At 38.0% G+C, this 131,126-nt stretch overlaps 2 protein-coding genes across 3 annotated transcripts; one reads left to right on the top strand and one right to left on the bottom strand.

The window, feature by feature from the left end:
* Positions 1-24,346: 24,346 nt before the first annotated feature.
* SFXN2 (sideroflexin 2) lies at positions 24,347-62,126 on the bottom strand. The gene is made up of 13 exons (XM_087725761.1): positions 61,995-62,126; positions 56,455-56,549; positions 50,665-50,828; positions 49,294-49,464; positions 43,588-43,686; positions 42,666-42,741; positions 41,883-41,968; positions 38,167-38,227; positions 33,173-33,239; positions 31,990-32,039; positions 30,484-30,533; positions 29,961-30,008; positions 24,347-28,964 (listed from the first exon to the last, which is right to left on the bottom strand). The coding sequence occupies exons 3-13, from the start codon at positions 50,820-50,822 to the stop codon at positions 28,865-28,867; spliced, it is 966 nt and encodes a 321-aa protein (XP_087581887.1). The 5' UTR covers positions 50,823-50,828; positions 56,455-56,549; positions 61,995-62,126; the 3' UTR covers positions 24,347-28,864.
* Positions 62,127-62,265: 139 nt separating this feature from the next.
* On the top strand, positions 62,266-93,742 carry ARL3 (ARF like GTPase 3). Of its 2 annotated transcripts, none has more exons than XM_014075677.2 (6): positions 62,266-62,372; positions 70,801-70,944; positions 73,709-73,825; positions 82,869-82,919; positions 84,086-84,271; positions 90,928-93,742. In XM_014075677.2, the coding sequence occupies exons 1-6, from the start codon at positions 62,370-62,372 to the stop codon at positions 90,973-90,975; spliced, it is 549 nt and encodes a 182-aa protein (XP_013931152.1). In that variant the 5' UTR covers positions 62,266-62,369; the 3' UTR covers positions 90,976-93,742. The 2 variants fall into 2 exon arrangements, with proteins under 2 accessions (XP_013931152.1, XP_013931146.1); XM_014075671.2 differs by lacking the exon at positions 62,266-62,372 and adding an exon at positions 62,380-62,508.
* The last annotated feature ends 37,384 nt before the right edge of the window (positions 93,743-131,126 follow it).

Here is a 131,126-nt window from a genome sequence, read left to right as displayed (position 1 = left end):
CACACAGCTGTTAAACATATTGGGTTTCCCTGTTGACTTTGCTTGTCAGAAATCAGCTGGGGAGGTTACCAAGGGGACACTGCAACTATCATAATACATCCCCATGTGCCCAAATTTTGATCACATGACTGTGGGGTAGTAAATTTGAGGAATGTTGTAAATCACTTTTTTCAATGCCACTGTAACTTTGAGCGGTCATTAAACAAAGAGTTGTAAGTCGAGGATCACCTGTACATTGTGCTACCCAGCGCAAGAGAGGTTGAACCAAAACAGGTAGCTGCTTGAGCTCTGCTTCTAAGCAATATTTGGGGCATATCCAAGCTTCTGCCACACTATCACCATAGTTGTTCTCAAGGCAGCACAAATTGTGCACATAGCAAGGCTTATGGTAGGACAAGATGCTGGATCAAATAAATACAAAATTAGACAGCCTCACTCATGATCTGAGAATGAGATTGATATGAGACCACATGTCTTTTTAAAACGGTAAACAGTAACAGAGTTGGAAGGGACCTTGGAAGTCATCTAGTCCAACCCCCTGCTCACACAGGAGACCTGTACTAGGGATTCAAACTGCCGACATTTCTGACCGACAAGCTCAGTGTCTTAGCCACTGAGCCACCTAGTCAGGCTTTAGTAAAAAAGTTGTTGTAAGTCTAAACCTTCTTCTTTCTATCTCTTAAATCTGAATAGGTTTGTATAACTGCCTTTGAGTCAGTCTTGACTCTGGAGTCAAGCCTCTGCAGTTTTCTTGGCAAGTTCTTACATTGCCTGCTTCCTAGGGTTGAAACAGAATGACTGACCCACAGTCACCAGTGGGCTTTGTACCTAATGGGACAAAAACCCATGCTCTTCTAATTTCTAACCTGGTACCTTTATTAACAAAAGTTAATAAATTTACAGTACTGTTCAACAAATGAAATGGTGGCAGGAGAACATCCTAATATATGAACAAAATTGGGTTTGGTGAGCTAAACCATATCTGTTGGGACCGAGGGACAGAAATTAGCAATAAACATGGTTAATATAACTCTTCCAGTTTTCCTTCTGATTTTCATTTTATTTTTCAATTGGATGTAGACTGTAATGATATTGTCAGCCTCTGTTTTGCTGCTTGCTTTTTGGCGGCTATTGAAACGGGGAGGGAGGGCATGGTACTTGGGTGGGAGAAATAATCTGTACAGGAGGACTGTTAATCAGGAGTTGTTCTCACCATTCGTTTGCGCATGTGGAAGGAGGGGAGTTTCCCGCCAAGGCCAACTGTCCAGCATTCCAACCTGATGATGATGTTTGAAGATGTTTCCCACCTGACAGTTGTGGTGATATATGATTGGACTGTGGATTGGGATACCAAGGGGAGGGGAATGAATCATGTATTGATATCTATTGCTTTCGCGCTCTTTTGCTCAGATCCAGCTTTGCTTCGCTTCTCATCGTTTATAATCAGTAAAAGTACACTTAATTCTGAAACATGGAGTTGAGTGGTTTCTTTCTTGGTTATTAAGTGAAGGAGCCGTGACAGATATACCAACAGAACTGAGAAACTGTTATGATAGTTGGACTTACATTTTAAAAAAATCTATAAATCTGTTTCAATTTACTAAATAAAATTTCAATTTAAAATTTTCTCATGAATCTCTTCACTATAGTCTTGAAAACGTAAGCCATTCGCATTGTTTTTCAGTGAGCTGAGGACTGCATAAAGTCCTGGTGCAGCCACAATTTTATCTAAAAACCTCTTGCTGCTCTTATTAAGGAGAGACTGAAATGAAACCACTACCAGTATGGGTAAAATACAGCTGGTGAATCTGGCACAGTTATTATGCAGTTGATAATAGTTATACTGCACTTTCAAAATAGTAGTGGACATCTGAGTAACAGGACATACTTGCCAGAAAGCTGTCATTAGCTTTGCTGGGCTCAACATTCTAATTAAATATTTGCCATTTATAATAGTTTAGGGGAGGCAAAATGCAAACACTGAATAATCTGAAGTAATCAATCCTAGATATGTTCAAAACTGATTTTCCCCTTCTTTATTTTTTTGGTCAAATGATGAACTAGTAAAAGGCTGGAGTTTTATTTTTTTTTTATATATATATATATATATATATATATATATATATATATATATATATATATATATATATATATATATATATATATATATATATATATATATATATATATATATATATATATATATATATATATATATATATATATATATATATTGTTCACAGGTTCAGGGAGTGAAGCAATGAAAGGGGTGACTTTTCTTCTTATTTCCCCCAGGGGAATTTGACAAGAGTTCTGCATGTTTCTCCTTTTAGCCTAAATTACAGGAAGAGCCTTGAAACTCTCTGCCTTTTTTCACCACTCCTTGAAAGATTTGTTCATAGAAAGGAAGGGAACTGATGTTTCCTTTCCTGACATCTGTGGGAAGGATAAAATATTAAGGGGAAACCACTGATTGAAGGCCATGATCTTTGCTGTTTAGATATTACACTGAGCTATTATGATTTAAAGTATAAAAGGGTGAAATCCAGAATCCAGTTTATTAAGCCACATAAAGCCCCAGAAGAGCCCTTGGTCTCTTGTTCATGTGAAGAAGCCATTTTGTTGAAGCATGTCTGTCTGACCTTGGCATATGGTTGATGGGAGATTGCTTCAGAATCCCATTTACATTGACTTGAGTTCCAGATGGATTAGAATTGTATGAAGTTTAAAATAGCTTGATGAAAATTGCAGATTTCTAGCCGTACTTTGTGTTGATCTAGCTAAAACTTTATTTGAATCCTTACATCTTTTCCAGATTCATGTATCTACTTTTCAGTGAGATCATCACAGTACCGGCCATTTACAGATTAGTAAAATAATAATAAGGGTTAATATGCTGCATTAAACCAGCAGTCCCCAACCTTTCTGGCTCTGTGGACCAGTTGTGGTGGTGGGTGGTAGTGGGGTAGTGGTGGTGGATTCGCACATGTGCCCGCAGCTTGTACAAACGGAGCTTCGTGTGGTTGCCCAACATTTACATGACCCAGTTCCCAGCAGACTGCAGACTGGTACAAATCCGTAAACCAGGGTTTAGGACCCCTGCACTAAATTAGATTTATTGAAGAATTCACGATTATCTAGGTCCATACAACATGTAATAAATTATGGTTTATAATCACAATGGCTGGATTTATATCACAAGTAAATTAAAAAAAAACCACATTGTAGATAATGCATAGTCAGTATTATAATATCTGGTTTTGTTGAGTAATAATAATAAGAAAAGTATGTTGCCTCATAGCGATTCCTCTGCCTTGAAGAGGTGATTGCATTGCTGATTATTTAACTGACAAATGTTTTTATCCCCTGTTCCAACAAAAAGTATTTAGCAACTCTGGTTCTCTTAACAGTCCAGATATTTCTTTTCATTGCTTCAGTCAGAGACCGTAAATAGCTTGTATGTATTCTTGTTTTCCCTCTAGCTCTTGAAATGTAATGAGTCAGACATAAAAATGTATTTCCCAGCCAGATTTTGTTTGAAAACAGGGGCTCAACTGCAGCAATAATAAGGGTGATATTTTTTTTACTTTAAAAAGGCAGGAAGATAACTCTTCAAAGGCTCTGGCCGGCTATGTTTCTTGGAAGAGGCTATGATGGGAAAGGAGAATTAAATACAAATACGGGAAATAGAAACCCAGCCCTTGAAATCTGAGACACTGAATCTGGCCAAACATGCAACACATTTATAAGTAATTCAAAACGTCTTTAATACTGAATTCAGATATGAGAGTAAACACTATTGAAACAAATAAAATTGAATTGTAATGTAACTTCTTCATTATTACACAGGAAGTAAGCTTAGTAGTTTTGTTCTTTTAGTGAAAGAGAAATCTTCCTCCTTCGCTGGATGTAATGCTTTTAATAAAGTATATTTGTTTGGAGAAAGGCATCTCTCATTAATATGATGTAATGTGAATACTATTGCACCACTGAGTTAAACATAAAAGATTCTTGTAAAGCAACTGTGATAACTACTATGTAAGGAACTAGAGCAGGAGAAGGGGAAATATCAGTGTCAACAAATACATAAGTTTGTTGCGTAAGAAGGCGAAGCTGCTGTTGGTTCTATATGGAAAACATCTCTGTTAGGTACCTCCCTTCATCAGCTACAGGAGAAGGAGAAAAGGAAAACAGGGACACTCCCTCTGCAAAGCTCAGAAACAACTAGCGCTGGGCTCTTCTGGCTCCCAATACCATTAGGACTGGTATCAAGCATTCAGCAGAATGAGCAAGAGACTTTCAAATTCATCAGCACCTGTTTGCAACTTTTTGAGATGAAGTACTATCTAAAGAGCATCATTTCCTACTTAGTTACATTCAGGTTTAAATAATGGCATCATTGCTTTAGACTGTATTCATTTTAGATGGCCGTTATAAAAACTTTGTTGTTAAGGAAGTTCTGCTTCCTTCTCTTTTATGTTATTTTTATATTATATCTTTTGGGTTAGATAAACCTAAGGCAGAGGTCAGATCTGTTTGTTTTTATTGATCTCTTGGAGGTAGTTTTATGTTCAGATAAAATTCATTCCCATTTATTTGAAGATAAAACATGGTTTATCCACTCAGCCTGAAGGCAGTAAAAGATGCTTTAGCTCAGGCCTATCAAACCGGCAGCACAGGGGCTGGATGCATCACACACAGGCCACGCCCACCCGGCTCCGCAAAGGCAAAAAACATCACGATACATCACAGTACGTCACATGACGCCGATTGAGTTTTGACATCTGTAGCCTTAGCTCTAGATGCTGAAATCTGCAATCGAGCAATTGGCATTTTCCCTGTGAAAGAACAACAGTGAAGTAAACATCTATTACAGGTAGTCCTCAACTTACAACCACACTTGAGCCCAAAATTTCTGTTCCTAAGCAAGACAATTGTTAAGTGAGTTTTGACCTTTTCTTGCCACAGTTGTTATCACTGCAGATGTTAAGTTTATAACACGTTTGTTGACTTCGTTTGGCAGGTTGCAAAAGGTGATCAAATAACACCAGGACACTGCAGCCATCATAAAATTGAGCCAGTTGCCAAGGATCTGAATTTGGCAAATCTAGCAGCACTCTTGTCTTTGGACTACTAAGAGGAAACTGCAAAACATTCAGTTTGGTGTGTCTCAATGATACCCAAATTTAAAGACCTGAGAGGAAGACAAGATTTGTTGGGAGTTTTCTGAGCTTGGTAGTTTTACTGCAGATGTTTCATTACCAGGCTAGGTAGCATCAAGGCATGAGAGAGTAAAGCTTACTTTCTTATCTGGGTGTTGGCTGCTAGGGAAGATGTGGGCTGGACTGTTTGTTTTCCTCCTTGACCTTTGATTATAATATATATTCTCAACCAGTGGGGAGATAGAGAAAGGTGTCTTCCAACATGGAAATGAAGCCAGAGAAATACCAAACAAACAAACCTAGTGTAAGCGTTCCAAATACCATGTAAAATTAAATCAGAGTCAAAGCCAAAACTATGCTTAAAGTTCCAATTTAATAAAGCAGGCATGTTGGCATAGTGCTATGGGATTCCGACTCTGGAAGTTACATCAGAATCCCACCCAGTTAAAAGTTCATGATCTTGCCCCCACACCCACAGTCCATCACATGGTCCAATCTTCTTCCACGCTGGCGTCTACGCCTAACTGCTTCCGTCCAGGTGTAAAGGTTTGGGAGACAAAAGATGACCTTGAGCTTATAGGAAGGAATTTCTTATTTTGAAAACAACACATTCTACCCTTTGCCAAATCCCCCCCTTAATAAGAGTGTGGCAGGCCAAAGATTCTTAAAGGAACCGCTGCAGGCCTGACACCTAGCTTCAGACCAGTTCTTGCTATATACCATGGTTAAACCATAAATAAATTGCTTCAGCTTTCAGCCTGGCAAAGAATCTTCTTCTGAAAATGCCCTTCTCTATAAAGATAAGTTTCCACAAGTACTTCCAAAAATATCTAGTATTTTTTGCTGTCTAATTGTATTATTTCTTCTTAGTGCCACATGAATTCTTTTCAACTTAAGTTCTGCATTAAAAGCCCTCATCTGGATTTCCCAGTTCAGTAAGATTAGACAAGTGGGGAGCTACAGCTAATAAAATGATGCAAATCTCAACCTTCTTACTCCTTGTCTCTCCTCGGCATCATCAGCTGAATCGTGGGAGAGGCAGGGAGGGAGAAGGAGTAGCAGTGAGGCTTTCTTTTCCTGTGGGTAAACTCTGACATTTTTCTATTGTGATTGTCAGTGGGAAACTAGTGACGTGGTCTCTGTTTAATCAAATAATCAGCTGATTGGTGTAGAGTTATTTGCTTAGCTTCCTGCCATTAATAGCAGTGGGAAATCAGCCATCTTTTCCTAATTTGCTGGCCAATAAGAAAAATAGATAGGGCTGCTTGTTGCTTCATTTTGCATTTGGTAGGTCTATGATGTAGATCAGGGGTGTCAAACTCGCGGCCCGTAGGCTGTGTGTATCATGCACTGGCCAAGCCCACTCCTGCTGAGACCGCCTGCTGCCAATTACCTCCCACAGACCCATTAGATCTCACAGGGTTGGCCTCCTCCGGGTGCCATCTACCAGCCAATGCCACCTGGCTATTACCCGGGGGAGGGCCTTCTCTGTGGCAGCTCTGGCCCTCTGGAATGAACTCCCCACAGGGATTCGGACCCTCACCTCTCTCCAGGCCTTCCGAAAAGCCGTCAAAACCTGGCTTTGCCGACAGGCCTGGGGGTGATGAGTTCCTTCCCCTCTCAAAATGTATGGTTGTGCGACTGTTGTTTACTTTTATTTGTATTTTGTTTTTTATGTTCCCCTTTTTTCCCCCTTGAATTGTTCGCTGCCCTGAGTCCTCCCGGAGAAGGGCGGCATACAAATAATAAAATTCTATTCTATTCCCCATTTAGTGAAGGGGGGATAGTAACAATATGTCATGCGACAACAATGTGACATCACGGGCTTGATACTCATGATGTATGGTAGATGATTAAACTGTAAACTATTTCATATTCTGTTTCAATGTCTGAGAATACAGAAAATAACTAAAGATAAGTCCCTGCAAAAGTATGCATTGTCACAAGGCTGAACTGCACAACCAGACTGATCCTCCAGGATAGGACATTAACTATTTCTTAAGGGCAGGATTTACCGCATTTGTCTTTTGCTTAGTCCCAGAACAGGAAAGCAAGCCCCGCCTGTCCTTTCCTGCTATACATCTGGAGAAGTTTTGCCAGCCTTTCTAGGTAGACCAGACTAGGAAACAAAGTCATGTAGGCTAATACTACTTTTATTGTAAAATTTCAATTTGCCACAGCCAACTCATCATGGCCAACTTGCTGTGGGACAACTCGCTGTGGAACGAGTTACACTAATATCAAGAAATAGATTCATTGTAGAAAGGATGCAAAAGGAGGGATAGAGTGAAATGTGAATGACAACAATTAAAATAATTTGTTATTTATTTTAAATAATTAAATTGAATTATTAAATTGTTCCATGGTGACTTGTCCCACAGAGAGTTGGCTGTGGTGACTTGTCCCGTTCCAATTCTCCAGTGTCTCTCCATGGGAAGAATAATAATTGGTGCTTACTTTCTCATCGTGTACAGGAGGAGTAAAGAAGCAGAAGAATCCATCAGTTTGGGACTTTGATAAGTATGATCAAGACAGGCTAATAATGTGACCAAAACAGAGCAAGGGGTGGAAATCTGAAAAGGAGTTTTTTAAACCAGATTAATTCCCACAATGGGAGGGCAGCAGCCAGAAAATCCCACTGTTGCTGTTCCAGGCTTATGCTGAGGTTTGGAGCAAGCAATACCTTAAATCAAAGAGACTATGGTATCTCTTTTCTGAAGTTGAGAATTCAACATATAGACATTCTGCAACAGTTCTGCAGAGATCTCTTGGTAAACAAATAAATGTAGAGCAATTGTTTAAGAAAGTTTGGAGCCAAGTTAGCTTTGCTCACTACTTTGCTCACTACCAGCTATGTTTGTGATGAAATTATCAAGGTCTGAATGTTGCTGTTCAAACATACAGATGAGGAACAGAACAGAACTCAGTGCTCCTCAGGAAGAATTGGCACAAATTCAAATATAATTTTGTATCCAGTATGTATTGGAGAATCTTGTTCCTATGGTAAATGAGAAAAGATCATTTGGTATAAAAATCTGTAACATTTGTTTATGGGTGTAGGATAGTGACCAGATTTTAAAATTGGTAAAGCGGGACACCATTGACCGGGGGGGGGGAATCGAAGGGGTGCCCAACATGTAGCCCAGCGTGCCCAGGTCCTTCTTCTCGCGTGGCCTCATCTTCACCCTCTGGCTGCCCGAAGCCTTCCAGCCCGAGCACTAGCAGGAGTTGCGGGGCAGGCTGGCCGAGTGGCCTCGCGCATGCAGCTCGCCTCGCCACCCGATGGAGGCTGTCCTGCTGCTGGCGCTGCTGCGCCTCTGCTCCACTATTGTGATGCTTCAGTGCGATGCCACTGCCACCCCCTCGCTGGCTCTTCCCGCCCGGACGTCTGCCGCCCAGGAGCCGCCCGAAGCCTTCCAGCCCGCCTGGGGTGAGTCGGTCATAGTGCAGCCGCTGGTGGGCAGGAAGGCTTCGGGCGGCTCCTGGGCGGTGGGCGTCCGGGTGGGAACAGCCGGCGAGGAAGTGGCAGTGGCATCTTTGGCGCGATGAGCAGAGGCGCAGCAGCACCAGCAGCAGGGCAGCCTCCATTGGGCAGTGAGGCGAGCTGCGTGGGCGAGGCTGCTCGGCCAGCCCGCCCCACGACTCCTGTTAGTGCTCAGCAGCGCGCAGCCACCACGCAGCCTCCAGCCCCGCAGGCCGCCCTCCCGGCGCACAGCCACTATAGTCATCCTGCAATTCCTTGGTGGTGTCGGCGGCTGCAAGACTTCCTCCTCCTCAGCCACTGCCATTTTGGCTCCCCCTCCCTCTGAGCCCCCTCCCTCCGGCTTCCCTCAGGCCCCGCCCTGCTCTTCCCTTGCCCTCGCATAGCAGGTCCTGGCAGCACCACTGATGCCCTTTTGTCCACTCACCCATGGCAAGCGCTTAGAATTTCTCCCATCCACCCATCCAGGAGGCTCTCGCCCTTTGTTAACTCTCTGACGAGGGAACGGTGAGAATGAATTCCATTTGGAAGCATGGGAACCCGATTCGACGTAGGAGAATTCACCACACCCCTTCTTCCAGGACTGTACAGCAGCAATTAACTGAACGGTGGGGATGCTTTGTGGGGGCGGGGGTGGGTGGGAAAAGAGCCGGAGTGGCCTGCCAGCCAATAGGGATGCAAAAAGGGAGGGGCATGGCCCCAAGCAACCAGCCAATGGGAGGGAGCCGCTCAGGCGGCCTCTAATGGAAACTCTCAGCTAGCATAGTGAGAAGTCACTGGTGGATTTCTCAAAATCTTTGGAGTGAAACTGAGATACTAACTTGTGGTGCATTCTTTAAAAAAATCGGGACTTTTTTAAAACGCCTCGGGACGCGGGGCAAATTGTGAAAAATCATGACTGTCCCACCAAAAGCGGGACGTCTGGTCACCTTTGTGTAGGACAACCTTCCCCAACTTGTCTTGCTGATAGAAACCTCCATTAGCCTAAGGCCTAAGCAAGCCTCTATGCACATTGGTAATAATGAAAACAGTTGAGGAAAATTTAGACTGGAAAATTACCAAGTGGCAAAATATTTCAATTCTCTTCTGAATGCTGTTGCGTTATGAATGAAAGACTCTCCCTTTTCCTTGTGACTGATAAGCCATCATGGATCGCTTGCATTTTACTTGATTTTTCTAAAATTTTCACATTTCACAAGTTGTATAGTACAATTACTTATTGCTCACTGTCCACAATGAAGTATAATCAGAAGTATGTTATCCCATAATTCAAATGAATATAGAGTTGAAGTAAAACTAAGCTGTTTTTTCAAACTTAGCTGCTGATATATGTAGATTATATATTCAGCACAGAGAATTGAGACTTAAAAAAAACAAATGCCTTAATCTTGCATTTCTGGAGCTCAAAAAAATCCTTCAGTATATTTTAAGCATTCTGAAGCTTATATGGATGCACTATATTTCTACGTATTATTTGGGCAAAAGTGCATATTTAGGATACCTTCATTGAGATAAGTTATGGTGTAACTGTTAAATGGCCTTGACCTGAGCTTTGAAAAGATGCTTGTTTTTACCTTTAAATTACATTGGCAGGACTTCGCAGTATCTGAAGTCGGAAAAGCCATGCAGAACTGATCATCCTATTTCTGGTCTAAAATAAGTTTTTAGAATGTGGCTGGATGTCAGCTGAATCTGAATTTGCGTAGGAACCGGTCCTCAAACCCCCCGCCCAAGAAGGGAGGACAGGGGAGGTTTTGCAGGCAAAGCCAGGCCTTTCGCTTGTTTCCGCTGTGGAAAGGAGGGGCATCGTGCTATGAATTGTCGCGTCAAACTGACCCAACCTGCTGCACCCCCCCCCCCGGAGGAAACCTGAGAAGGCTCCAAGCAAGAGGAGGGAGGCCTCCTTCACTGCTGACAATGTTTCTCGACGCTTCGAGCCACAGGAGGAGGGAGGCGGAAGCCCCAGCTCTTCTGACGAATCTGATGATGAGGATTCTCATCGCTGGGTAAGTTCCCGCTCCGGCCCTATGCTTATCCCAATTGAGCTTAGAGTGCCCTCTTCTGGCACAACAGAAAAACTTCTGGCTCTATTAGATTGTGGGTGTTCCCGTTGCATGATAAGCCCTGAAATGATTGAGAAGCTGGGCTTGAAACTAAAGACTTTAAAAATCCCTATTGCTTTTTGCCAAATAGATGGCTCTATTGCGGGGGGCAGTCCTGCTCATTTTTCCACTGAACCCATCAAGATGTGGATGGGTACCCACCAAGAATTAATCACTTTTATTGTTGCGCCTGGCATGGACCCACCCCTTATTTTGGGACTCCCCTGTCTCCGTAGATGGAACCCACACATAAACTGGAGGGAGGGGTGGTTGCAGATTCGAACATCCACACCCCCAGAGGGAAAACAGGAAGCTCCAGCCTCTGATACTACTACTCCCTCGCTGGCAGCCAGGGGGCAGGAAAAGATTGAGGGGGAGGAACGAATACCAAGGGAATATTGGGACCTCAAGGATGTTTTTAGTGAAAAATCTTCTGATAAATTGCCCCCTCACAGACCCACTGATTACACCATTGATATTTTACCTGGAGTAAAGTTTCCAAAGCCCCAAAGATATTCAATGACCCCTAGAGAGATGGAGGAAACTGGGAAATTCATTGATAAAAACTTGGAACAGGGCTTCATTGAGCCAGCGAGGCCCAAGGTAGCACTCCAGTATTGTTCAGGGAAAAGAAAGATGGCTTCTTCAGATTATGTGTGAACTTCAAAAACTTAAAACTGCATCTCAGCTCAGAACTTGTACCCCTTACCACTGATGAAGGACATGCTGGCCCAACTGGGGAAGGGCCGGATTTTCACTAAATTGGGCCTAAGGGAAGCGTACTATAGAGTCAGAATTAAAGAGGGGGACGAATGGAAAACTGCTTTCAACTGCCCCCTTGGTTGTTTCCAATTTCGGGTAATGCCATTTGGCCTCCAGGGGGCGCCAGCGGTCTTCATGCAATTAATTAATGAGGTTTTACATGATCACCTTTACAAAGGCATAATGGTCTATTTAGACGATATCCTTATTTACACAGAAACACGTGAAGAACACATGAAGCTTTTTCGCACAGTTCTGAAAAAACTCCTGGCGGCGGAACTCTACGCCAAGTTGTCCAAGTGCGAATTTCATCAGGAGAAAGTTGATTACCTAGGCTATCGCATATCCCACAAGGGAATTGAAATGGACCCCGCTAAGGTCAGAGCGGTCACCGAGTGGGAGGCCCCACGTACACGTAAGCAATTGCAGAAATTCTTAGGTTTTGCTAACTTCTATCGTCAATTTATTCCCTCCTTTGCTAAGATAGCTCTCTCTATAACTAACCTCCTGAAGTCGAAAGGAGGGGCCAAGCCTAAACCTAGCAAACCGCTGGATTGGACTATGGACTGTCAAGCTACTTTCGAGAAGTTGAAACGCATCTTTGCGAAGGAACCGGTCCTCAAACACCCAGACATGGATGCCCCTTTTGTGGTCCAAGCTGACGCCAGTGATGTGGCAGTGGGAGCTGTACTACTTCAAGCTAATAGCCAAGGTAAATTACAACCCTGCGCTTACACCTCTCGCAAACTGACCGACACGGAGAGACGTTGGGCCATTTGGGAGAAAGAGGCTTTTGCTGTTTGCTGGGCTTTATCCACGTGGCGCCATTTTCTGGAGGGCGCCAAGCACCCTTTCGAGGTGTGGACTGACCATAAAAACTTGGAAGCATTGAGAACCCCCAGAAAACTTTCTCCTAAGCAAATGCGCTGGGCTCAGCACTTCAATAGGTTCAATTTTACCTTGAAATACATTCCAGGAGGGAAAAACTTTATGGCTGATGCTTTGTCCCGGCTCCCTCAGTACAACTGTTCAAAGCTCAGTGTTGTCTAGCCTGTCATTCCCACAAAGAGCCTCGCTGCTCCTGTTGTTACTAGAAGTCAAGCAACTTCTAAGGTGGAAGTCACTGAGGACTTTCTTTCTAACCTCAAAAAAGCCCTTACTGAGGATGAGTGGTTCCAGCAAGACATGAATGAATGCACTATGAAGGATGGATTGCCTTGGATTGGAGCAAAGTTATACATTCCTGTGTCCATTAGAGCCATTGTTCTTCAACGGGCTCATGACTCCCGGATGGCTGGACACTTTGGATTCGTCAAGACTCTATACCTCGTCAAGAGGCAATTTTGGTGGCCCTCATTGAAAAAGGACATTGAGGCTTATGTTGCTAGTTGTCCCATTTGTGCCGCTGCTAAACGCCCTCCGGGTAAGCCCCAGGGGTTACTCCAGGCGGTGGCTCGCCCAGTGGCCCCGTGGAAGGAGATCTTCATGAATTTCATTGTTGAACTTCTAGAGAGACAAGGACACACAGTCATATGGGTTGTTACAGACTTATTCTCCAAGCAAGTCCATTTCATCCCTTGCTCCAAGATCCCTTCAGCTAAATCTCTTGCTAAGATGTTCATCTCTCACATATATTGCTTACATGGGGTGCCCAACCGCATCATTTCGGACAGGGGTGTTCAGTTCACCTCCTTATTCTGGAAAGAGTTTCTGAAATGGATTGGCTCCGCCCAGGGGTTAAGCTCCTCCCACCACCCTCAGACTAATGGGGCTTGCGAGAGGACTAATTCTGTACTGGAACAATATTTACGTTGTTTCATCAACTACCAGCAAGATGATTGGGTGGAATTGTTGCCTCACGCTGAGGTGGCTTACAACAATTCCGTGCACAGCAGTACTGGCTTTACCCCTTTTCGTGTTGTGTACAGCCAAGATTTTGTACCCATTCCTGAAATTCCTTGCGAGCAACCGCAGGTGTCTTCACTGTCCGAGTGGAGTGATCGCCTTCAGGATGTTTGGCCTTTGGCTCTCCAGACTCTAGATGCTGCGCACTGCGCTAATAAGAAACAGGCTGATAAGAAACAGACTAAGCACTATGAGTACAAAGTTGGTGATCAAGTTTATTTATCCACTAGATTTCTTCAAATGCCCCAGAAGTCGAAGAAATTGGGCCCCAAATATGTTGGCCCATTTCCCATTGTCAAGATCATCAACGCTGTTTCCGTCCGGCTCCAATTGCCTAAGCATCTCAACCGGGTTTACCCTGTTTTTCATGTTAATCTCCTGAAGCCTCTCCTCACTTCTTCTTTGAGAACACCTCTCCCTCCTCCGCCTGCACCACTTTTGATAGAGGGAGAGCAACATTTCGAGATCCATGGGGCAGCCCTTGAAGAGCATTTGGAGACTTCAGCTTGTCCAGAATGCAGCCACGCGAGCGATTGTGGGTGCACCTCGGTTCACCCACGTTACACCTATCCTCCGCGAGCTGCACTGGCTGCCTATTGGTCTTCGGATACGCTTCAAGGCGCTAGTCGTCACTTATAAAGCCCTTCATGGTATTGGACCTGGGTACTTGAGAGACCGCCTGCTGCCGATCACCTCCAATAGACCGATTAGATCCCACAGATTAGGCCTCCTCCGTATTCCATCCGCTGGCCAATGCCGTCTGGCAACCACCCGGAGGAGGGCCTTCTCTGTGGCTGCTCCGGCCCTTTGGAACGAGCTCCCCGTGGAGATTCGAACCCTCACCACCCTCCAGGCCTTCCGCAAAGCCCTTAAAACCTGGCTATTCCGACAGGCCTGGGGCTAATGAGTCTTGTCCCCCCCTCAAATGGTATGGTTGTTGTGTGCTTTTAAACTATGGTATTGTTTTGTCTGTCTTTTTATTCCTTATTTGTACTCTTCCCCCTTGACTTGGGTTGTGAGCCGCCCTGAGTCCCCTTCGGGGAAAAGGGCGGCATAGAAATATAATAAATTCAATTCAATTCAATCCATGAGATTCTGGACTCTCGTAGGCGGCGGAACCGTGTTCAGTACCTGGTGGCTTGGAAGCATTTCCCCCCGTCTCACACTGAATGGGTTGACGGATCCCATGTTCGAGCGCCTCGTCTGCTCCACAAGTTCTACTCTGCCTATCCTGACAAGCCCTGATAGTTGGACAATCTCCTAATTTTCCTTTTTTTTGTTTTTCTCCCTTACCCTTTCTCTCTTCCATGTGGTGCTGTCTGTCGGTTTGTTTGTGTTCTTTTCGTTTCTGCAGGTCTGACCGCCCTTTTCTGGAGGAGGGCCGGATGTCAGCCTCTGTTTTGCTGCTGCTTCGGCTGCCTTTGAAACGGGGAGGGGGGGCATGGTATTTGGGAGGGAAATCATTATGTGCTGGAGGAAGATTCTAGACACTGCCTGACCATCTTACTGCGCATGTGGAGGAAGGGAGTTTCCCGCCAAAGTTAACTGTCCAGCATTCCACCCTGGTGATGTGTTTTGAAGATATCTCCTACCTGACAGTTGGGTGAATTATCATTGGACTATGGACTGGGGTGCCAAGGGGAGGGGATTGAATTATACATGATATTCTTTGCTTTCGCGTCTAATTAACCAGATTCAGCTTAGCTTCGCTACTGTTCGTTTCTAATTAGTAAAAGTACACTTAATTTTAAACAAATGGAGTTGAGTGGTTTCTTTCCTGATTATTAAACGAAGTCGCACTTGACACTGGAACTGTGAGGATTGCAAAGGATGGATTTGCTTTCTCCTCATGACTTAATAGGCCCAGATGTCTACCCATGATTTATTTCTAACTGAAATTGTTCAGTTTTCAGGACCTGATGAAATGTTCCAGACATTTACAATTACCAACAATCAAACTAGTAATTGCCTGGTTTCTGTAAACAAGCTAGTTGATTGGCATCTCATGGCCCAGGGATTGGCACACTAGATTGAAATATTGTTGGCACATACCGTATGTTCAAGTACTATCTTGTTAATGGTGGCCCATGTAGCACTTTTGGATAGGAGTACATATCCAGCGTGTATGTACAACTTCAGGCTTGGCTTGCCTTGGGTGTTTTTCCTATAGGAATCAATGCCATTAATACAACAAGAACTTATTTTTGTTTATTTGTTTGCAGAAAGGTAGAAAAACAAAGTATGGGTTTTGCTTATTATTTTTTCCAGCTTTAAGCATGGAATGATACCAGTCGGATTAGTAAGAACAGTGACTGGATCATACTTTATGCTAAATAGTGTTATAATTTGTTTGGTTTGGGTATAAGTTGTTTAGTGAACTCAGACAATGGTAGGCTATTAAACAATACAAAGTTCTTTCTTACCTCATATTCATACGCTGCCAATATAATTGCTTTTTGTCATACCATGTAAGATTTCATTTGTGAATTCAAATAAATATGTGGTATAACTATGCTGAAATTTTTTTTTTTTTTTAACAGAACTTTTTTATTTTTCTTTAAAAAAAAACCACAAATATGTCATCATTTGTCAATCATTAAAACATTGAAGTACAATTTTTTTTGTGTGTACCCCTCCCTCCCTCCACCCCCCCACCCCCCCTCCTCCTTCCCCCCCCCCCGACTTCCCAGAACCCGTACACGGTATAGAATTTTAACTAACACAGTCTAAAATCTATTGAGAAAAAAGAAATAAAGAAATTAATGACATTCTAGATTGACCTTAGCTTCTTCTTACTGAACTAACTTTAAACAATTTAAATCATTTCTGATCTTAAGCATAGGCTAACTGGAATTTCTTAGTCCCGTATTTATTTTGTATATAGTCAATCCATTTTTTCCAGTCTCGTTTATATCTCTCATTTGAATGATCTTTGAGATATGCCGATATTTTAGCCATTTCAGCTAAGTTTGTTACTTTCAATGTCCATTCTTGAATTGTAGGCAAGTCTTCCTTCTTCCAATATTGCGCCACCAACAGTCTTGCTGCAGTTATCAGGTGCAGAGTCAAATTGGTCTCTACCACTGTAAAGTCAGTACATATACCTAGTAAAAATAACTGAGGACTAAACTTTATCCTTCTTTTAAAAACATTTTGCATGACCCACCATATTTTTATCCAAAATGCTTTAACCTTTTGGCAGGTCCACCATATATGATAATATGTAGCATCGAGAGAACCACATCTCCAACATTTAGGCTGTACATTCGGATACATAGAAGCCAACTTTTTAGGATCTAAATGCCATCTATAGAACATCTTGTAAAAATTTTCTCTCAGATTTTGAGCTTGTGTAAATTTCACATTTCTTACCCAGATTCTTTCCCATGTATCCAACATTATTGGTTCCTCAATATTTTGAGCCTATTTTATCATACAATCTTTAACTAATTCTGTTTCCGAATCCATCTGTATTAATACATTATATATCCTCTTTATATGCATTAAGCTTTGATCTCTTATTTGTTTAAACAAATTATCCTCAACTTGAATAAAACCAATTTTTTGATCTATTTTCCACCTAGCCTGTAATTGCCCATACTGGAACCATGTTTGAACTACCTTCTCCTCTTTTAATACCTCTAAAGATTTTAATTGTAATACCCCCCTTTCCGAGGTAAGAAGCTGTCTGTAGGTAATTCTGTCCTGTTTTTGTGCTGTATTCATATTTTCAATTGCGTGTCTAGGAATTGCCCACATGGGTATCTTGTCATTTAATTTATATTGATATTTCTTCCAGACCCGCAATAAAGCATTTCTTAAAATATGACTTTTAAAGTTCTTATCCAATTTTTTGTTGAATAACAGGTAAGCATGCCAACCAAATACCAGATCGTGTCCCTCAATGTTCAATATTCTATCATTGGTTAAGTGAATCCAGTCACTAATTGCAGATAATACCACTGCATCATAATATATTTTTAAATTAGGTAGTTTCAATCCTCCTCTCTCACGTACATCTTGCATTATTTTCATCTTTACCCTCGGCTTCTTTCCTGCCCACACAAATTTGTTGATACCCTTCTGCCATTCTAAAAGGTTCGCATCTTTTTTAAGTATAGGTAACATTTGGAAGAGAAATAAAAATTTTGGTAAAATGTTCATTTTCACTGCCGCTATCCTACCCAGCAAAGATAAGTGCAATTTCTCCCATTTTTTCATCTGTGTCTGTATGCTATGCCAAAGTGGTTCATAATTATGCTTATATAATTTCCCATTTGAAGTTAAAATGTTAACTCCAAGATATTTAACTTTTTTAACTACCTCACATCCTAGCATCACTCCTAATTCTTCCTTTTGTTTAATATTCATATTTATAGCTAATATTTTGGTTTTTCCTAAGTTTATTTTAAAGCCCGACACTTGACCATATTGATTAATCATATTCATTAAAACCATACTAGATTCCTGCGGTTGTTCCAATATTATGACCAAATCATCCGCAAAAGCGCGGACTCTATATTCTTGCTGCCTAATCTTGATCCCTTTTAAACCATCCAAGCCCCGTATTTTATTCAACAATACTTCCAAAGTTATAATAAACAATAATGGGGACAAAGGACAGCCCTGTCTTGTACCTTTTCCAATTTGAAAAGAGTCTGTTAGACTTCCATTGACTATAATTTGTGCTGTTTGCTGTTGGTATATTGCTTTAATTGACTGTAGAAAATTATCTCCTATCTGCATTTTTTGCAGTATCTTCAACAGAAATTGCCAGTTAACTCGATCAAAGGCCTTCTCAGCATCCAAAAATATAAACGCAGCAGGGATCTGGTTGTTCTTTCCCAAATATTCTAATGCATTAATAATTAATCTAACATTACTTTTCATCTGTCTCCCTTGTATAAAACCTGTTTGGTCCGTATGTATCAATTGTTGAATGACCAACATTAACCTATTTGCTAATATTTTAGTAAAAATTTTATAATCTACATTCAGTAATGAAATAGGTCTATAATTTTTGGGTTGAGTATTATCTTGTTCTTCTTTGGGTATCAAAGATATAAACGCTGTCTTCCAAGATGGAGGGACTTTACCTTCCGTTTGAATCATATTAAATAATTCTCTAAGAGGTTCTACCATTTCTAACTGTAAGTTTTTATAGTAAACCGCTGTCAAGCCATCTGTACCTGGTGCTTTCCCTAACTTTAATTGCTTAATTACCTGCAGGATTTCCCCCGAGGTTATTGGTTGATTCAATTTTTGCCTGTGTTCTTCTCTAACTGAAGGTATTCTCTCTTTGTCTAAATATTTGTCTATGTCTAAACCATTAATTTTATCCCCTTTATACAGTTCTGTAAAAAATTCCCAGAAAGCCTTTTGAATCTCTTCCTGTTGAAACACCTCCTTCCCTCTGTAAAACAGTTTAGATATATTTCGAGTTTTCCTTTTTTCCCTAATCTGATAAGCTAACCATCTGCCAGGTTTGTTTGCATTACAAAAAGTATTGTGTTTTGCATATAATAGATTAGTAGCCACCTGGTCAGAGATCAACATGTCAAATTGAGATTTTAATATGTTAATAGCTTCCTTAACCTTTGTATCGTCTGGGTTCATTGTTAACTCCAGCTCTTTTCTCTTAATTTCCTCTTCCAGTTCTGTTCGTTTTAACCCTTGCTTATTTCTATGTGTTTTATTTATATTCATCAAAACTCCTCTCATGTACGCTTTGCTTGCGTCCCATACAAATTCCATAGATGTACCCTTATTCATATTCAAAACAAAATATTCAGATAGTAATTTTTTACAATCATTAATGTACTTTTCATATCTAAATAAGTTTTCATTCAATCTCCAAGACCTTCTTGCCTGCACTACCCTTCCCAACTCCATCCAAACTGGATTATGGTCAGAAAGGACCCTAACTGCAATCTTTGTTTTCTTGACCCTAGAAAGCAAATCGTTAGTGGTTAGGATAAAATTAATCCTTGAAAGGGATTGATGCCTGTCCGAGAAGAAAGTGAAGTCATATTCCTCTGCATTTCTTTCTCGCCAAATATCTCTCAATTCAAAATCATCCATAATGTCAAAGAAAGATTTGGGTAACTTTGCTCGCATCTTGGTATTTAGGCGGGAAATCTTCTTATCTCTCTTAGTGTCTATCACTCCATTCCAGTCACCCAATAGTATACAGGAACTATAGTCCCACTGTACTAATTTAGCATGAAGATTTCTATAGAATCTATCTTGCTGTTGATTGGGAGCATAAATTCCCAAAAGTAATGTCTTTTTCCCTTCTAAGATTAAGTCTAAAGCAATATATCTTCCGAAGGGATCTGCTTCTATTAATTCAGCTTTCATATCTTTTCTTAAGTATACAACTATACCATTCTTCTTTTCCATAGCAGAAGCTGCAAAATGTTGACCAAGTTTTGAGTTGATCAAATATTTTTGATCAGTTGACTTGATATGAGTTTCTTGCAAACAAATTACATCGTTCTTAAACTGTTTGAGATAATGAAATATTTTCTTCCTCTTCTGTGGAGAGTTCAGTCCATTGACATTCCATGTTAAAATCTTAGTTGTCATTTTTGGTTGGTTGAAGCATTTTTAGAGCTTCCTGCACGGCCTGTTTAACCTTAGGTCTAGCTCCTCCCATTGCTTCCAGATTTGTTGTTGTAGATCCTTGATCGATGGCCGATGATTGTTGATGCTGTTGCTTTTTAGCTTGTTTCTCCATACGTCTAGTAGTCATGCGGCTAGGTCTTGGTTCCATAGCACCTTGCACTTCTAGAGAAGAAAGATGCTCCATCTTGTCTGATGGTTGTGTAGTTTGCTGTCTATCCTGTCTTTCTTGTGGTCTTTCTCTGGGTCCAGATGGTGCAGGGTGTCCGGCCTTCAATATATTATAATAAAAATCTCGGGCTTTCCATACAGAGTTGAGGCGGTACCTTTGCTTATCAAATGTAAATATGATGCCAAATGGTGCATCCCATCTATACTGTATCTGACGATTTCTGAGTTCTTCGACCAAAAAAGCGTAGTCTCTCCTGGCTCTTAACATTGGAGGTGGTATCTCTTTCAAAACAACCAGGTCTTGACCGCCAATTTGAAGCTTACTGTTATAAGATGCTTGCAGTACCATATTTCTAAACTCTCTTGTAGTAAAATATATAACGATGTCTCGAGGAAGCTGCTTCTGCTTTGCCAGCCAGGAGTTGACGCGGTAAGCTTTGTCAATTTGCCAGCCTTGATTGGTCCCTGGTCTTCCCATCAGGCGGTCAAAAGCTTCCGATAGGATCTGTTTCAGGTTCTCCTGTTTCTCCTCACGCAGCCCCCTTACTCTTAATGCGAACTCCATTTGTCGGTACTGTATCATAATAATTTCTTTTTCAGCATTTTCCACTTTTTGTTCCACCACCTCTGTTTTCAATGTCAAGTTAGCATTGGCATCATTAAGAACCTCTAAAGTATCTTCCACTCCAGAAATATGTTCTGTTAATACAGTTACAAGACTCAGCATGTCGTCTCTAATTTTATCAACCTTAGCCTCAAATTTCTCATACAACTCCTGTTTAAGTCCTTTTATTTCACTTTTAATTTCACTTTTAATTTCTTCTTTCATTTCTTTTATTTCCTCTTTTCTCTCCTCTCTATTATCTCTAAATTTATCTTCCATTTTAATTGTCTGTGCATTAAGAGCCTCGCTTAGATTACTCAGAAAAAATGCTGAAATTTTGACTTATCAATTTATTAATCATACTGTATAAGTATACTACCAAATCTCAGGGACTCCTGGCAGTTTATAATAATCCAAAAGAACTGTACAGCCAAGGTAATATATAAGATTTTTGTTTATGTTGTGGCACTAAAATGCAATTATTTTTATTATTGGCATGCCTGGAAAAAAAGCCAAAATAATTGAAAGGCTGTGACTAACTGAAACAAATTCAAAACAATGGATATCTCAATACACGTTCTGCTTTTATTTTCAAAGACAACTTGCTCCAAATTCTGGAATTGCTATCTTCAAAATTATATACAATCTGAAATTCTACTCTAGTAAAGATTGACTTCTGTAATCCAAAACTTCTGAAGAGGCCAAGCTACACTGATACCACAGTACTGAATTATATTGTGCTGGGATACATAATCCTAACTAAAATGGAACTAAAATGATGGAAGAAGGAAGAAAATAGATAAGACACTTAATTATGCCTTTAATATTCTATTATTTTACTCTTCTCAGTAGTTTCAGAATCAGATAACTGATCTGATCAAAGAACTGAAATGGTGGGGAGAACAGAGACTGCCATAGAATAAGTGTTTGTTGGACTGGTGACATTTACATAGCTAAAAGAGAAGGAAAAACCTGGGGGGAAAATAACAGGCTGCTTAATATAAAGTAATCAAAAGCAGAAAAGTTGTGGAAAATTTGGTGCACCCACATTCCTTGGGAAAGGGAAAGTGTAGGCTGAATTTCCAATTGCCATAAAGGGATTAACTCTGGTTTACAAAGTGTAGTAGTTTGATTTACAGACTATACGAAGCCAAAATGAGGAAGACTTAATGATTTAATATGATGTATGAACTTAGTCCTGAGTTCAATGGTAGTCTTAGGAAATGAACAATAGGGTTGCAATCTAATTTATTTCAGGGATTCAATTTAAGAAATGTTTATTCATAATCAATTATTGGTCTATAAGAATATAAGAAGGTACATAATTTCCAATTTTAAATTCAAATTCTCCATTTCAAGATCAACTGAATTAATATTATACAAAAACCCAGGTCTTGCTTTTCTGAAAGACCCTGAAGATGTGGTTTTGTCAGTGGACCTTGGGACCACAAATGGAGATAAAGCCAATCAAGTGATTGATTTATGTTGCTGCTCCCATACAGGGGAAGGAATATGAGTTCTTCTGTTGTGGAGTTTTAATGTTGTAAGCTGCCTAGATTCATCTGTGAGTTAGGCACCTGTCTAATAAATACATTTATACAGTCTTGGTCTGTTCAACACACTGTCCTGCTTGGTAAAGAATATTCTGCTTACCTCCCCAAGATGTCAAGCTTTATCTAGGGCATTGTCAAATTCAAGAATTAAAAGGCAGAAATTCAACACATGGCTGTTTGATAAGCTAGCTTTATTAGGGATACCTAAGTTCTAGAAAATGCTGCATTATAATAACAATAATATCCATGTTCAAATCTACCATCTTCTTTTCCTGCCTGTGTGTCCTAACAGGCTGATAGCTGGTTGTTGTTCAGAGTGTTGCTTGACACCTATTCATTGTTACTGTAAGGAACCTCTGTTTCTTGGACCATTTAGCCTTTACAAAATACTGTGTTTGAGACAGCATGAGAGTAATAGAATAGGCAGAGGCAAAATATTATTGTCCTTTCATACAATTTGAGAGGCGATAGTACTAGCCATTTTGGAAGAATTGTTAAAAGTTTGTCTTGTTATATTTATATTGAGAAAGAAAGGATACTGGCCAGACACATATCAGTAGGATTATGTGATCTGTGATCAGTAGGATTATGAACTGAAATGAAAGCATGAATGAACTAGCTGTCTCACTCCAAAATAGAGACAGAGAGTTATAAAAGAGAGATAAACAATTCAGCCAACTAATGTAATTCTCTACCTCAAAGAGAGGTGGATTCTTAACAGAGACTGGAATCTCATCCCTTTTAACATGTAGCTTCAGGAACAACAATCAAACAAGATAAGTATTAGGATTTCAATCATAGCTTTGGTTTCTGAAATGTTGCTGCTGCTGCATTACTTTTTTTTGCAGCTAACACAGGAATATATCAACATACCACAAATTATTATGAGTATTATATTATGATAGTTATATCTGTTGTTAAGCTATAGCTATGGAATTCAATTTATTGGCGATTGTAGTTACCATTGATAATTCATTGGATGAGATAAATGGGTAGTGCTAAATACATGAAGATGGATTAATCTTTACTTGATGAAAAATCAAATCACATGATCTTGGAACTTAGAATTTGCACCCTAGAGGACAGGAAGTTGGCAGAGTCACTGGACTATCAGCCAGGCCTTCCTCAACCAAAAACATAGACAGCTAGCATCCAACAGTTAAAAACGAAAAGGACTGGAGCAAGAGTTGGTTCATAAAACATAATCTTGCTAAGCATATTATAGCTTAATGGAATGCAGCTGAAAGAGTCTGTCTAGAATGTTCGAAGAGCGTTGATATTAATCAACCTATCACCAAATCATGGATTTGCATGTGCAGACCATGTGATACACATAAGTGAATTAACCTTTTCAAAGTTAAGCCCATACATTATATGATTGACTTACCTTTGCTGTCCTCTTGTTATTCATCATCTTTATTGGATTAATCTATATTGCCATAACATTGAGATGTGATGTCCCTATGGGCTGTAAGAGTATTTTATTGTGATACACAAGAATATTTGTGTAGAACATTATTTTTGCTAACCTGCAAACAATGTTTAAAATAGACCATTACTCTGTATTTGTTGGTTAGATGCCGTCAAGTTACACTCAAGCCCTGTTAATTGTAAAGACCACTGTATGCCATTTCAGTTTATCCCTGGTGATAATCCACAGCTCATCCAAGGACATTCCAGTGATCTTTCTGATCCTGTCTAACATTTACTGTTTTAATACTTTAATAAATAAATTTCCACTGATAGCTGGTATTTAACTGCATATGTTTTATTTAGGATGATCTATATTGCCCAATGAGCAAATCTTATCTGTATTGTCTTAGAGACAGGAAGTACCATTTTTTCATCTTTATGGAAGTGCAAAGTCTATCTGAAGTTGTATCTGCAGCCCTGCATAGATCAGCCACATATCTTCTATAAAATAGAAGCTCTGTTCAAGCTAACAGATGGCTCCAAGATTTATAAAAGAGAAGTCAGACAACTTTTAAAATCACAGTGTTTTATTTCATTTTGAATGGTCAAGAGCTAAAACAAAATCACCAAAATCTTTCAATATTTGCTGTCTAATATATCAAATTTTGGCTAGCACCAGCATAAACAACAATAGTCATATTCTGTCATTTACTTCAAAAATTATTTGCAAAATGATGTTTGCATTCAATCACAACACATTTAATGTAAGGTAAATCACAGACTTAAAATAATGCTAGCATTTAATTATCAGCAAGGGACAGATGAACCAGTCGCCAGACCAAGGGTATCAAATGAACAACTCTTCAATGAGAGATGTGGATAGACACTGGATTAATAATGCCAGGTGCAGCATTTCACCTGCTCTGGTAATATTCTGAATCTAAAATAGATTGCATAAGAATAAGCGTTTTTAAAGCATAGTCTTCCCCAATATGATGCATTCCGCTGTGTTGAAATTCCGTATTTGGATGGTGCCAAATTGGGGGAGAGAGAGATGACACAAAGTATTCAAAAATCATAAAAGAAAACCTATTTCACGTGCTCAACAGATTTTGCACATACTATTTGTATGTGATACAATATTATTAAAATTGTAACAACCGTCTCTGGAAGGTAAACCTGCATTGTCCATGGTGCAGATGTTGGGATAAGGGTAACAATAGAGTCTTTGTCTATCCATGAAGCTCAAAACAGCAAAGAATTTACGATGTTGTTTCTTGCATCCATTCATAAACCTTACAAATTGTGCCTACACATTCTATGCAAATGTAATATGTGCTTACCCCCCCCCCCCCAAAAAAAAAGCTAAGAAAACAAGATCCTGAGTTGGGCAATTGCTAAATCGTCTGAAAAGAAATCTCTCTTTAAAACAAATGAACAAATCAACACAATTAGCAGGCTCCAAATTTGATTTCCTAGCATTTACTAAAGATTGATACTCTATACTTTTTGGCAAAAAAGTATAAAAGTGTTTGGTAGAGATAGCTCCAGAAAGGCAAACACAGCACCATGTTGCTTATTATTAACAAATAACCCAAAGGAAGTTCCTGTAAATTCCTGGTATACATGGTGCACCACACTTGTAATACAGCATAAACATTGGAGTTACCTTATCTCAAAAAGGTTAGGGTAGTCCTTGATTTACAACCATTTATTTAGTGACATTTTAAAGTTACTATGGCACTGAAAAGTGTTTTATAGCTTTATGACTGCTGCATCCCCATGGTCATGTGATCAAAATTCAGACGCTTGGCAACTGGTTCATATTTATGATGGTTGCATTATTCCAAAATCACATGATTATCTTTTGCAAGCTTCTGCCAAGCAAAGTCAATGGGGAAGTCAAATTCAATTAACATCTATGACAAGGTTGTAAAACAGGGCAAATTCACTTAACTGACTCGCTTAGCAACAGAACTTTTGGGCTCCACTGTGGTCATAAGTCAAGGATTACCTGTCCCGTAGAACTAAAAATAATTTCAAAAAGACCTGAACCATCTTTCTTATGAGAGAAGGCTCCAAAATATGATTTAAAAAATAACAACAAACAACAAGTGAAAAATAAAACACTGCATAGTGAAAATGTAAAGAGAAGGGACATTTTCTCATTGGCAACAACTTACATTTGGATTTATTCAATCAAAATAGGAAATTCACAACAGAGGGAGGGGAATTTTAATAGTACTAATGTACAGGTTTTCCTGTAAAAAGACATGGTGAATGCCACTGCGTATAAAATGGCTTTTTAAAAAGAACCAGTTAAGCTTGTAGAGAATAAGTTAATCAATATTTATGAACCATTTGTCTGCTTCTGATTCAGAACACTTTTGATATCAGCTGCCTCCTGTGATAAAACCAATATTTTCCCCATCTCTTCAGTATCTTCCTGACTAGGAAGTAGGTCCAAATATTTATAGGTACACAAGTCAAGCCTGGATTGACCATTAAGCAAAATAAGCATGTGCGTGAGGCACCAAGGGAAGGGGAACACCACTTTTCCCCCTAGTTACAGATAGTCCTCGACTTAACAACAGTTCATTTTACTGATGGTTGAAAGTTACAACGGCCCTGAAAAAAGTTACTTACGACCATTTTTCACACTGACGACCATTGCAGCTTCATGGTCACATGAACAAAATTTGAATGCTTGGCAAATGGTTCATATTTTTGACGGTTACAGTATCCTAGGACGATGTGATCACTTTTTGTAATCTTCTAACAAGCAAAGTCAATGGGAAAGTCAGATTCACTTAACAACCATGTTACTAACTTAACAATTGCAGTGATTTACTTAACAATTGTGGCAAGAAAGGTCATAGAACAGGGCAAAATTCACTTAATAAATGTCTCACTTAGCAACAGAATTTTTAGGCTTAATTATGGTTGTAAGTTGAGGACTACCTGTAATATGCCCTTAAGTTTTTCACTGCCATGCACAAAATAACTTTACAGAGCTTATTGAGTCTTAATATTTTGTCAGTTGAGCAATTGGAGGGATGAGAACCACCATTGTTGGGCCATGCTTAGAGCATCAGTTGGCCTTAATCTAGCCCTGTAAAAGGCATGTACAGTAATCATTGGAATAATTCACTATTAGATCACTTAAGGTAAGTTGTCCTTCAGACTAATCCCTCAGGTTATAAAAGCATCTTTTCCCTTTTTAATGATTGCAAAATCTCAAGACTAAACCGCACTAAGGAGCTCCAGGTATCCCTTGCCCTAATCTTCCATGCTACTTTGGTGAATTACTTACAAAATTTAGGTTGTCAATAGCAACTGTAGCTAAAAGTTCTTTCTTTTTATTTAAAAACACATACATTTCTGTCTAATTCAATCAACCCCCATGTGTCACAAAAGGTAGCCTATCATGATTTTAAGGAAAATAAAAATAGTTCTCATGCTAATTAAGCAGATGCAGGAAAGCTTTTGAAGCATGCAATAAAGAATATCCTGTTAAGGGAAGACTCATATTTGTACACTTTCATGTCCAATTTAAGGGGACATGGATACCCAGGGGGGTATCTTCCAGTGCACTGTGGGAAAAGGATGCTAGATTGTTCTAGCTAGATTTCCTAAAACAGCATATAAATTAAGGAAAATTACTGACAAGTTCAGGAAAAAAAAATCAAGCAGACCAGCTGTTTTCAGAAATACTGCTCATTTGTACATGATTGAAGATGAAGTTGCCAAACTGAACTAATACATAATTTAAAGGATATTACATCTATTGTAAGACTGCATAATTATGCTTTCTAGCAAGGTTCCTATTTAACATTTGTTAGCAATTAATGTTAACAAAGCATCAGCAGCTAGATGAGAATATACCTACAAAATGAACAAATTTCTAATTTGTCATCTTAAACATGATAATATAATCTTAAATGCCTTGATTAATAATGCACTTTAATTATATGGTTTGGTTCAATTAAAAAGCAGTATTTATGATGGGTGAAGTAGGATGAACTGATGTTAAAAATTAATTTCTAAATCAAAATGCAGCGCTATGGGATTTTTCCCCCCCAAAAGTGGCTCTCCTGAGTTACGAAGAACTTGTTCCTAAGTATCTGTGTATGGAGCTGCAGGTTCCTTTTTGGATTTGAGACACTTAGTTATGGTCTTCAAAACACAAAGGAATATGTTTGAGGAAATATTTTGTGCCCCCAAAGGATCAAGGCGGATTTAAGGCTTGGAATAACAGCTTCCAAGTACCGTATTTTGCGGACTATAAGGCGCACCTTTTTCCCCTCAAAAAAGAGGCCCAAAATCTGGGTGCGTCTTATACACTGGATGCAGCATTTTTTGCCTCTGAAACCCCGCCCACTTCACCAAAATGGCTCTGCAGAGCCTGTAGAAGGCTTTCAGAGAGCTCCTGGGGGTTGGGGAAGGCAGAAATGAGTGAAAAACGGGCCATTTGTTCGCTCAATTTTGCCCTCCCAGCCCCCAGGAATACTCTATAAGCCTCCTAAAGGCTATGCATGCAATTTTTTTTGACAAAATATGGGCCTGTTTTTGCAAAAAAATGGGGTTTTTGCTCATTTTGGGGGAAGGCCACCCCCCTGGAGCACTCTGCAAGCCCCCTAAAGGCTATTCATGCCTTTTTTGGGAAAAACAATGGGCCCATTTTCGTGAAAAACGGGCCATTTTGGGGAGGTTTGCAGAGTGCAAAAAAATATTTTTTTTAATTTGCCTCTTCAAAACCTTGGTGCATCTTATACTCTGAAAAATACGGTAATTCCATTGCTGACTAATTGGCTACAAGTAATGCATTCTCATCATTGCCATAAAGCAGAAAATGACATATTCCAAAACCCATACTTTTGTCACCATGAAGATGTAACAGAAAGAAAGGCTCAGATTTGCCCAGATAGTTCTCTCTATACCCAGACACACAAACACACACAAAGAAAAAAAGAAAGGAGATGGAGTGCTGCTCTTCCTGGAATATTCTGAGCTCTGTTCCTGATAACACCCTTTAAAGGTTTTTGTCCAGGAGAAGTCCATAGGCACCAAGTCCAGGCAGTTCTCACTCATAAACCCTTATTAAAATAGGCAAAAGTCACTTTGTCCCCATGTTCAGCTACAATTCGTTCTCTGAGTTCAGGCTCCAGGTGTGAAAGTGCAATTGAACTAAAAAGAGGGGGGAAAAAGAAAACACATTGTTCCCCTAAGTACTAAAGGCTGCTTGATACTGGCCCAAAGTGTGTTATTGGTGTGACGTAATATTGGCAGAGGAGACAAAAATCGATTATGAGCTCTGTCACAGATAATTGTGGTGTAAGACAGAGCTGATAATTTTACTTGCAAAATAAGGGCTTCCCTCATTGTTTCCACAACGAAATGAGTGAGTGCCGCTGCAATAATCAAGCAAGGTTGAATTGAAATGACAAGACTTGGGAAGTGGGTGCCAATCACTTCTCTTCTTCATGCAGTGAGCTGTCTTAGGCCAGCCCTGACCATGAAAGGCACTTGGAAACCACAGAATGCTCTAAATCAAGCTTCCATGCTGCAAGGCCTCTTTTTACAATTGACCTAGGAATTCAAACACAACGAGTCACAGTCACAGCTTCTTGTGGTTGGATTTGGGAAGCAATAATATACTGCATGTTTTCAAAGTTTATCTTTAAATGAGAATGTACATGAGTGGGCAGAACTATTCTATACAAAAGAATGGCTCCCAATATGTAGGTGAAACCTCCTGTCACGGGTCAGCATAAATAATTACTCTCTAGATAAGAAGGAATAATTCCCACATTAGCTTTTTCAACTTGATGTAGTCCAGAAGCATTGGAATGGCCCTCATCATCCAGAGCCAGTGTAGCCATTGTTGAGGATGATGGGACTTATATCCAAACTAATAACTGCATAGCTTTTTGCAGTTAGCCACAATAACAGCAATATGATGAAAAGTGTGTTGTGACATTCACATACAAATAAGTAAGGGGTAGATTTTGCATCATAAGACAGTTTGCTCACTCAATTCCAAGGATCCCTAGGGCTAACTTTATGGAGTGCTGGTCCTGCAGCGCCTCCCCCCCCACCAATCCCATGCCTTTCTAGTTCAGATTATATACAAATTGTATAGGGCAGTCAGGAGGGACAAAAGGACAGAAAAGAGATTGGTACCTTCTCTGTGGGAAAAGTGCGCAGGCAACTGGGACCATGAACACAAGGCTGCAAGGCAAAGGCAGATTATTAAAAAGAAAGGCCAACATTTTTTTTCTCCATAGGGAATCCAGATCTGCGTTCTCAGGTTCAAAACAGCTAAGCAGAAGTTATATATTTGGCAGGATTCTTTACAACAAGATGCACTGAATTTTAAAGCAGTTTGATGCCCATTCCCATATTCAATGCAAACATATATCTTTTCTTTTCCACATATAAATACAGATGAAATTTGCATTTAACCATGGTTGCTTGACCAAGCATTAAGCCATTGCTTGTTAAATATCCCACACATATCCTAAGCCACAAACTTACTTTTCAATCCACAGTTCTTGAGTTCATATTATATTTTAATGCTATGATGCAAAAAAAATCTTCTGGTACCCCCCTCCCCCAAATTCCTTATAAAATGGGTGGCTTTTCATAAATCACCGGGAATTACAGCACTGGCTTCTGAAAGTAATGCATGATACAGAATACTTACAATCCTCCAACAAGAACTGTTTGCAAGGGAGCATGGAGAACCTGGATTTTCTGCCAAGAAAACAATATGCGTGAGATGATTCCAAGAAAGTAAGAATTCAAACTTTCAGTTTCTAGAATTAGGGCTGAGATAATAAAGAGAACTAACAATACAAATCTCTTTTTGGGAACCAAGAGCACAAAAAGTTGATTAGATACAACAAGCCCGTCAGTTTAGGGTTCAGTATCAGCAATATGCTGATATGCTTAAATAATATGCTTAGCCAGTATGGAGACACTATTAATCTCTTGATCTGTTATCTAGAAGCTTTTTAAGAACTGAAGGGGACTAAAAGGCTGAATTCATAACGTATCACAATGTTTTTTGCTTTTGCAAAGTCGGGGTGGGTATAGCCTGCGCGTGAAGCATCCAGCCCATGGGACACCAGATTGACACCCTTGGAGTAGAGTCTTATAGGTGCTGCTTTTTAGTAGCAACCCTTATATTACAGAATACTGTCTCATTAGAAAGTAAGTTGGCTCCAGTTTTGACATACCAGAAAGCTTTGAAAACTGAGCTATTCTGAGCCACGTTGGCACAGTAGTTAAAGTGCAGTACTGCAGGCTACTTCTGCTGACTGACTGCTGACTGACTGCAATTTTGCAGTTCAAATCTCACTAGGCTCAAGGTTGACTCAGCCTTCCATGCTTCTGAGGTGGATAAAATGAGGACCCAAATTGTTGGAGGCAATATGCGGACTCTGTAAAACCGCTTAGCGAGGGCTGTAAAGCACTATAAAGCAGCGGTATCAAAGTCTATTGCTATTGCTATTCTGGAAATTTTATGGTGAATAATAAGATGCCTAAACTTGTCTGCTTTTATTGTATTTTTAGTTACTGTGGCTAGAACTTGGCTTGTTTTCATTTTTATTATGGATGTTTTAATTTATTGAATAAATGATCATTAGATGAATTCTGATAGCATGCTTAACTTAACCCAACAAGCCACGATAAGCCTTATTGTGGTATGCAAGTATAACAAACAAGCTTTTTCTGGTATTCTATATAATTTTGAACAGTAGCAACTGGATGCTTTTTAGGGCTGTCTATAATGACTTTTTTTTAAAAGTCACAATAACAATTAATAATTTGTGTGATTTATTTATATAATAAACATATAAACTACCTATTTCATATACATGACCCCACAGAACTAACAATTAAAACTGAGCTTAAAAACAATAAAACCAACCAAAAAGTATAAATAATTTGTTACAATTGCTTAATTTTCTATTGGAGGCTTGCCTTGTTTTTCTTGTTTCTGTTGGTAGCAGTAGATTTGCTACTGAGTTATGTGCAGATGATCTATTTCAAATCTTTAACAAATGTATTATATTGCCAAAGTGAGGAATACGTAGAACTTCTGCTAGCTATTTGGTTATCTGCATAACTATCTAAAATCTCTGACCTCTTATTATTTCAGCAAGAACAAACTACTGTAATTCATTCCATTTCCCAAGTACCTTACCTTCATGAATGGATATTTCTCTAATGCCTCCATGATAATAGGCAATAAAACTAAAAAGAAAACAAATGATTTTATTTTCCTTGGATCAACTCTGTCCAACATCTCAGTGATATAATAGATAAGGTGCACTGGACTGCCCCACTACTAATAATTCTGTGAGTTATGAACACTTTCTTCCCATATTCTGGGATAATTCTTAATAATCCTAATGTATCCTTATTTAGGGGGGAAATGCAACATGTGGACATGTTACAGAAAATCTGGTAGCTTATTTCCCAAGAAAGTAGAACATAATATTGTTCAGTAACAGCTTTGATCACACCTGTGAATGTTTGTACCATGGCTCATAATAGCATTTTAAAAGGTTCATAATCTTTTAAATCATAGAAGATTAATGGTTAAATGCTTACCACACTTGAAGCTAGGTGTTTTTAACAAACTTCCTTTCATTTTTTCATGAATTCTGTTGGTATCCTACAGGACTTAGCCATGCACATACTTACCCATACACAGAGTTAAAATATTGTAAATGGATTTTGCTTTAAATTTTTAGATCTGAATCTTAACAACCTAAATAAATTAATTCCACAGTTTAGAAATTCCTCTATCTGGCATCTTTCAATGGGTAGATTAAAGCCCCAATCATTCTCAGTTGGCTGAAAGTAATAGAATGTTAGCCATCAGCTTGAAGAGTACCATTGGGGAACCTAATTATGATTTTAATGTGGAGCAGGATCTGACTAATGAGCACTTACTAGCTTGTAAACATCATAACGAATGAGAGCCAATCCTAAATATAGTTTCAAGAGCCCTTTAGCACAATCCACCAGAGTAGCCTTCACTAATGGAGAGTCCCCTATGTCAATTCCCAGGATTCCCAACCAACATAGCAGCAATCAACTTGGCTCGGAGTCCTTGTGGAGGTCACCAAGCTGTTGCACTAGAGGACAATGCAAGGAGGGTGAATGATGAAATGTACATCATGATATCAACCTCATGACTATATCTTTGCATCCAATGTCATGGTAAAATAATGAAATGTTGAAGTTAATGTTCTGATACTGTGATGCTCATTTAATCGCTTTCTATTAAGAGTTTGTACTGGATATTTACTTTTTGATGGCTGCCTCTAAATTAACATGCCAAATTACAGTCCAACAAAAGAGAAATATTTAGCACTTACTCATGCCAGGAGCAGCCATAACAATGCGGGAAACCACCACCTGAGTTATCCCCTTGATTGCAGCTCTCTAAAATGAACAAACAAGCAAACAGCAATGACACAGTATTCATTGCAGAATATCTAGCCTCAGAAGCAGGGCAATGTTGGTGGGACAATCCTAAATGGCAAGTTCCCCAAACTTTATCTCAACACTGGACAAAATGCTTACTAGGAATCTTTATTAAAGCCAGTGATATCTCCTGTTTGCTAGGAGTAGCTCAGAAGTATTCAACTGCATTTAAAATTATAACCTATTAAACCCCCACATATTTTTGTAGCTAGAATATTTTGAGCTACATCATAGCTACATGTAAAAAAGGGCAGGAAGGAATTTTTTGGGTTAATTTTTTATTTTGTATTTATTTTTATTTTTTTCCTTCATTTTTATTGGGTTGATTTTTTAATTAACAATGCAATCACATAATCCAAACATAATAGAGCAATATGGGATCAGTCCTTTAAATGCAAATACGCCTGTTAACCGCAACAATATCCACATTTTTCCAAGAAGATATTAAATGTTTAAATATGTATTTTATTTATGGTCAAAGATTGGTTAGTTACATATTATTAGGAAGGCAATCAAAAGACAGTAAAAGAAAATTCTCAAACAGTTAAACTATTTTTAATATATTTATTCATTCACTGTGGGATGCCACCTGAGTCCATCCATTTTCAAACAACTTGCAGAAAAGGAAGAATTGAAGCCTAAAACAATAAGCCCCAGACAGCAACATTTGGCAATTCTATTTGGTCTCCACTCTTCCTTAAAGACAAACCTGCTATTGAAGAGAATCTTTTCTTCATCTGGCTACTAAAGCAATTATATAAAAGGAACATTATAATAGCTATGCTCCAACCTATACAATATAGGGGATGCAGCAATACATACCTAATCATCTCTATTTCTCCCACCAAGCAAGGCAGGGATACTCTTGAATAGACATATTTAAAAAACTTTATTGACCACATGGAAATTAGAGCATTAAACTGGTCCAAAGGAAAAGCTCTTGCGTGTGGCAAAAACAAGATATTAAAAAAAAATATTGTTGAATCAAAGGTCCTCCAGATGGAGGTCACTATAACAGGTGGGTGTCATATTCAGATACAAGTATCCTCAACTTACAGCAGTTCATTTAGTGACTGTTCAAATTATAATGGCACTGAAAAAAAGGACTTACAACTATTTTTCACACTTAAAACCGTTGCACCATCCCCATAGTCACGTGATCAAAATTCATACGCTTGGCAACTGACTCATATTTATGGTGGTTGCAGTGTACTAGGTTCATGCAATCACCTTCTGCAACTTTCTGACAAGCGATGTCAATGGGGAAGCCTGATTCACTTAACAACCATGTTACTAATTTAACAACAGCAGTGATTAACTGAACAACTGTGGCAAGAAATGGGGCAAAACTCACGTAACAAATGTCTCACTTAGCGACAGAAATGGGCCCAATTGTGGCCATAAGTTCGAGGCCTACCTGTATTCCTAATTATCAGCACTGAATACACTTTGCATCAGTTCAGATTTAGTTCTTTCAATAAGGTCAAGTAAGATCAAATATGGGGCTTACAGTTTACAATATGTAAGGTCCACTTCAAGGACAACAGAAAGCTATCCAAAAGGACTAAAGAGGCAAGGGAGCCATAAGTAAAAAATAAACTTTAGCCAGAATTTTCAACATTGGAGCTGCATGCGAGTTTGTAGAGAACCTAGCCTAAATTCCAGATTCAATAAAGCGTTAGAGTCACTCAGAGGAACTCTTAGAAATTTAGAATATGCTGTTTCCGGAAGCTTGGAATTTTATAATTACAAACCTTCAAGCCAAATGGAAGCCTATACTAAAAATATTTATAGTGAGACAAATATAGTTACCATCTCTTTTCCCAGCGAAATGTGGATTCTAAACTTCGTTCAAAGATTTCATTATCTGTCCAATAATATCCACATCTTGCAAACCTCTCTGGAAAGACCACTCACTACCTTGGCACATAGGAGGATGGGTCTTTACAATATGAGTCAAGAGTTAAAAGGAAGGGCTTTAAACCTACTTGTGACTGAGACAGGCCAGATGCATCATCAGCAGTTATGACTGAAATAGATTTATTTGCAGCTTGGAAGATGGAATTTTAATTTGTCAAAGGTGTGAACTAGAGAATAGATATAAATGTTGACAAATAGGGAAACTAGGATACAATTTACTTAAACCTTTTGAACTGAAATCTAAAAAAAACATATTTAATCTGCACTAAGTTATTTTCATGGGTCTTAAAATTAATAATTGTTGACTCTTTATCTACTCTATTGAAGAGACTATCAGAGATTATCCAGAGCTTTGTATATAGGGATTAAATCAAATGCTATATTTAAATAAATAAAAACTGCATAAAGATGCTTCATGGAGAGTTGATTATTAACTAACTAGTACAAAATAATACAACAATCAAGATTTAATTACCCCATCATAAACCAAGAAACAGCTCAGGTTTCATCAAAAACCTCATAATGACTATTATGACAATTGAAACCAATGTAACCATCTCAGAAGGGTGATTTTAATTTTGTGTTTTATTTCTATCTGTGGTCATTATGTGATGCATACTAAGTAAAATCAGTATTCTCCTAATTAGTAAACATCAGTATGGTGATGCTTGAAAGGTAGTGTATAGATTTTTTTAAAAAATCTTAAGTTTGCACAAAACAGTGTAAGCATACTTGAAGTTTTAACTGGATTTGGTTGCAACTGTGGCATCTGGGCCAAGTATACCAAAACTAGATTATTATCATGTCCTTAAGAGCTGTGGTGACACATTGATTAGAATGCAGTACTGAAGGCTGCTGATTGCCAACTGTCAGCAGTTCGGCTGTTTGATTCTCACTGGCTTAAGGTTGACTTAGCCTTCCATCCTTCCAAGGTCAGTAAAACGAGGAGTAAGATTGTTGAGGGCCAATATGCTGACTGTAAACCACTTAGAGGGGGTTGTAAAGCACTGTGAAATGGTATATAAGTCTAAGTGCCATTGTTATTATTGCTGCAGGGAAGATTCATGTGGTATAGGCTGGTAACCTAATCTACAACTTGTATATTTTACTAAAAACATTATGTGAAAATGTCAGTTGACCCAGAGGCTTGCTGAGTGGCTGAAGGGGCCCTCTGATAACTGTTGCCTGGAATGCAAGAGGAGTAAATAGCAGGGTGTTTTAAAATAAAAGAAAAAATGTGTGTCTGTAAAAGCAAGAAAAGAAGGAATATTGTAACAGTCTGTTACTCCTCTATTGGTTTAAAGCACTGTGACTATCTTAATTTTCTACTCTAAAATCGAGAAGCATCTCTACCTTTAAATGTCACTAATTCGATCCATCATCCTAAATTGTCTGACAGCTGATTGCTCCCCACAAGAATGCTGCCTTTTCTCCCTATACTATGTGCATGGAAGTAACCATGGCACATTCTTTAATTTTTAATTAAAATGTGTAAAACCAGTATTTGATTATAAAGCAATATTACAAAATAAAATATAGAACACCAAAACAGCCAGAATGCATTTTAGAAAAAGGGGGAAAAGCAAGGATCTGATAGTCCTATGCTGCTTTTATATCAGTTGCTGTGACCATCAATTCTATTTTTTGAATAATGCTTTTAATTATGTATTAAATAATACATTTTATGATAATATTTTATCTGTTACCAACTTTTATTTTACCGTAAATTTAATCTAAGCGTAGTTTTTCTTTCCTGGACAGAAGAATGGCAGGAAGTATAACAACAACGAAACAGACTGCTTTATAACATCATTAACAATTTTGGTCTTTCTAAGAGTTCTAGTTCCAATAACTAAAATGATATAAATAAGCTAACAATTTTGCATTATGAATCACACATCTTACCCTGTTTTATCCCTGCCTCCACTTTCTCTGTTATCTCCCTTGTGTCAAACTTTATACTTTAAATTCCTGTGAGCAGGGACCTGTCATCTGGTTATCGGTAAGATGCCATGAAAACTGATGCCACTGTATAAATAAACAATAAATAATAATACTAGATATAACTTCTCTAAAATAGCTTGTACAGGAGGTTATGTACTAAAAGTTAAGAACTCCCAATATATAAAGAGATGTGTTACTTGGAATACTGGTAACAAAGTAGGAACATTAAAGCATCTCAAAGAACATTAAAGAATCTACAGAGCATATGAAATTTGCTTTTTCGAGTGAAAGCGGTGGTAATAATTTTCTTGTCAAAGGGATATAATGAAGAGCTCTAAAAATTTTGTTTGAGGGTATATCACAAGCTAATGGTAGATATTCACCACAGGTAGTCAAGATACTTCAGGAATGCCAAAAGTTCCATTATTATCCTTTTCACTTCATTATATCTTGATGAAGTAAGTTGCTGCCTTAAACCTTCAATGGCTTTGAACCAGTATTTCCCTACCTAAGAAATGTCCAGATGTCTGGACTTCCAGAAAGTCCTAGCCAGAATACCGATTCTGAAAATTCTGGGAATTTAAAAAGACATATCTGTACGCTGCTAAGATTGGGAACACAACTCTTCTGTAATCTCACATTCCTTAATCACAATTCTTAGCATTCCCACTAACTGGGAATTCTGGGAGTTATTAACCCAATAAATCTGGAAGGGCATTAGGCTGCAGAAGTCTGTATTGGACAGTTCAACAACTCCAAGCTGCTCTCTCTTTAAGAAATATTAATCTTGCCATCTACTTTTTCATCTGAAATAATCATCATGGGAGTTTGTGGGAGAACAAAAAAACCCCAATTCAACAGATAACACTTGCTGTAACCTGATGTATCAGCATACAAGGCTCTTCTTAGGCAGTCAGGCATATACTGTAGAAAAGATAACTCTAAATGTTCTTGTTTATAAAAATAATAATAATAATAAACCAATTCCAGGATCTCAAAGTCCCAAGATAATGGTACTTACCCTGGACTTTCCCAGAGTATTGTCATTTTCATCTGTCACTGTGATCCCATTAATGAGTTCCCTAATGCAGACACAAAGACATGACCTTAGACATTAAGATCAACCAGCTAGATGTCGTGGGTTTTTTTTTTTTTTTGTACTACTCAAGGAAGCATACTAAATGCAACCATTCCTTTTCTCTCCACCACAACTAATCTGTGAGATGAAGAGAGCTGGGAAAGAGTGGCTTGTCCTAAGTTACTCAGCTGCCTTGTCATTTTTAAAAATGCTGCAGGAATACGGTTATATTCAGTTTAAATCAAGAGACTCAGTAAAAAAAAAATTTGCAGGAATGTAAAGCTCCATCAGCCTAAGAACAATTACATTGCAAAGAAAGTCCACACACTTGAGTTACTGAGTATCTGACACCATTGATGGTGCACTGCTGCCTCCTAGAGAATCCTATTCCTAATTATCACCAAACATTCTGAGGCTTTAGATACTCAGCAACTCCAAATAGTAATTTGAATGTCAAAATAAAATCTGGGTAAAATGAAGGTGGTGACAAATTGTTTTTTTTAAGTATCCATCAATATAAATCCATCAGGGGATTTTTCAATTGAGACATAAACTGTTTAAGAATGAATAATCTTAAACCAGAGCAAGCTGATAAAAATGTGCTGTTTTATATAATTTTTCCATTTTCCAAATGTTCTGAAATCCCACCCTGTACGGTCCATGGTTGTCCCACTGATGGCTGTTGTTAACACTTGTTATAGCTGGCCCAAACCTTCAGCTAGCTAATTAGCGGAGTGCCAAAATTGCACTCCTATAGCACTCAAATCCACTTGTTTCATTAGGCCTGTTCTGCATTAGCGCCATGATTAAAGTCATGGTTTCTGGCTGATTAGTCATTCTAAAGCCCAATATGGGACACACTACATGGCATGGCATTTTTAATAAATGTGCTAATATAGTTTGTCAGTTATGGGGAAGAAGCATCAAGATTTGGTAGGACTTCCTGCCAGTCAAAAACAGGCCAAGCTATAACCTCAGGAATAACAGAATCTCCCAATTTGGGAAAGACAAGTTTTACAATGTGAATTTTTGGCTAGCTGAGATGGAAGAGAAGCTGCTGAGTAAGGACATGGGAGCCTTACCTAAACCCATTAGGGAAGTGCTCTGAGAAATATGCTTCAATATTGATCAATTACACCAACCTCACAACTACTTAATATATAAATAGTCTACATCTGATCCAACAACTGTAATTTTAAACAGAAGATTTAGAAAGTATCATGTTGCTTTCATAATATCAAAACACAATTATTGTGATGTTTTATATGGGACTTTGTGCTTCCTTCATTAACTTTTTTCTAGACAGGGTAATAGTAACATCTTTATGCTATGTTTTATTATGTTTAATTAAAAAAATAAGATTTCTTTCTGAATAGCGGGTGCCAAAATATATTCTTATGACAGACTAATATTTAATTATTTTCTCTCTTATTAACTTTTCCTGGTTGTACACAAAATGAAAATGCAGTTATGGAGAAAAGCATCATTTAATTAACATTTTTATATAAAGTTTTATGACACTAAAGTTTTGTGACACTATATATATATATATATATATATATATATATATATATATATATATATATATATATATATATATATATATATATATATATATATATATATATATATATATATATATATATATATATATATAAAAAGATTGGTGACAATTAATTCTAGAATAGATTTTTCCATTTGTCCCCAAATCACTCATGCCCCAATTATCTAAGTGACCCAGTCTTTATCTTATCTTACTGATTACACAAGAGGCAAAAACTGGGCTAGAGCCAGTTCCATGCAAATACTCCTCCTAAAGCCATTGGCTAAGTTACTGTGATGTCATGGAATTTTTAATGAATTGCAGCTTTACAGGTAAGGATGACATCAACAAAATGTTGACAGGGCTGCAGCTTCTGTAAGCAAAAGGTCATCAGGCTGGGAGCAAATTATCATCTGATAGCCAGTGCAAGAACAAAAGATAGCAATAGCAGTTAGACTTATATACCGCTTCATAGGGCTTTCAGCCCTCTCTAAGCGGTTTACAGAGTCAGCATATTGCCCCCACAGTCTGGGTCCTCATTTCACCCACCTCGGAAGGATGGAAGGCTGAGTCAACCTTGAGCCGGTGAGATTTGAACCGCTGAACTGCAGATAACAGTCAGCTGAAGTGGCCTACAGTACTGCATCCTAACCACTGCGCCACCTCGGCTCTTAAAATAGATTAAAGATTAAATTATTTTAGATTAAAATATGCTGCTTTTATTTGGATCACAATTGACTGATTCAATCATTCTCCATAGCAATTAATTCAGCCCTGGACAAAAGAACAACATGACCATGAATGACATTTTTGAAGTTTTTCCAGCTGCCACCAGAGTCCAGGAAGCCACTCTGGCTTTGGAGGGGGAAAAAAAATAAACAGTAGCCCAATTGGGGTTGCTGTCACTGAGGACAGAGAGAATTATTTAATTTATGACTTTGTGTCCTTCTATGATGGTGAGGTAAGGGAGCCACAAAGCAAGAAGAATGAAAGTAGTGATAAAATCAAGTTACAAATTGAAAAGAGGGATTATAAAAGGACTACATGACATAGACAGTGTACAAGATCTAACATCTGCTTCTGTATCAAAAATAGCTTAACCTGCTACCGTACTTGTCTTTAATCTGCTTTTAAGAAGGCATCTGGACTTTAGGCACATAGGCACAATATAAGTGTGTCTGTTTTGGTGACTAGAATATGGTTTAAATGTTTAATTGTTTGCTTTTATTGATATAGCTAGCTGTGTGTATATACTATATATGTAGTTGGTAAATCTAATTCAGCTGGCAAGAGGAAGGTGCAACAGCTACCTAGGATGCAAAAGAGATACTGTACTATAGATTGGTATTGGGATTATTAAAATTTTCAAGTTTATTTCCTTCTCTTGGGAAATAAATGAATATAGGGAAAATATTCAAAGGGAGAGTTGCATAGATGCCATTTTGACTGGATTATCAGGTCAAGTCATTAATTATATTTGTAAAGTCAAGCAATGAGTGCAAGACAGTATTCTGATATTTTTTTAAAGCCAAACATACAAGACAAGAAATAATAAAAAATAAAAAACCCCACAAATAATGAATGTAGTGGTCTGTGGTCCATCTTCTCTGTACAAGAGTTTTGGTTCCTGGCATTTGGATGTGCTCAATAATATTGTAGACCATGATGATATTGGGTGCATGCTATTAAAGGACTAATTAGAGACAACATATCCATTTTTTGGTTTAGCATACACAACCCTTGCTTTGATTTTAATGATCCACATTTGTCCATTTAATGTTTTAATGGCCCAAAACTAGTGACTGAGATGGAAACTATAGTGACCAATGATGCAGAAGCAAATAATTTCACAAAGGTAATGGAATAATTTGTCTCTGTAAAAAACAGTTATCTGGCTACCTGTTTCTGCTATCAGTAGTAAATTTGAAAGGCAGCTATAAGACTGATAGTTATTACACTAGAAAAAAATGCAGCTATCCCCATCCCCAAGCAAATGCTTTTATTCTTATATTAAAGTAAACCAAAGCTTGCATTATATCCAAGAAAAAACCCTCCTTCATCATGTTATTCTTTCATCCCTTTCCCTCTTCTGCTGGGATTTCGTCAAGAGACTTACTGTTGCCTCATCAAGGGGATATTCACACAGTTGGCAGCAGCTACTGCTGCAAATGGGACCCAACGTGCCACAAGGGATGGTGCTCTCTGTAAGGAAGAAGATAAAGCAATAAGGAGCAGGCTTAACCTTTCCAAGAAAAGGTAAAAAGAACTGGTAGCAGTACTATGGAGGCCACAGGCAATGTGGGCTTCTATTGCACTGACATAATTCTTGTAATCCCACATTAAATTTGTCCCTTAGAACAAAGTGTGCAACCTGCAGTTCCAAGGATACAAGAATATACCCATCCTTTCAATGTCACAGTTTAGTACTCCACAACCCCATCAATAAAAGTCATCACCAAACTGTGTGGAGTTTTTTAATATACAAGAGAAAATTACTACATATGTGAGAAACAACCTTTAACTGTGTTTAGTTTAATTAATGAAAATGCAAGTTAAATAAAATTAAATTTAGATGCCTTTTCAAGATCATTACTATCCTTGAGTCTAACCCCTGGTATGTCAACTCAAAAGATAAGGGTGGTCCTTAGCCTAAAAAGCACATGGTGCTTACAATCTTTGCAGTGGTGAAGTAAGGAAGAAAGAGAGAATATATTTTACAGCTCAAAGAAAACTTTTAGAGATAGAAGATATTCCACTCCTCCGCACTAGGGATTTTGAAGAAAAGAATTATGCTCTTTACAGGTAAAAGTTCCTACAGGAAGAGGCCAGGGATGCCTTCTCACATTTTTGGACCAGCTGCCCCCTTGTGGTTAAAATTAGTAGCATTTTAGAGTTGTACCTTAGTGTAAAGGTTGAGTCCCACAGCAGTTGCCAAGGCAGTGCTGGTAGCTGTGAAATAAGCCACTCCAATTTGCCTAAATTATCCAGAGGAATATAAAATAATAGGAGTTGTGGCATTAGTCATTTTAAAACTGCAGTTGTGTAATAAATAGTCCTATCATAAATTTTTAAAGGCAAATGTAATCATAGCCCTTATATTCTTTTCCTTAAACAAGAATAAGCTTTGTGAAAAACTTCTTCTGTATGGACTTGTGGCTTCTCATGAAAGATCTACGATATAAAGAGATACATGTTTTACACATCTAGTTCTGTGACATACCCAGGAAATAAAGAATGGCCATGAAGTCGAAGTAGACAATGTAACAGAAAAACCAGGTTAACCTATGACAGCTGAAAATCAAGAGGAATTTGGCATTGCCCTTTAAGATTAATTTTCTTAAAAAGGATTAAATGTGTTTGTGAGCTACAGATGTGCCAGACTCCTTCTGATACATGAAGTCACAGGTAATTCTATTGGGCTGAGCATAAAATCCTTTATATATAGCCACCTCCCCATTTCAGGTCCCCTCCCACACTTATCCCACTCCAGCTGATATTCAGAAATAAAGTTCTGTGTTGAATAAACCATGAAAGCTACACACAGGAGCAGCAAAAGTAGATCTATCTTGATTGTCCCTTTCCAACAGTTGACTATTTTCTATTCCCTGAAGTCAGTTCTGGAAATACTATGCATCAAAATGATAAAGTACAATGTCTAGCAAAAATTGACCATATACACAGTCTACAGTCCAAGACAATATTTCCTCATATGATTCCAGAGAGTGCTGTAGATCAAAGTTAAAGCAAAGTCAGCTAATTGGATCATAAGGAGCATTGGATGAAAACTCTATGCTATCAGGTAATCATGAAGAGACACTTACTTGACCGAGATGGGGCTAGCTGCATTCCGGTTGGTGTAATTCACAATGGCATTAAAAGACTGATTTACCCACTGCCAAAACACCACAGCCGGAACTGTTCTGTAAAGAAAGAAAAAAGTGAATTCCTGCATCTGAGTTGGTACATGTGTCTTCCAGATAGCTGAATGTGACAGAACCAATGTTATCTCTCTTCTGTACCCATGTATTATCCTTGATCAACCACTGATTTTATTACTATTATAAAAGTTTCATGATAAAAACCCTACATCATAATCAAAAACTGTCTATTAAAATGCAATTAGAACAGCTGAAAAGATCCTAGGTAAACAAAGCACAAAGTTCCACATTAGTAAAGATGAAAAAATAGCTGAAGAAAAAGAATAACAAAAGAAGAATTAGAACAAAAAATATAACAGTTATAGAACAATAATTAAGCATTGGGGGGGGGGGAAATTACAGTCGATGGCTGGATTCTCACAACATGCATGGCTAAAAAGTGGCAATTTTTGGTCAAGCATATCGGGTAAACCTAGCTAGTATGATGAATATAAGCTTGACTGGCAAATGTAAACATAGGCCACTGGGTATACCGAGAAACTGCAAAGCATTGGGAAACAAAATCTGGCTCCACTTTGTGAGACTGACTAAGTAAATTGTGTTGGTGTCTTAGATGAAAGCTATGCAGTCTCAACATTCCATTTATCATATAACTTCCTGTATACATTTTAGGCTGTATAATTCTTTACCATTAAAAAGCTATTTTCTGAAGCCATTCTGCCTTCAGAAAAGCTGTTAAAACCTGGCTATTCCGGCAGACCTGGGGTTGTTGACCTCATTGTTGAGGTCCAGCCCCGATCATAATGAATTTATGTGTGTTGATTTTAACCTGTTTTTATTTTCATTTTATTATTATTTTTTTCCTTCGTTGTAAGCCGCCCGGAGTCCTCCAGGATTGGGCGGCCTATAAATCGTACAAATAAATAAATAAATAAATTACATGGAGGTGGTGTTTTAAGACATATAGTGTCCTTGGCAACAATTAAGTACTATAGCATTGCCATTTTCTGGATTGACTTTCTTTCCACTCTGGCTGACAGCCTGAGTATTTCTTTGTGGTCTACCATTCAATTCCAGCTTCACGGGATCAGTAAAAGTCAGCTACATTATTGCTAGACAAATTCATAACTTGTTTTGTGAAATAAAGTTGGCTGCCTGATTTTTTAATTCCTTTGAAAGTATTTGAATATTGGAAAACAAGAGTGTGTATTAAAATAATGGAATGTGCTGAAATGAGTAAATTGACATTTGAAATTAGAGAGCAAGAAGATGTACAATTTTATAAGGTATGGGATTTGTTTTATCAATGGCTAGATTAAAAAAACCATGGAAATGAAAAACGTTGGAGAAGTTTTATATATTGTAAGAATAATAAAATAAGATAGGTGATACTATAAAGATATATTATTATTAAATAGACTAACACTGATGTAATGAAATATTGGCAAATACATGAATTGAATATCTAGAACATTTTGTTTAAAATGAAGGAATAAAAATTATAGTTGAACATATATATAATGATAACAATGTACCTATGTATAATTGATAGATAATTTGTGATTCTATATATAATTGATGCATAAATATAAAATATTGGAGAATTCTTTTATATTGCAAAAATAATATAATGAGATAGGTGATTCTATAAAGACATTATTATTAAATAGACAAATAAGGATGCAATGGAATATTGGTATATATGTGAATCTAGTTTCTAGAATATTTGCTTAAAATGAAAGAATATCAATTATAACTGAACAATATGATGTACAATGACAATACTATATCTATGTATGCTTGATGGATCATCAGTGAGCCTATACACAATTGAAAGTGGTGATGCACAAATGCTTGTAACCAAACAATATGCTATATGTAATTGATGTGGGTTTTATGTTACATGTACTGTTTGTCTTTGTTTGTTTAAAAATAAAAAAAACTTTTTAAAAAAGGAGTGTGTATGTTTTGAAGGGTTGAGGATCAAACATAACTTTTAAGTTGCATAGGGAAGACTATGTTAGGCTGACCATATCAAAACAAACAGGTAACATTTAAATGAAAGTTAAATTAAAATAAAAGAGTTTATTATATCATGCCCTTTATACTTAATCATTTTTTTCTTCTGTCAGATTGAAACATTCGGTTTGCCCCGTTTTTAGGAAGAATAGGCAAATCAGGCTTCCAGACTGCATTAAGACCTGGGATCTCAGGTTATATACCACTATTCTAAGTATTATAAAGCAACAACACACACACACAGAGTCATAGTGTATGCATCCTGCTAAATCATATATGGCTTATTTGTTTTTGCATGTTAGTGAAATATGACTTCATCCATGGTTTCTAGTTTATTTTACTAGGAAGCAAAAAAAATATATTTTAGTGCTTGGCATATTTCTCCCCGCTGATACTGTTTTGGATACAGGTATTGTATCCATTGTTTTATGAATAAATAAATACACCACAGAATGCCAGTTGGTCTTACCTGAACTGCTATTTTCGGGGCTGGGACAGGAGGCTCCAGTGGATGGTATTGACACGCCCATTTGGCCACGAGACTGGGATGAAGCTGAAGACACGCCTCTGTACTCCACCCTTTCTTCTCCACTTCATCAAAGTGAGCTCCCCTCAGACCTGAAAACAAGGCACAAGGGAGAACTCCCACCACCCCAGCTATCATACTACCTAGGGCGGGAACTGGAGCCTCCTGTCCCAGCCCCCAAAATAGCAGTTCAGATAAGACCAACTGCCATTTTCCGGAGCGAGGGACAGGAGGCTCCAGTGGATGGGACCTACCAAAGCTAAGTCCCATGGGAGGGGAACTCATGCTCTGCAATAGCAATAGCAATGGACTTATATACCGCTTCATAGGGCTTTCAGCCCTCTCTAAGCGGTTTACAGAGAGTCAGCATATTGCCCCCAACAATCTGGGTCCTCATTTTACCCACCTCGGAAGGATGGAAGGCTGAGTCAACCCTGAGCCGGTGAGATTTGAACCGCTGAACTGCTGATCTAGCAGTAGCCTGCAGTGCTGCATTTAACCACTGCGCCACCTTGTACCCCAACAGTGCATCAGCCGATGCGAATGCCTCCAACCTGTAATGTTGGATAAACAGCAATGGGGATGCCCATGTAGCCGCTCTGCAAATGTTCTCTATTGGGGGCCTGGGAGGCCCAAGCCACTGAGGTGGCAGCACTCCTCGTTGAGTGTGCCATGATGCCAGCCAGTACCAGCAACCTTTGGGATTCATATGCTAGGGATATGGCTAAGCGGCTCCAACAGCTAATGGTGGAAGGCGTTACCCTCCTACCCAGAGACGACGGTTGGAAAGATAGGAAGAGTGCCTCTGACCTCCAGAAGGAGACCGTCCGCTTCAGGTAAATACACAGGACCCGTCTGACGTCCAACCGGTGCCACTGCTGTTCCTGTTCCCTAGCCGGATTAGGGCAGAAATCGGGGAGAACAAGCTCCTGAGAATGATGGAATATGGAATTCACCTTAGAAAGGAAGTCTGGGTCCAACCTCAACACGACCCTGTTGTTGTGGAACATGCAAAAGTCCTCCGTAGAAGAGAGTGCTCCTAGCTCTGACACCCTTCTAGCCGGCATGATGGCGACTAGGAATATCACCTTAAGGGTTAGGTGTTTCAGGCTAACCGTTCTCAATAGCTTAAAAGGCTCCTCTATGAGAGCCCGTAGCACGGTGGGAAGATTCCACGTGGGGAATCTAGGCACCACTGGGGGGTGCAGATTGGAGACCCCCCGAAGGAACCTCTTCACAACAGGAAGTTGGATGAGAGGAACCGGGCTCTCGGCCGGGAGGATCGTGGCAAGGGTGGCTAGTTGCCTGCGCACAGTCCCCCGGGCGAGACCCTTGTCTAGGCCGTCCTGGATGAATTCCAGGACCTGCGGTACCGAGGCCCTGGTGGGCCCAATCCATTTTGCCTGGCACCGGGAAACAAAGCCACCCATGTAGAATCATAGATCCTCGAGGTGGCATTTCTGCGAGAGGCCTCTATGGTTCTAATCACCCGCAGAGAAAATTGAGCTCCCTTTAGGCACTCCCACTCAATCTCCACACAGCTAGTTGCAGCCAGTGTGGTTCCAGGTGCATCAGCCTCCCTTGGTGCAGCTCTATTTCCCCCTCTGGTATCCGCCATGGAGGCTGGACTGACAGGATGTTGAGGTCCGCGAACCAGGGTCTCCTTGGCCAGTGAGGAGCCACCAGGAGCAGCTCTGCTTGCTCCCTGACTAACTTCTGAACTACCCCAGGAAGGAGAGGGAGGGGAGGAAAAGCATACAGAAGTCCCCTTGGCCATCTTGCGCAAAGGGCGTCGACTCCTTCAGTTCCCCGAGCTGGGAACCGAGAGAAGAACCGTGGAAGATGGGTGTTGACCGGAGTGGCAAAGAGGTCCACTACTGGCCGTCCGAACCTGCTCTGGAACAGCTCCTGGGACAGGCTCTACTCTCCATTGTCCACTGTCTCTCAACTGAGCCAGTCGGCCTGATGGTTGTCAATTCCCATGATGTGCTCCGCCCAGATCGACCGCAGATGTCTCTCTGCCCAGCTGCCCAGAGACATTGCTTTGGTGTGCAGTACCCTGGAACACGTGCCGCCCTGCTGATTGATGAGGGCCTTGGCAGCCACGTTGTCGGTGAGTACCAGGACATGATGACCCTCGACAGCTGTCCAGAAATATTGAAGCGCCAGATGGATCGCCCGGAGATCCAGCCAGTTGATGTTGTATCGGAGCTCCTGCCAGGACCACCAGTCCTGTGCCAACTGGGACCCCAAGGTTGCCCCCCAGCCGAATAGGCTGGCATCCATGGTGAGAACCAGGTGCTCCTGGTCCCTGAACTCGCACCCCTTGAGCAAGGCTGGGGACAGTCACCACTTGAGGGAAATCCGTACCTGAGGGGTGGCCTCGACCTTGGCCGGTGAGCTGCTGGTGTTGGCTCTCTGGAATGGTAGGAGTCACCACTGCAGAATCCTGGCGTGCAACCGTGCCCAACAAACTGGATAGAAAGGCTATGGGAACATAACGGTCCCTACGGACCTGCTTAATCTTCTTAAGCAAGCTGGCCCTGTGGTCCGGGGAGACAAAAACTTTTCCTGCATGGGAGATGAAGAGAAGAAAGGGTGGAGCACAGAGGCATGTCTTCAGCTTCATCCCAGTCTCGTGGCCAAATGGGTGTGTCAATACCATCCACTGGAGCCTCTTGTCCCTCGCTCCGGAAAATTATGAAATAAAAGTAAGCCTCTGCTAATCCACATTAAAGCATCCTGGACTAGGGTTAATATATACCTGATCTTATTAATTTCCCCCCCAACCCCCCCCCCCAATTTAATCTGCACAAAGTATAGACTGTTTATCTTAATCTGGGACTCCGCTGTCTTAGCCAGAAATGCAGCTTGTTTTTAGACTATCCCACAAGCCTTTCTTAATGGAGATTAATGTCAAATATTGGGAAATTTTGTTCTAAAATATACAATTCTTGCTTAAATCTAAGCATTAATGCAACAGTATAGGATGATAACAAAGAATGTCCATGTATTTTGTATAAAGCAGTGTCTGTGAGACAACTGGGTGAGGAATGAAGGAGAAAAGAGAGCAATGAATCTAAGAAAAAAATGCTTCTTGTTACCTGTAAAATTGCAGCATGCAGCCTGTGATAGCCATTCCTCCAGGGACTTGAAACGACATTCTCCCTATTAAATTCATTTTTTCCCCTGAGTCAGGATGGAAAGCTGAGTCATAAAGCTTTTTGGCATAGAAACGCTGTTCCTCGCTCGTTCCAGGGGGTACCGAACCTGCCCTAGAGGTGCAAAAAAAAAGAAGAAAGAAATACCTTCTTATACCTCTTTTATACCTCTTAATGATATCAGTACACAGCACATGCCTCTTAAAAATTGTGCACTGGAGTTTTCTCTTGAAACAAGTGTGAATGCAAGTTGGGTCTTAACAACATTCAAATTTGTTGTATGCCAAAGCACTTCAATGCACTCTGCAATGTGCAGAGCTGTATACAAGAAATTGAAGAAGCCTTTATACCCAAGGCAGAAAATCTAAACTCAACACAATTAGTAGAAGCAAACCAACAATATTGTCCTGTATCTTCCAATAGCATCAAATCAGGTGCTTGAGGCAGCTGTTTCATTCTGTCTAGTAAATAAGATTGGCTCTGTTTGTATAATATTATGCATTTCAATTCACAAGAGTGTGGGATTTCAATACATGTAGATTTAATTTTCTAGTAGCAAGACCTAGGCAAGGAAATCTTTTCATAATGAAAGTTTTCCTTTTGTGAAAGAGTCTGTTCTCAGAAGAGGTTTGAGTATCCATTTAAGAATTATCAACACCCAATGGCAATAATGACTTTAACAATAATGAATCATTTTATTTTAATTGATATTTTAATGTATTTATCTATTTATATTAGATTTATTCCATCTCACTCAGAGGCCATATCATTACTATTTGTTAATGCTCCACAAATAAATGCATATAATCATGTGAAGAATATGAAAAAGGGGGAAAAGATAACAGAAACACTTTTTAAATAAATTAAAGTTAAAATGAGAAAAATTAGTAAAAACATTAAGTTCTAAATTCTGTTTCATTGTACTTGATTGATTGAATCAAATTATTTATAAATATTGTAATTGGTTCTAATTACTGTTTTTACCTCAATTATTTCTCCTTTTTTTTAAAAAAAAAGTACTGTAGGTTTCTGTATTTGACTAAATTTATGTCACACAACAAGGCAAACATCTATTCTGGATGTATGTTGTTCATTTTGCCACTAATGTGTAATTGCCAAATTTGGTTTCTAGTTTGATATTGTTGGTAAAGTGTCTTTTTTATAGTATTGGACCAAATTTGTCTTTGCGACTGTCCTCATATGTCTGATTAGTATCGATTAGTTTTATTGATACATTTGAACAGAGGCAACTCTTAGATTTTACAAAAGCCCCAAATTTGATTGATATTATTCAGCAACCTCCCAGTTGATTACCTGCAGTTATCTACAATTGTCTTCGCTGAATCTAACGTTTGCTCTGACACCAAAAGCGTCCGTGGATCTGTGATGTTGAAAAAGTGCTTTACACGCCCCAAAAAAGTATTCTGGTCCCAGCGAGGGGCATCAATATTAAATTTGGTAATACTTGCCATTGTACACTGCAGAGGGAGTACAGAAGAAAGGACAAGTTATAAATAAACACTGTCGTTCTCTGCTTTTCTTGCCAAGCTGTCACCCAAAAATTGTGAATTACTTTTTAAAGATTGTAGACAAAGGAAGAATTTGTCTACAAATTCTGTTAGAATTTTGTCCTACTGATTTATTAATTCTTTGCCCCACAGATTTGTGTGGAGAAAAGATGAGAATTTTGCTTGCTAAGCCAAACAGAGGAAGGCAGCAAAAGGCAGCTGGTGAATTCACAAAATTCACAAAAGTGTGTGTACACAAAAATCTTTATAAGCCTTGCCACTTGTTCAGAACAAATCAATCAGCTCTATTTACTATGCACAGCCAGCATTCAATCACAATTTCATATACCATTTCATACTACAAAAATTGCATTTAGCGATTTTGAATCTATAACACATACAAATTGCTTCAATATAGTTTTTTTAAATAGGTTAAAAACACAATAGTTATACTATACTAACTATTCTAAAACTGTATGTTAGAATTATATATGCACTTGAATAATAATTGCATTAAATAACTATATCGAATTTTAACTTTTTACTGTTAACATACATATAACACATTATATCCTTCTTTCCTTTTTTATTCTATTTTTTTGCTTTTAAAAAATTCTGTTTTCTATTTCTATTTGATACTAATTAAAAAAGCAATAAAATAATAAATAAATAAAAAACAATTACCTAGGAGTTTAGTTTCAACATGGTAGACACAAAGATTCTGGAAAATCCAAAAAAGCTATTTATTTATTTTTTGCACCTAGATAACAGGATCCCATCAGGTATAAGCTTGATAGATAAGCCAAGATCAGATCATTGCCAAAGATGGATAATTCACATAAGGACCTCAATTTCATGGACATTTGAAATATTGTAATTGATAGTTTCTGAAAGGATTGGAAATTATGTGGAAAAGCCAATTACTAGCTTATATGTTTGTTCAAGCTATGAACTTTGGTATTAACCGGATCACAGAGTGTATATTTAGTCATTCAAAAATGCTGTCCACTCAAAGCAGGAAATTTTTATTGGCCTGTTTTCTCCATAATGGGTACTTAGTACAAATGGAAACTGCTAAAATAATTGTTACACATTCCTAAGAAATGCTGCATGTACATTTTCTTAAAATATAGTCAACAGACAGCCTCAAAATTAGTGCAGTGTTAAAGCAGACTATAAATATCACCCAATAGGCCTATGAACAATCTTTTACTGGTTGGTGTCCTTAGCAGACATTCAGTAATGCATCCCACATCCATTCTCTGAAATCTTAAAAATTCAAAGAACCGATGCAGCAAACTGAGAATGTTTTCTTCGAGCTCCAAATTGTTATGTAGATTTGGACAATGGCAATAATGTTTAACGTTTTAGGTACACATAGATATAGTCTCCCTTTTCCCGTAATCTACCTGGGCTAATATTCTACAATGGCCCATGCCTTCCTCTAGATTACTATAACACGTTGGATGTGGGCTGGACCTGAAAAATATTTAGAAACAAATAATGCAAGCAGCACCTGGTATGCATGTCAATATGAATCCTGAAATAACTTCACTGAATTCCAATTTATTTCCAAATTTCTCGGAGCCGCTTATTCATACCTTGGACCAGGTTATTTTGAAAACTACTCATATAAATCTGCCAGAGCCTGCATTATGCAGGAAGATCAGTTTTTATGTCCCATATCCTAGAGATTCATACTTTTAGGAACAGGAGCGTTCAGTTATAATTATACTTAAAATTTCCAAAACTTGACATTTTGAAAATACAGCTTGCTGAACAAGCACCAGTGTGGTTGTTTTGCCTGCAATGTGGATTCACCCAATACATTTTGCCAAAAGCAGATAAATCATGTTATTTGTGGCCTAGGCTTTTGCAGAAGAAGGCTTGAGCTTGGGAATTTTTTTCCTAGAGAGACTAGGTTGGCTCCATAAGTGTGGATGATAGGTAAAAACAATGTTTTGCCAACAATTTAATTACTATTGCCATTTCTTCAATTTAAAAGGCTTTTTTAATGTAATGTATTCATTGAAACATATGTAATATTTTTATTGTCTTTTATTGGGTTTTTAGTTTTGGTTTACAATTACATTTTATTCTTATGGTTTTTCCTCTAAAGATCTCAAATAATGGGGAAGATTGAATCTGAATAATATATTCAATAAACGGAGGTAAACAACTCCAGTGCTATTTAAATAATGTTTCTATAGTCGGGGGTAATGCACATTTGGATTGTAGAGCTGTTTTGAAGATGAAGCATTGCTGAAAATACACTAATATCTAACACCACTTCAGGCTGGTGTTTTCGGCTTTGTGTTTATGTAAGCAAAGCATAATTGGAGCTGCCGTCTTTCTATAAATCTTGGTGGGGGTGTATGGAGTGCTTACTTTGTTTCAGTAAGTGGCTTGCTTGGCTGTGTGGTTGTATGTGTGTGTGTGTGTGTGTGTGTGTGTGTGTGTGTGTATATATACATACATACATACATACATACATACATGCTGGTCTTGTTGCATTCAGGTCTTTTCCCGTGTAAGATTGAGATTGTCTTGGCAACGTTTCAGCAAGGTCTCACTAGCCATCTTCAGGCTGGTGTTTTGGGCTTAAAGCATGATCGGCAGCTTTATTATTTTAATTTATCGTGGCACGACAAAACCGCGCTCGTCAAAATAGCGGTGATTAAACCGCATCGCTAAAGCCGTGACATCATCACCGCGCGTCATCACCGCCGCGACAACAGCGTGGCGACAGAAGGGCGTTCTACATGCTTCGTTCTTTGCCTCTGTACCTCCAAAGGTAGCCCTCCTCCTCCAGCTGCTCCTGCTGCTCCAACAGGGGCGCCCTGCGTGGGGCTCAGCAATCCGGGGGGTGCAATGCCCGTCTTGGGGGTGCCCACCAAGACCCCCGCCAGGGCGACCGGGCTGACAGCGGGCACGCGGCAAAGTGGGCTGCCCAGCAGCAGCAGCCCGCGGGAAGGGTCCAGCTCAGCCGCGGGGGGCAACAGGAAGCCCGCGGGGGGCCCAAGCGGGGCCGCCGACGCCGCCCACCATGCCTCTTCCTCCGGGGGAAGCGCCGACGGCGGCAGAGGACACAGCAGCAGCGGCAGCTGAGGCTCTCCCGGGGCCGGCGAAGCGGGCTTGCCCGGCGGCGGCGGTCGCCCGTCCAAGGAGATGTTGTTGAGGAAGAAGAGGGCGGCCTGCCTCCACCGCGCGTCGCCGCCCCGCTTGCAAACCCCTAGGTTTAGGGTGCTTCGGTAGGAGCGGATTTGCCCTCCGCGCTTATGTCATCGCGGTAGGGTCGTTTTTTTCTTAGCGCTTCGGACGGCGCGGATTTGCCTCCGCACTTATGTCGGCGCGGATAAGGGCTTCACGGTTTTGTGGTGGAACCTTAATTTATTATTTTAATAATAAAAACCAACCTGAAAAATGTTTCAGCTTTTCTCCAAGCAAAGGCATTCAAGACTAGCAAAATTGTTTAAAAATTGTCTGCATCAACAAGCTTACTGGGCTGTAAAAGAAGTACCATTTAACTCACGGTATCTTGCTAAATCAGAGTTTATAAATCACAAAGGCAGGGTTCACAAATAAGCAGAGATGTTGCAATTTGTGAGAGAGACACTCTGTGGGAAACTATCAGGGCTTAAACCACAGTATAGGGAAAGGGGGGTGGGTAGTAGCAATGGCAAATCATTTCAATTGTGTTTAAAGTATGGGGACATGTCCATGAAGATACTAGGAGTCATGTTCAAATAAAAAAGATGTTTCTTTATTGTATATATATAGACCTATACACCTTACATTTATTGGAGAATTTCTGGCTGTTAAATCACAATGCAGTATATAAAGAAATAAGATTATTCTGTTTAGAATTACATAAGCACTTTTTCATAACACTCCTGAATTACAGCCATGAGAAAATTCTTATTTCGTTGATTTACGGCACATTTGATATAAACCTGGAATTTTAGTTAAAATACTTGCTAACATGGGACACCATTGAATAGTTCACACATTCTAAACCATGATGTGTGAAACATCACCACTGAAAGCTTTATTAGTTTTTTTCTATTAAATTCACAAAGCAATTTGAGACAATATAATTCTTTATATTGTTTATTACCAGCAGAACTGTCTTTGAAGCACAGATGAATAAACAGATAAAATGAACAGCTTTTGTTCTGCTTTTATTCTCTAACAAACACTTGAATGAACGTTGACAAAACTTAGTTTTATTTTATTGTGTACAACACTTTACTCAGCTGGTTCCCCCCCCCCCCTGTGCTATATTGGATCAACACTACCCTTGGCTGCAAAATTTGTTGCTTGAGACCAAGTTGGAATAAGCTAATATATGAGAATAACAGACTTGCCATACAAAGCAGTTATGATAACAGGTAATAAAAGGATTTAGAGTGCTATGCTCAGATGAAAAATAAGGTCATATTTTACTCTAATTCAACAAGTTATTCCATGTAATCAAGAAAAAAAAGAAGGTAGGGCAGAACATGCTGATTTTGTTTTTGACATGGTTGGAAGAATATCAAGAGCAGCTGCAATGTCAAGAATGTGGGAAAGATTTGTAAACCAAAGTTCATTTTACTGTGGTGAAAAAGCAAAAATTTCACTTAAAACAAAATGCAGCTTACATTTTTTTAAAAACATTCTGAATTTTTCCTAATACTCACAATAGATTGTGTGAAAGTTCTGAGTTCTTTAGTATGTCATTCTGTTGAGAATTAGGACAACAAAAACACTCTCTTCTTCAACCAGAATATATGTAAGATTTTTAAATGTTCATAGTAAAAACGTGCAAAACTTTTTACAGGCAGTTTAAATCGAGTTATCTTATTCAGCAAGTATATAGGTTAGCTTTTTGTTACAAAATAATTAGATCTCAAAAGAATTGGGCAAAACAGAACTAAATGCCCTTGACTGCTAAGTAAATATTCAACTTCTTTTGTTAATGGACAACACGATCTCTTAAGTAGATAACTAAAACTACCTGTACAGAGCTGCAGAAATCAACATAAATGTAAAGGACTTTGACCACAGGACTGAAAACTGATGGAAAGAGGGGCTAGACACTGAGAGCAGAAAAAAGCACTGATTATTTTTAGAAAGAAGAAATTAAAACATTCACACATAATTATTTAATTATATCATATTTAAATTTGTAAAATAAGTTGGAATATCACAAAACAGAAAGGATCTCCTTACTGCAATCCCATATTTGGATACTCTACATAGATTGATATCCAATTTGTACATGGAACTGAGAACTAAAACACTAAAAGCTATATGGTTTGCATCACCAACTGTGGCTCTCCTATTTATGGGGCTGAGCAAATCCTTCTCCAGATCCAATAATTCCCACAAATATAAACTTACCACCTATTCACTATGTTTGCTCAACATATTACATAAGGCTAAATGACAATTAGATAATTTATGGCTCAGTATTGTATGGAACCTGACATTTTAAACCATAATTTGATTTAGACACAGTATAAGAACACAGTAACTATGTTTTTATGTCCTGTATATTATTTTGAATCCAACTGGTAAACTGGAAGATGATGCTTGAGAATATGTACAGTACCTGGTTAAGTGCCAAAGAGGAATTCTAGTCAGTCAAAGGGAGATTGTCTGCAATGGTGATTAATCTACGACCAGGATTAAGATGTTTTGAGGGATCTGAAAATAAACACAAAATCTGCTTAAACACACCAATTCCTTCTTGGAATTTGATCAATGAATCTTGCCTAACAAAATGTACAACTTTACCCCCTTTGGCTATAGAAATAACTTTTCACACAGGTTTGAACTCAAGAACAACTAAGTCATTCTGTTTGTAGATGTCAGCATGTAAAATATCAAGAGTTTCTGACAATCTTAAAGTATTCTTGTTTTTCATCCCAGGAACAATATCTCAGAGATAAATTGTCATATTTATTTAAGAAAAAAACACACATTAAGTAGGATAAACATATAGGAAATTTTCCTGAAAGGTTTGCCTGGACTTAGCAATGGATTCAATGACATAGTGTATACATCATTGTAAGCTAAAGTAAATGGAAACAGGTTTCATTCTGCAAAAAAAAAAAAAAACACAGTCACCATTACAACTGAGTGGGAATATATTTACTCCCTAGATGTAACACACTACCATACTTCAGTCTCATTTAAATATTATGCATTGGAAGTATGATGTTTTAGATCTGATAAGGAAGAGGCATTTCAGATGGAAGGAAACATAAATGTAAACCTTTGGCAATTCATTAAGTCAGCAATTGCACAATTGTAGAAACATCCATTTGCTTTAATGAGTCACAAGCAGGATCTTTCATGCATCTTGAGAATTTCTTCTGAATCAAATGTGGAGCACTGAATAACTCCATGTATCATCCTACTCTTGTTTGGTCACTAAAAAAAAAATCTGGCTTCTAACACTTGTGCTGCCTTCCAACTGTTCCTAAACAGGCTGGCAAAATGGAGGTGGATAAAGAACGATCCATTACATTTAAGATATTTGAATATATACATTCTAAAAAATATCTGCAATATTTCTATTTAGTTTTCTTTGTTGGAATTCATACATTCCTCCAAACCATTGTGATGTTTGTATACTTTTGGCTTACTATTTTATGAAAGCTTGACAACTCTGGTTCATAAATAAATTTATGGCTTTAAACGTTGCATGCATTCAACTAGCAAACTGTAATGATTCAAGTCATAGCTCAATATGTGAAACCAGTTTATATCTGGTCATATATGGAATTATTCATATACTGGTTTCTTTCCCTGAAACCTTAACTATTCTATAACTTCTGTACCATTTTTCATAGTGATTTGAAATAGCAATAACACTTAGACTTATATACTCCTTTACAGAACTTTACAGCCCTCTCTAAGTGGTTTACAGAGTCAGCATATTACTCCCAACAATTTGAGTCCTCATTTCACCCACCTCGGAAGGATGGAAGGATGAGTCAACCTTGAAATCGAATGAGATTAACTATACTGAAAAGATCATTGATTTGATTCTTCCTGATATAACTGACATGTTCACTTAGAATCTTCTCTGGGGCAATATTTTAATGCTGCTGAGAAATCTTCAATGCTTTTTTCAGTGTTCAGTGTGGTCTTAAGTTGAGCCAAAATTTCCTGATGATTCAAACTGCCAGCAAAACATGTCCCCAACTAACAGCTGCAGCAATTTTCCTTCATAATCACATTGTTTTTAACAAGATGGGAAGAAAAGTGTGGGGGTGGGATGGAGAAACAACCCCGCTCTTCATCTTGTCCAAAGCAAAGACCAGGATTTGGTCAAGTAAAAGATTCTCTTGCAGTCCCCATCCCTGCCAAATTTTAAGTTAGCTCTGCCTGAGAAGCTGCAAAATAGCTAGCCCTGTATACTGCAAAAGCCAATCAGCTTGCAAAAAAATATTTTGTGTCATCACTCTTAAACCAACAATGGGGAAGTTAATAAAGAGCAAAGCTGATCTGAAAAACTTGATGTACTGAGATTTAATGGTAAACTCAGTAACCATAGAATGAGACATTTGTCTATAGATCGGTAAGCGGTTTTTAAAAAAAAAACACCACACAAAATGCATGTAGTCCTCGACTTATGATCACAAAATCTTTCTTACTGAGAAATTTGATGTGAGTTTTGCCCCATTTTACGACTTTTCTTGTCACATTTATTAACTGAATCACTGCAGTTAAATTAGTAACACGGTTGTTAAGTGAATCTGATTTGCCCATTGACTTTGCTTGTCAGAAGGTTGTAGAAGTTGATGACATGACCCCCACGACACTGCAACTGTCATAAATGTGAGTCAGTTGTCAAGCATCAAATACAAATCATGTGACCATGGGGATGCTGCAATGGTCATAAGTGTGAAAAATGGTCATAAGTCACTTTTTCAGTGCTCTTGTAACTTTGAACAGTCACTAAATAAACTGTTGTAAGTCAAGGACTACATGTAATCCATTTTCTCAGTAGGAGAAATAAACTTGAGGTCTTGAAATAATTAGCATTGGACTATTGGTATTTCATACACATTCATAATTTTGAGTATTTTTTTTAAAGTGCACATGAAAGATGATTGAAACATTAAATTAATAAATAATATAGAATGAGTGATGTTAAATTATTTAGAATAATAAAAACTAAATGACTGGGAGGTGTTCCTACAGGATCTTCCAACAATGTGACAGAATGAAAAATAGAGAGTGAAGTGTTGTTGATGGTTCCACCACAAAACCGCGGTAGACTAAAGCGCGCTCGATGAAAGCGCGTACGTGACGTCATCACAGCGCGACGAAAACAGCACGCTATGAGCGGTAAACTTAAAATTAACGCGTAAATCTAAACCTAACCCCCCCCAAACCTAACCCTAACCCTTAACCTAACCCTAAACCTAACCCTATACCTAACCCTTAACCTAACGCTAACCCTTAACCTAACCCTAAACCTAACCCTAACGCTTAACGTAACCCTAAACCTAACCCTAACCCTTAACCTAACCCTAACCCTAACCCTTACCTTTATGTGAATCGGCTTGCTTTAAAAGCGCTTTTTAAAGCACCCTTTTTTCTCTGCGGTCGTATTTGTCGCGCTGCTGATGACATCAGGTACGCGCTTTAATCGGGCGCACTTTAGTGGACCGCGGTTTTGACGGGTCACGGCTGTTGATATGCCATCACAGGACCAATTTAAATGTGCACATATTGTCATAAAGTTCATAGCTGGTCATGAATTCTTAGGCAAAAATATTTTCATGTAGTGGTGGAAAATTTAATGGAAATATCAATTTAAAGCGCAATCCCACATACTGGAGAGTATAAGCAGAGTTGTCATCCTTAGCTTCTTGAACTTCTCTGGCCACCAAGATGAAAAAAGCCTTTCCACTGTCACTATTTCAATACTACCCTGTTTCCATGAAAATAAGACCTCCCCAAAAATATTGCAACACAGCAGCAGCCATGAGGTGACCACACTCGCTGCCTCCTGCACTTCAAAAATAATAAGATCTCCCCTAAAATAAGGGAAAGTGCTTATTTGGGGGTCAAAAGAAAATAAGACCCTGTCTTATTTTTGGGGAAACACGCTTATACTAACTATTCCCCAGGAATCATTATATTAATTTTTGAGCTCATCAAGTAAACAAAAATCTTTGCGGTAGTTAAAAGTTAGGTTCTTTATCTCACCCAATTTTTGTCTGTCCTTCCTTATATATTTCACTGCAAAGGGTTTAGAACAAACACCCTGATTAGATCCTCTTGATTCTATACTTATTTGCCCACTGCCCCTTCTTTTTATGACCCCATTAAAAAAACCTATGTTGCCTCTTTCTCTGCTTTTTCAGGTTTCTTGTTTTCAATTTTCTAATATTTCTATAGGCAAAGTTCTACATCCTTAGCCCAATTGGACAATTTTCATTATTTTCATTATTGCTGGGCTGCAAAATATTTAATTTCTTGAAAGATCAGACATTCTGTGCCAGCATATCAGTTTGATCAGCCTCCATTACACCACTTAAAGCATTTGTGAGGGATAGTTCATTGAAACTAAATTTTAGTAGATGAGAAAAAAAGTCATTTACTACTCTACACACCAGGGCATAATCTGAGGACATGTAACACAGTATAATGTGCTGCGTGACCCGTCAAAAGCGCGTTCCACAAAAGCGCGGTCGACGAAATCGCGTATGTGACGTCATCACAACGCGCCAAAAAAGATCGAAAAATTGAAATAAAAATTAAATTACAGCAAGCCGATTCACATAAAGGTAAGGGTTAGGTTAAGGGTTAGGGTTAAGGGTTAGGGTTAGGGCGTTAGCGTTACGTTTAGCGTTAGGTTAAGGGTTAGCGTTAGGTTTTTCGTTACGTTAAGGGTTAGGGTTAGGTTTAGGGTTAGGTTTAGGGTTAGGTTTAGGGTTAGGTTTGGGGGGGTTAGGGGAAGGTTTTAGCTTTATTTTTACATTTTTCGATCTTTTTCGATCTTTTTCGTCGCGCTGTGATGACGTCACATACGCGCTTTCGTCGACCGCGATTTTGTCCTCTGCGGTTTTGTGGTAGAACCAATGTGCTGAAGTTTAAAGAAATCTGGTAAAAATCACATGAGAAAGAAGTCCTTGATGCTTTCTGAGCTTGGTTTTTTTCTTGCACAGGTTTCATTACCCAAACTAGATAACATCACAAGTGCTAGCAGAAACCTCTGCAAGAAAACAACCCAATTTAGAGAGCACCAAGGACCCATCATTTCAACCCTCGGCTACAAATATTCTCCTTTAGATGAAAAGGGATTTGGGGTCCTGATGTTTGCTATTTTTGTGGAACAAATGCAGGCTATAAGTAAAACTATATTTCTTTTAACATTAATATGTACCGCTGCATACTACATATTTATTAGCTACAGCAGTATAAACCTCTTGTATTCAGAGAATATATATATATAAAAAAACACAGGACAGCTTGGTTGATCTGCTGAAATATATGGCAGGCAGGCCATTTCTTGTGTGCTTAAAACCTTCGCATTACAGTACTTTGAGATTTATCTTCAAAGCAATACCGGCATGAATCATTTACCACTCAAGACCTGGCTTGATTTTACATCTTTCCCATTCGAAATGGCTCCTTCTATAACAATCTACCTTTAGAGCCCTAAATCAGCTATACTTCACTCTCCCCCTCCAGTTTTTATATTCGCTGAACCTAAGTGATTGACAGTAATTCCCTAAATTTATGTCCTCAAGTTATGGATTATTGCAGTCCAATACAACACCGAGTTTCGGGAGATGGGCGTTAATCGTTTTGGCATCTGTAGATCTGCCAATTAATGTACTTAAAGCAGAAAGTTTATGAAAGTGAACCTGTAAGTCATAAGTCAAACTTATGAAAGTTTGGGTGGCTACCATATTTCTCTGCTGGGTAGAACTCTGGATTCCCCCTTGATATTGCCACCATCCCACGCCCATTCTTTCATTCCTATCAGAAAACCCTAGGGCCACTTTTCCACTAACGTCAGAAGCGAGCCTTTTGTGTCCCTTCTCATCCCCTGCACTCCCTCCTCCCTTGTCGGGTTGAAAGGCAGCACTTATTCCACATAGTCTTTCCAGTTCAAACTCCTACCTGTAACTCGTCAAGCACCACTCGGCAAGACACACGCCTTTCCCTTGAAAGCACATGGGTAATAACTAGCCCCCACCACCACCAATCTCCCCGCCCCCTAATGGTTGGGACGCGTGGCCCATCGCAACCAATCCAGAGACTCTTCACCCAAGAAAGAATGTGCTGGTCCCTCGTTTAATGCGCATGCGCTGAACGGAACGTGCTCTCGCTCTTTTTTCTTTTTTAAAGAAGCGACTGGGCGGTGTTTCTGGAGTCAAGTCCCTCCTTCGTTTTGGACCGCTCAGAGAGCACCCGGGACGGACGTTCTACGTAAGAGGGATGCAGTGCGCACGCGCCTGCCGCAGTTGCCCATGGTAACCGAGAGCCGCGTAGAGGATGGTGAGTGTGAGATTGGAAGGGGGAGAGAGCCGGGGACAGAGGAGGCCGTGGAGGGCGAATTATGGTTGCCCCCCCACTCAAATTCCTGGTGCCGGTGGTTGTGGAAGAGAGCCGTTCCTCGGGAACGGAGTGCTTGGTACGGAGGGGAGCCCGGTCCAAAGCGGTGGAAGTGGTTGAATGGGCCTGAATAAAATAAAAGGGGGCGGGGTGGTGGTGAGGAGTGTGAATGGTCCCCTGTGTTTCTGATTGGAGAAACTGTTCAAAACGACTACCAGGAAGAGGAGGTTGAATGATAAAAATGTTAGGGCTTTTCGCTCATTTTAGCGGGTGTGCATCTTATCTGCTTATCTACTGTACTGTGCTCTTTGGAACTGTTAAGGGAGTCTAAAATCAGGATTCACTATTCATTTATGTGAGTTACTGCGAAGCCCCGGGTCTTATGGCGACCGTTTCTATCTTTGGCATTGAACTGGTGCCATTCAAAAGACAGTTTCTTAATCTTGTAGAGACATGTGACTGCTGAGGAGCTTACCCTTTGTAACCTGGAGTCTCATGGGGACGAACTGACCCATTTTAGAAGTGGAAATGGCTCAGGTGGAGTCCTGTCATTTTTCCCCCTTAAGGTGCAAAAGTGTCTGAAAAATAGTGTTCAAATGCATCTTTCTAGAGTTTTTTTTAATGTTAGAAAAAGGGGATTTTTTCTGAATCTAATAGCCAGAGATTTTTTTTTTGATTATATGCCATAAATGGTCAATTTTGAAGTTGTCCAGCTAGATTCCACCCAGAACATAAATATTTAAAAGCCCTTCAGGTATCATATAAGAGGTTTCCTTTTATCACACTAAATTAATGATAGGCAGAGGGATTCTACACCTTATGTAATCCTACTGTCACATTCTGAACAGAATTGAGGGGCAGGGAGAGGAAAAAGTGAGGGAGCAAATGTGAAAGGGGATTGAGGATACTTAAAGGGTAACTGCTGTTCTTTTGCTTGTGAATGGAAGACAGAATAATATTTAATAATATCCATTATTATTAATTATTATTGCCTGACTCTCAGAACTCTGGGTGGTATTTAATAGTATGCCTTTGGTGAGCTATATTAGTTTGGCAACAATTTCTGATTATGCTGCCGAAATAAAGAAGAGGCATTTGGGAGAGAATATTAGAGTAAAAAGATCAAACTCCACTCAGATTTGCTACTAAAAACAATCCTGTGGGCATAAATGTATGCTATAGAAAACAAAGAGGTTTATGGATCTTGGACATCTGGTAAAAAAAATAAATTGGATTCCATAAACTCAAAGTATCCGTTTTTTGTAATTTAGGATGAATGAGAAATTGTCCTTTAATATCCCTCCAAAATAAAGCTTCTGTCTCTCTTCCATTGCCATTTATAGTAGTTAGGGACATTAAGATAGAACATAATAAGTATTGAAACAGCAGCTTCCTTAATTCTTATATGTATATTCTGTACATTCCATTTAGTGTTAATAAGGTTTATCTAAGCATGGTATCGGATTAGAAACCAGAAAAGTACATTGTAATCCCGCTTTGGGCACAAAGCCAGCTAGGGGACTTGGGACAGTCCATTTCTCTCAGCCTTAGGAAGAAGTCAGCAACAAAACCACTTCTAAAAAACCTTGCCAAGAAAACTGCAGAAACTTATCCAGGCATGATTTAACAGAAAAAAAAATCTCTACAATATTTTCTTGGAGTGAAATGGGAGAACTAGCTGAGCAAGAACAACTTGACTTGCCAGTAGTCAAAGCTCCGTAATAAAAATCTTTCTTATAATTGAAGAATACAAATTTCTCCTTTTTGCTTTAAGATTTTATTTCAGTGAATCCTGATGAAATATTGATATATCTAGAGCTTTTTGTAGAACAATTTGAGGGTTTTTTGGATTTTCCTTTAAAGAATATGATCTTGGTAGAAAATACCCAAAACTTCAGAGTCCCCTACAACCTGTAGCAATCTCTGCCATCCTTACTTTGTTCATCTTTACTGCTATGTGGAAATTAATGATATTATACATTCGAGCCTTAACGTAATTGGTATATACTTCATGCATTTTATTTCCCTCAGCTTGATTTCTACAGATTCAACTTGCATGTTTCTCCAGTATTTCAGCCAGGAGTTCTTCCAGCTCTGCTTGAAGATACCAAGGAATTAAACTTTGGACCATCTTCATTTAAAGCATGTCTATGAGCTTCTAATATTTATTATTTGTACTTAATATTCAGCATGGTATTCATTTCATACTAAAAAAGAATCTGTTTAGAAGTAGATACTCTGGTTTAGATCTTTACAATTGAAATTGTGGAAGCATCAGGTGACCCTGTGTTAAGATAAGTAAGTACATATGAAGCTGAGCTGAACATCTGTGTGAAGAGAAAATAAATATTTTCCCTTTTATTTTACATTAATCATCAACTGAAATTGAAACAAGGTCACTAAAAGGATATTGTGTGCCAGGAGCTAATTTCCAGATGATAATTTCCCCAGGTAGTGGGACAATAATTCTGACTTATTTGTACTTTTTGCAATTTGTCATCTCAAATGTGGAGGACACCAGACTGAGGAAGCCTGTTTTATAAGCTTAAACTGGGGGCCTTTTTTGCAGAAATTTAATTATTTTGCAAAGAAACCTTGAAGCAAACCGAAAAAGAATCTTAGACTAAATCTATTTTTGGGAAATGGATAAGAATAAGGCACTTAAAATATGCTTAAGTTTGCAGAGAAACTGAATGTATTCTTTATACTGTATCTTCTTGAATAGTTATCATTTGTTTCTTTTCAGAAAGTCCATTTTCAGAAAAGGACTCTGAAAATCTAAGGCGAATTGTATTAATATTCAAATTAAATTAAAAAAATAAATATTAAGATATTTTTGAAAAATGTGCCATATTTTAAGTGGTATCACCAAATTATCTGCAATTTGGAGAACCCATTAAATGTATGTCAAATAACAAAAATTGAATTCAGTGTGAGAGATTACTGAAAATTAAACTACCAATAATATACTTTAGAAAAATGTGTGATGTGACCACATTTAGAGTTCTGTACAATTCTGGCTCTAATTATTTAAAAAGAGGATTTTGTACAGTTGGAATAAGTACAGGAAAAGGGTAACTTCGGGGATAATTGAAGCAGGTGAGAGAAAATGCAATTTTTCACATAGCACATAATTTTAAGCTATCAGTTATCACAGGATGAGGTGCTTGTCAACTATAAAAGGAGATTAGTCATATTAATGGTTGTTAAATCTTCTAATGGCTCTAAATAATATCAGCTATATGGGTCCCCCTGAATATTGATTACTGGAAAGCTGCTGGAGAGGACTATTGCTATCATTTCCTGCTTTGGCCTATCAAATAGGGCATTTGAGTAGGCCAGCTAGAAAGGAAACAGATCATTGTGCTAGAAAGGCTATATTTGACCTAAAATAATTCATTCTATATTTTTTACTTTTTCCTCTTGCACTCTTCTCAGATTCTGTTTCTGTATTAGTTGACAGGGATTATAATTTGAAAATAAATATTTCTTTAAAAGTATTCCTCAAACATAAATATGCTATGAAATGGGATAATTCCTACTGATTTTTCCCATTAGGTAGTTTTTTGTTACACCATCTTCAAAAATAGCAAAATGGTGTTAGTAATGCCCTACAAAAAAATCTCCCACTTACCAAAAATATCCCTGATACCTATCTGTACAAATTATATATATATAATTATATATATATAATATATATGTTGTATTTTTGCTGATAAATAATACAAAAGGCAACAGTAAAAATATTGGGTTTCTGTCGTGATGGACTCTTGTGACGAGCCGATTGACAGATATGGAAGCAGTTGGCTTCCTCCCATAATTGGGGCATACCAGGGGTTGTGACACTAAATATTTATATATATCTGTATAAAGTGAAACAGATTTTTAAAAAGTACCATTTGTTTGCCTAGTTTTTATCAACAGAGTCATCAATGCATGGAATTTATCAAACAGAGGCTGATGCTAATTTGGTCTGAGAGGACAAGTGAAGCCCATGATCATACAGCTGGTTTCTACCTTTAAGGAATGTCTAGAATCTAGGTTTTTTTCACTTTTAACCCAACATCTGCAACTAGTACACCACTTCAGTTCTTGCAAAGTAAAAATAAAAATTATCCAGTCAAGATAAAATAACTGCTATGAAATAAATTTTAAGGACAGTGTAGAAGGACTGCAAAATCTAAATAGGTGTTTAGATTTAAATAGGTGGTTTAAATAGAAATCAATCTTTAATTTTTTTCTGTAGATCTAGCAACTGACATGTTTTTAGCACTTTCATTTAATATTTACTTAAATGGGACCAAATTATATTAGAGCTTTATTTGTGCTAAAATTGTGACCTAAATTAATATTTATGTAGGATTTTTTTTAGTATCCAACCTTATTGTGGAAACTTACTAAGTCACTTTGAACAGTCACTTTGTCAGTACAATCTACATCACAGAATTGTTTCATGAGAACAAAGAGAGTTTCCCTTGTATACCATTTTGAGGTGCTTATGGGATCAAATAAATGCACAGAATTGCCATAAGTGAAAGAGAATATCATAATTAAAAGCTAAACCTAAATAAAATTTTTGAGCAGTGATGACTGCTGGAGAAAACATATACAGTATATACTTTTATTTTGATTCCCCCCCCCATTAGTTACTTTCCCAAGCTGAATGTATATAAACTTGAATTATTAATTTGCATTCCCAAGCTGAATGTATATAAACATCAATTATTAATTTGCATTCATGGATCTGCAGAATTGTCCTCTTGACAGATTAGTCATTGCATGTATAGGAGGAACATACTTTAAATAAATCATATACTTTAATATAGAAAAAGGTTGTCTGCAATGGATAGTTGGAACTGAACTATTTCCTTGCATTTCTGAGAATATTGATTTCTAACAATTCAAGCCTTTATGAGTCATATACCTCTATCTATGTTTTCAAGCTTCTTGTTTCTACTTGTCTGCCTCTGCATTCCTGCTGTAAAAAAGACTGAAATAGATTTTGAAATGTTAGAGAATGGAACTTCTTATATATTTAAAGTTCCTAAAATTTAAATAGTGCCTTAGCTAAGCAATAAGGCTAAAGTGTAATAATAGTCCAAAGCAAACTTCAGCCCATACTGAAGACGTCGGAATCAAATCAAGCAGCAGAATTAAAATGGTAGAAGGGAATGAAATAAAAATCAATCCAGAATCAGACACACCTCAGCTCATCTAGATCTTATTGCTAACCCTTTTCTACACAACTCTACACAGAAGAGACAGCTTTTGGAAAGTCTGGAAGAAGTTTCACTAAGAAATTGTAGTGAAAAGGTTTACCACTTAGAAGAGTGGTTAGTAGTTCCTTCCATTATGATGTCACAGTCTTAGGATAAGAATAGCAGGATCAGTTAATGTTCTGGCTCTGATGCTAGCTAGGAAACCAATCAACAGATAAGAAGGATAAGAATGAAAAGCCCCAGAGTCCTGAAAAGAGATGGAAAGTGCTGTTATGTATTATGTTAGTATTTAGAAAAAAAAACATTTTTATTATTTTGGATGCAGCTATGTAAACATTTAATAATACTTATTTCCAAATAGAGTAGCTATTAGTAAAACTATTAGATTGCCTTCAAAGATATTACTCCTTTAATTTGAATTCCATTAATACTATTCCACAGTATTTTTAGAGAATTTTTTAGAATGCAGCAAAAGCAATTCTCGACAGCTTAGCACATTTTTTTCAACATATGCTTTCATTGTTCACTTCATCAAATGCTTGCAATAGAGCCCTCAAAAGGCACAGAACATGTAGACACCTTCTTAGAAGGGAAGTAAGATGAGAAATTGTAAAAGGAGAGGTGAGAAATATAGTGAAATTTCAGAGAGGTAATGACTGTTAGAGAGTAGTTGTGAGTGTCCTAAAACCATCCACATGGCTTCTTTGCCCCAGAACACAGATGCTTTACTTGCCATTTGTTGATAACATATATGTCATTGTGAACCCACTGCAGTTGGAAGATGGCTTTCAAATGGACATGAAAGCAGTTTTTCCATGATATACTGAAACTAGGCTTTCATGCAAACAGTGTAAAATGCACAGAAGAGGTGGTTTGACATGATACAGACAGGATCAATGCTGTATTCAGCCCTGATTAACCAGACAGGTCTGCTGTGGGCCTGCACTCTTCTACCTGGTCATCAGGTTTAGTAACTGTTCTATAATGTTCAGTGTTGTGTTGGAAGTGTTGTGCCAGGAAGACTGGAACCACAACTTCTCTGGATTTTTTCCCTTAAGGGTAGGTAAAACAATTGATTGCTATCCTGATTGAGGGACCAGGCAACCCAAAACATTATTGTTCCTGACATCAGTTCTATTAATGCCACTCTTTGGAGCTGATATTCTAGAAATGTTTTTCTACTCATTGAGAGCATGGGATGCAGAGAGATTTTACTCTATGCTTGCTATTAGTCTGATTGCAAGGGAGACCAGAATCCTGGTTTTGCAGATGCTTTATTCAGCATTTTTGAAGGATAGGTTTATTGGTCTACCTATACATGTACAACAAAGCTTCTTTCTCAAATTCAATGGGTATAGGTAACTTTCAGATTGGCAGGAAATAAAATGAGAGTGATATGGTTTATTGCTGCCTGACATTCTATTACAATTTATGTCGGCTTCAAACGAAAGATCAGATCCATACATTAAAAAGATCAAATTTAAAAAGTCATTTTAAAATACATTTCTTTGTATTTTCATTTTTAGTGTCTTAAGGTTCTATAATGTGTGAAATGTATGCTCTTTTCTGTTGTTATCAGTTGATTTCAAAGGATCAAGTTGCAAGCAAAAACAAAATATTTAGTCTACTTAAAAATACAACTTCTAGCAATGTCACATGATTTATAAATTATACATATTGATACATTTCTCTTATTTTCCTCTCTTGTCTGTTTGTGCACACACACATACCACACTACTAAAATTCTCATTTTTCTAACCTTCAACTGGCAGAAACAGTACATCCTAAGGCAACAATGGTTGAATTTTGGAACCAGGGTACCTCAGAAGGACTAACTTACAGAATGTGTCTACTATCCAGGACCCATGATTTGTGGAATTGAAATTTGTCAAATTTTATAAAATATTTTATAATATAAAAATGCTCATAAACATTTATGCCATAATACAAAATATCATGAACTTTTTCCTGTGCTGAAGTTTGACTGTGCTATATGCCATATTTTTCGGAGTATAAGACACACCGGAGTATAAGATGCCCCAAGATTTTGAAGAGGTAAATTTAAAAAAAAAGTTTTTGCACTCTGCAAGACCTCCCAAACCTTCTTCACACCTCATTTTTTGTGAAAATGGGGCATGCAGAGAGTTTGAGAGGCCTGCAAAGTGCTCCTGGGGGTTGAGGGTTGGGCAAAAATGAGCAGAAAATGGTCCATTTTTCACCCAAAAAAGGGGCATGCATAGCCTTTAGGAGGCTTGTAGAGTGTAGACCCATTTTTTGCTTGTTTTTGCCCTCCCCAGCCCCCGAGGAGCACACTGCAGATCTCCCAAACTCTCTGCACAGCCATTTTGTGAAGGAGGCGGGGTTTCAGGAAGCCAAAATTGCTGTATTCAGTGTATAAGACACACCCAGATTTTCACCCTCTTTTTTTGTGAGGGGGAGATGTGTCTTATACTCCAAAAGATATGGTAGTTCAACAAGGACTGTTTGCAAGGCAGATACATCTCTGCATGTATCCTATCTTTTCCAGTGAAGGCAGTACATTAGAAATTCTGTTGTTGAGGGCGTTGAGGCATATGATAAGGAAATATGTCTGAAAGGTTGATTTAAGAGGTCACAGGTTTTCTAGTTCTGTATACAAATAACCTCTTATAACCTCTTTCTTCATACCTTCACCCATTTCAAAACGTTAATTGTTTTTTCTTTGTTCACCTCAGTCCCTTTGTTCGTCAAATATTAACGCTCTTACAAAATCACTTTCTTGTGCTGATTGTTATATATGGCACTGTTTTTATTAAGAAAATGTAGATGATTTTTCTATATACAATTGCTTTTTGTCCTCCTTTATTTAAGAAATGAATAAATATTAAATTTGTTTCAGGTGTTCCTTCTTAATACTCTGTTTTATTTTAAAATAATAGATAGGGTATGGATGAATAGATTTTATTCCTTTACTTCTTTTTAAATCTTATCCATTCGGGGGATATTTTGTCCCTGATTTTTGAATCATATATTATGAATCTGTAGCTAGGGAACTGTATAATTTATTAACGTGTAGTGCTTAGTATATATTGGGAATAGCATATGTACGTTCCAAAAATAGGTCTTGGTGGTGATGATTGAAATACCAAGTTTCCTCTCTATTTGACTGACAGGGCTTACTATCAATTCTGCGTAAATTGAAGAGTGCACCAGACCAGGAGGTTAGGATCCTGCTCCTGGGATTGGATAATGCAGGCAAAACCACACTTTTGAAACAACTGGCATCTGAAGATATCACCCATATCACTCCAACCCAGGTAAACGAAAGATGGTATTACTGATGTGACAGATATTCCATGATTAAATATAAGACTATATCTTGACGTTTGGCAAAGAATTCTAAAAATACATTTACATTGGATGTGCATACAACTCCATTTCCAGATTTCAGTGGTATAATGGTACAAGTAGTAATGAGTCCCTTTAAGCTGCACAATTTGTTTTACAAAATTATGACAGCAGCCATTATTTTATTTCTGATTTTGAAATCGATAATAGCCAATAATATTTGAAATTTCTTTCTTTTGTTAGGTCATGAAACAACAGTGGAATGTAATCTAAGAAAGAGAAGCATTCTATTATGATACAAATAGAAATATAGTGATAATGGCATGTCCACATACCCTTACCTTTAACTTTCACTGCTTCACAATTTAAAATATTAATGTGTCAGGGTTGAATACACAAATTTATCCATTGAAATTGTAATACTGGTAACATATATGTACACAAATGTATTTAGAGACAGAAATGTTTGTATATTTTAAATAACCTTTCTTAAGGTAGAAAGCCCATATTAGTGCTTGTTCAAAAGATGAAATGTCACCCACAAGTTTTTAAGTCAGTGGCACATTTAACATTTTAGCGCATGTCATGGGTAATCAAAGAAATCCTAATTGCTGCCATTAGGGTTACCCTTTTACAGAATGTTCCAACTGATATTAAAATTTATCAAACAACTGTTTCTCAAAAAGTAGATTGATATGGTTACACCCTGAAATTTTTTCAAGTCTTTAAGATATTCTTTATCAAGCCCAGCTTATCTTATTCTGATAAAAATTACTGGGCAGATAATAAATTTCCAAATAGTTTGGAATTACAAACGCAATCACTAGCTTTATTTCTAAAAATGTCTAAAAAACCTATTTGGCGTTTAGGATCATTGTGGGAAATAAAGGTTAGAGTAGCTCTTGAATTTGAAGTATACTTGCTTCCTTTTTAATTTTGTTAAATCAAAAATGTAGATGTTATAATGTGCCCAGGAGCTGGTAAATAGTAGAATGATCACCATTGATCATTGGGTTTCCCTTCATTAGATATAATCAAACAGAAGCTAGACATTCATCTATATGGAGATGCTTTAATTTGGATTCCTGCAGTGAACAGGTGGTTGGACTGAATGGCCTTCAACGGCTATTTTCAACTCTATGGTCCCATAATTGCTTGCTATTTACAGATGCAATTGTGTGATTTATGATATAATCATGCAATTATTTTGCTTTGTTCCCATAATTTAAGGGGATCTTGACAACATCATCTGTTTATAACTTCCCTTGGGTCTTTGCAGCAGGTCCTACCTTTTTTTTCACCACAATTCATAATAACAAAAAAAAAAAAAGAATGGCTACAAAATGACCTTTGAGCAATGGTGTTAAGAACCTTTGATCTAGTTACGCTGTTGGGTACTATGTATACAATACTTTTCAACTTACAACCACAGTTGAGTCCAAAATGTCTTGCAAAGTGAGTTTTGCCACATTTTATTACCTTTCTTGCCACAGTTGTTAAGTGAATTACTGCAGTTGTTAAGTCAATCACACGGTTGTTAAGTGAATCTGGTTTCCCCATTCACTTTTCTTGTCAGAAAGTTGCAAAAGGTGACCCCAGGCCACTGCAACCATTGTAAATATGAACCTTTTGCGAAGGGTCCAAATTTTGATCACAGGACTATGGGGATGTTGCAACTGCTGTAAGCATGAAAAGTAACTTTCAGGGCTGCAATAACTTCAAATGGACACTAAATGAATGGTTGAAGTTGAATACTACTTGTAGTATATATGTTGTATGTAATATATTCATTAAAAGAGTAGATTGTAATATAACTCAGGCATTTTTTTGTTTCTTTTTTGTGCAAGTGAAGTCTCAAATAATATCCAATTATGAGCATCTCAGAAATGCCAGCAGGTGGTGCTGGAGATTTGTACTCTAGGTCTGGATTGCAAGGATTTGCTGATGAAATCTTCCCACACCTCAAAGCAAAATCCACTCTCCGGTTCTAAGCTTAGAACCCATCCCTTGTATTTGTATTGTGCTGCAGCTTGTGGCCAGTCTGCATCACTTCTCGTTTTTCTAGTTGCACACCCTTTCAGTTGGAGCTTTAATTGATGAAATGGGTCTTTCACAAATTTAGCTGGTACTTCTACTTTTCTTACATGAAGTCAGGTACAGAGTTTTGCTTCTGATTAACCTGCCAATTTGGTTTGGCTTTCAGAACAGAGGCATTTGGTTTTCCCCTTATTCTTTGACTTCCCTGTGTGCCCCTCCTTTCTCGTTATAAGCTGCCACATATATATTTTTAACTGACATAAATAGATCCCGACTCGGCAAGGCTACTACTATATCCTTCACCTTGCCTACAGTCAACTCTAAGAGCCAAGGTGGCGCAGTGGTTAAATGCAGCACTGCAGGCTACTGCTAGATCAGCAGGTCAGCGGTTCAAATCTCACCGGCTCAGGGTTGACTCAGCCTTCCATCCTTCCGAGGTGGGTAAAATGAGGACCCAGATTGTTGGGGGCAATATGCTGACTCTCTGTAAACCGCTTAGAGAGGCCTGAAAGGCCTATGAAGCGGTATATAAGTCTACTGCTATTGCTATTGCTATAATTCATCTGAATAGTGATATAGGCTTTATCTTGTTACATTTTCCAGGGTTGCGATATATAAGATGTGAGCCAATAAAACTGTAGCCATGTACTGTATCCACTCATGTTTTTTTTTTTGTTTTAACTTTATTTATTATAGGGTTTTAACATTAAAAGTGTGCAAGCCCAAGGTTTCAAGTTGAATGTGTGGGATATTGGTGGACAAAGGAAAATCAGGCCATATTGGAGAAATTATTTTGAGAACACTGATATCTTGGTAAGCATTGGATACATTGTATGGTATATTAGATAACACAGAGACTTTACATTTAAGATATGTTGCTGCTAAATACATCCATTTATTTTGTACTAGACAGGAAGTGCATTTTGCAAAGTAAGTATGTATATGTCAATTTATGAAAGCTTTAAAACCTTTTTATTCTTTTTTTTAAAAAAATTAAAATTTTAATTAAACAAAAACACAAAAAAGAATCATCTTTCATTACATCTTGTAGAAAGCATGTCAATTAGTTACAGATAACTTTCGTGCATTTCTTCCACAGTCATTACTTATAGTTCATATTAGATTATACACTTTAAATCAAAAATATTTGTATTTCTAACTATCAATGTACCACAATTCTCATTTGACTACAATTATTTGAATATGTTTTAACCTCAAATCAGTCATACTTAAAGACACAACCACATAATGGCATTCATTAACTATTTCAAAAAATCATCCAATGTTACACCTTTATAACATCTTTTAAGTAAAAATCAATTAATAAAGTTTCTAAACCTTCCCCCACCCCAACTCACTGTTTAGAATTTATATCCAAGTTACTTTTGCCAATACCATAGCATGTATATATTGTTAAACAATGTCCATTAACATTTCCTTGTTGTTATTATAATTGGCTAAAAATCATTTACTATTTATGTCCCATCTCCTCTCGTCAGACCCCACCCCCCAAAAAAAACCTTAAAACTTTATAACAAGATCTAAATAAAAATTGTTAATAAAATTTATAGGTCTATTTCACAAGTCACAATTTGCAATTTGTATCCAAATTTCTTTTACTAGATTGCCAATACACGTATATATCATTAAGCTGTATCCATTATCATTTCATTATTGTTATTATAGTTAATTAATTGTTAGCGAATAAACATTTGATAACAATCTAAAACAATCTAAGAGTTACAAAATTCCTACTTATTAATCACCAAAATCAACTATTTTTTTATTATCAACTTTCAGTGTCACCCTGTATCGTTCCAGTAACGAAACAGTCTTATCTCTCTTGACAATTGTGGTGTCAGTTTTCTTTTTATCTCCTTTATAAGCTTTTTATAGACTTCTCTCCGCAATTCATTGCTTGAAGGATCTCTCAGGTAATCTTGTTGCCCACCAGCTGCTACTAAAATTAGTTTGTCTTTGGTTGTCAATCTTGCTTCTGATAAAATTTCTCTTCTTGTCCATCATCATTGCTATTTTTTTTCTTCTGTGTCCTGGAATCTGGGGTAGAGCTCCAATTCGTCAAATTCCCTTTTCCATATTCCCTTCTTTCCACTTTCACCCACATTTGCTCCATTAATAAATTCATCTATTATCTTATCTTTATTTTCTATATCTTCATATAGATTTAATTTTGGGGGCTCCAACCCCAACTTTTGCTATGAGGAAGACTAGTCTTTCCAACTTCTTCTCAATTCTCCCATATCCTTCCAATAGATTTTGAATTCCAGCCAAGATATTTTGGAATTTTAAGGTTTCCTCACCTGAATATTGATCCATGTTTACAAAACAAGAAAGAAAGAAAAAAACTAATAGCCACTGCCACTCTAGCCTTCCAGGCCCCTTTTATTTTTTTAATTTTAGATTGATTTGAACACAAGTTCTTTTATGTTCTTCAAAGGAGAAGGGTTCTGTTCCCCCCCCCTTTCTTTCCCCTGCCAAAATAGTTCTCAAAGGCACCTGTGAAAACAATTCCTGCCCTTGGCTCTTTATCAGTTTATGTAAACAAGTTGCAAAATGTTCAGCTACAAAGTCAGTGAAGCCAAAGAAGGAAAGAAAATAGATACATTGCTTCAAAAACCCCAGCCTCTGACCTCCGAGTGGCAGTGTGCTACTTTTCACTTTCAAATATTTATCTCTGGCTTATAGGAAGCAAAGTTCTTTAAATTTCTTTTAGTGAAATTTAATAACAAGTAATAGGAAGAATTGTTAAAGTAAGAAGGAAGGCTTTAATCCAGAAGTAAAAAAATAAAGCAACAAAAAGAGAAGAAAAAAAATCAAGGCGTTCACTTTAAGAGGAGAAATGAGAAATGCTGCAAGACCTTCAATCCACAAAGAATAGTTACAAAGGAAAAAAAAGCTTTCCACAGCAATTCAATTAGGGTTAATTTCACCGCTCAGTTCTTTTGCTTAAGGGTCTAATTTGATTTTAAAGAAAAATTTCTTTGTGCAGTCTTTTGCAAAATAGAAAAAATACCTCACCAGATGGACTCATTTTCTCTTTTCACTTTCTTCCTTCCGGAGCATCCCGATTTCATCAGCCTGGGGGCTGCCTGTTTACCGCCGGCTTAAAGAGACCAGCAAGGCTTTGTCTTCCTGATCACCATCTCTGTGGGACGGTTTAGGTCTCAATGGACTGTCCAGCGCCAAAAGTGCCAACGGCGGTCTCGGATTATCGAGACCGCACGTTGTGACATCGCGACGGGATCCTCCTTCTCCCAAAACCTTTTTATTCTTAACTACTTTAACTCAGCCATGTACTACCTGATAGTTTCATTTGATATTGCCTTCTGTTTGAAATTAGGTGATATTTCAGATTGAAAAGAATGGATCGAGTTATAATGTGGGATCATTTCATTCATACCCATATTTATTCTTGAATGCTATTTTAAACAGAGACAAAATATTTCCAATAGACAACTGAATTTCACATAGGGAAGGAACATTTTAAGGAGCTGTTCCCATTTTGGTATCTTTTGCACATCACATTTGGGAACTTCCTTCCATCACCACCACATGCCACTCACTCAATATTCTCAGATTTGTGTTAATTATTATGGTGATGTTTGTGACAATAGCTCTTTAAAATAAGGCAGCATTATTTCCTATTACAGATGGCAAATTGAGGCCAAGAAATAGTTTCTTGCCTTATGTGGCATTCCTATTATCTTTCTATAAAAAAATCCAATAGTATTTAATTTAGATAGAAAACTAGATATTCGCAGAACCAGAATAGCAGGAGAATCCAAAGTTGGTGTGGCAGACAGTCCATATTATTCTTGGGACCTGGCAGATAGTCCATATCTTCCTGAATATTAAAAGGAGAAGTTACCATCAGTTACAAAGTTCCTCATTGATTCACTACTGCATAAAACATGCATAATGCATGAAGTAATATCCAGTGAGGAAGAGACCATCTATATATTTATTGTAGAAAACATACAGGTAGTCCTCACTTAACAACCACAATTGGGACCAGCATTTTGGTTGTTAAATGAAACCATCATTAAGCAAGATGTCATGTGACTGCTTCACTCAATGATTTCAATCCTTGATCTTCCAGTTGTGGCCATTAAGCAATAGCACAATTTTTTAAGTGGAGTGCAGCAGTGCCTCGGTGATGCATGTGGCCCTGGGAGTCCCAGTACAGACCAAGCACAAGTTGGAGCTGTGCTGCAGTGGGATGCAAGGCTGCTATAGCCCAGGACATCTTAGACTGCTCCCTGCCCCACGAGGCCTGGGGGGCCTTAGCTTGCTCTGCTTGTGTAGTGTCACACCACTGTATGCAAAGCAACCCATTTATCTTTACTGGCAGCTAAAATCCAAGCAGGGATAGAACTAAAAATCTTTCTCTGCAGCTCCATAGACATGAAACTCCCAGTAGCTCTGCAGGCATGGAGCTCCCTGAAGCTCTGTGTCTGCAGAACTGTGGGAGAGAAGGATTTCAGCCCTATGCCTGTTTGGATTTCAGCAGCCAAAATCCAAGCAGACATGGAGCTAAAAATCCTTTTCTCACCGCAACTCCACAGACACAGAGCGGTTTGCAGCTCTGCAGGTATGATGCTTTCTGCAGCTCTACAGGGACAGAGTTTCAGAGAGAGAAGAATTTCAGCCACATGTCTGTTTGGATTTTGGCAGCAATTACAGAGCTAGAAATCCTTTTTTCTCACAGTTCTGCAGGTGCTATCTAGGCATGGAGAGATAGATTTCAGCTTGCACAGAGCTGAAATCTTTTGACAGGGAGTTTTTCAGCCAGCTCCCAGAGATGAATATGAGTCCTCTCAGTAAATGATAGCAGCTTTCAATCTTCCCTGCCAGCTTCCCCAGTGACTTTCTGGGGAAGCCGGTAGAGAAGTTTACAAATCATCACATGATTGCAGAGCGCTTGGCAACCAATTGTAGGTGCAAACAAGTTGCCACACACCCAGATCACAGTCATGTGACTGGAAGGGGGAAGCGGGGATTCAGCATTTTGCAATGGTCGGAAGAGCTTTACAAGTCATAAACACCCTTTTTAAGGCAGTTGTTATTTCAAGCTGTACTTTAGTGAATGATTGTTAAGGAGGACTATCTGGAACCAGAAAAGCAAAAAAGTACCAGAGCATTTCTAAGTTACAAATCACCATAAGTTTGAAGAGAAAAGCATAACAACAGCAATCTATAGCTTCTCTAGAAAGTTTAAAGTCAGACTTTCTATGAACAAAAATTTCCATGTAAGAATGGAGAGTAATGCAGGGGAAGTAGAAGTTTGCCAATTATAAAACCAAATCAACTCTGTACCCTGGTGAAGAGGAGGCCTGCATGGAGAGCTCATAAACTTCCAAGAATGGTTCAGATCTTATCAGGACATATGTTGCTGCAGAGACATTCCAGTTAATACAGGTATATCAGTGTCAGAGTGAGGTGAACATTTTTCTTTTGCAAAACAGCAGCAGCAGCACAAACAGAATTATCTGATAATTCAGTAGGGGGGAAATCCAGTGAGACCAGAGGATAGATGTTAAGAGTCTAACAAAGGGAGTAGCGAAACTAGTTTATGCTTAGTTCAGCTGCAATTAAGAGATTGTGTTTTGTTACCATGGAATAAACAGAGACAAAAGCCATATTCATAGAAAGAAGACTGAATTTAACTCAGCATTACTAGTAGACTAACCTGCCAGTAATCCCATAAATCAGGTAAACCATTTGAACACTACTCTTTCTATGCCCAAAAGCTCAAGCCAACTTGTAAAGATTAGCTGCCTGTTGCTTTCTGACCTTTTTCATTACTTAATTTTAAATAATTTTATTATTTTTATAATAAAATTAAGTTGCCAACTAGGGCTGGTGCCATTGTCCCCAAATTAGAGACAACTGAATCTTTTGTAATGCCCTCTTTGATTTCAAGTAATTTCTTAACTATGGTGAAATGAAAGCTAGACTAGTGGAAATGCTATTCCTGAGATAGCTCTGTTTCACATTCTTCTTACTAACCCATTTCTTTGCTCATTGGAAAGTGGGAGCTAGGAGAACCACGGATCCAGATTCATGCATTACATATAATTGTGGCTGAATATGGTAACATAAAGTAAGCCAGGCTTTCATCTGGGCTCAGATGACAATATCATACAATAATACAATACAATACAATAATGGGCAAAAAAATGTTTTTAAACTGTAGATCAATTCAGCAAGGCAGGCATATCTGATATCACAGCCAAATATTATTTTTTTAAATGGTCATTTTTAAGAGGTAAGTACCATTATCAGCATGTCCTGATTTTTATTTTTGTCAGATATACTATTTATTACTATTTATTATTTAATTTAATTTAATTAATTTAATTTACTTAACCACATTTATATGCCGCCCAATCCCGAAGGACTCCAGGCGGCTTACAAAAATAAAGAGAAAAAAAAAGACACATAACGAACACATAACAAAAGAAAACCGTTTAAAATAGCAACACCTCATACATTCATTCTAATCGGGGTTGGACCTCAACAGTGAGGTCAACAGCCCCAAGCCTGCCAGAACAGCCAAGTTTTTACAGCTTTCCTGAAGGCCATGAGAGTGGGTATTTGTACAATCTTCACTCAGAATAAAGCTTTATGCATCTGATGAAACCAAGTATAACCATAAAAGCTTTACTGAAATAAATATACAGGTTTTTAAATTCCTTGAGTCACATATTTTAATTATAGCCAACAAACCTAACTACCTCTCTGGAAAATGTAATGCTAAAAGTACAGGCTGAATATTCTGGCAGAAGCAGTGTTGTCAAATGTAAATCCATGGATTCTAGATTCCCTGAAATCGTATGAGAAAGTGGAGTAGATAAATAATTGCTGCCCTCTACTTTGTAATTTCTGCTAGCAGCAGTTTGCCAATAGTAGAGTTTTGCTGGCAGTACCAGGATGATTGCAGCAGAATTTATTCTTGTATTGTTGATCTGCTCCCACCCTGCTTGGGAATATTAACACTTGTATCCTTGCCCATTGGTTTCAACTTAAAGATAATATTTTGCTGTAGGAAGTTTATAACCAAAGTACAAGGGCTGCTAATGGATCAGTGACTAACAGCCCAGTTTGGAACTTTAATACTGCATCATTTCAATTAGTTGTATTTTTGAACCATAGTGAAGGTAAAGTTTAGAATAATTGCTGATATTTATACTATTTTCAATTAAACATATCAAAATTTATTTGAAAAAGGAAGCCATCAATTAAAATATTCAAACATGTAGAAAAGAAGAGCAGTTGGGATAGTCCAAACAACTAAATATAAAATAGATGTAAAATGGAGAGAGTTTTTCAAAGGATTAATGAATAAAAATTTTCAACTTGGACATTAGCATTAGTGCTGAAGAAAGCTGCCTGAAGAATTTTTTTATTTCAAAGACAGACTTTCTAGATCACAAAAGAAACTCCCTGCTGATCTTATGTAGATTCTGTACAAGATTATTGTTACATTTAGGATGTTACTTGTTGGTAAATTAGCAGCAATGGAATGAATATATTCCCATGCAATAGTTGGGTGATTCATATGAATGATCTATTCAAGTAAAGTATGGCTGTAACTTGAGTAATAGATGCTAAGATTCTATGTGGACAAAATAGCATGTGATTAACAATATATATTGTATCTTGGCAAGTTTAATTATCCTATAAATATTTTAATTAGATACTGATATTTAAACTCTAATCTGTTCTTGTACAATTATGAAGCAAAGAAATGTGTTTAAATTCCTTCAATCTAAGAGGTTTAAAAAGAAAACTGACATTGCTCACACACAAACACAGTGAGCAAATTCAGTTTTTACACATAATGGACGTGGTGGCTCAGTGGCTAAGATGCTGAGCTTGTCAATCAAAAAGGTCGGCAGTTCAATTCCTAGCGCTGCCGTTACTTGTCCCAGCTTCTGCCAACCTAGCAGTTCGAAAGCATGTAAAAATGCAAGTAGAAAAATAGGGACCACTTTGGTGGGTAGGTAACAGTGTTCCATGTGCCTTTGGCGGTTAGTCATGCCAGCCACATGACCACGGAGAAGTCATTGGATTGCGCTGGCTTTTTGGTTTTGAAACAGAGATGAGTCGAGGACGACTAGCACATATGTGCAAGGGGAACCTTTACACATAACAATTTTCTTTCAAAAACGATTTATCCAAACATCTTTCATATTGAGATTTTAAACCCAAAGGCATAATTTCTTGTGCTATTCCTTTTTAACCCACTATTATAGTAAAGGGAAAGCTGGATTAGGGGCTACATTACAGTAGTTTGATTTGCCTTGAAGGGATTTTTGTAAACCGACAGCATGCTAGCTAAGAAGCCTATCTTGGCTCAGAGTTGAAGAACTTTGCGCAAGTGAGAGGCCCCTCCAAAAATATTTTTAACACATGAAGTGATTGCACATTCATAAACACGCAGGTGTGTTTGAATGGGAGATACTTCAGTCTCCCACACCTGTGCTATTTGGAAGCTATGAACAAATAAAGGTGTGTATATTTGAATGATTGCATATTCAGACGTACATCTGCAGCTGCTTGGCACAAAACCTTCTAGATATGGAAGTAGAGACTTGATAATGCATATGTGTCCTGCTTGATGCAATGCTGTTCATTGTGGTGTTGGCATTAGGTCTGCGTTCTCCAGTTCTAGCCAGGTGCTTCTCATAAGTTAAGCTTAGATGAGAAGTCCTAGAGACAGTCAGATGCTCCAGGGATCTTGTGAGTGGTTCTGCAAACATAGCTGTCTCTTGATGCTTATCCCAATGTTTCATCAGTACTATAAAAGCATGTCATTATTATAAATGTTGTCTTTGGGATGATGTATATAAATTGCTCCCATGACCAGTTATGCAACTACTAAACATCCTAGAATGACAAAATTGTCAAGCTTGATGTCCAGTATACATTTCAAAGGATTATATTAGCTTAGTTTGGACAATAACCAAAAATTTGAATGAAACTGCCCACAAACACAAGCCATTTGCTTTTTCATACATAACAGTCTTAAATATAGTAGTCTTCGTTCAGTTCATCATAATCATTGCCATCATCATCTTCCCCCCTTCTTTTAACTTTGAACTGGGACAAAACACTTTCTAGTTTTACAGGAAACCAGAATCCTAAATGAACCTCATAACATAGTCTAGGATTCAGATTTGTTCTTAAATTAGTAACTATAGTTTCCCAATCCGAAAAAACCTGGAAGATAGTGCTCCTATTTGTAAGTTGAGATCCTAACTTACAATTGGAAAGGCTTCATTTAAATGCTTTGTGGTGGTTAAAATATGGGCTCAATTCTACTAGATTGCAGCCATAAACACCAGGAGTCAGAGGTTTTCTGCACTCATTTTTTCTTACACCCCCCCCCCCCGGACCCAATTATTCAGAGAAGCAAAAAACGTAAAGGAGGCCAGAAGCCAAGTTACAAAAAGAATGGGTTGTGAGGTACCAGTAATCACAACTTGTGATTACAGGTACATTGGTAAGTTATCACTTATTAAGCAAAACCCTGTATATTTTTCTCCCTATACCTAATATTGCCAAGCTACAGTCTTTCCCTCTGAGAATTCTGTGTTTTTTAGATACTTCTCACAGCTGAAAAAAGTGTTACAAAACATTAAAAAAGGGCTAACAATTTTATTCTAGACTGTTTTTTTGCCCTTTTTCAAGTTCTATTAATTTAAACAGCCATTAATTACTTCCTTTTGAGAGATTATTATTGCAGAAACTTGTTATTACAAATGTACTGTCTCTGGAATGGCATTGTACAGTTGAATTTTTAAGCCTGTTTTCCTTATTTGCTTTCTAGATTTATGTCATTGATAGTGCTGATAGAAAAAGATTTGAAGAAACTGGTCAAGTAAGTAACTTTTGAAAATAGGGATATAGCACAATGAATTTTTTTCAGATTTTGAGGTGGAACTTAAAAATTGAGTTTCATTTAAGTTACAACTTTCTATCAAAGTTGGTAATTAGCTGAAAACAGGGAAATTATTTTTAAAGTTCCCTTTCAATTTTCATAAGTTTGACCCAAATAATTTTTATTTTTTGCACTCAGATCTGAATTATATAGACTCTGTTATACCATCTTTAAAATATGAAGATTTTCCTGATAATTTAATGCAGTGATTGGTAAATTCTGATTTGTTATACAATGATCACATCAGTTGAATTATGTAAGGATCCATGTTATATGAGCAATGATTTGAAGCATTAGGCTATTATCCTTTCATAATTATAACACTTTTCCAGCTGCATCCAGCAACCCAAAGTATATGTTCCTCTCTCTTTTATGCCACTAACAGAAAATGTAAAATTTGAGTACGCTGTATCATAAGTTCCTATCCCTCACAGTAAAAAATAACAATAAAGGTTATCTTATTTTAATTTTAGGAGTGTTTTTAAAGATGATCTTAACCATGAATTTCGTTTAGAATGATATTTGCAGGATCAGTTTGTATTTAATCTTCAATGCACTCATTGAATACCTAAATAATGAGTACATGAGGCCAGTATACAGGGATGTTCAATATTCCTTTTAATAATCAAAACTGCCTGATGAAGTTTACATTTTTTTTTAAAAAAGTTGTGTTAACAATCCATATATTGGATGAATAAACTGGATCAAACTTTAACATTTATATTTAGGTTGCAGGATTTGAAGCATTTGTAGGCTAAAATGAATTGTTTTTAAGAGTTGTTCCACTATACTGGCAAATTCAGCTTATAACTATGCTTGTATATATTACTTTGGCTGTTCCATAAATACTAGTCACTTGAGGGTTGGGAATGGCAGTCCATTGCTGTTGCTTTGAAGGCAATTAGTTTATACTCTCTTATAATTTTAGAAAAACTTATTTTAGATTGTGGTGTTAGTGTTTGCTTATGTTACATACCTGGACTCTTTATTCTAGCATCTATACTGCTACAATAAAGTATTATGTTACAATATTTCTCCAGAATTGTTTAAGGGGAAAAATCTTGTTCATTTTATAAAAAATTCTGCACATGTCTTTATGATTTCAGGAACTAGCAGAGCTGGTGGATGAAGAAAAGCTAAGTGGCGTTCCAGTACTCATATTTGCAAACAAACAAGATTTACTGACGGCAGCCCCCGCTGCAGAAATTGCAGAGGGTCTGAACTTGCACACAATCCGGGATCGAGTCTGGCAGATTCAGTCTTGTTCAGCCCTGACAGGAGAGGGCGTGTCGGTGAGGAGACAGTGTTTATTTTGGCAGAATGGCTTTTCTACTGATCTGAAAGAGATAGATATTCCTCTTACTTTGCATCCTTGTGTTTTCAGTGCATAATAAGAGCCAAGAGGGCTGAAAGCCCTATGAAGCGGTATATAAGTCTAACTGCTATAATAGAGAAATGTAATTTTTTAACTCACTCGGCAAGAGGGAAGTTCTATGTATGATGGATTTCTCCACTGCAAATCACACACTAATTCATATTTTTGCTTCAATAATCTCACCCCCATTCTTGTTCAATTGTTCTCAAGTAACTATTTATTTCCTTTAACAACTTACATTCTATATTCCAATTTAGTTTTAAGGATAATGTGTTTATTGTGCCAGTTTTTATTTAGCCATCCTTCTTCATTTCTTTTTGCTGCCAATAATTCTTTAATAAGCTTTTACATATTATATTGTGTAAAATTATATACAGTGTAAGTATGTACGTATCATTCTATATTTGTAAGTGGTCCCTCTACAATCCTGGTTTGGCCCTATTAAAAGGATATGTGTATATGTTTGTGCATGACTGCATTAGGCAGAGTCACCAAAGAGTTCAAGATTAAGATTTATGACAATAGGGCTCAGTAAAAGTGTGCTGGAAGGGAATATAAAATGCAGGATGATGCTCCATTTTTTCTCAGTTACTTTTCAGAATTCAGTCATTATGGGATGCGCTCTGGACCATAACAAGATAGACAAGGCAATTTCAAAAGCTGAAGATTAGGCCCTTATAGAGTTCCATTAATATGCTTAACATATTCATTAACAAACAGAAAACTATTGGGATATTGGGGGAAGTAAAGACCTTTTATTTATTCCAATTTCCATTCCTTTTCTATACCTTCCCTTTTCTTCAGTCCAGCAGCATGGCAGAAAGCCCCATTCATCCTAGGCATTGCACGGCCTGGTGCTGGTCCATGGACCGGGGGTTGGCGATCCCTGTTTTAATGTATTATTAATCATTATGTTTCTATTAAAGTCTTTCAACATAAAATGAAGAATTGAATAGGTATAAGATGAAGGATAATATTCTAACTCTATGCGTGTTTGATCAAACTAAATCCTAATATAATCAACAAAGTTTATTCCTAGGAAAACATACTTGTGCCAATCAGATTTCTGTTCATCTTATCTTGAATCTGCTGAGTGGTTGTTCCTCAAATCTTAATATTTATGCTTGATAATGTCACAGGACAAAAATCACAGAATTGTTATTGTTGAGGCCAAGTTTTCTCTGCTAAAACAATGTTACAAAGATGACTATTGCCTCGCTTTGTTATAAACAGTTTTCTGTCCCGAGTTCCTAGTATTTTGTGCATTTGTCAGTTTCAAAGTTATGAATCATTTATATAAATATGGCTACATTCATTTGGCATTTGTTTTTTTAGTTTCCAAACATTTCCCATCATCCACAATATGAGCTTCAACAAGTGATCCAGTCAAAACATATGGTAAAAAAAGCTTTTACCTAGAAGGGGCCAAAATCACAGTTAATTTAAACAGGAAATACATTTGTTCATTATGTCTTGTAGAATATTAGAATATTTTACTCCCCTTTGTATCATACGATGAATAGCTCTTTAAGACAGATAAGCAACATAGCATTTTGTCTTCAACAAAGTTACATGCCAAGGACAGACATATTCTTCTGCTGCCACTGTATCTAACATGCCCTATGCAGATATAATGCTTACCGAATGGTCTAAGCGTGTTTGTGTGTGTGTGTGTGTGTGTGTGTGTTTTCATTTCTTGCATGCATCACATTTTATAATATCAAACTGTAAAATTTGAAATCATATATCTATGTATATAGGTACGCCTTGTCTTACAACCACAATTGAGCCCAAAATTTCTGTTGCTAAATGAGGCCGTTTGTTAAGTGACTTTTGCTCCATTTTATGACTCTTCTTGCCACAGTTGTTAAGTTAGTAACACGGTTGTTAAGTGAATCTAGCTTTCCCATTGACTTGCTTGTCAGGTGATCACATTACCCCGGGACACTGTAACTGTCATAAATATGAGTCAGTTGCCAAATGTCTGAATTTTGATGATGTGACCATGGGAGTACTGCAATAATCATAAGTGTGAAAAACTGTCACAAACCACCTTTTTCAGTGTTGTTATAACTTCAAATGGTCACTAAGCAAACTGTTGTTGATGGTCTGGCTAGTGGAATGTAAATTTTTATTAGATTTTAAAGCAAGCTTAAAATTCAACTACTGTGCAATCTTTTAACCCAGGAATAGTGATACTAAAAGCTCTTAAAAGGTTTTTTTTTAAGAAAAACTAGGTGAAAAATTAATTTTAGTTTGATTTCTAGCCTTTTGAAATATTTCGTGAACTGTAAAAATATGTTGATATTTCTTTGCAGCTTAAAAATAGTTTCATAGAAAGATAAGTCAGCAGAATTACTTCCTTCCCAGCTAAGCCTTCTCCCCCACAGGAATTTGACTAAATGTAAAAAGCATTTGCCTCTCATATAACTGCATATAAATTTAGAGAATTTTCTTCCTTCAGAATTAACCTAGGTGTGATCATCCTTCTTTCACTCACTCAAGACTTCCTCTTTGATCAAGATGAGTACAATTTCAGTAACATAACATGTTCCCTAACATTTCAACCAAAAATCTCTTCATCCTATATCTCATCTTTTATCTGTTAACAAATAATAAAGCCTCATCATTGAATCTTAATCAACAAAAATCCATTAAGCAATACCAGAAATATATATATATAGTTTTATATAGTTTTATATAAACTTTAAACAAGAAATCATTTTCATTTACACAGTAGCCTCATTTTCTCTAAAAATACAAAGAAAAATATCTCTTCTTCCGATTCTTATTTCATATCTATAAACAGATAAAAGAATCCTGAGTCCTGGGCAGGAATGTAGTAGTAAGAATTACACACAAATCCCTCTTACAAAAATAAAGGGAGAGAGTGGGGAAGTGCATTCAGATTTGCAAGATTCTGTTACTATAGTTTTCCTATAAAAATAGTATTGGCTTATATGGCATTGGATTCCTAATTTGATCCACTTGAAGAGCTGACATCTATACCTACGGCATGACACTGGCCTAGGGTTGCAATCAGGCTGAAAATGCATATTGTTGTGCAAAACTTTTTTTGGGGGGGGGAGGGGGGGATATTTCCATGTAACTTAAGTTGCAGTCATTTACTCTTTTTCTTGGAAATATTCCCCTCTGGAATCACTGACTTACTTTGCTGTAGTTATGATTAAGGAGAGATTCTGGCTTGTCCTCAGTGTTTTTTCTTTTACAATTAATAATTTATAATCAGATCTTAGTATCAAGAACTGAAGTTCTGTCTTCTCAGGCAAAAATGTGTTGCAATCTTGAATTTGAATTTGTTTACCTAGGAAATAAATCAGACTGGGCTTAGGGAACTTAACTTCTTGCAAAAACCTGTACATGTGAGCTGCTAGATATTTTACTCCTGAATCATGACATTAAGAAAATATCAAAAGATTCCATATATAGAAGTTGGTGGGATAGGATAGTAAATATGTCATATGGGAAAGGGGAAGCACCCAGGAAGTTAAGAGCTGATTTGGGGATCAGGGATAGGGAACTGAAGAGTATGGATAATACATTAATAGGGGAAACTGTCATAGCCTCAAGGCATAATATGAAAAAAGAATAAATATTGTAGCAAATGTACTGGTTGGAAGGTCAGTTTAAATAGTTTTCTAAGTGATACTGTAGTGTTTAAAATCAAATATTATTGACTTCAAGATGATTGAGATTATATTGTGATGAAGAAATTATACACATTTAAGGAATTGAATTATTTAACATGAGTTTTCTTAACTAAAAATATTAATTACGATTGGAATCCGCTGTGATCGTGTACTGATACCCTTTTGAAAAGGTTGATTTATTTTCATTGATTGCTCAATGAGCAGTTCTAATCAAGATGCTTTGGATACTGAGTGAAGAGAAGCCATTGTCATAGCTGAGAAAATAGGGTTCATTATACCAATCATGCTTCCTAATGTCAGAGGCTTTTACTGTAAGCAGATTTTGTACTTCCCATTTAAGTGTCATGTTCCGGCGTTCATGTTGAATACAAACAGAGAGTCAGTTTGTTTGGTGAAAAACTTTATCTCTATCTAATATTACGTGATACCCAGCACTAAATGACAATGATACAAAGGTAAGCAAATCCAAGTCAGTTCTAACCAAGTTAACACCATCACTCATATACCATTACCCCACCCAGCTCCACCCACACCTCCACCCAGATGACACCCAACCACTATCACCAATCACCATGACCCACACCCTCAGCCACACCCCCACTCAGTGTCATCACAGCCTCCTTCCCGGTTAGCTGCATTCGAGCAGAAGAGTTACGGCAGAGTAGGCAGTTGCACCCGATTAGAAGAGTTACGTGAGAGTAGGCAGTTACACTCAAGTAGAAGAGTTACTTCTGAGGAGGCAGTTGCACCCAAGTAGAAAAGTTACTCTGCAGAATAGTGAGGGAAGCCTTGCAGAGCCACATGCAGCTATAGGCTCCACCAACATCAGAGAGTCAACATCAACGTGGCAGTGTTGGTGGCGTGTAAGCATGGCTGAGCGGGTGTGGCAATGGACTGGCTCCCCCCAAATGGCAGCCCAAGAGTTGACATTGAGGTGAACTAGAGAGATGCACAACCACACTATCTGGATCTCTCTAATACTTCAGAATAAGGATCAGTTTAGTTCATGCTGATGTTTTAATATATAATGTGGATTTATAAAATGGAATTGAAAATGTGAATGTGCAAGGAATTCTGGCGTTAGAGCTTTCTCAAGGCGCTTTCATCCACATCACAAAATATACTAATCAGTACAAATTATTATAAAACTATATGTATTCTTTATTATAAAACTATATTTAGGCAGTATTTTTAAACCATGTTGCTTTGGTTCATTTTAGAAAGAATAGTTCAAAAGCTAAATATGGTCCACAACATTCTTTGCAACCCTTTGAGCATTCCCAAACTAGATGGAAGTTTACCTACCTCAAAAACTAAACATTTGGCTGGAAATTGGTAATATGGAAGTAATATGGCTATTTACTATGGCTTGGGATCTTAAATAGACAACCAAGAGTCAGCACAAAGCATTATTAACATCAGTGCATAAGTCATGAATTTAATTATATAGAGAAGCACAAAAAATACATTTTCTCCATCTTCTTTTCCTTGTGTTCTAGTGAGTGTTTGATGGCAAATTTTCAGCCTTTTTAAGAATTACACCTTTGCTTGTAAGACAGGTATAAAGTGTCGAGATGATGTTGGTATAGTTTTACGTTTCTTGCATAAGTTTATCACTAATGCTACTTTATTTTTTTCTAATCTTGAATTGTTATATCTATGTTTAAAATGAGCGCTTATCTAATAAGAATTTCAGTTACTCCCTGTCTTCCCCAAGAAATATGGATTGTTGGGCTTGTTCTGATTGAATCATTGCTCATTGAATCTATGATCGTTAGAGTTGGAGTTATGGAGGGGCATTCACAACTAGAAGACACCAAAGTGCTTCTACTGCTTCTGCAGCCTATTGCAACAATAGCCTGTACTGCAAGATGCATGCCTTACTATTGTACATAGTACTTCAAATATATTTATAGTATATATTGGTCCTGATACCATAAGTATTAAACAAAAGTTCTATTTCTATTTTGACATCTATCAAAGATCATTGATGCTTGCATAATATAAGGACAGTACAGCCATTTCCTGAGTGAGGCTCCTCCTCACTGTTGCATTTTTTTGGGATTCAGCTTCTTAGGCAGATGTTTTCTACATGTGTATCCCTAAGCCTTTGGAACACTGTACAGTCTTTATAAAACTGCATTGTCTTCATAAAGCTGCACTGCTTTCGAAAAGCTGCTGAAGGCACCGCAGCTTTAAGAAGACAGCTTAGTGTTCTGAAGGCAGTGCAGCTTTACAGACACAGTGCAGCATTCTAAGGACAGTGAGCTTTACAAAGAGAGCACTCGGAGACATGGGTAGGAAACATTCGCTAGAGAAGCTGAGTCTGGAAAAAAAGGCAGCAAGGGGCTTCTGCTTTGGCTGTGGCAGATGGGCAGAAGAAGAGAAAAGTCATTGCAGGGAATTGGGAGAGAAGGCAGCTGGGCAAATGAATGCTTGACAGCACTTGCTGTTGGTATGGGCTGAAATGCCTGAGGCTTCTCAGGACATGGCAAGCAGCCCCAGAACCAGTTCTGGGGCTGCTTGGCATACTGCTAGGCAGAGTGCAGGGCATTTAAGTAGCAGAGAGTGGGGGAGATGGGGTGGGGGGGAATTGCAGGCAGTGCCTCACTTTACTGAGGCTCAGGATTTGGAAGGGCCAAGCCTGGAATTGCTTGGGGTGGGTGTTCACTTAAAGACCCTTTATTCTTGGTTAACAATCTCATTGGGGGGGATTGGAATTGCTACTGTAAGTTGGTGTGGTCAGTGTACAATTGTAGTCATACATCAAGAACTACTTGTAGTAGAGGGAGCCAAGAGAAGACTGAGAAAGTGCTTTTGCAAGCCAATCTAAGAGAAAAATTATCAGGATCTGGCTACCTATTCTGTCTAACCTAATGTTCTTTTTCTATTGTCTTTAAAGGATGGCATGAACTGGGTCTGCAGAAATGTCAATGCAAAGAAGAAGTAAGTCAAGCTGAGTTGCCTGGAACTAGAGAAACAGCAAGAGCCAAACATGCTAGCCAGCTGCTAGTGTCTGACCAAATATTGTTCCATCTGCCTGCAGCTACAGCTGTTCAGACTGGTAACCGTAGCTAGGCCTACTGCTTCTATAGGAACTTTATCTGTTGACTAGTACCATCCACATCCTCATGCAAATCTTTCTTTCTTCCTTTTTAAAAAGTAAATAGTATTAAGGGTCTCCCTATTGTTCTTACTAGCAATGAAAATAGGAATGGATTGCTGTCTGACATAGAGACTTCTGATGAGCTCCACAGAGGTCAGATTATTATAGCAATATATATCAGTGGCCACATCCATTCTGAAATCATTCAAGATTCTCCTCTGGTCCAGTTCAAAACTTCTCCCATTATCCAATAAAGTGATATTTAGTTCATGCAAATGCTTCACTTTTAAAACGATACATACCTTAGTACATTGCTTATACTCATTTGGCCATATGCCCAAGGGCCTGTCTTTCCTTCACAAAGACATGTATAAAACTCACTTTCTTAGCAATTGGAATGGAGAAGCAGGATGCCATAATTTAATTAAATAAAACAACTTATAGTGGTTGTAATTACATTTATATTTGGCCTAAACTTTCCCCAAATGTCAGGTTTCACTAAGAGTTCTTGAATGTTCAAGCTTATTGCATTGTATTAGTCCTTGAAAATAGTTTTTTTTAAATAGTGAAAGTAACTCAAAGCTCAAAATCTTACACAAGAAGCTATTAACAATAGGCTTTGTCATGTTCTGAAGGGCTTTGATGCAAAATTTGATTCAGTATACCTACAATCTACAAAGTCAGTGAATTTATCTCTGGTAATACAAGCAGTAGAAAAGTGTGAAGTGAAAGTTTTTGTCCATTTTAAAGAGTCATGACTTGATGTATTTTTTGTGAGTTTCCCACCCATTCTCATTTACATTTAATATTGCTAACTCTGCAGAAAGTCATTGTCTAAATATCTGAAATATTGAAATTTGTCAAAGATTTATTTTTGGCCATGAGAATGTTGTTGCATCAAAATGAAGAGCAAGAGAAGAGAACCATAAAGAATCAATAATATTCTAAATACATTCCCCAGAAAGACACATATGCCATAGGTTAATGCTTCTTGCCTCTTAAATTATTTGCTAAATTTTGTGGGGCTACTCTTTTGTGCTAGAGATCACTTGTAGAATATAACCAGATTATTAGACTGGAAAAATATGGAAATTGAAATATTCCCTTTTGTTCCTGGAGGAAATAAGACTGTTTTAGTAATCCTCAAACCATGGGCATATATTTTGGGGAACCAGACAGCACTAGCTTCTTTCAAATAATTTTTATCCAATCACTATCTTGTGATCCTTGCTCATATCTTACTCTTTTGGGGGGGGGTAGGATGGGGTAGATATTTTCCTCCTTAGTATCTTAAAACAAGCACAAATTGTAGATTATATATATTAACTCTCTATCTCATCTACTTCTGATGCTTTATGAGAGATCATAAGCAAATATTATAAGAGGTAGGAGGTATAAAATGAAGCATGAAATACTTCTAGGGAATCCAACTCTGCTAATTAAATACATGCTCCAATTCCTAGGTGTTTTAAGAGTATTTCATTTTATTTTAGATATGTCATTATATACCAGAGCTAAAATGTTGCTTGCCATTTTAAAATAAAACAAAAATGATCTGTAATCCTTTAATCCAAATATCAAAGAGGCTCATGTCATAATACACCAATCAGTAAAAAAATAGGTATATTTCTCTTGTACCTCAAGCTCTTCTCCAGATTCCCTCTTCTGTTGGAAACACATTATATTCCTATGCTCAGTTTGACCTTCAACCACACTTTCCAGCTCTCAAAATTTTTAAATTCAAAATTTCCCATTTCCCATTTTTTGATGAGTTTCTTGCTAATCAATATGCTGTGTTGAATTCAGCAAGCTCCAAACTCCAGTGTTAATGCATCTATCAAGTTTTATTCATTCTGAACTAAGAACATTTGAAGAACTCCCCCTTTCTCCCCTCCCCCCCTTCCCGATGGAATTGGCCTAATGATTCCAAAAGCTAGTATCTTGCCAAAGGTAATGGCTTAGTGGATAAATGCCTCATGAACAATATGGAAGAAGTGATAATTCATGGAACATTCTGTGGTGATTCCTTACAAAATGAAAACACTAGCAGAATACAGCATTAGTTAGCTGTTCTTAAATCAATCTCCACATGCCCAGCTTTTTAAAAAAGTACCTTACTGGTCCTTATACTATTCCCCAGTAAGCAATATGCAATAAGTATGGTACAATGTGTAAAAGTCATACCATGAGTACTTGGCAAGTTGTTTTTCCAGTAAAATATTCTTTCTTTTTTATTAAATTGTGTTGATATATTTAAAGGTAGGTCAGAAAGGTTGAGTGTAGCTTAAGACACCTAATTTAACATGTTAAAACATATTTAAAAGCATGGTTCAAATGTGGTTTAATTGTTTATTTTCATTACACACAGCTTCCTTACTCTCTAAACAAACATTTTCTAAGATCATGTCAAATGCTTTATAAAGCCATGCCTGCAAATGTTATCCAGCACACTTATCTTTGGGGTTTTTTTAGTTTAAAAAACAATTTTATAAGCTCTTCTTTTCTGAAGTTAATGAAAACAAGTCTGATGAGATTTGGTAATATCAAACCTCTGTGTATACATTTAGATATTTGGCAAACTTGAATTAAATTTGGAAGAAATAACAAAGACTTTATGATTCTTTGTCATTTTTCTAATAAATTCTCTATATTATTTCTTTTAATGAAAATGGTTGGAAGAATAGTGTGTGAAAAGGACAGACTGACAAGAAATTCTGTTTAGTTTAGTTTACTTTATTGTCATTGCACATCGCACAACGAAATTAAATGCCATCTTCAGTGTACATTATAACTATAAAAATAAAAACAAACACACATCCTTCACATCCTATATTATTGAAATTGAAAACCCGATATTGCATTAATATGCATTATACCATAAAATTCAATATACTGTATTTTTCGGAGTATAAGACGCATTGGAATATAAGATGCACCAAGATTTTGAAGAGGCAAATTTTAAAAATAGTAGGTAGGTGGAAAGATAGATAGATAGAGGGAGCGAGAGAGAAATACAGTAGGTAGGTAGGGAGAGAGAGAGGGTAGGTAGGTAGGTAGGTAGGGAGAGAGGGAGAGAGAGAGAGAAATACAGTAGATGGAGAGAGAGGAGGGAGGGAGGGAGGGAGGGAGAGGGATAGAGAAATACAGTAGGTAGGTAGGGAGAGAGAGAGTAGGTAGGTAGTTAGAGAAATACAGTAGGTAGGGAGAGAGAGTAGGTAGGTAGTTAGAGAAATACAGTAGGTAGGGAGAGAGAGAGTAGGTAGGTAGATAGAGGGATAGAGAGAGAGAAATACAGTAGGGAGAGGGATGGAGAGAGAGTAGGTAGGTAGATAGAGGGAGAGGGGGGGAAAGACAGTAGGTAGGGGGAGAGAGAGAGAGAGTAGGTAGGTAGATGTTTCCACGTGTATTTATCCATTTACTGGAGAAGGAAATCGCTGACAATCTGCAGCACCTAAGACTTGTTTCTGCTTGGCACTTGATCAATGTAATTCTCATCAATCACTCTTAACTAAAGACCTTTCCAAAAGGGGGGGGGTTGCACTCTGCAAACCTCCCCAAAACGGCCCATTTTCTGCAAAAATGGGCCCGTTTTTTTCAAATAAAAGGCATGAATAGCCTTGGGGGGGCTTGCAATATGCTCCTGGCGTGGGGGTGGGGGCAAAATGAGCAAAAAATGGCCCATTTTTTTCAAAAACTGGCCCATTTTTTGCCAAAAAAATTGCATGCATAGCCTTATGGAGGCTTATAGAGTGCTGCTGGGGGCTGGGGGGGGAAGGCTCATTTTTACTCATTTCTACCCTCCCCAGCCTCCAGAAGCACTCTAGAAGCCTCCATAAGGATATGCACGGCCATTTTTGTGAAGGGGCGGGGCTTTGGGAGGCAAAAATGCTGTATTTGATGTATAAGATGCACCCAGATTTTCAGCCTCTTTTTTGAGGAAAAAAGGTGTGTCTTATACTCTGAAAAATACGGTAGTTACTGCCCTGGGATTTTTCAGCCTATTTGTTCTTGTTTTTATTATCCTGTACCGTCTGCCAGATGGTAATAATTCAAAAAAAGGGTGCCCAGGATAAGATGGATCTTTAAGAATATTTTGAACCGAATGTTTCTGTTCATTTCATCCAAAAATGGTATTTCTTATTGTTTCTGTATGCTAATGCCATTCATCTACTAGGACTGATTATTTGTAATAATGTCTATGGTCTTTGGATATTAATTGTGCATATTATCTAGATAGTAAAAGCAATGCAACTTTATAATCGTGTTTTGAGTGGCTCGGGTGTATTACAGTACTAAATGTGCTTGTCAGAAGAGCATCCCATTTAATCAATTATATATCCTGCCACATAAAAAGTTAGGGACAGCTTTCCCAAATCTGTTATTCTCTATATGTGTTGAACTGCACCTACTATTATAGGTATTGTAATTCAGTACAGCTGGTGGAGGTGGTGGTGAGGAAGACTGGCTTAGTGTATTTGCTAGGATGACCAAATAGACTGTTGAGAGAGCTTCAACCCCTCCTTTTTCATTTTTACTCCATTAAATCACAATCATTCCTGCAATACTCAGTGCTGTTATATAAAATAGTTAATACAAGAGGAATTCATTTTAAACTCAAAACTAGGGATAATGGTCAAGTGCTGTACTATTATTTTATGAAAAACTCTATGTATTATACTTGTCCAATTCTGGTTATAGTGATAAATAATATTCGTGATGGCTGGTTATATCAGAATATGGTTATAGATGCATTTAATGTAGTAATATTAGCACTGCATTTATACTAACAGCAGCAGAGCAGTAGCAGCGGTCATCATATCATCAACATCATCAGCTACCATTTCACCTTTGCAAAGAAACTCAGAGTACCTTACATAGGATCACTTTATGCCCACAACAACAATCTGTGAGTTAAATGAGTGAGTTATGCTGAGAGATTGACTGGCCCAGAATTTTCCAGTGAGTTTTATAGTTGAGGATAGACTTTATTTTCACATCTTGCTCCAATGTCTTAACTGCTAGCTTTGAATGGGAATGCTTGAAGCAAAACTTGGTTTTGGTTGTGCTGGTATTTCAGTTTCAAAACCTTAACATTAGCATGACATGTGTCTGATACGTGTACTGCTACTACTAAGGCTAATAACCAGGTCTATTCTTTTTCTGTTGTATATCCAAACACAATGAATACTGATATTCTCTAGATTGTTGCATGTATGAAAATAAGATTTCACAAGTTAATGTTATTTTCAGGGAATCTTTATTGTTTATTCAGTTCTCATACTACTACAATTGTGAGAGTTCTACTTGTATACCAAAACATTCATAGTAAAAAAAAATCCCTCTTCATCAAAATCAGTGATACCAATGAACAATCTAAATATGAAGCAACACAGTGAAAAAAATAACAATAAATAGCCCTACTTCCTTAGGGCTATCAGAGCAAATTATACTCCCAGGGAAAGGCTTTTCAGCAACACAAGGACAATGATGGAGAAAACTATTCTAGCCCTGCTTCTTCTCACCCTGCCCTGCTCCAGCTTAATGAAAACGAAATGTGTGTATGTCTCTATATCTGCAGCTTTATCTTCCTATATCAAATGTATCAATTTTAGAATGTGATCATGCATGTAACTCAGAATCAAGCCATATAAAGCTTTCTATGCCAAAATCAGAATTTTCATTTGCATCTGAACAACCTGTTGGTAACCAACACAGAACCTGCAGGACAAATGTAATATGTTCCTAGACCTGGTTATCAGCTCCCCAACCAACAGATGGACCTCTTCCAGTGATTTTTAAAAAAAAGGGGAGATGTACTTTACGTGTAAGACTTTTCCACACCAGTCTTTATTCCCCCCCAAAAAAACTGGAGACACCCAATGAGGAAGTAGGGAATCTCAGTGAATGTGATTGCTCCCTGGACAATTCTTCAGATACCTCTCTAGATGTCAGCTTGGGGGAGGATGAACCAGTTCCTGCCATGTCAGAAGCTGGGTTAATTGATGGCCATACAAAAGGGATTTGGCTGAAGTTCTGGCCGGGGAAAGTGTGCACTTGCAGACAGTCAGTGAAGAGGAGGGACTGCCTTCAGTTCCTGATCCGAGAATACATAGGTCAGAGAATAGACAGGAGCAGAGAAGATCAGCCAGACTACTCAAGAGGAGTCAGCCTCGCCCTTCTTGATGAGTTGCACCAGAAGCTGGCTATTTATCACAGCAGATAGAGGGAGGTGTTGCTGGGGACAACATGTTTGTTTTCTAGCTTTGTATTTTCCCATCATTGTGATTCCTGCCTCACTTTGGATTTGGAATTGAATTGTGCCTTGAACTTTTCTTGCCTCGTGAGCTCTCTTGTATGTGGATTTAATTTTTCCTGGTGGATTTAAATTTGTTTGGAGGTTTATTTAGTTTGAGAAACTTTCAAGTGCTTTGTGGACTCTTTGGTCATTGCTCTGTGGACTAACATTGATCTGCTCGTGGCTGGACTTAATTGGGACTGTTCTGGGTTTTGGTGAAGGTAATTGCTGGGGAATATTAATGAACTCACTAACCACAGTTACATGTGTATGCGAATGAACGGGGCATCACAGTGAAACAGCCCCCCTAATGCCAAACCACTGCAGAAGAATACCGTGGTCAATGTATTAAAAGCCATCAACGTCTCATTTAACACTGTAATGAAGTGTATCTCCCCTATCTAGGTTCTAGAAAAAGTATTCAGCCAGTGCAACTATTAGGTTTTCTGCCCCATGCCCATGCTGGAATCTTGAAATGAGAGTACAGATAATATGCTTAGTCTAGGATCTTCTGTAGCTGTTTCCTCACCATGATATCAGGGCAATAGTTATTCAAAATGACTGGATCCAAGGAGAATCTCTTAAGGATAGACTGTACCATAACCTCCTTCAAGGCTAAAGAAAACCCTCTTTCAAAATTATTACTATTACAGTTTCCAGATCCAGACAACTATACTGCCTCTGGTCCTAGGCAAAAGCCAAGAGGGGCATGATCTGGCTTACAGATAGCAGGGAACATAAGTGTGAGTATCTTATCCACTAAATTAGAATCCACTGGCCAAAAGGAATCTGATTAATATGGCTCAACATTCCCCAGCCACCTTGGATTATACACATGGACGGTCAAGATTTTTATTTATACACTTATTTATTAAATTATTAAGAATGGTGAGTATTGTTTAAGGAAATCTGGCATTTATTTTTCTAAAAGGGAATTTGACAAACTAAACAAGGTACTTTAGTCCTTGAAGGAAATATAGTAGAAAGAATAGGCTTTCCTATCACTGTAGTATAAGTGCAAATTTGAACCTTGTAGCTGTGCTTAGTCAGGTTCACTTTTAGACTTATTTCACCTGAATATGGATTTGTTTGTCACAGCCTGAGAAAGAAAAAATATCTGTTTACAATGGAGCCTGGTATCATAAGCATACTGATATATTTTTAAAATAAAACAGACCCCTAATTCATACTGAATATTTTACAATTACAGGATAGTCTATCCTAGGTATCAGATTATTTGTTCTATAGATTGTTTTAATAATGAAAAGATTATTGTTTTGTTTTAGGATTGGAAAACCCCCCCAAAGCAGCTAAACTGAGCAGTTCAGTGTGTCTATACTAACATGTACTATGGATGATTCAAGGCCCCTTTCCCTTTTATTTTTTAAATTTTCTTTAAAATAAGTTTTATGGGCATGACACAGCCTAGATTGCATTATTTATAAGAAAAAAGAAGGAAGAATAGTTAATGGATGGGTCTTTGCTGCTTACGTTTCTAAACATGAATTACTCCAACTTCTCCTGAGAGAAGATTTCTGTCCCAATGAAGCCCATATATGTCTGACTACCTTCAGGGTTGGAAAAGTAACCAAATTCTTGCTGTAATTAGAACCAAGAGCTTGCCAGGATTGTAAGTATACTAAATAGTAACTCTCTCTCAAGTAGCATTTATTCTTGGACTCTTGACAGATGGAGCTGCCAAGTGAGTAGTTCCTATCAACAACAGTCAACAGCAGCCCAGTGATGGATAACTATTCAGAGAAACAGAGCTGCCGAGAATTAGCTATTGCTAATTGTGAATTCATAGATTGTACCAATAGAGTGAAGGAGGAGATTTGCTCAAGCCTGGAGCCCTGGGTGTGTGATGAAGACCATTTGCTATATTGAGAGACTGATTTATATTTTTATAATTTTTCCTGTGTTCCCCGTGTTACAGTATTATGTGTTTTGGATAAGTTTTTTTTATCACTTTTATTATTGTTAATCACCCAGAGTCATGTATTTGAGATGGGTGACCATATACATCTAAATAAATAAAGCTTCAACTTACGCCAGGGAGGAATCAGTTCTAGTTTCAGGATGGACTTTGTAATGAAATGTAGGATGAACTAATTCCGTGATGGTGAACCTATGGCAAACGTGCCAGAGGTGGCACACAGAGCCCTCTCTGTGGGCACATGCACCATCACCAGCTACTCTTCTGGTTTTTGGCACACACGTGCTCTGGCCAGCTGGTCTTTGCCAGAAAATGGCCTGAAAAATGGCCAAAACCCAGGCCATTTTCAGGCTGTTTTTCGGGCCATTTTCTGACCATTTTTCAGACTGTTTTTGGCCCGGAAACAGCCAAAGAAAACCAGCCAAAAAACAGGCATGTGTGCACCAGCCAGCTGGTCTTCGGGTTTCTGGTGGTCCAGCACATGCATACACACATGTTCCAATTTGGGCACTCAGTGCTGAAAAGGTTCGCCATCCCTGGACTAGTTCATCATAACACACTAAAGAATTTAGAGGAGCTTTTTCAATATTTGAACAACTATAAATGAAAAATGAGAAGAGCAGAGGCAAATGAAGAACAGAAAAGAAAACATTCTGTACCCTTTTTATTTTCGCTTCCTTTCCCCCTCTTCATATCTTTGGATCCTTCTGGGATGGAAGTAATGCAACTCAGAGCTAACCGATCTCCTTTGCCAGAAGTGAGGATATAATATAGATTACAACTTTATTGTGGGATTTTAATGTACTTTGCACTTTATAGCTGTGCAAACTCCCCCCCCCCATCAGTGGTTTTCCTGAGGGATCAAGGATCAAGTTGCTAATAAGTGTCCTAATTGTTTCAAATATAAGAATTCAATCCCTCCCCTTGAAGAACTTGGGGGGGGGGGCAGCCAGTTTGGTCTAATGGTTAAGGCATCAGGATAGAAAGCAAGAGACCATGAGTTCAAGTCCCACTTAGCCATGAAAGCCAGTTGTGGGACTTTGGGCCAGTCACTTTCAGCCCAACCCACCTCACAGGATTGTTGTGGGTAAAATGGGAGGAGGAAGGTGCGTTGGATATTATCACAAGATAATAACAAGAGCAAGATACAAGTAATAAATCATAAATAAATGATACTCAGACATCTAAAACAAGAAGCAACCTGCTTTAGATGTCTGTAATTTTGCAGCCATAACCTGGCTCTGAAATAATTTTTTTCTGCATTACTGAACTTGGAAGCAATGACCAATTTCACTGATTAAGGTATGGTACAGTAACGTGCCTTAACCTGTCAGACAAGTCAGCAGTGCATATGGAACCCATAATGGAAGAGTTATTTAATTCCATTATTGAATGTATTGTTCTTTTACCAGATCTTTATTACCCTCTAGAAATCATGCAACTTCTTATTTGAATGTTCCCATTGTCTTGGGAATTAACTGGCTATTGATTTATACCTGAGATAAAGAAATGGTGTGTTTTACATTGGTTTCAAAATAATCATTTATAGGCAGTAAAGCTCATTTTTCATATTCACTGTTCATTTATCCAATTCACCTGCATTACCCATTGCAGCTCAATCCTCTTGTTTTACTGGAGAAATATGTTGACATAGTTGGAACTGAGAGGCTGACATATTCCCCAACCTGATTCCTGTGACTGGTTCCAGGAATTTAGATCTTTGCTAAATAGCATTCTATGATATTTCTTCTATACAGAAATGTATTGATGATACCCAACTGTAGGTATCATCTACATGACACTCTCCCCATGTCTGCAGGCTATGTGAACTGAATGGAGAAAAATAGACAAAGGTTCAATCCTGGGGGAAAAAATCAAGTGGTTGTGGATGTTTGGCTCCCTGGTCCTGAAGATGTTCCACCTTTAATTTTGACTGTAGTAGTACTTTCCTGTTCAAGATTATATACAATCTGGGGGTTGTCTTGGTGATATTTGTGGGCAATAGGGCATTTGCAAGTTCCATCTAGTGTGTCAATTGCAACTATTCCTGGAACAGGAGCCCCTCTGACAGTCACCTCACTAATGGAGTATTGCATTCTACATGAGGGTCTACATGAGAATCTCCTTGAAGACCATTCAGAAGCTATAGCTGGTATAAAATATAGTGATGGAGATAGCAATAGGCATACCATATGGCATCATTGCTCCGTGAGCTTTCCAGTCAGCTTTCTAATTCATGCCATGGTGTTAGTTACTAGCATAAAGCCTAGTTATTTAGTATTCACAATAATTTCTACCCATCTGGTAAGATTTGGCAGCAGGCGCACCCCAGGCACCCTCAATCAATATATATCTGGACACAGTGTATCCTCTCTGTTGGAATGCCTGTTCTCCAGAAAAGCATCACCTGGAGATCCATATTGGTTCAACCTTGATGTTCAGAAACTTATTGAAACTAACTTTGTACTCACAAGTCCTATGATAGGGTGGTTGCTGAATGCCTGTAGGATTTCTTATTATTATGTATGCTTTTCTTCTGGAGGCATATCATCTGTTCCTTTAATTGTTTCTTGCTTTAAATGTTTAAAATACCCATTGTCTCCAATTCATGTAAATAAATAATAGTGGAGTACTTGATGCTCTCTGAGCTTGATTCTTTGTTGCAAAGGTTTTGTTACCTGGTTTCTTGGTAGTTTCTTAATTAGGCCACAGTTTATGGCTGTTGTTTATCATTAGGCTGTTGTTTACAACAATAAACAACAGCCTAATCAAGGAACTACCAAAAAGAAAAGAAATCCCCACAAACACTGATAGGGCGAGGTGCTGTACATAAACAGATAGCAAATCCCACTCCTTTCTAGCACCGAATATGTTACATAGATGGGTAATGAAGTGTCTGCAAGCTAATAACCAAGTTCAGAGAGCATCAAAGACTCCATAGTTCAGCCCTGAGATATACATTCTCATCTATTAGTAAATAGATAATTAAATAAAACAAGCATGAGAATAACAAAAGATTAGTAACGAACAGATAAACATTGAGCAAAAAGAGATGTATGGTTGTCCCCTTAATTGCATATGTATCTGTAGATCAATATATACGAAATGGTGCCATAGACATTAGTTCTGTCGATTGAAGATGTGAGTAAATGTGTACTTTTCTATCAAAAATAGTGCCATGTTGTCAGCTTCAAACCTGAATGATTTTCAGTGAATGTTAGACTGTATAATGTAATTATGACAAGATATGAAAATTAATGAACTGAAGTCCAAGAAAGTTGTGTTTGACAGGGGATATTAGAATGAATAATTGCAAGCTATCCATGAATAGCAAAAATTAGAGAAAGTAAATGAAGTGGTGTATATTGGTAGAATGTTTACTACAGATGGGAAAATTGATGGAGAAGCCTTAAGACCTGCAAATGCTGGCAGAAAGGTAATAAGTAATATTTGGTTTGTTGCAATGAATGAATTTTTTTTAAGAAGCAAAAATATAAAACCAGCCTTCAGCTCATTTTGTTACATGGAAGAAAGAGCTGTTTTACTATATCACATAAAAACAAAGATAAGGAAATGCAGTGGAAATATGTTACTTAAGAAATGTGTATGGTAAAATGAGAGTAGATAAGTTCAAGGATAATAAGTGATGAAAACATATGAATTGAACAATATGAAAGAAGTCCATTGAGTGCTTTGCTCATACAGAGAGAATAAATGAGCATATAAATATATAAAGGAAGAGTAAATACGAAAGGTTGAGAAGAAAGAGAAAAGTCGTGCTTGAACAAAGTTCATGAGCTCCTGAAAAAGAAAAGTGAATGTGAGAAGTTTAAAAAACGAAGGGCAACGTATGAATCAATATATGGACTTGATGGATTTTCTACAAGGATAGAAAAGTATGCACGTAAAGAGTCATGGTGCAAACCAGATTTAGCTATCTATCCTTTTCTTTGCCACCTCCTCCAATTTCTTTTGTTTATAACTCTTTTTCTGGGCTTTGGACAATGTACTTAACAAGAACGAAAGCAAAAAAGAAAATTCAATGTTAGCACACAGTGTGCATGTCTTTGAAAGCAGTGCAGTGTGGATAGAAGCCACCTAGACAAATGCATATTTGAAGATTAGAAATTGAAAAAATAAAGATGCCTCTGATGTGCACACTTTATGTGATGAATGGTATATGCACAAGAGTTTCTGCTATGTGCATGATTTGTTTTAGCTAGATTGGAATATAAATGTATTTATGTTAAAATATCTGTGGCACTTGAAGCATGAGTACCCTGCATAAGTGCAACCTCCCACAAATGGCACTTATGTAATAACAGCATCCTGTCATTTACCAATTTATTAGATTTTGACATGTGAAATCCTACGCAAGTACACTTCTGTTCAGAAAGTATCTTCATTTGTAGACAATTGCAACTAAATCTGCATATGCAGAAGAAATAAGTCTGTCATTGAATAATGATGGAGCAGAACTTAAATAGATAGCTCCCCTGGTGAATATTCTAATTTTATAATGCATGGGGTAATGATATAGGACATGAGGTATGAGCTTAGGATGCTGCCATCCTATCCTAGCTTGACTTCATATTTGTTGAATTGTGTTCACCAAGCTAATATCAGCTACACTTTCACAATCTAAGTGATAACATACGCTCATTTAGTTTGGTCTACCACAGCTGATAACTAACTACATTATAGTTTAATGCAAAGTGTAAGCCCATTCACTACCCAAGATAAAACTTATGTGCAGATCCTTAAGCAGTAAAACACCATATAAATGTTAACTATTATTTGGTCTGATGCTCTCTTTGTACTTGTTTTAAAAGGTTTGTGACAATTGCTGTAAGGTGGAGAGGACACCTTGCCATAAAATTGAGAATTTTGCATTGTTTTGAAGGCATGATGTCAAATCTCTATAAGGAATAGTCTGATTTAATTTTGGGAAAGGGAGGGTTTTTTCTCATTCTAGAGTTTTTAAGCCATTTCCAGTCCTCCTGATGGTTTGGATATGGAGAAGGTTTCATTGGCACAAACATAGCCCGGGAGTAGTTGAACTTGTCACAGTATTATTTATTGTTTGCTTCCAGGTTTCTGCATTTCTTTCTCCTGTTGCTTTTTGCCCTAGAATGCCATATAATTTATGACAAGTTTGTTCTATGACCTTGTTTGTGTGGCAGGCAGGGAGAATTATATCCCAAAGCTTTTATATTTACATGATAGATTGGGTACTCTTAAAATGACAAGGATTTGGTTTGGCCCTGTATGTTTTACCTCTTAACTGAGGAAGAACCATAGGTATGTTTTATTACTGTGGATTTTGATGCATCTATATTGTTTGGACTAAAAAAAACACCCACCTATAGCCTTGACTAAGCCCTTCAGCATGATATAACTGCATTATTGTCAGTTTTGACCCCAACAAACCTTCTTGCAAGTTGCCAGGCAATTATTCCTATTACCTCCTTCCCACTCTAGTAGCTAGCTACTACACAGGCAAAAACATTTCAGCTCATACAATCGCAACCACCTTGCAGTGAGTGCCTTTGCCAGCTGACTAAATGGTATTGGATGAGATTTATTTTTCTTTTAATTATCCTTCAAATGTGGAACTCTTCGTATTTAAGGCTCTTGATTGGGGTGATTGAGTAACGTAACTTAGAATCCTGAGTTAGAATTTTAGATATAGGGTTGTGTGTATGTGATATACACATTTAGGAATGTTTGTGTGTTTGTGTGTGTGTGTGTGTGTGTGTGTGTGAGAGAGAGAGAGAGAGAGAGAGAGAGAGAGATCAGGTGAACGGAGGAGGCAGACTCATACCATGATGTAATACTGCTGAAATATATTTATCCTTAGCTTGAAAGTGCAGGTGTTGAATGTATCTCTGAGGATGAGCAGTTTAATTTATGGGGACAAACAGAGCCATAATCTAAGAGGGGATGCAACACCTGGAAGGAGCAGAATCAAACCTGCACAAAAGCTAGAAGTTAATACAGGAACAATTACGGGTCTCCTTTGTCCTCCTTTACTACTCTGTGTTTGAACACTGTACAGCAAAAATATAAAGATAGAAAAAGAACTGAGCGATTTGGATATGTTTGCCCACATCTTGCTCTCTGACACTGCTGTCTTCAGACAGGTGCAGGCCATGGGGAGAATTTAAGTTATGTCCAGCAGAGTGAGCATCTCTACAGCTGGGCAAACATGGCTTGAGCTGTTTGGCACCAAAACAGGAGTTTTATTTTTACTTCCCCCTGTAAATTTTCAACAGTCACGCCCACTATTTTGAAGCAAAAAACAGCTGAATGATAGTTTAGTGCTGCAAAATGGAAGGGGATTAGATGCTGGAAATTTTCATCAGGGGGAGTGGAAAGGATAGAAGGATAGAAGGATAGAAGATTCCTTCCTTCTTCTTTTTTTCATGATATAGGATTAATCTCCAAATAACATACAGCAATTCAAGTATCTGCACTTCCCCTCCCCCTTGTCAAGTGACAATAGAATACAGTGTGTTATTTATGCCTTTATTTTCTTTTACTCATGATTAAACTCCAAAGAAAGCAAAAATGGTTTATGATTCTTAATTCACAGCCATTACTTCATGACTGGAAGACTCATGAAGAAATTCTGTCTTGCATGACTTGTCTCTCTTCAGGGTGATCCAATTTTCCATATCCAGCATCGTGAATAAATTAGTTCATGTCGTATGAAGCAGAGAACAAACCCATGGAAGGTGCTAGAAATTCTTGTCAAACAAGTTTACTAAAACAAATCAAGGTGTTTCAAGCAAAGAGCTGCCACAAATGCCATTGGAGAAGGACAGAGCCCCCAGCTAATTTTATCCGAGACAAATTCATTCAGCTACAGTAACAATTATTTTAGCATAAAACAAAGCCTCTTGTCCGTATGTCTATCAACATTCAACTGTTTTGTATAGCCACCTCACCCAATAGCCCACCTCAAATTCCGAATTTAAATAGACATTAGATAGGCATCAGATTAATACTCAAAATGTATCTGGTTCACTTCAAAAACATGTCCCTTTCTCTCAAGAGTTATTTCTATATCCTTGGATTTAAAAAAATCCTGTGCGGGCTAGTCTTTGTCTTCTTGATGCTAAACTAAAGGCCAATCTATAAGAATATAAGAAGCTTCTATTAAATATATAATTAATGTATTTATCAACTGCATTAACTATTCTGGTTGTGGTAAGATACCATATCTATGTTGCATAAATCTGGTTGCTTACTAGATGGCACTAAATTTTTGCTTTCATCTAATGGTTGCCTAAGCATCAATTCTTGCAACCTAAATATCGTAGTCCTAAGTACAAATTTTCCATGATCTTAGCAGGAAAATGTATTGTTATTGTTAAATGCAGATGTTTAGATTGGCATTTTTATCCACCTATCAAGTCCTTCCCAAGGACCTGGAATAAGCAGGAGTTGTTTGCTGATATTAAAGATATTGTTACAGCTGTTCCAAGTAAATTTGCCTTTTGCAGTTGATGGGTAGAGATTTTGTCAGTGTCAATTCAACTATTCAAGTGGTACTCTACTATTTTTGCTTTTTTTGCCACAATTTTTTCCTTCTATTTGCAGGTCTTGTATTTTATAATTTTCTCCAGTTGTCCTTTACTGTCTCCAGGTATTGCAATGCCCACTATCCAGACTTTTTTTGTCGTCTTATCGATAATAGTTAAGTCTGGAATGTTATATGGCAGATTTTATTTGAATTCTAAAATTCCAGAGCATTTTAGCTTTTTATAATTACTATTTAGAAATGGGACAATAGCTATTTAGAATCAGCATGTTATTCATATGCTATCTAATCTTGCGATGTCATCTGAACCCTTCTTTCTAATATGTCACATCACCTCTACCACTGCACTCTTAGAATAGCAACCTGAGCTTTAACCAAGTGTTCTGAGACATGGTTAAGGCTATCAGGTTTAGGCTCCAGGTATCTGAATGAGCACTAGAAGATAGCAAATACCTAGACTGTTTGGTATTTCTTTGCTTCCATTTAGTGGTTGATTGATTTTCTGTAATCATTCAATCACTTAAATCTTTATTATGACCTTGTCACAACAATAAAATAAGTAAATCTAATTATTAGTAGTAAAATTTTAAAAAGACATAAAATGCTATAATATTACATAAAATACAATTATTAGAATACTGTGATACAAATAACTGATAATCATGACAAATTGTGCTAAACTTATAAATGACATAGAGAGATAAGGTCAATGTTTCTCAACCTTGGCAAGTTTAAGATTGGATAGACTTTAACTCCCATGCTGGCTGGGGAATTCTGGGAGTTGAAATCCACCCATCTTACTTGCCAAGGCTGAGAAACACCGAGTCAAATGATGGCACTTGCCCATTTGAGAAAGATCATCAATTGAGGGATTGGATACTAGGCTAAAACTGGTTTGAAAATCAATATCCCATATACATGGTTTAAAACAATTCCTGGCATTTTCAAACTCTAAATGAACAGAGGATTTTCAAGCAGAGTTCTAAGGAATGGAGTTAGCCATTAACTTTTGTTAGCCAAGTTGATGAATATGCTCTTGGAGGACTAGTGGAGCCAGACCACAGGAGAGAGAAAAAAGTCAACCAGAAATTGAGAGGATAGAACTAGTCTCTGGCACCCACAGAAATGATATCTATCTCTAACCATGAAACAGCCTTCTTGATGTATCTTGGAACCACAGGTATAAGTTATAAATTGGATTGGATGGCTCCCAAAATATTACATTAAAAAAAATGCAAACTGGAACATCATAAAGAAGCTGAGCGATGGCCATGGAGTTCCACTGAACCACATTGCATGAGAAGAGAAATGTATGCTCCAAGATAAGGAAGTCTAGAAATGCATCCCAAGACAGAGGTGGGTTGCTCTCAGTTTGGCCCGAATTAGATGAACTGGTTGTGGGGGTAGCGGCAGACTCCACCCCTCCCACCCAGACACTTCTGCATATGTGCAGAAGCATCACACGAATGAGCATGAGCGAACCGGTAGTGCTGGGATTTGCAACCCACCTCTGCCGCAAGATATTTATAAATATATACTGCTCTGCAGTCCAGATGTGGTAGCCTTAAAGGCCTACGTGTCCGTAAGATGCATATGGGAACTGACTAAACACTTACCTGTTCAACTTTGATTCTCTTATACCAAACAGAAGGCATTAATGGTTTGGTTCCAAGGAGTGATAAATGTATTTTAATTAAGAAATGGAGCCAGCTGTCAGAAATACTTGTGCTTCTACTTTCCTTCTCTCTTTCTTCTGTCCATGGACTATTATCTCTTGAGTAACTGAGTGGATGACTGCAAGCAATTTCAGAATCTCTTTGGATGGAATTTATTTTAATATGGTTTCAAATCCTGGTTTTATATAAGTGCCTTGGACACTTGGCAGCAAGTAGGTACTGGGAAAAGGGAAGGAAAATGCAGTTCTTTTCATTCCGTTTTTTATTAGAGAATGAGATTAAACCACATATCCTACTAACAGAACAATCTAAATGATCTGTGAATCTGTCTTTTCCTTCTTTATATAAAACATTTATATAAATCAAAAATGTCCAATATGTTCATAAAACTGCTGATAACATATTGACTCTTTTTTTTAAATGCACATCTTAGTCAAATGGAGAACTTCAATAAAGTGGATGAAAGTCAAAAAGTTCAAGATTAGGATCACACCAGAAATGTGCTCATTTAATTATTGTTGATATTTAGTATAAAAACTATGAAAACAGAGAACAAAAATAATCCCATTTCTATCTTATCTCCATAGCTTTAAGTCATATTTCCATACTCTTATATTAAAAGTGAATCAGCAAGGAGAAAATACTTTATGCAATATAAAATGGAATTTTGCATTTTTTTTAATTAAAAAAGAATATAGAAAAGAACACCAGTTATATAGCTACATTAGTAAATGCTTGTTTTAATGCATCAGCGGGACCTCGGTGGATTTCTTGATTGGCACTGAACAACTTGAGTTATCAAGGATGCATTCAGACCATGAAATCCATGGGTTTGCAAGTGTAACCACTGACCTTGAACTTAACTGAAGACTGCCAATGAATTTTAGTATTTGCAATATTATTACAAATTATTACAAATGTTATAAAATGTAAAATATTACAAAAAACTCTACAGTAAAAATAATAAATGCATGAAAGGAAAATCATAATCACCATGTTTACTTTAAATTACATACATCACGTTTAATGCTATATATAGCCCCCAAATTGCCCTTAGCCTGAATAAAAGTTAAAAAATCTTTGCCATGGAAGAGCTCCTGGCTATTTGGGATTATTGAAGGCTCCATTCCTTGGATTTGGTTGCCTAAAGTACTTTTAGTATACCTTAGGTATACTTGGTTGTACGTTAGACATGAAAGGTGATTGGATAACTTTTGGCAGTCAGTCCCTCTCAGTCCAATCTATCTCACAATATGGTTATTGCACACACAGAGAGATCCTAGAGAGTATCTATTGTCAAATTTCTGGAAGAGAATTCAATAGAAAATTACAGGAAGGAAAAATAGTTTCTGCTATACTTTGTTATATTATGATGGTGATACATTAAAGTTCAAGGGCTAGTTCTGTTGCACAACAGTGACAAAAGGCTAAAAAATTTAAAAGACTGTTTATTTCTAATATCTTTAGATCCAGTGCTTCTCAGCAAACATTTAAATGTATTCCTTTTATAAAAGGTGATAAAAGTTATCAGTTGCTTTTCGTTGGTAGAAGAAACCTATGTGCATTTGCAAGTGCAATAAACAATAATACATCAATACTAAATCGATGACAAAGGAGAAATACCTTCATCCCAAATAATTGAAATCTGCCTGTTTAAGCACATACACTGCTAGAGAGAAGTTACCTGAGGATGGACTCCATGAGTCTGAAAGCTCAGAAGACTAAACTTCTGCTCCCAGTGACCAACCTAAATTGGATCCTTTGCCTGTTTTTGGTCATAGATTTTGCTTGTTAGACTACACATCTTAAACCCCAGTTTAAAAATAGAAGGATACCAGTGTGGCTTTCTCTATTAGCGACATTCATGGTTGAACACAAAAGTGAGGCATTCGAGAAAGTCCCCAATGATTGTGCTGTTCTCCCAGAAGATAATGCAGAATTATGTTATCTCAAAACATAGCAACATTACTGAAATAGCTATTTTGAGAACAAAATCAAATACATCATGATTGGGATAACCTTTACATAAGTATAGAGAAATAAGGCAGACTTCTTCAATGGAATTTTAGGAATTATAAGGTTGAGGTTAATCAACCTTGTTGTTGTTTATCAATACAACTCTAAAAAAAATAGTCTGTTTCCTAACCACAGATATATGTGGGGTACATGCAGAAATGATGAGTTCAGTGATGACTTTGAAGTCATTCTGATGGAGATGGCTTAGAGGCAGGCAAAGGGGGCTGAATGAAAAGCAATCAACAGCCCCACAGCTGCTGTGGGTAGAAGGAGGGGCAGAGACTGCAGTTGTTACTGGCACGTTTGTCTCTGAGTATGCCAACAAACTTGTCTGTGTTCATCTGTGCTGTTTCCTCTGGCTCCCAAACAGTTGGCTTTAATGAGCAGAAGGCCTGACAGCTGTAAAAAGCTATACATATGCATTGATCTATATATTATAGACACAACCATATATAAAGACAGAACACAGCTGCTGCAATTCTTCTACCGCCAGCATGGCCCAGCGCATACTTCCCTCTCTCTTCATAGTGTTACTTGACCTAGTTTAGAGGTGTGGGTTCTTAGTGCATTTAAGAGTTTATCCAGTTGATACTTTTGATGTAGCTGAATTATCTTGATTGAACAATGGCAGCAGCTTCAGTTTTATGCCTTTGCTGACATTGCAGAAATGGACCAGAATGCCAGCATACACATACGTGTGGGGGAGACTGAAAATGAAGGCAGGAGGGTTTCTTTGGCAAGGGATGGACAGCTGCTGCTCTGATATTCTAAAAAGAAGCATTGTAATCCTCAAATGAAGTGGAAATCAAAGCTGATGAGCTTAAAACTTTCCCCAAACTAGGAACTAACTGCTATATTTTAGTGGCCCAATTTTAAGAGGCTCCAGCGGCCAAAATATGGGGCTGTCCTGGGAGAGCTACATGGGCCTATGTGTGTTGTCTATATAATGCATTCACTTCTAAATAAGTTCCACTGTTAGTTGAAGTGAATGGATAGAGGTTTGCAGTTGATATTGGTTAATATCCAAGGTATGTGTATGACAGAGCTTGGTAGGCCTTACTGAAAGTAATTTTCACTGCTATGTCTCAATGTTGGAAAATATACGCAAATAAGAGATAAAGGGCAGTCTAATAAGTCTTGGCATTAGTTGGTATAAAATGCAAATTATAGATAAGCAACTCATAAGATCTTTCTAAAGGTTAAGCTACCCAAATGGTAAATTATCTAATAGTATTTTGAGGTACTGGTACAATATTGGGCAAACAATTCCAAGGGTAGTTTGAGTCTTGATCTATTTCAAAAAAATTTCTACCGCAGCCCCATAGCCCCAACCCCTTCACTGTAATATATTCTTCTAAAGGCTCCAATGGGCTTCTCATTCAGAAACATTCCAGATGTTCCACACAGACATTCCAGAAGAGAGTTTTCACCCATAACTGTTACTTCCATGATTAATTCAGCATTACTGTACATTCTGACCTATGCAGCAGTTCACCTAATAAAGAAGTGGTTAGCCAGCTGTAATGCTAATGAAAAAAACCCCAGCTTTAAAATATTTCTGGTTTTTAATGGCTGCAGGGATCGATAAGAAAGTATGTGAGCAGAACTTGGCTGGACAGAGAAGTCAGAGAATTGAAAAAATATCTTCATTGGCCATAGTGTGGGCCTTCAGTGTTTCACTGAATCATAAAATTAAATTATGCAGATAAAATAAAAGCAATAACAAATTGTGCTTTGCCAGATGTGTACCTTTATATACTATGAGACTTTTCCTTAGAAATAGTGCATGCTGTTCACATGCTTACACACCCCACATGATGTTATATTGGTTTCGGTAATAATGTTTTATTGAATAGGAATCAATTGGCTGGCTTTTAGCAACATGCAAAGCTACAAAGCACATTATGCATTAGAACAATGTACAAATCTTTCTATTTTCTACAGGCCATCTCTGAATTAGCTCTGCTTCTACCACACCCCTAGTAGATCCAGGGACAGATAGCTTGCAATGAGGTTAAGGCAATCTTCTCCATTGCTACAGTTTCCTCATCAAAAACAATCCCCCTAATTAACTCTACATGGAGAATTCAAAGCTAAGCGTAGCCTAAAATCACTGTTACCTTCGTCACTCTAGTTAGTTCAGGGCAGCAAGAGCAATGCACTTTTCTTCTACTTTGTATCATCCTTTCATGAATTCTTGTTGACAGTGCAAAAAACTCACCATAAATTGACAGCATTTGTAAAATCATCAGGGTCAAGAAATAAATAATACCACTCAAAAATTCTTCATTTTTGTCAGCTGAACTGTCACAGTGGGAGTCTGTGCCTAACAGCCAGATGCCTAAGGAGAACCTGAAATGGGAATGAACATCTTTTGCCATTAGCAGCCAAAGGTCCTGTCAATATCCAGCCACCAGGGGGCCCAATTTGATACCATCCATTTTATTCCAGGGAATGGAGCTAGAAAAAAAGATTGCACTGAGTTTAAAATGGAGCTCCTGTGAATAGTCCAAGCAATAACTTCAGACATCAAATGAGTAGTGAGTTAGAAAATTGATTTATTGTGTGGCTGCAAGTATCATAAAGTTTGGAATAAAATTCTGTGAAAAAGGCAATTATCTGGATTACTTTGCTTTGATATAGGGCATTATTTTGAACGATATTAAAGATCCAATGTGATAATTAAGATGTTCAACTGGAACTGTAGTAATTAGGTTTAAATCCACTCTGAGGCATGGATATTCATTGTGCTATTTTGAGCCAGATCTTCTTTACATAGGTTAGTGATAGAAGAAACAGAAAGAAAGGAAGCGGAAGGAAGGAAGTGAAGAAAGGAAGGAAAGAAGAAAGAAAGTTATTGAGGTCTCAAAAAAAGGAAGGCAGAAATTTATTAAATGAACGGATTTCATAAAATCATGGAATCTTGAGTTTTGAAAGGAAACGGGAAGATCATATAGTGTAATCCTAATAAAAATCCACTGCTAAAGCATCCCTTGCAAGAAGTTCCCCAGCCTCCAGTGAAGGAGAACCCCCATCTCCCAAGGAACAGTGTCCCATCTGACTGATAGGATTTTTTCTTATAAAGTCTGAAGTCTGAACAAAATATACTTCCTTATAATGTAAACTCTTTATTTCTTGTCCTATCTTCTGGAACAACTCTGAAAAACTCTGTCCTATAGTTACTTGATAACTGTTATCAATACTTCCTGGAATCTCCTGTTCCTTATGTTACATGTGTTGAATGCCTCTCAGGTTTTTCTTCCAGGTCCCTTACCATCTTGGTGACTCTCCTCTGCATTCATTCACAGTTTGTCAACATCTTTTCTGAAATGCAGAAGTATATGCAATATTTTATGAGTAGTCTGATCAACACAGCTCTTGGTCCTGATGCTATAAGATTGTATTTCCTTTTTGCATTTGTGCATTTGTTGCACTGTTCATCCAGTTATAAGCCATCAAGTCATCCACATCCCTTTCAAGGGTATGGCTGCTCATATACCTTGTCATTCGATTCATTTCTTTTACTGTTCTTAGAGAAATGCATTTGTCCCTGTTGAAGTAATCTTGCTATTTTTGATCCATTGTTTAGCAATGGAAGAGCAACTTTTAAGTTGTCTAAATCAATCATATATATATATATATATATATATATATATATATATATATATATATATATATATATATATATATATATATATATATATATATATATATATATATATATATATATGTTATATTTATGCTGATAAATAAATAAAGGGAGACTAGTATAGATCTATTTCAAGCTATTTAGCTCTCATCAGCTAGCCATACCCAAGTTTGGGAATCGAACCTGTGCTCCATTGCCTCCCAGGCAGGGAGTTAACCATTTGAGCTACAGAGAACGACTCCTTATCAGCCAGCCAGGGTGGGAGGTATATACTTAAAGTCACAACCCCTGGTATGCCCAAGTATATATATATATATGGGTGTGTGTGTGTGTGTTTTATTTGTGCTGATAAATATATATACATGTATATATATATACAGACACACACACACATATACATACACATACATAAATACACATACATACATATATATACATACAAACACACATATACATACAAACACACATATACATACACACACAGAGCGAGAGCGAGAGAGAGAGAATGGAGGAGGCAGACACAGGCTCAGTAACAACAGCTCTTTATTCAGTGACTGCTAACTACAATCCAGCGAAAGTCCTGTCCTGCAGCAGCCCTTTTATAGGGCACTGGCAGGACCTTCAGCCAATCAGATTTAAATGAGTTCCTGCTGGTAGCAGAGGACCTTGGTGGAAACTACATGCATTCAAGGTACTTAATATATTCAAAGTACTGCAAGAATACAGAGTGCGTCCCTTTGAGGATGATTTGGTTATAATATTGGAACAACCGCAGGAATCCAGTATGGTCTTAATGAATACGATTAATCAATATGGTCAAGTGTCTGGTTTTAAAATAAACTTGGGGAAAACAAAAATATTAGCCATAAATATACTAAACAAAAGGAAGAATTAGGAGGAATGTTAGGATGTGAGGTATTCAAAAAGGTCAAATATCTCGGAGTTAATATTTCAATCTCAAATGGAAAATTATATAAGTATAATTATGAACCACTCTGGCATAGTATACAGATAGAGATGAAAAAATGGGAGAAGTTGCACTTATCTTTGTTGGGAAGAATAGCGGCAGTGAAAATGAATATCTTACCAAAATTTTTATTTCTTTTCCAAATGTTACCTATACTCAAAAAAGATGCGAATCTTTTAGAATGGCAGAAGGGTATCAATAAATTTGTATGGGCAGGAAAGAAGCCGAGAGTAAAGCTGAAAATAATGCAAGATGTTCGCGAGAGGGGAGGTTTGAAACTACCCAATCTAAAACTATATTATGATGCAGTGGTATTATCCGTAATTAGTGATTGGATTGATTCAACCAATGATAGGATACTGAATATTGAGGGATATGATCTGGTATATGGTTGGCATGCTTACCTGTTATTTAACAAAAAACTGGACAAAAATTTTAAAAGTCATATTTTAAGAAATGCTTTACTGCGGGTCTGGAAAAAATATCAACATAAACTAAATGACAAGATACCCATGTGGGCAATTCCTAGACATGCAATTGAAAATATGAATATAGCACAAAAACAGGATAGAACTACTTATAGACAGTTTCTCATTTTGGAAAGGGGGGTACTACAACTAAAATCCTTAGAGGTATTAAAAGAGGAGAAGACAGTTCAAACATGGTTCCAGTACGGGCAATTACAGGCCAGGTGGAGAATAGATCAAAAAATTGGTTTTATCCAAGTTGAGGATAATCTTTTTAAACAAATAAGAGACCAAAGTTTAATGCATATAAAGAGGATATATAATGTATTAATACAAATGGATTCGGAAACAGAATTAGTTAAAGATTGTATGATAAAGTGGGCTCAAAATATTGAAGAATCAATAATGTTGGATACATGGGAAAGAATTTGGGTAAGAAATGTGAAATTTACACAAGCCCAAAACCTGAGAGAAAAATTTTACAAGATGTTCTATAGATGGCATTTAGATCCTAAAAAGTTGGCTTCTATGTATCCGAATTTACAACCCAAATGTTGCAGATGTGGTTCTCTTGATGCTACATATTTCCATATATGGTGGACCTGACAAAAGTTTAAGGCATTTTGGATAAAAATATGGTGGATTATGCAAAATATTTTTAAAAGAAGGATAAAGTTTACTCCTCATTTATTCTTGTTAGGTATAATTACTGACTCTACAGCGGTAGAGATTAACTTGATTTTGCACTTAATAACGGCAGCAAGACTGTTGGTGGCGCAATACTGGAAGAAGGAAGACCTGCCTACAATTCAAGAATGGACATTGAAAGTCACAAATTTAGCCAAGATGGCTAAAATATCTGCATATCTTAAAGACCACTCAAATGAGAGATATAAACGAGACTGGAAAAAATGGATTGATTATATACAAAATAAATACGGGACTAAGAAATTCCAGATAGCCTATGCTTAAGATCAGGAATGATTTAAATTGTTTAAAGTTAGCTTAGCAAGGAGGAGCTAAGATCAATGTAGAGATGTTATTAATTTCTTATTCTTTTTTTTCTCAATATATTTTAGACTGTGTTTGTTAAAAATCTATACCGTGCACGGGTTCTGGGAAGTCGGGGGGGGGATGGTTGGGGTGGGGGTGGGGGGGAGGGTGGGGGGGGAGGGATATATCAGGTTAGATAAGATGTGTTAGATTTCAATGTAATGTAACTCCACATGTATACTGTGTTTTTTTTTTCTTTAAAAATAGGATAGGCCAAGTATATTGACAGGTAGCGGGAACACACCAAGGAGAGGAGGAGTGGGAAAGAAGAAAGATGGGCAGAGAGGGATGGGAGAGAGGGGGGGAAGGTGAGAAGGATGGGGGGGAGTGGATGTGGAGAGAGGAGTGGTAGAGGGGAAATAGGGTAGAGTTGACACTTTCCCATGTTCTATTGGTCATGTGTGACTGTCTGAACTCATATGATCTGCAAGTTTCCAAATTAGAGTTTTGCTACTGTCGAGAGTAGGAGAAAATAGTTGCAGAAGATAAAGATGGAATAAAAACTAAATAGCCATTTGTATGAGATGCTATAGTGCCAATACACATTGGACATTTCATGTTGCTGTTTGAGATGTATTTTAGGAATTACAATATTAATTCCTAAAATTCAGGATATTTTTACTACATTGGTATGAAATTCAGTGAACTGTTAACCTGATTTTAGAGTGACCACTCCTTGTTAGACACTTACATTACTATATTCTCAGCATTTGGAACTATCAAGACATCAGAAATGATGGTTGCTTCATGCATAGGAGGTCGCTAAACTATGAATGTTGGAATGAAAATATACCTGATTTGCAGCATTAGTGACATATGATTTTTTTAAATCTTTGTATTAATCTCCTTCAGCAGATGAAGAATCTGGTCAGATTTGCTGAATTGTTTTGCCAATTCTCACACAAGCCCCTTTTGAATTTTAATCTTCTACAGAGATTGTTTTTATAAAGTTGATTGCAAGTAATTATTTGGTTTATTCATTTTCTAAAGTGCTTTTTATTTTGATCATTATCACATGGAACAAAACTTAAATGGAGAAATATATTAAGTAAGCTCCAAATTCTTTCCAGTCTTCTGATTCTAAATCTGGCAGGATGATTTCCCTGGAATTTCCAGCTCACATGATTTGAAGTCTCCAGTTGTTAATAGAGCATTTGGGGTGTAACAGTGGAGGAAGGGCACTTACACCTCTTCAATATGGTCAAGAATATAATTCCAACGGTTGGGTTGGCAATATATAAATCATATAGCAATGCTATACCTGTTTCTTTAAATCATACTGTACAATGTGATTGGTTGCTGTTTTCCTCAATCAGCCATAAGAGGGAGCCAGAATGACTGTTAGTTCTCTGTTTCGTTAGATGCTGGGCTGATCTGATCTGAGTGTTTTGGAAGCTGGCTGTTAGAAAGTACCATGAGCTTTTGTAAGTTTTCCAACTGCTAGCAAACTTTGAATACCGAACTGATTGTATGATACTGGACTATGTTATTTGGATTATCCCTTAACTGAAAGACGTTGATGACTGACTGTCTTAACTGTGTATGACTTGGACTGTTTGATGGACTCTGATACATCTATTTCCACGAAAGTAAAAGCCTACTTAAACTGCAGTGTCTCTGTATGCTGGTTTGTGTGTTCTTCAACACAACTCTCACAACGCTTCGCTGAACGTACTCACTCTCCCAACGGGGAGCTTACCTAACAATGAACACACCCCAAGTCTAACTCCCACCCATTCTACAGACTCACAATATTGGGCACAAACATAGAATGCAACGAAAGACACATCAAAGTAGAAAAGTTCCATAAACCAAAGATAAGAATCTCCTCCTGTTTCATTACCACTTTCTCAAGTGGAAAGAAACAGGAGCACATCTTTTTTGCAATGAGGGCATATTTACACTGGAGTTCATAGAAAAACACAATGTTAAGGCCTCCCCCAACAATAGCAATAGCAATAGCAGTAGACTTATATACCGCTTCATAGGCCTTTCAGGCCTCTCTAAGCGGTTTACAGAGAGTCAGCATATTGCCCCCAACAATCTGGGTCCTCATTTTACCCACCTCGGAAGGATGGAAGGCTGAGTCAACCCTGAGCCGGTGAGATTTGAACCGCTGACCTGCTGATCTAGCAGTAGCCTGCAATGCTGCATTTAACCACTGCGCCACCTTGGCAACAAAATATGCAGGGGTGGTGCTCACAGGTTCTAAAAAACAGGCAGTTCCATCTGCCTACTCAGAGAGCACATTCAGGATTCAGTGAAAGAAATGTTTGTTCAAAGAACCACCCGTTGGAATTATGGAACTCATTATCACAAGATGCTGCCGGGCACAAATACTTAGTACAGTGTTTCTCAACCTTGGCAACTTGAAGATGTCCGGACTTCAACTCCCAGAATTCCCCAGCCAGCATTTGCTGGCTGGGGAATTCTGGGAGTTGAAGTCCGGACATCTTCAAGTTGCCAAGGTTGAGAAACACTGACTTAGTAGAATCTACAGATGCTGCCTGGGACCTAAGTTGGAAGCAAGAATCAAAGCAACTCATGTGCACCAGAGGTGAGTTCCTACTAGTTCAGACCGGTTTTTGCATGTACTGAAACTTTTTGCACACACCGAACCGGCAGTAATGCCAGGAGCAACCCACCCCTGATGTTCACATATCTTTTCTACACATCTTTTCTAACACAAACACTCATCATCTCTGGGGGCTTTTAATAATAGTATGTTTAGTTTTAAGGTCTAAATTAACCACATTCCAGGGTTGGAGAAGCCTCTCCCTGTTTTACAAGGTTGTGGAATACAAGCTCTCATTAAAAATAAAAATGGGCATACTATTTCTCCAACTGTCAAATAAATGCATGCAAAGGAAGATTTTGTGGGGACAAATAGGAAAGAACGAGTCAAAGGCCCAAGGGAGTTTAAGGCTGTCAGCAAAATTTTGCCATTTTAACAAGCTCAGATCAAGGGAGAATCACGGAAAGCATGGCTCCAATATTGCCACATCATCAGTATCTGCTAAACAAGTCACGCAGCATCCTCAGTATCTGTGTAACAAGTCCCCTCCCCATCCTCCTGGGAGCCAGGATGGGCCTCTCCTGCCATGTTCAGGGGCTGCATTCCTGTGTAAAAAGGCATCTGGGAACTCTCAGGCCAGGTTTTGCATGTCCATACAGCACAAAGCTGCAAGGCAATTAACATTGGGCTGATACAACTTCCATTTGGCTTCAGGAGATGGTTGATGTATCATTTTTTATGCTAGCTGTCTCCAGTCTGGTAATTTCAAAGTGAGTTGGATTTAAATACCGGTAGATGGTTCAGTTATACAATGATCTGTGGATTAAATATGTTTCTAAGGTGATATTATTGATGTTTTCAAAAGGAAAAGAGCTGGGATTAGAAAATGGCAATGTCAAGATTATAACTAGGTTCAAATGGCATTTTATGCGCCATGGTTTACTGAACAAATCATTGCGTTGTGATTCATGCACAATGCATAGTGTACAATAAATCGTATAGTAGCTGGCTTCATATATTGACATTATGTGATTAGTTTTGGTTTGCTAGATTGGGTGAACCCAGAAACCATAATTTACACCTTAGCATTATTCATAAAGCCATACATTATGGCTTATTTAGTGAACCATGGTTGAAGCAACCACAGTTTCACATTATGGATAAACTCAAACCCTTATGAATTTATTGAGGGGTATGTAAAATTGGTGCAAAGAAAACTAATTAGTCAGATCTAATAAATCCAAAATTGGGGAAATAGTTTAGATAGGTGTGAGCAAGTTTTTATTACTAGGGCTGTGCTTCTCAAATTATTATTATTAATTATTAGAACTCTACTGGAATGGTACTAGAATGATATTATAATGATAGTGATGACAATACAAACATTTGGCTAGCATTTGGGGTTTGTTTTCCCTTCTTGAAAAAAAGGTTTTATTGGTGCATTTCTTAGTGGATTTTAACACATATTCTATTTTCTGCTAAAATCACAGAGATGAGGTACCATTGTGATTTGCGGCATGATCCTAAGAGGCTCCAAAACGTACATAAATGGGTGGAATGGCTATATGTAAGCTGCAGGTTGCTCATTTCTGACTTCAAGATTTGAATGGATGAGATAAATGTATACAGAATGTGATGCAGAGAGGGAAATATAGAAAAAATGCTTATGTACTCAGCAGATCTAGCTTCACTTAGAAGCACCTGGCAGGACAGACAGCACGAACATGAAAAGTGGTAAATCATATTTTCAGGAGAGAGAAAGCATCAGAAATAGTAGAGTCTATAGAGCCATGATGGTGAACCACAGGTGGCACGTGGAGCCATATTTGAGGCCACACGAGGTGTTGCCCTATGTCAACTCCAGCGCGCATGTGCACACTGGCCAGCTGATTTTTGTCCTTCCGGAGGGTGGGAAGGGCCATTTTTGCCCTCCCAGGGCTTCAGGAAAGCTTCTGGAGCCTATGGATGGCAAAAAAGGGCCCAACATTTCCTGAAGCCTGGGGAGGGAGAAAAATTCCCCATCAGGCCTACTGGAAGTTTGATTCCAAACTTCTGATAGGCCCGTTGGGCCCATTTTTTTGCCATCCACAGGCGAAAAGCGGCCCAACGGACCTACCGAAAGTTCAGAGACTTCAGTGAGGCCTGCACGCATGCATGGGGGGGGGGGGAAGCGTGGGGAGGGTTGTGTATGCATGCACAGGGTGGAAAGCATTGCATTATGGGTGTGGGCACACACATACGCTATAGAGCAAGCATATAGAGCAAGCATCACCCACATTTTCCCCTTGTGGTGTTCTACCAATGCAATCAGACAAAATGGCAAATGAATTGAATAAAGTTCTAGTTTAAAGCAGTCATTTCATTCAGACACAGAGTCTTCTAGGATCTCTCACAGATACATCACATCTGGGCCTCCTATAGCCCTTGATTACCATTACTTTTAAGGGCTGTCAGTCACCCTAACTTTGAAACAAAATAATTTTGCTGCAGAAAATCCAACTAAAATATATCCTGATCATCTGTCAGAAATTAATTCAGCAGTCATGGACTTAAAGGAAATGCTCCAGCCCTGGGTGCCAGATGTTATCATGGAGTACATCTCAGTTGTAATTAAAATACTTGGTATTGTATTTAAATTGAACACAATTAGTGGATGAGTGGATTGCAAACATAAAACCATATTTTCATTTTACATTTTGTTATTTCAATTTGTTAATCTGCATAACTGGAATATTGGTATTAGAGCAATACTTTCTTGTACAACTGAGCACATCTGCAATGGTGCAGATGAGGTCATAAAATGGCGCCCAGAAGGTAAATGCTGGGATTCTGTCCCATACTCCATAAGTTGCCAGGGGGTCTTCTACAATTACAACATATCTCTGTCTTCTCTCTGGACAGATGGACACACGTCCAAAGAACTGAACTGCAATCTCCTGTTGCTGTTGTTTCCTGGATATATTTGGGGCTCAGAGGAACTCTTGGAAATAAACAATATATTGTTATCCCAGAGCCATATACAGCCCCCCCCCCCACACACACATGAAGCTTAATAGGGCCAAAGGAAGATATACCAGCAACCGTGGGAAAGTGTTAATAAAATTGCTTATTTATTGTTTGGTCTTTATGAATCCAAGAGAGGTTTTCATTTACAGTGTTAGTTATAATCCAATCTTAATGTCTAACTATTGCTGCATCAAGTCCTTTCCACTTGCCTCTCTATAAGCTTCTAGTGCCTGAGGTACATATTTTCCAGACCAAGGGACGTCCTTGGCCATTGTGGGACTTGGATTTAGCTTCTCTCATTTTGAAAATGACTATTTGGTAACAAAACCTGGCTGTGTCTGCATATGACCCTGGATTCTTACATTTTCATATTTATTTGTAAAAGTGCACTACACATAGGTATATTAAAATGTTTTCTTGCTGCTCTCATCTTATACAGCCATTGACTAAAGTCACTATAAATATTTTCTTGATTGAGGTTTAAGCAGTAATCTTAAATCTTCACTGGATATCTTTTCAAAACAGAAAGGAATTTTGATATAGAATAATGTCCTATACATCTACCAATATAATAAGTAGAGAGATGCAGCTGAAACCATACAAGGCAAAAAAGAGAGACAATTTTTTTTACTATTATCATGAAAACACAATTTAAAAAGTATTAAAGAATGCCTCCCTATGGAAAATCCATATAGAAAAAAATACTTTATTGACTCTCTTTAATTATATGCACCATATTTTTATGCTATGATCTGAGTGTATCTACAGCTGACAGCAAAATCTAAATTGCTGTCTTGGTGCATGGTGATACATGCAGATTTTTAAAACATGCAGAATATAGCCAGTAAAATAGCACATATTCAGACAATAGCTAAATACATTACTACAATTAGCCATGCTCTAGTAACATCTTGCTTAGATTACTATGACAGATTATATTTGTGCTGTCTTGGAAATTTACTTGGACCCTCCCAAATAGTATAAAATATTTATTTATTTATTTGTCTTGTATGCCGCCCACTCCCGGAGGACTCCGGGCAGCTCACAAAAGACAAGGGAAAGAGGGGAACAAGACAAAGACAACATATTAAAAACAAAACCAACTTTCACAATTTCTATAGAGGTAGATGCTTCTCAGCTCTCCCCAGCCTGCTGGAACAGCCAGGACTTGGTGGCTTTGCGGAAGGCCGGGAGGGTAGTAAGGATCCGGATCTCAACAGGGAGCTCGTTCCAGAGGGCCGGAGCTGCAACAGAGAAGGCTCTCCCCCGGGGAGTCGCCAGCCGACATTGGCTGGCAGATGGAATCCGGAGGAGACCCAACCTGTGCGATCTAATTGGTCTGAGAGAGGTAATCGGCAGGAGGCGGTCTCTCAGGTACCCAGGTCCGATGCCATGTAGGGCTTTATAGGTAGCGACCAGCACCTTGAAGCGGATTCGGAGACTAATAGGTAGCCAGTGCAGTTCGCGGAGCATAGGTGTAACATGGGTGTACCTTGGTGCACCCACAATCGCTCGCGCGGCTGCATTCTGGACTAATTGGAGTCTTCGAACACTCTTCAGGGGCAGCCTCATGTAGAGCGCATTACAATAATCCAGTCTTGAGGTCACAAGGGCGTGAGTGACTGTCTGAAGGGCCGATCCAGGTAGGGTCGCAATTGGTGCACCAGGCGAACCTGGGCAAAGGTCCCCCTGGTCACAGCCGACATATGGTGTTCTAGAGTCAGCTGTGGGTCCAGGAGGACTCCCAAATTGCGAACCCTCTCTGAGGGGCGTATAATTTCGCCCCCCAGCCTGAGAGATGGAACAGTTGGACAATCTTTGGGAAGGAACATCAGAAGCCACTCGGTCTTGTCTGGATTGAGTGCCAACTTGTTTGCTCCCATCCAGACTCTAACAGCCTCCAGGCACTGGCACATCACTTCTACTGCTTCGCTGAGTTGGCACGGGGCAGACAGATACAGCTGCATATCGTCTGCATATTGGTGATACTTAATCCCGTGCTGGCGTATGATCTCACCCAGCGGCTTCATGTAGATGTTAAACAGGAGGGGGGACAGGACCGAACCCTGCGGCACCCCATACTTGAGGGGCCTTGGGGTCGATCTCTGCCCTCCGACCAACACCGACTGCGACCTGTCCGAGAGGTAGGAGGAGAACCACCGCAAAATGGTGCCTCCCAACCCCACCTCTCGCAACCATCGCAGAAGGATACCATGGTCGATGGTATCGAAGGCCGCTGAGAGGTCAAGAAGCACAAGGATAGAGGGGTGACCCCTATCCCTGGCCTGCCAGAGATCATCGATCAGCGCGACCAAAGCAGTTTCCGTGCTGTAACCAGGCCTGAAACCCGACTGAAAAGAGTCTAGATAATCGGCTTCATCCAAGGACCGTCGGAGTTGCGAGGCCACCACTTTCTCAACAACCTTCCCTACAAAGGGAAGGTTGGAGATTGGGCGATAGTTGCTCAAAATGGCTGGGTCCAAAGACGATTTCTTCAGGAGGGGTCTCACCACCGCATCCTTTAGGAGGGGTGGGAAGATTCCCTCCCGGAGAGAGGTGTTCACAATCGTCTGGATCCAGCCGCGTGTCACCTCCCTGCTGGTCGAGACCAGCCAGGAGGGACACGGGTCCAGTATACAAGTGGAGGCACTCACCGCTCCCATGGCCTTGTCCACTTCATCAGGAGAAGCCCGTTGAAACTCAATCCATAAAGATGCTCAAGACCCTCCCCCGGTACCTCGGCTGGTATCGTGCAATTGGAGTCCACCTCTGTCCGAATCCGAGCGACTTTATCCGTCAAATACTGAACAAATTCCTCAGCTCTACCCTGTAGAGGGTCACCCGCATCCCTCCCTTTCAAGAGGGAGCGGGTTATTCTAAACAAGGCGGCTGGGCGCGATTCGGCGGATGCAATAAGGGTGGCAAAATGCGAACATTTTGCCGCCCGTATTGCCACGATATAGGCTCTAATAAAGGCTCTCATCAGTGCTCGGTCTGACTCAGATATACTGTAAGAGCTAAACTACTAACTGGGACTAAATGCAAACAATGATCAGTTTTGAAAAATTGCCTGGACTACAATTCCATTTCTAACTACAGTTGAAAGTGCTGCTCTTAAGCAAGACCCAAACCATTTGGGAGATGGTTTAATTACTGTCCAAGTATTAATGTCCACAGTCAGCTGTCCCATTTATTGACTTGTTAATTAACATTTTGGCCCAAAGACAGAAGTGAACAGAGGAATCTCAAACAGTAATATTTCCCAGCACAAAAAACCCAAACAGTAAATGAGAACATAAGCCAAAATAAAATCAGCTTGCCAGCATCTATACTCCCCTGGCATTACAAATTGTCACAAAATATTAAAAAATGCTTTCTGAAGGCTGGGAGCAAGGACCAACTCCAAGGTCAGTATATTCTGTAGATTAAGGGCCGCAACTGAGAAGACATACCCTCAACACATATAGGGGTTGGGAACCGAAGAAGGCATCATGAGATGACTTGACCGAAAGAGCAGCATCATTAAAGAGAAGGATGTTTCAAAGATAATTCAGCAAGTCCAGCACTTTGAACTGATAGTTCAAACCTATTGGCAATCAGAGCAGCAATTATAAAGTAGGTGTTACTCTGGAATGGTAGGACTTGCATGCTAGCATTCTATATCAGAAGCAGTTTCTAGCTATTACCAGTATTTCCTGTTTCAGTTAAGACCACAACCAGAACACCGGATAAAGTTAGGCAAAGTTCCCTGCTAGCCACAACATCTACTTGCTATTTAAGCAGTATTTGTAAGCCAAGAGGAACACACACACACATCCAAGTCACAGATCTTCTCTTTCAGGGGACTATGACTGCAATGGTATCTGGAAATGCCCTCAGTAGCAATGAGATACAGCCAAGGGAATGGTCAGATAAAAGGCAGCTGAGTCAGAAGCAGGAATGTGAGACAGGAAAGAGGCTGAAAAGATCCTCACTAGTTTTAAGCTGTAAAAGAGAAGTGGTGAGGGGGAGTCGTAGTTTCAAACCTGCAAGACTCTGTTAATGTAGTTTTACAATAAACTAGAATGAGCTCATTTGGTTGTGTTTCCTATGTGGTCTATTTCATAAAGCTGAAAGTGACCCTGTCCAGAATTAACAGGAACCAATAAAGACTCTTTCCAAATCTCTCTTTGATGCTGATCCTTACTACAATTTCATAAAAGTCTAACCCTAAGTGTATATTAGACATTGGAATTCCCATTAATCTATCCATGGAATGACAACAGTATGTATAAGAGCCCCTCCATGCATAAAGAGACTCTCTGAATCTCTTTGTGATGTTGATTTTCTCTCTAGTTTCTTGGAAGACTAACCCTGAGTAGATTTCCACCCCTGAATGGGATTTTCCCATGCATTCTTCCATGGAATGAACATAACGGGCATCATAAATGTAAGATACCTTCTATGCATAAAAAGCTGCTCTGTGAGAGAGCAGGCTGTCCCCCCCCCAAAAAAAGGTTAGCACCTGTGCTGCTATTGTCCTCTCTCTTTAAGCCCTCTCTCCAGCCAGCCGAGCAATGTTGGCTATAAAAGCTGTGCTCAGAAACAGCTGGGGGTGTGTGGGGTGGGTATCCTGAAGTATCCTAAAAGCTGGGAGAGAGAATTTTCTCTATCAGTACTCATGAGGTGTAGTAGTTGGAATGGTAGTATTAGTAATGGGAAAGAGTGGGGTAATGGTGAGCAGTGAGTAACAGCTTGTGAATGCTTGTGTGTCTGTGTGTGTGTGTGTTATCTGTGTTGTCTAAGGACCTGTGTTGTGTCGATTCTTTTGTGTTTTTTGCCTACTGAATTGGGTATATTTAAAAGAACTTGTGACAGAATGGTGGGGTATGCATAAAGAAGGTGGGATATCAAACACAAGGTGGCAACCACACACGTGGAGGTGACTTAAACTCCAGGAGTTCATTAAACACTCCATAAAAAGAAAAGAAAATAAGCTCCAAAAGGAAAAGAGCTATGCTCTGGCAGAGCTCAAACTTTTCCGGAAACAGTTGACATCCTGACTGCAGAAACCAGACCTCTTACCAGAACCGACACCACGCAAACAGACATGGAAAATGTAGAAGGGACAGATTCTTAGAGACAAAGACAGGTCTCTACCCGATGCCTGTAGTTAAGCCAAAGATGAAGATAGATCAGCCAGACACAGGGCTAGGCTCAGATATTTGGGCCAATATTATCACAGAAATGTTAAAGCAACAGCAAGAGGAAAAGCTGTGATTAATTAAAAAAGAGGAAGAAAAATTGCTTTAGAAAGAGATGGGAAAGATAGGCTAGAATGGAAAAATGTAAAAGAAGCAAGAAGAGAAGAGCTTAGGGGGCTGGTAGACTTATTTTTAAAAGTCCAGTCACCAGAAGGGGCACAATAGCCTCAAAGATTTTGGGAATATATAGATAGCTATAGCTTGGCTATAGAACCGAGGTGGCACAGTGGTTACTGCTAGTCCCAATGACATAAGAATTCCTAAGTTGTCAGAGGAAGAATACATAGAAGCCTATTTTACTATGCCTTGTAAATGGCCTGAGAGTGAATGGGTGGCCAGAATGTTTAACAAAAAAGGCTCTGAGAGCCTACAAGTATAAGGTGACCAGACATCCCGCTTTTGGTGGGACAGTCATGATTTTCTACAATTTGTCCCATGTCCTGTGTCGTTATCAAAAAGTCCTGATTTTTCATTTTTAATTTTGGCACCTTCTCGCTCGCTCGATCTCCCATTTTTGCCGTGTTGCATCTCGCTCGCTCGCTCCCCCACCCATCCACACTAAATCTAAGCCAGCCCAGCCTGCCACTCACTGATTGGCTGGAGTCCAGCCAATCAGTGAGTGGGCTGGGGGCGGAAAAGTTTAAGCTTCGCGCTGCTTGACTCGAGTCTCCATTTCGCCTCCACCTTCTTGCTGCTTCAGGTAAGCAACTCCAGCGGCGGGACTCAGGAGGCTTCGGGTGGGCGGAGGTGGGCTAGCTTGCGAAGGCCTTCCCTAGAGAAAGAATTCCCTAGCGAGGCTGCGGGCTGGCAGTAGCCGCCGCGGCCTAGCTTTCGCAAGGAAAGGCCTTCCCTTGCAAAGGCCTTCCCTAGCGAGGCCACGGGCTGGCAGTAGCCACCGTGGCCTAGCTTCCCCCCGCCCCTCCTCTCCACACCTGCTTAGTGACCCTAGCCTCGTTGTCCCTCCACAGTCCACTCCAGTGTCTTACCTGTTCCTGCTGCCTCTCTGCCTGCCTGCTCCCTGTTGCTTCCATCCATGCTGCGAGGATCCATCACATTGGAGTTCTGATGATTCTGCCTGCCTGCTGGTAAGTGAGCTGGAGTTTTTTCTTTTATTTTTTAATGTATTTTAAAATAATATTTTATTTATTGTGCATAGGATTTTTTAAAATAGTTTTATTCTGTGTGGATTCTTTTTTTAAATTGTCTTAGACTATTTTAAAAAAGATTCTATCCAAAATAAATTGAAATAAACCATTTTTAAAAATTCTATGCACAATACTTTGAAATTAGAGTAGAGTAGAGTAGAATAGAATAGTTTATTAGCCAAGTGTGATTGGACACACAAGGAATTTGTCTTTAGTGAATATGCTCTCAGTGTACATAAAGAAAAATAAAATAGAATACATTCATCAAGAATCATAAGCTACAACACTTAGTGATAGTCATAGGTTACTAATAAGCAAATTATACTAGGAAACAAATTAGCAATAGCAATATAGCAATAGCAGTAGACTTATATACCGCTTCATAGGCCTTTCAGGCCTCTCTAAGCGGTTTACAGAGAGTCAGCATATTGCCCCCAACAATCTGGGTCCTCATTTTACCCACCTCGGAAGGATGGAAGGCTGAGTCAACCCTGAGCCGGTGAGATTTGAACCGCTGACCTGCTGATCTAGCAGTAGCCTGCAGTGCTGCATTTAACCACTGCGCCACCTTGGCTCTTATTGTTGGATTATTGGATTTTTAAATTATTAAATTTGCTTTCAAAGAAACTCAGTATGTGCTTCCTGATTATTAAAAGTGCAAATTCAATGTCAATGACTCCTGACTATTTAAAAAAAGATTCTATCCAAAATAAATTGAAATAAACCATTTTTTAAAATTCTATGCACAATACTTTGAAATGTATTTCAATTTATTTTGGATAGAATCTTTTTTTAAATAGTCTAAGACAATTTAAAAAAAGAATCCACACAGAATAAATTGAAGTAAAACATTTCAAACTATTCCACACAGAATAAATTGAAGTAAAACTATTTTTAAAAATTCTATGCACAATACATTTCAAAGTATTGAGTATAGAATTTTTAAAAAATGGTTTTACTTCAATTTATTCTGTGTGGAATAGTTTGAAATGGTTACAGTGTAAATTATTGCTGGTGTAATACTTAACAATGGTTTTTACGGATTTCTTTTATTTATAGAATATCTTTTTTTAATTATTTTTGGGGAAATTTTATTTTTTAATTGTTTATAAACATATATTTTTTAATATATGTTCCTTTTGGAAATGTTTTCTTTGTGATGCAATATGTTCAGACCAGGTTTATGTGTCTCAAAGTGGCTGCTATTCTATGGGCAGGCCAGGTTGGTGCAAGGCAGCTTTGCCAGATTTAGTGTGTTTCACCCTCGTTGAATTTTATATCGTATAAAATCGTATAATTTTAATTTTTTTAGATTATTAACATAATGAGTAAGAAAAGAGGATGCAAATTCAACTATGATCTAAGAAATGAATTTTCTTTTCTTAAAAAAACCAAAAGTGATCACATAGTAAAATGTGAGAAATGTAATGCTGAATTTTCTATTTTGCATGGCGGGAAGAATGATATTTCAAAGCACAGAGACACAGAAACATAAAAGATATTTAGATACTGCTGTATCTTCCTCCAAAATACAGGATTTTTTTCGGAAAACAACTTATGGAGACAAAGAAAAGAAATTAGCATTAGCAGAAGGACATGTATTTTCATGCTATTAATCACAATCATTCCTTCAGATCTATGGACTGTACATCAGAAGTTGTCAAAAAGTTATTCAACAAAAAATTTGCCTGTGCTAGAACAAAATCCGAGGCAATTGTGTGTAATATGCTTTTCCCATATGCATTTTCAGAATTAAACAAAAATCTAGAGAAAATTAATTTTATATCCATATATTCTGATGCATCTAATCATGAGGATATAAAATTATTTCCATTATTAGATTTTTTGATTCGGAAACTGGAATACAAATTAGAATTTTAGATTTTGTTTCTTTGCCCAGCGAAACGTCTGAAATAATTTTCAGTTCCATTATTAATATTTTGGAACAAAACAATTTAAAACATAAAATAATTGCATATTGTGGAGACAACACGAATGCAAATTTTGGAGGAAAAGCGAGAAGAGGTACAAATAATATTTTTTATAAATTAAACAAAAACCTTAATCAAAACATTATTGGTGTTGGTTGTGCAGCGCACATAATACATAACGCCATTCAAACAGCTGCTGATTTGTTGCCCATAGATGTGAAAAATATTATTGTTAAAATATATTCTTATTTCTATATATACACTGTGTGCGTTGAAATGCTTAAAGAATTTTGTGAAAATGCAGAAGCCGAATATCACAAAATACTTGGATACAGTATAACACGCTGGTTAGCTCTTTTGCCAGCTGTCGAAAGAATTTTGAAAATATACGATCCTTTGAAATCCTACTTTCTTTCTTTTTTGTTGTTGTTACATAAACAACACATACCTACAACAGTGGGAAAAGAAAAAAAAACAAAGAAAAAAGAAAAAAGAAAGAAACAAAACAGAGAAGAAGAAAAAAACATCATCACATGTAGCATGTCATTTA

Source organism: Thamnophis sirtalis, unplaced genomic scaffold, assembly GCF_051295495.1.
Source record: "Thamnophis sirtalis isolate CommonGarterSnake01/CBP01778 unplaced genomic scaffold, rThaSir2_p1.2 scaffold_11, whole genome shotgun sequence".
Lineage (NCBI taxonomy): Eukaryota > Metazoa > Chordata > Lepidosauria > Squamata > Natricidae > Thamnophis > Thamnophis sirtalis.
The sequence above is the reverse complement of the archived record's forward strand: the minus strand, read 5'-3'. Positions and strand labels throughout refer to the sequence as shown.

What these genes read in the sequence shown, in the direction of transcription:
- SFXN2 (XM_087725761.1), bottom strand. Translation starts at nt 50,822, where the DNA reads ATGGCAAGTATTACCAAATTTAATATTGATGCCCCTCGCTGGGACCAG. An exon ending in GCTAGCCCCATCTCGGTCAA is followed by an intron (nt 42,742 to 43,587) that starts GTAAGTGTCTCT and finishes TGGATAATTTAG; the next exon opens with GCAAATTGGAGTGGCTTATT. An exon ending in ATCCCCTTGATGAGGCAACA is followed by an intron (nt 38,228 to 41,882) that starts GTAAGTCTCTTG and finishes TGTCTGCATTAG; the next exon opens with GGAACTCATTAATGGGATCA.
- ARL3 (XM_014075671.2), top strand. Translation starts at nt 62,434, where the DNA reads ATGGTTGCCCCCCCACTCAAATTCCTGGTGCCGGTGGTTGTGGAAGAG. An exon ending in CCCATATCACTCCAACCCAG is followed by an intron (nt 70,945 to 73,708) that starts GTAAACGAAAGA and finishes TATTTATTATAG; the next exon opens with GGTTTTAACATTAAAAGTGT. An exon ending in TTGAGAACACTGATATCTTG is followed by an intron (nt 73,826 to 82,868) that starts GTAAGCATTGGA and finishes TTTGCTTTCTAG; the next exon opens with ATTTATGTCATTGATAGTGC.